Source organism: Anguilla anguilla, chromosome 5, assembly GCF_013347855.1.
Source record: "Anguilla anguilla isolate fAngAng1 chromosome 5, fAngAng1.pri, whole genome shotgun sequence".
Lineage (NCBI taxonomy): Eukaryota > Metazoa > Chordata > Actinopteri > Anguilliformes > Anguillidae > Anguilla > Anguilla anguilla.
Window position 1 is genome coordinate 34,852,120 of NC_049205.1, and position 133,374 is coordinate 34,985,493.

General features: G+C 40.3%; 3 protein-coding genes and 1 long non-coding RNA gene across 6 annotated transcripts; 3 read left to right on the top strand and 1 right to left on the bottom strand.

Moving 5' to 3' along the window:
- Positions 1 to 23,398: 23,398 nt before the first annotated feature.
- Positions 23,399 to 57,260, top strand: LOC118228365 (72 kDa type IV collagenase-like). Its single transcript, XM_035419827.1, has 13 exons — positions 23,399 to 23,723; positions 29,707 to 29,933; positions 36,006 to 36,154; positions 38,447 to 38,575; positions 38,999 to 39,172; positions 42,753 to 42,926; positions 46,227 to 46,400; positions 46,658 to 46,813; positions 48,744 to 48,870; positions 52,209 to 52,345; positions 54,308 to 54,467; positions 55,053 to 55,162; positions 56,329 to 57,260. Exons 1-13 carry the CDS (start codon positions 23,571 to 23,573, stop codon positions 56,430 to 56,432), a joined length of 1,974 nt encoding a protein of 657 aa, XP_035275718.1. The 5' UTR covers positions 23,399 to 23,570; the 3' UTR covers positions 56,433 to 57,260.
- Positions 57,261 to 58,076: 816 nt separating this feature from the next.
- On the top strand, positions 58,077 to 73,458 carry lpcat2 (lysophosphatidylcholine acyltransferase 2). Its single transcript, XM_035418317.1, has 14 exons — positions 58,077 to 58,826; positions 59,234 to 59,376; positions 60,382 to 60,599; positions 61,263 to 61,375; positions 62,885 to 62,945; positions 64,432 to 64,490; positions 64,778 to 64,812; positions 66,026 to 66,080; positions 66,388 to 66,470; positions 69,014 to 69,139; positions 69,776 to 69,929; positions 70,257 to 70,355; positions 70,925 to 71,066; positions 71,552 to 73,458. The coding sequence occupies exons 1-14, from the start codon at positions 58,719 to 58,721 to the stop codon at positions 71,728 to 71,730; spliced, it is 1,575 nt and encodes a 524-aa protein (XP_035274208.1). The 5' UTR covers positions 58,077 to 58,718; the 3' UTR covers positions 71,731 to 73,458.
- A 774-nt stretch (positions 73,459 to 74,232) lies between these two features.
- Positions 74,233 to 121,535, top strand: LOC118227629 (sodium-dependent noradrenaline transporter-like). Of its 3 annotated transcripts, none has more exons than XM_035418316.1 (15): positions 74,233 to 74,321; positions 84,066 to 84,436; positions 85,403 to 85,534; positions 87,561 to 87,795; positions 106,746 to 106,878; positions 107,627 to 107,761; positions 109,293 to 109,396; positions 110,338 to 110,462; positions 111,614 to 111,726; positions 112,854 to 112,982; positions 113,995 to 114,094; positions 115,974 to 116,074; positions 117,970 to 118,137; positions 118,923 to 118,994; positions 119,235 to 121,535. In XM_035418316.1, exons 2-15 carry the CDS (start codon positions 84,148 to 84,150, stop codon positions 119,256 to 119,258), a joined length of 1,860 nt encoding a protein of 619 aa, XP_035274207.1. In that variant the 5' UTR covers positions 74,233 to 74,321; positions 84,066 to 84,147; the 3' UTR covers positions 119,259 to 121,535. The 3 variants fall into 3 exon arrangements, with proteins under 3 accessions (XP_035274207.1, XP_035274205.1, XP_035274206.1); XM_035418314.1 differs by lacking the exon at positions 74,233 to 74,321 and adding an exon at positions 83,031 to 83,275 and having other exon boundaries at positions 83,946 to 84,436; XM_035418315.1 differs by lacking the exon at positions 74,233 to 74,321 and adding an exon at positions 83,031 to 83,275.
- Positions 74,246 to 82,192, bottom strand: LOC118227631. The gene is made up of 3 exons (XR_004765311.1): positions 82,088 to 82,192; positions 81,208 to 81,340; positions 74,246 to 74,303 (listed from the first exon to the last, which is right to left on the bottom strand). It is a non-coding gene; the product is annotated as an uncharacterized LOC118227631 (long non-coding RNA).
- Positions 121,536 to 133,374: the final 11,839 nt, after the last annotated feature.

Consider the following 133,374-nt stretch of genomic DNA (forward strand, 5'->3'; position numbering starts at 1 on the left):
TTCTTTTTGTTAGCAGAGGTTTCTGCCTTGCTACTCTCCTATGAATTCCATTTATGAATCCTATGAATCCTATTTTTGCCCAGTCTCTTATATGGGTGATATGGGTATTTGAGAGCTTTTCTCATTGAATAAATGAAATAATAATTTTTAAAAATGTGTTTTGTGTTTACCCTGTTTCCCTTCACATATTACATTTCATCTAAAGAACTGAAACCATTCAGTGTGACAAACATGCAATAATAGAGGACATCAGGAAGGGGGCAAATTCTTTTTATGGCACTGTAAATGAGCATTTCTTCCTCATTGAAACCACTAATGTTAATGTTTCATACAGTAGAACTACTGCTGGGACTCTATGGGCTAAATGTGGCATTTCTTACTATGACAGCTGATTGCATTAATCTTAGAATAAACCTCCTGACAGAGATTTGTTGTCCATTTTGAAGCATAACATTCTTAGTCAGACAGCTTATCTTAGAGACACACTTGTGGTTAACCACAAAAGCTGCAAATATTACAAACAGACATGGTGCCTGAATAGGTCTCTGTCACTTATTTTAGCCGTTTTCATTCAGGGTGCATCTGGAAAGAAATCATAATCTTGTAATATGGTGAAACAGATTAAAATGCTTGACTATTGTTTTGTAATTTGATTCTCAAGGAAATCTCATCACTACTCAAGATATACCTGCGTGAGCCATCATCAAACCATTGGTTTTCTGTAGCAATGGGATAGTGAGGCTTTGTGAAGCTGATTATGGGTGGAGCTACCACGTTGATCCTGATGTATATAAACCAATCATGAGATCTTCGATCTCCACAGTAAAAATTCACAGTTGATTGAAACCATTTACTGATAGCATCTGGCAGGTGTCTATCATGGGGCATCACCCTCCCCTCACTAGTTCCACACACAGTATCAGCTAAACATCAAACCCTTTCCTCAAGATGGTGATGAATGACAAGATACTGGGAATTCCAAATATTGGGACTAAGGAGAGAAAGGAAGTAACTTCTGGGATGAGCAGCGTCTGACAGAGCTTGACCCTCAATCATTCTCTGGAAACCATAAACCATTCTGAGTAGACGACAGAGGCAGTGGGAGTTAAGAGGGTTTAGTATCTTTCACCAGAACAAAGGCAACTTGTGTCCCCAATGTGTACTCATTATGCCATTGTGAGAAATTTTGAATGCATAATATATTTTGTAAACACTGTTGATATAGCTCCGTCCTCTTGGGGTAGTATAGACCCTCGTCCATAGTCTCAGATCAGGCCTACCCAGCCATATTAGTGAAGATCTGTTTATTACCCAGCAGGGAGAGTCAGCAGCAGCAAAGCCGAGATCACATGTAGGTGACCTAGGAGTGCCAGTCATGTTCTTGGTTTTTCGATACATCCGTGCTCCATTACAAGAGTTTGAGTCAGGAGCCCAAATATTTAGTGCCTGAACAGTGAAACATTGGGTACTAATTAATCTAGTTATGTAGTCACAGGCTTCCCTGTGATAGATTGGCGGCTTGTCCAGGGTGTAATCCTGCCTGTCACCCAATGCACGCTGGGATGGGCTCCAGCACCCCCTGCGACCCTGCCCAGGATAAGTGGGTATAGATAATGGATGGATGGATAGTTACAGGTTTAGATGGATCAAAAACCAGTAACATCTATGGCACTCTAGGATCAGGGCTGCCTACCCCTGACCTCGATTACCATACCACTCTTTAACCATCTACCATCTCATCAGAACTTGTGGTTTACCACAGAAGACTTCCATACAGGACTAATCCAGTGTAAACAAGCAGGAGCGCTCTGCATAAATGGAATGCCAAAAATAACTTTCAAACAGCATGGGGTTGTGTAAATATTCAGGTAACAGAGACAGGAAGAACCTTTACTTGACAAAACGCACAACTTTCTGTAGAACAGAGACCTGCCCTTAATCCAACTCATCAGGCTTTCTAAAACAGAGTGAGTGTCAGACATGGGTATAGTAGGTAGGCATAGCTAAGGCATTGTAAAGAATGTGGAGCTCTTCTATGGTTTAGCTGCCTGAACTGCGAAAATTTAAGGAAACCTGCAATTTGCCTGATCTCTCACCTTAAAGCAGCAGAGCACTGAGGTAGACATCAAAGCTGAAAGCCAGGCGGCTGGAAATTTACCAAAGGACCATGAACTGCCCCAAGACTCTCGCCTCCACTTCTGAGTGTTGCTCCTTGAAAGGTCCAGCTTTTATTTTGACACGGATTCACAGGGGCGAATGAAAATCTACCAACCATAATAGATCCTTGAGAATAGACTCCTTGAGTCAGACTCCTTCAAGCCCCCTCTCTGCCATCCCCGCGCCGCTCTTGCAAAAAAAACAAACAAACAAGAGAATTCAATAAGGCCTCTGAGAGGCAAGATTACCTGAGAAGACGTCAGCGCTATGTGAAATCTCAAGTGCCCCTTCCCAGCAAGGCTAAAGACAGTTCTCCAAACATGTATCAAACCTCACCTTTGAAGAAACGGCAGACAATTAACCCCTTGAGTCCAAAATTATGGATTGCCAGGGCTGTGACACTTTTGGCAGTGGGGTGGGGGGGGGGGGGGGGGGGGTTGAAGGTTGTTTTGTATGTGTTTGTTTTTCAGGATGGACTACTTTAATGAAGCGAAGCTGTGTGTATGTGAGACAACCTATTTCTGTCAGTCTGAGAATAAAGTAGGGTAAACCTCTTGAGAAAGTGCGCGCTCCGCTGTAGGAAATGTTCGCTCTCTCTCATTTGTTCTTCTCCTCACTTCTGAAGAATGTGCTAACAATGCAGGGGGAACAGAGAAGCTCGGCTCCTCGTGAATTTTAATTACGCCAGGCGCGGAGCGAAACAATGATGGGGTTTATCCAAATTTTCCCACTGTGTTTGCGTGTCACTTCCTTGTTTTGCATAAAAATAATTAGACAAGAGAAAGGCAGCATTGAGGCTCGCGATAAAGCCGGATTGTCCCTGGATTGATGTCGGTAATAAAGTGCGATGTATGTTTGTGGACATTAACAATGACTGAACACGGTGTACGGAAATCCTGTAGACACTGAAAGATGATTAACAAAGTATTTACAATTAGAGACACCCCGCATTCTTCTCCGTAGAGTGGGACTGAGTCCCTCTGCAATACCACACAAACTGGGAACACCTTCCATTGCAGTGTAAGCGCTTGTGTTCCGACAAGTGAGAGTATGGAGATGAAGACCCCTGAGACAAGTGTGTTTGTTGGCGGTCCATCTACCTTGGCTGAGCATTGCCCATGTGATGTTGCCGGGCAGGGCCTTCTCCCGCCGATGCCAGCGGCGCTGTCAAATACCAGCCTGCTCTGTGTGTCTACTGGAAGCGGCCCACCAATCCAGCCTCTGTTCTTAGCGAGCACCCGCCTCCGCAGCGTGCGCAGTTAGAGGAGAAAACGGCGTTCCGCGGCAATTTCATATCTTTTGCTGAAAAACCAATGATCCATTTCACCGAAGATTTATCGCCCCTTTAATCCGGGCAGGATACAGCAAAGATTCTGATCTTTTGGAGATATTGTTTTATCGGGGGGTTGGAGCGGGGGGGGGGGATTTTCAACCTGGTCTCCTGTGGCAGACACTAAGATTACAGAGTGATTATAAGCAACTCAATACAGTATGACAGCCCTATCATGAGAGGGACTTACAATCATGTTTCATTAATTCAGCTTGAATGAAGCCTCATTTCAGGCCTCAAGGAGCTTAAGACTTATGTGAAATTAATAACATAACAGATGTCTTCACAATTTCTCTCCTTTGGATAAAAAACTGATGATTTCAAAAAACTACAATGTGTTAAAACGCAGACAGTGGAGGTCTATACTCCTGGGCAAAATGTTACTCATTTTAATCATTCATGCCCCAGGATGAGAAAAAATTCAAGTGTCAGATTTAAATTAAGCAGCGATATTCAACACTGTTATGTCGTTAGGATCGGAGGCGCTCTGCTCTTTCATGTTAATAAGCCGGGGCATTGGATATTTAAGCTAAAAGTGCAGAAAGATGAGATCTATCTCTGTTAATCACTGTGAGGAGGCAAAGGGCTTCGGGGAGTGGAAAGGGTGGGGGTAGGGGGCGGTGAGGGGTGTGTGCAGGAAGCTTTGTTTCTAATAATTTATCACTCTTTTTCAACCCCCCCCCCCCTCCCTCCCCCAAAGGAAAACAAGATGCGTCTACACTTGTGCAAATTTCAACACTTTCGAAAAGATGCGAGGATCTCTCCTTTGCGCTGAAACGCCTCAGGCCGAAAAGCTCCCCTCTCTCTGTGCGCTGAGCGAGGAGCTGTAAGCAGCCCGTTATTTCAAAATGCAATTCCATTATTTTGGCTGCCGCACGACGAGGCGGCTTACAAGATGAATTTGAACGCATGCATGCGCAGGGGCTTTGTCTACCTGCCACTGCTTTTCAAAGCAGGAAACGCTCTCTGAATGAAGAAAAAAAAAAAAAAAAAAAAAACAATCTTTTAGCTTGTCTTTTGATCCACTGGGCTAAGGGAGCTGAGAAGCGACGCATACTTATTTTCTTTCGTTATATTCTTATTTGAAGCTTCATGGAGTGGGCTGTGTGACAGTTTGTTGATGCAGATTATTCATGCCAATATTGTAAAACTGGAATGACATCACTGGGAAATTCCACCTTACAAGGAGTGGATTATTTAACACCTGTGTGCTGCCTGTGTGGCAAGTGTGGAGAGCACAAGGAAGTTTCATTTTGAGATGCGGCTTTACAGTGCATTTCTGTGCGCATCTTACCACAGACGATGGGAATGCCTGATCAGGGAAAATTGTTTGTTTAGATAACAAAATTGCCCAGGATAGCTTTCAAATGTTGAATTTTTTTATTATTGGGTGCTGCAAAAGAAATGTCAAATAACAGGAGATGGCTTTCCTTTTCTGACCAGCAGTTTCTCTGAGACATACCCAGCTAACAATATTAGGCTGTCACAGCATTTTCAGAACATCCTGCAGTTATGCAAACCTGAAATTTTAGCAACAAAAAACATGGTGCAGACTTCACAATTGCTTACATACAAAAATTAAAGTTCAATGTATTATCTAATAAATGTCTGTCATCAGCTATCACAGGCATTTCATTTCCTATTCATTGTAACAGAGAGTCATGCAGGTGGTCAGCCAAGCCAACTGAATGTGGCAGAACTAAAAGAGTATGCATGAAATGGTCGGATGGTGGCGCTAGACGAGTCAATAAGATCAAGTGGTTTCTTCCTCTTGGGACCATGCCTGTGCATAACAAACAGCAATTCAGCCTTTAGTTTTCGAGATGCATTGATCACAAATAAAAAACAGCTTTTTATTTGACTTTAGTTCCTGTACGTGTTATGGCCTTTATCACCATACTCACCCTAAGCTATGGCTCTTTGACTAAAGACAGCTGATATCCAATGAGTTTTCCCACTAAAGGCAAAGTTTTAGATGTGACATGGGGAGTGGGAGGCTACTACTAACTAGGTGTTCAATTACCAATAAATGGAGGGTTAGGGAAAGTCTCCCTGAGGATGTTTCTCTGGGTAAGGGCAGGGGCAGGCGGGGGGAAGGGGGTTGGGGGGACGGGTGATCCGTGGCGATTGGAGCTTAGCACTTGGCTGCCCGCCAGCGCTAACTGTACTTATTACACTCATCCCGTGAAGAGAGCATCCATCTCCCGCTCCCCTCTGACACTTCATTTATTCCCACATTCATTTGTCATGTCCCCAATCACTAAAATGAATAGAAACTTTCGGCCATGATGGATGGCGCCTCTAATTAAGACCAAAGAAAAGATCCTTGCTCAAGTCCAGATGCTTTTTTTCCTTTTTTTGCATTTTTTTTTGTTCTTCTAATAAGAAAGTCTGCTCTTGTTAAGCTCTTTGGGTAATGACCTTTGTAGCCATTATCTCCTTTCTGTAGGTCATTCATGGGTTGAGAGGGGGAAAAAATAACCTTTTTTTCCAGACAGGATGCTTTTTTTATTGTTTGTTTGTTTGTTTGCCGTGCTTAATACAAAAAGGGAATGGTGTTGAGAATTTTATCTAAAGGAAATCCCCTCAGAGATTATCTATTCAAAGGCATGCAAATGACATTGCCATGTGAGTAAAAAAAAAAGCGGGTTGTATTCATTTTGAAACTGCTTAATTACTACAGTTCCAAAATAACTTCCCTGTTGTTTACTGCTACGGTACATACAAAGAAATCTCTGGCATACTGTGACTGTGGAGCAGTTGATTATGTGGAATTTTAACTTCTTTCAGACAGTATTTGAACAAAGACAGAACAGGGCTCCTTTCAAGGTGAACAGAAGTGCACTGAACAGGTGATTCACCATATACATCTTATAAACATTTTAAGAAACCTTGACCACTGCTGGACCATAACTACAATTTTTACAACCAGGAATTACTTTTTTTTTCTCAAAGTTTTCAGATCAAGCAATTACATTAATAATTGCTAAATAAATATTGGAACTGGATATAGTTTAGCAATTCAAACAGTTTTGTACATAGGTGCAAAGATATGCAAACTGTGAAACTTTTAGCCAATCACACATATTGAAAAACAGAGGGGGCCTTCCTGCCCCCAGACGTAAACAATGACACCAATGACATGCCAAAGCCAATATAAAATTCTAACATTCACTCTGTATTCATGGTTCACACTCACCACGCTACACTTACAGTAAGTACACTTAAGAAGTACACTCCAGAAAAAGTGTCTCTCACTTGACACCACAATCCAGGCTTCGCCAGATAAACACCAGAATCCGACAAGCATCCATTGATAAACAGACATTCCTTTTGAACAAACTATTCACAATGAGTTTGTTAGAAATATTATTTTTTTCAATGTCTGTAGAAATTATCAATAAAATTTCCCAATTGACTGTAAATAACATACAGTCATGGATGGAAAAAATATACTAACTTGTATTTTGTTACAAAATAAATTTATCCATGAACTGCAACCAAAATGGCTGACATAGATTGTACTGTATACAGTGATTGGCAATATTTCAAATACTCATATTTTTAGTATATATTTGCATGTTTGTATTTCATATGTAATTTTGATTGTTTCCTTTTTGTATGGTTTATACATCTAAAATTACATATGAAAAACAAACATGCAAATATATACTAAAAATACAAGTATTGGAAATATTGCCAACCACTGTACATTACAATTGTACATTACAATTACAGTAACAGAAGGAAATGGGTACATAGTCCTGCCCTTGATCATTTCACAGTTTACATCACTTTAGTACATGTAGTTGTTTGCTAATTTATGTCATTAAAATAACTTATTGTAACCCAGTTGATACAATGTTTATGATTTAACTTGTTAAAACAGTTAATTCAAAGGAACTGGTGATGGAGGATTCCATTGAACCTCTGCTTCTTACAGGTTCAATGGAATGAGTCTGGCCAACAAGCACTGATGGATTTCTACCCTTAATGAGATCAGTAAGCAATAAAAAGGGGCATAAATCACGGGGAAAAGGCTGGGAGGTCACTTAGCACGAAGAAGGTTATGTGTTGGCAGTGGAGGTAGTGTGGGAGACGTTATGTCAGAAGGTTTTTTTCTTTGCAAAGCCCAAAAGAGACAGAAGCCAGCCTGTATTGTAAGAGGCACCCAAACCAAGGTCATCCACTCACACAATACAGCTGTCCCACCAACATCGCTCGCCCCTGACCCCATATAGGCCCAAAGTCATGATAAGAGACGCCAATGAGCATCATATCTTGGTCTCCACATGGGAGCACAACACAATACAAATCCAAGCGAGGGAAGTTATTGAGGCCGAGCAAACAGTTGATTAACGTGCAACGTGGAGGAATATGTAGGGATCCGCTTTTGGGAAAGTGGGGAAGTGTTTGTACGGATTAATAGAGATCAGGCAGGAGAGGGAGCATGGGCCTCGGCAGCACAAACGAGAATGGGCAGGCCCACAACAGGCAAAGCCACAGTAATCATTTCAGGAAGTGTGAAAGGGAAGGATCAAATTACAGAGGAGGGGGCTGTATGTATGGAATTAAGGGAGAGAGCTGTGTGAAAGCCCAGTTTCATACATGCCAAGGAAAGCAAAAGAGCCCGGAGGGGCCAGGATATGAAAGGTATTGAAAAGAATCAATTACTGTAAATGCTTCAGGACTGCTCATGGCTGTAACACACCACCATAATGTGTCATTTCAGGCTGCCCTGATTTCACGCTACTGGTGGAACTACTTGATGCACCGTTGGTAGCATAGTTGCCCAGGAGGTAGCAATGTTGTGCACCGAAAGATAGATGTACAAACAAAACAAAAAACTACTAACAGTCATAATAACTGTTTCTTACAGTCCTACATACTTCTGTTATTGTTTAAAACACACAGCACCTGTCTAGTGTGTTGTGAGTATTACAAAAAAGAGTGATCTCCATTTCTGTATAGCTGATAAAATGATGCTAATTTAAACAGGGGTTCTAGGGTAACACGATTGTGCTCAGATACTTCAGGTTTATCATATTCATCTCATCAAGGCTTTTTTGATACCATATCTTGCTTACAACATTTGTGTACCAATGCCTTACAGTATGTGACAGAGAAGGAAATAAAACACTGAAAATGCTGCAAACTTTTGACGTGAGGTCATGCATTTCTGTGAAACAAACTGTCCTATTCTTTTTTAGTGTTTTTGTTCATAATCATACATTTTTACCAAATAGTATGTCAAAATCATCTAAGCTATCTCAGGAGTTTTTACAGTTGTTTAAAATAGCAACCAAATACAGCACAGTGCCTATTTTGACCCAAATCATGGGGAAAAAAACCCTTCAAAAAAATAATATGAATATTCAAAAAAACAGCAACCTCCATAACCCAATGTCCATGGAAATAACACATAGAACATTATTATCTGCAGATAATTGACTAAATCTTTGTGTGTGTGTGTGTGTGTGTGTGTGTGTGTGTGAGTGTGTGTCTTTTCCGGGCGGACATCCTATGCTTATTGCATCGAAACAAGACTATGCAAAGGTTGTGTGCCCATCTCTCGGCAGGTTCTGAAGAGGGAAACGATTGCTTTCAAAACATTTCCGAATGTCATACAGGCTGTAAACGAGGCTGTGCGTGGCCTTTTCCCTTTGTTAGAGCTTGTTTGTTGTTTGTAACTTGGCCAGACATAACACAAACGCTGCCCACAGCACGTCTCCTAATGCTCACAGACTACATTGTCTCTGACACGTACGTCAACCTCGCTAAAATGGGAGACGGGCTGGACTCCCTTGTGAAGCAGAATAGACACACTCCCTGAACGCAGGCCGGAATCCAATAGCTTCTGGGGTGCTGAGAAGAAGTCCTGCACAGGTAGAATAACCCTTTTCCAGGAGCATTATTTGATCATTTATTATTTGCTCACTGTTGTCATATGAAACAATGAAGAGACTGCTCAGAATTGATGGCTTAACAGAAGTGTATATGAGCAAAAATGGTTTCATTTAGTGCCCTGGTTTTCATGTTAGAGGTGCCAGCAATGATGGATATGACACTATGCGCTGAATTTATCTTGAAAATGGGGTAATTATACCCTCAATAAAAGGATGGTGGTCTGCATTTATACTGATAGCTACTTTGACATGAAACAGGAGCTTGATTTACATACCTCCCTATGCAAGTCAACTTTAACAAGGAAAACCAGACTGGAACAGCGAAGTCCCATAGGTATTCTGTAGCACACTGCCACTTTTCTCTTATAGTTATAAAGCAGGTTATTCGAATGAAGGTCATGACTAAGCCATGTGTCTTCAACACAGGAATATTAGCAGGGCCAGAGAAAATACAACAGCTCCCCCTCTGGATGGGAGGTCTATTGATCACTCAACTCTGCATGTATCCAACAATTCCACTGTCACAAACTGGGATCATGAAACCATAAAAAATGAAAAAACAATACCAGCACAGCACACTAATAGTATGATATGTGCAAAGCAGCTGAACGCGAAACACTGTCATTTTTTGTTTCTTTGTGAGGGCATGTTTCATTTCCTGCTGAAGTCAAGATGCAAGCAAAGCTTAAAAAATATTAAATATATTTTGTTTTGATTATTGGCCATTTGAATTTGCATAGAGAGAATAATAAATTACCAGTGTCTCCGAAAAAGATCAAAGTCTAACATTTCTACACAAGTCTACACAATGCCAAAAAACAAACAAAAAAAAAAAACGATCACACAACATACACATGCACTTATTTTCTCCAACATTGCAAGTTGCTCTGGATAAAATCTGATCAAAGTAATACGGTGGGACAAAATCCCACATTTTTAGATTTCACCATCTCTTAGAATAAAATAATCCAGCCAGTCATTCACCACTCATCCATGCTAAACTAGTTTGTTTTTTTGGGATGTTGGATTTGGCCCTTAAAAAACTAATTCCCTCACACTCGACAAGCAGTTCATGTTCATCATCAATAGGATTGTACATGTTCTTTTAAAACTAAGGGACTGAGATTTTGAGCTGTGATCTTCTGAGAACCCACTTCAGCACCTGCCAGCATAGTTGAGCTTATGAGCTGCATGAACATCAGACAATCTAAGAATGACATTTATTGGGGGAGGGGGTTTGGGGGGGGGGGTGTAATTGATTAGAACACATTCATTATATTTTTCTGAGCTTATTCTCAGCCAGCTCTTGCACCTGTCCTTCATTCCCCCTGTCACGTCCGCCGACAGATTTCACAGTTCAGTGATGCCTGCACACCTTTACCATTTCTCTCCCTGATTGCATCTACCCACAACTGCACCGTAGACTGCATCCAATTCCAGAAACATCTCCAATATCTCATGCAAGTACATGCAAAGCCCATCAAACGGGGGAAGGAAAAACAATTATTCATAAACAAAGGAAGCCGCCAACGTCATGTTCAGCCTTTGCAGTCACTGTTCTCTGTTCCGTATACATCTCATTGGCTAACACTCAGTAAAGGACAGTTCTGACTCACATATTAAATACGTTTCGCCCGTACAAATTTTCGCAATTTTTCTGGAGCCGCATAATGCAGAAGTGGCGTGATGAACGTAAATGATCCATACCAGGCCGTACTTTTGGATCAATGTGTTGAAAATCTTGTGCGATTTTTTATTTCCTTTTTTTATAATTTATTGTATGTTTTGTTACGACGATTGCGCACCATCTGCTGAAAAACACATCGCCTTTCTCTGGCTGATTTAGGCCTGCAGTGCATGCTGGGAGGCGTAATCGGGGACACAGTGACTTAAAACCGCTTTAACCTTCATCTACCTTGAAGAGCCTGACATGACTTCTTACAGGGTGGGGATTTTGCCCCCCCCCCGCCCCCCCCTTCCAATCCCCTCTACGGCTACAAAGATCACACATCCTCGGTTTTCCTCGTGTTCGTTGTTTATGAAAACAGAGACAGGGTGTTACGAGCGCGAGCACTTCTTAAAGCGCTGATATGACCTTGTGACAGACTGATCTCAGAGTGGGAGAAATCTAGCTCTCGATGAATCCCTTGTAGTACATCTAATTCCCCGCGGAACACGCAGCGAGAAGGAGCCTCATCTTGGGAATAGAAAGGAACTGAAGAGCAGATTAATATTATAAACATTAATATTTCCCCGGCGACATCTGCATGCTCAAAGGATTACCGGGCTCCCGGGTGATTACTGACAGGGAAGAGGGGTTGCTAGTCCAAAAAAACCAATACAAAAAAAAGGTGTCATCTTCCCCTGGGAGAGGAAACGCAAACGTCCTCATCACACATCGCACATACCCAACCCAGATCTGTGTTTTCATCGCACCACTTCCTGGTTTGCCCATCACACTACCATATCAATCAGTGATGCAGCATTAAAAAAAAATCATGTACATTATTCATATATAACACAAGGAAGTCTCTAGTGGCAGCCATTATTCCACTATGGGCTTTATTCAGTCAGGTGCCCAAATATCCCATCTTAGAAGGTGCAAATCCCTGCCAAAAGGACTACATGCTACACGAAGAGCCAATTTAAATGTATTCCTTGCTCAAAGCTTTCTTTGAATATATTAAAATGATGCACCAGGTACTCTACCTCAGCAGCCATCACAGGAGTGGCACCGTGCCATGTTTCTCATGTAAAAACGGGTTAAAGTGCAAGCTCTTTCTGGCACCGAAGGCGACAGAGGCGATACCCTGCCTTTTCGGGGCACCTGAACAAAATGACAAAATGGCAGCGACGCAGGGATGACACGCGGCCCTCCGAAAGGCCCGCTCCCGACCTCCGCCCGCTCCCGAGGGTGACCTCTCCTGTCCATCTGCGGCCCCGCTTTGGGTGCAGGGCCCGGCGGGAAGCGGCTCTCGGCCGACGGTCGGCTTTCCAGAAGCGCCGTCGTTCCCGCTCCCGCCGAGCGGAGGCCGGGGCCGCGCACAGCTCGCGGATTTCCGGCGCCGACGTTAGCGTGAGGGAGAACGCGGCGCCAGCTCCGGTGGCACCTGATTCCAATAAGTGGGCTTAATTAAAGGCAGGCTGCTGCCGTGGCGATGGGGGGAACGAGAGGGGCGCCCTTATCGCGGAGACGGCGGCCGGTCCCTCTCACAATTATCCAGAGGAAGACGTCCAGACCCTGCGCCGCTACTTTTTTCGCGACCCGGAAAAAAAAAATCAAACGCGATTTGCATTTTTAGCCGACCCTAAATGAGGGAGACATCGAAAGGCTGAACGCTTCGCACGCGCAGAGAAAACGGGGCGTTTCCCTTCTCTGAGCGTGACTGTTGACTCTGCGCCTGCGATGATCGAACCGGACAGGGAAAGGAAGGTGCCCTGGCCAGAAGATTGTTTCCACGAGTTAAAACTGCTGCCGCGCCTCCAGATCCAGGGAGTCAAAGGAGGGGAGGGGGGGGGGGGGGGGGGGGCAGGGGGTCCAAAATCCCCCTATCAAATTTCCTGCTTTTTGGCTTTTCTGATACATGTCCACTAATCATCAATTAAGACACCGAAGGGTGCCGTCCGCACACAGACAAGGGCTCTGTTCTGCAAGGGCAAGCGTCAAAGGGGCCTTTACTCAGCAGACCGACGCCATGCTTCCGTTTTAAAAACAGGATGCAGGATGTTGTTTTCTGTTTCAAACCGTAAGCTGGACCAGTCATCTTGAAGCAATATCCATATTTGTTGTGCAGGCATGCTAAGCGACATGTCAAGTCGGTGTGCAGTTTTGACACTAAAGAATTATGTTAATTATAGAAAAAAGACATATATATTTATAGCAACGACAACAAAGCTGTATTTATTTATGGCTGAATATGCGAATCCCAAACATATCCTTTCAAAAATACTGAACTGTTTTGGCAGAACAAGTTGCAGGTACTGAAAAAGTGCACTGTGTATTTGGAGAACCTAATCCAAGGAGGAAAAACAGTACAACACCAGTTTTTTGAAAACACAGTAAATACTCAAAATACCAATGTTGTTTTTTTGTTTGTTTGTGTGTTTACCCCTCCTCACCGCCAGTAAATGGAAAGAGCACTAGGATTTCATATAAGAATATTGGAGTATCAAATTATTTTTTCAAATATTCTTTGCATAAAACGCGTTCCATTTCATCTGCTGCCAAAGCAATGACCCGCTCCGCTGCGCGTCGGGGGAACGCGATTGGGCGGCCGCCGCCTTCTCTGTGCGACGGCCCTCTCGGTGATTACACATCACAAAAGCGCTCTTTCGCGATTAGAAGAATTCCGCGCAGGTGGCGGCGCCCCTCCCCGTCTTTAGGATTAAAGGGCAAAGAGATCCGGATCGCTTTTCTAAATAACATTTAAAGCGGCGGTCTGAGGAAACATCCCAATTTATAATCCCCGAAATATATCATTATTGGGATAATGGGCGCAGATGAATTGCTTTGCATACACTAGCTGCCAAGAGCCTGACCCGCGACAATCTGAAATGACACCCCAGCCGAGGCCTGAGGAATTCATTTTCGTTTTCCCGCTCGGCTGCCCTAATCAACGCGCGCCGCGGTGACAAAGAGTTCATTGTCGCCGCTCGAATTGCCGCCGCCGCCGCCGCCATTTCGCCCGGGCGGCGACGGAAACCGGGGCCCGCAGTCACAATCGATGCGATGTTTAGCGGACAAGAACAAAAACGTGTAGCGAGCAACATAAATTAAATATGTCCCTGTATCAGAACGCATAACTTTGACTGAACACTGAACTGAATTCCAGTTTTGCGCCCGTTAAGGAAAGAAGGTGGATATTGCGGTTTAAGATTGTTTTGCTGAGCTGATTATTGTACGAGCTGGTTTAAATAAATGTTTGGTTTAACCTTTTACACACCAGTGAAATGATTTTGTTTATAAGATACCATTAATGTTTAACATTATTCAGGACATTAATTCATATTATTTCAGTCATTTTTAGTGAAGTGTTTCAAATAAGTATTTGACCAGGTCTGATTGCGATTTTGCATCACATGAATGGGAGCACAAATAAGGCCTAGTAAAAATATGGTCAGGCAGACATTTTGATGAAAACTCTTTTGTTTTGTTTCATTTGATGAAAATATTACGTTCCTGTTTCTCCATGTGTCTGCAGATGCAAATGGGATACATCACATCTTACATCCAACACAGATAGGTTAAGCAGGCTGTGCCAGTCTAATATCAGACAAAATGTTATCGGTGAGTTCAAATCCAGATTAAAAATCTCAAACAAATTCTACGCATATTCGTCTTTGACTTTTAATATTTGTTCATAATACTTTGCCGAAGATCAATGCAAGCTTTGTGCTGGCACTGCTGGCACTCCTAAGCAGCAGTACAAGGCTTAGGCTGGATGATTACCGCCATACTGATACCTGTCACTGCACCCATGCGTCCGGCTGGAGCATTAGCACGACAGGGTCATCTCCCTGGTCGTAATCTGCGTAACCCCCCTTTGGTCTTCTCCACAGCGCCGTCCCTGTCCGGCGGAGCAGCGGCGAAAGGGGGATCAAAAAGAATCGTTTCCCGGAAAAGTAATCATCGGATCCTTGTCACCGGGGCCTCGACGTGGGTCAACGGCGGCGTTTAGAGTCGCGGGCCACTCCCTAAACGATTCCCCGCTCGCAATCCGAGGACGCGCGAAGCAATTTCATACGTCGGCGACGTTCGCAATGCAGCACCTGTGTGATTTAATGGCTGTTCCCTCTGCGTCCCCCCCTCCCTCCCCCCCCCCCAGCCAGCCCTGCACGCACGAGTATTACCATAATCACACCAGTCAAGCCAGGCATTATTGCTCGGTGGGGAAATCAATGTCCCTCATATATCACAGAGATGTAAAAAAAAATTATCCACAGGATTATATCTTGATATGAGCTTTTATTTACTCGTACTTGTCTAACAGAAAACACCTGCCGCGGTCCAATAAGATCACGGGATTAATCTTAGTAAGACTTAATACACAAAGATGGTCAGACAGGAAATATTAGAAAAATATGAAATATGAATATATTCGTCTTGTGGAATATGAAACATGATTCATCTACCGCAGAGATTACGGCTTGATGTATTGCTGTACTTAGGAATGAGACAAAGTTAATTTCTTAGTAGGCCAAATGTTGCCAGCATATCCAAGGAATAATAATAATTCTTCTGGGAAGCGCATAAATTAAACTTAAGCCTTCTATTCTGTTTGCATATTAATGGTGCAGGTTAACTGGTCCGTGTGCCATCACATCCCTCTGCCTGAGACACAATGGGCTTACTGCACCGTGTGATTTAAATACATAATTTGTTTATTTCCCCCCGCCCCCCCCCCTCCACCCCTGCCCCAAAAAAAGAAAAATTCTCTCATTGCAAAATGTACTCACCCTGCAAAATAAGCTTTGCAGTCCATTGCATGTCACTTGCACAAATGATGTCTGTCACTGCTACTTCCCGTATTGCTTTCATTATAATGCCACGGACCGGCTGCCAATCAGAAATAATTCCTGTTCTTGAACTGTACTTAATATTACCTGAAAAGCGAGGGGTGAGAGTGTGATTTATCGTGACAATCCTGCCGTCCCCGGAGGCCTTTGGACCTCCTGCTTCCTGACTTAGGCCTTTTTCAATATCCTGAAAATTTGGAGAAAACGGGCATAGCGTCCGGTGCTTAGGAGGCACGGGGCCGACGGGGTCCCCCACCGCGCTACGGTCTCGGGTCACGCGACACAGGAACGCGAGCGGCCCCGCGGCTAAACGTCGGCTTGCGCGTCTCGTCCTGTGGCCGCCGTGCTTCTCCGACGCTCAGCACGCTGCGGCCCTCATTAAACAGGGCTCCCGCTAGGCTAACCCGAAACAAGGCCACTTCTATCGGCTGGTGCCACTCTGGGATTAATCTGGACTTCAGCTTCTGCAAAGCCGTGGCGCGTTCTTAGCCGACTGAGACTGAGAATTTGATTCTTATGGGCAAATCTACAGCGGTTGTTGTGGGACAGTGTCCATTGTCGGGTAATGAGATGGCAGGCACAGGTCAGAAGATGGATGGTGCAAAAGGAAAAATTGCAATGTACATTATTAAGCAACCGTGATGTGGGCACTCTCACCAGTCAAATGAAACACTGTGCACATTTCATGCATTTTACAAGTCACAGCCGCCTCTAAACTATTGGAGGCCCAAGGCAAAATTACGGACCAGGGGGGCCTTTCCAGACAGGAGTCCTAGGCGATTGTTTATGGCACCCATGCCCAGAATTGGCTCGGTTACTTTACTTTACTTTTTAAGAGTTTATGCATTTCATATTTGAAAATTCTAGGCCACATTTCAAATAAGAGTGGGTTACAGATAATTAATTTGCTTATTAAACAGGTTTAGGAAAGTTGGGGAAAACCACTGATGAATTGAACATCAGGGCTACACTCCTTATTTGAATGCTTAACAGTTGTCAGGAAAGAACAGCAACTGTATTGGATTATCCCTCCAGCATGTCAGTGGAGTGGTATACAGTTGATGTACAGTTCCTGAGAATGGGAAATAGGCCTTTGTATGGAAAAATATGCTGCCGTGTTTGCTGTGATTTTTTTTTTTAAGTGCCACATTGAGGATTAAGCATGTTATTTTTCCAAGGTGACTAAGGCGATTTGTTTGAACCACTTCGGATGTGAAGAGATTTTAGTTATAAAAGAAAAAAAAAACTATGCAAAACTCATACTGAGACCAGCTGTTGAAACTTCGCGTTTGATGTGCCATGGACACCTGTGAAATCAAATCAAATTTGGGCCGCATTGTGCACGTGTCCAAAGCACATTAATGCGCTTACCTGAGCGCATTAGCCTACAATATTCCTCAATCAAGGACAGTGACGCTCAGCTCCCTGGTTCTTGAAGACAGCGAAAACCTTTCTTGAAGGACAGTCGAGCAGGGGCATTAAAAACGGATTACCTTCCGATGGCAAATCTGTTTTGCGACTAAGGACGGACAACATTTAGCGCGTTCCAGTTTGACAGGTAACTTACTGTAGGAATTGAAGAAGCGGCGATTTCTGGCCTCCTGGAGTGCGCCTTCACATCACGCGACTCTTCAGATCTGAGCTCACGACGGCTGGATGAAAAAATCCCTCCTTCAGCAGATCTAGGCTAAGTCACAGAAGCTAGCCGCTCCCTTATGACTGACATAAAATATAAACAAATACATTGGCCTATATAAGAAATAGTAAGTTCTAATACCTAGATTAAATCTAACCAGAAAACATTCCCAATCACTTTTTACATTATTATTTTCAGCTTTAGGTGTGCTTTCACATCACATAATATAAATTAGACAAAAATGGTGTGTAATCCCCAAAAAATAACTTCTTCGAAATAGGCCTACTCATATTAACAGACAATTAATTGACTCATGGCTTCATAAAAACGTTGCTGTTCAGCCTTCTGTATTAAACAAAGATAGCCCTGTTCTCCAATGATTACTTGCAACATGCCAGCATTTAACTTTAAAGAGCATTTTTCAGCATCTATATCTGGTTTTATCTCATTCAGCACTGGGTGTCTTTGCATCCTGGATTATTATTATTATTATTATTATTATTATTATACCGTTGTAATTAGATAGATGTATCTCTTTCTGGATTGGTATTGTGATATGAGCAACATTTTAATCCTCAAATTACTGTCCTTGTAACACTAGTAAGATTTAACATTGTTTGTGGTGCTCGTACTTAAATATAATTAATTTACAGTGCCACGGAATTTCAACATCTTCTTTTAATAAGCACTTATTCAAATAGGTCAGATGATTGGTGCCAACAATGGTTTATCTAACGTCAGCCAGTATTCAGTCTAAATTTATTTCAATAAACAAAAATTATACTATGCACAAAAAGGCTATATCAATATTTTTTTAATATAAAGTATCTGCAATATGCCTAGTTTGCTTTAAAAAAAAAAAAAAAAAAAAAATATATATATATATATATATATATATATATATATATATATATATATATATATATATTAAAATGAGAGAAACTGTAAACATGGAACGTCGACAGGCAACACACCAATGTTGATTTCGGAGAAAAGCGTTAGCTTCAAGTAGGAGTTGAGGCATTATGTCTGCGGTCAGGGCACGTTTCTACTCTCTGCAACGAACTGCCCTGTCATATTGTATATCTCCGCTTTAACGTAATGAAGTACCCATAATCTTTAATCTAAATCATCGTGTTTTGTATTTTTCACTGTCATTCTGTCCAAGAAAGCAGCCTGAACAACACGTTAGGAGAGAGGCCTCCGAGGAAAACTAAATAACAGCGTCGGCCATTTACGTACCTGCATTTCTTCAGTGCTGCCACTGAGTGGTGTACGCTGGAGCTGAGCAGGCTGTCCCGAATTGATATTCAAATCATTTGCATGCTGTTCTCGTCAAAAGCGTTTCTTTTCATTCCTGCAGAGGCTTTTTGGCTGATTACAATATCCAATTGCGTTTTCGAAGAGCTAAAGCCAACCTTCGCGATTGCCAAAAATGTGATTAATTTTTTTTAAAAAAGAAAAAAAGAAAAGAAAGAAAAACAGCTGTAGAACACAATTGAGACGGAAGACGGCCCCTAGAGACATAGCTACATCTATTCATCCCAAATAATGAAACAGGTTATTTCACCTGTTTACTGTACAAGCACTGTTAAAAGAAAAGCAATAATAATAATAATAATAATAATAAGCAGGAGAAACATCATAAAATGAAATAAAAAAATTTCATAGCCAATACTTCCAATAAATTAAGTACTTTTTCTCTTGTTGTTTCAGCAGTCACTTTTTTAGCGAAGCCAAGTCAAAATGCAGATATCTGACACTGACAGTAATTACACCATATTGTAAAAGACACTCTGGCTCTAATTCTTAATGTACCCATAAATAGAACATGTATACAATAATAGACTTATGTTCAGTAATTCATCTTTATGTTTATGAAAGGTTATATATCGTGCAATGTGCCAGGTTGTAAAGTACTTAACAAAATTAACTTGTTTCATTTAATAACATCTCAGCCAAGATTCTGATGACTTCATTTGCTTAATTTGCTTAATAATAGTTTGATTATGTGGGTAACTGGGATTCTTTTCAAAACACGTATTAATTATCAATACAATGTCTCTGCTTGTCCTGTTCTAATGTTAGTCCAATACTAATATCTTGTATCTAGCATTCCATTATTTGATTACATGAAGCATGTATGCACATCTTCACTGGGTTGTTAAAAAGTAGGCCAACTGTTAATGGGAGCCCTATGATTTGCATGCTACTGCTCCATGTTTCTTTGTGCCTTGTTAGCCTTGTGGGAGATTTTACAATATGTCATTATTTTAATTCACTTTTTCTATATATCTCACACACCTCGATAGACAGCAAAATATACACACGCATGAACACACACACACACAAACAGAGGAGGAGACAAGACTGAGGGAGAGAAATAAAGGGAGTAGAGTAATGCTAGTACTGTATGCAAGTCACTCTCGTCTAAAGGAAGCTTGGCAGTCAGCAAAAACAGAATAAAAGAAACAATTTGCATGCAAATCAAAGTTTACCAGTTCAATCTCTTTATGTCTGACATCCATATGCACGTAGACGGTTTACTTAGCGCGAATCAACTCTACACATTATCACATTTTGTATTCCAATTGAAAGTGGATGCACATTTAATCACCAACTTAGCTACTCTACAAGAAGATGAGAGATTGTTGTGTGTCGGAGCTGGAAATGGCACCATGCATCAGGTTATGAAATATAGCTCTTCTCCAAAGTGACAAGGCCAGGATGTTTTTGGTAAATTGATTTTACATTTGTTTAAAAGTAACAGCTTGCTATACTGAATATATCACCACTATCACTATGAATATGAATATATCACTCTGTGCATACAGGGTACTATATACATAGAATGACATCAAAATATTTAAATGACATGAAATACCGCAAAATTCCATTTGAAAGCTATTTGTCTGTGAGATCTTTCTACTACATTACCTGGTTAGTTTCATAAGGACTCTACATTCATATATTGTTGACAGTAATCTTACTTTAGACAAACAGGGGAGTTCAAACAGGGATCTCAACCTGAAGTCCTGGATTAAAGCTATGCCTGCTGGTTTTTGGTGTGTTTCAGCACTTAAGTGATTTATCTTTATAAGTCTTGGATCGGCTAGAGTTCACACATCACACCTACTGGGTCTAAATTGACTGCTGATTGAAAGGAAACCCCATAGACCAGAAGAAAATTTGGCACTCCAGGACTGGTACTGGACATCACTTAGAGTGACTAAGTGTGGCACAGTCCATGGGGCAGCCAACTCTCATGCCATATATGAGTCCCCTCTGCAGTTGGGTTTTGATCTCTCGCCCCATAGCAGCTGCTGAGCTGTGGTCTCTCTCGATCTCTTACTCTCTCTGCTCTCTCCCTGTCTGAATAGAAAATTAAAAGGGACAAGAACTGCAGGCCACCATGATTGCCATCTCCTCCAAACATCATCTTTCAGAGGTTACGTAATATGCTGCACCACTAGAGGGCAGAAATGATAGAATTTTCATCTCACAAAATCTAATCTGTAGTGCTGAGAAAAAGTATTTGCCCCTTTTCTGATTTTTGCCATTTTTGCCTATTTTTACATTTAATTACATTAAAACATTTTGTGGGTTCAAGTCGTATTTAAATTGAATCTGAAATATAAAAAACACATCAGATTGTTGCTTCTTTTATTTGTTGAATGTGTCAGCTAATCAAACATGCAATCTTCTGCTGTGAAAAAGTTATTGCAATAATGCAATCAAAGGGATAATTAGAGACAGCTGACTGAACACAGCCTGGCTTGATTATGGCCAGAAATAATGTTTATTGATGATTAGCTTATTATTATTATTATTAGGAAAAATGATGATTAGTTGTTTGATGATTAAGCTTTGATTGCACTGAAATATGTCATACTGTTTAGTATAACTATAGATATATTATATACTTACAAGGAGCACAGTTGGGTCATGCAGCACGACCATGCTTGACACATAAGCGAGTTTCCATCAGAATGGCTGGAAAAAAAAACACAAAAAAACCCAACAAATTTAATGTTTTGGAAAGACCTAGTCAAAGCCCAGAACTAAATCGAATTGAGATGCTGTGGCAGGTAGGTCCTGAAACTAGTAGTTTGTGTTTGAAAATCCACACATGTTAAATTAAAGCAGGTATGCATGGAAAGGTAAGCTATAATTTCTCCACAGTGATGTGAAAGATTGATCATGAACTACAGGAAGCATTTGGCTGCAGTCATTGCAACCAGCTATTGTAAAGAAGCAATTATTTTTTCACACAGGGGCAATGGGTGCTGGATAACTTTGATTAAATAAATTAAACAAGTATATTATTTTGTGTCCAGACGTCTAGGTTGAGACGCTTTGACATAAAATGACTAGATTAACCCCTATATAGCTCTCATTTTAACCGAATATGTCCTAGTCAGCTAGAAAACCTTCACGTTTCAAACAAATGTTGCCATGTTTTCATCTGAAAGCCTGAATGGCATTTCACCAACTTTCCACTCGGTATGTATGAGAATAACTCATAGAATGGATAAATAGTTGAAAGATTGAAACCATGGAGACTATTAATACTAGACTCAATTGTAGTTTATATTATTTCATAGTGTGCAACATGCAGGCAAGCTCTGAGATTGACTATGATTTACACTGGCCATGGCACCGGGAAGCAGCACTTCTATCAGCACTTCTATTTGTGATGCCATGTTATAAAGGACTCAACTGTTCATTTGGACTGGTGTTCTAGGCCTAGCACGGTACTTCTAGTCTTGTTGTTTGCACTTGCTTGTAAGCCACTCTGTATAAAAGTGTCTGCCACATGCCAGTTTGTCTTTAAACAACATTTAAATGGCAAAGCCATTTCATGCCAGCCGTTCTACTACCACAATTTCATGGCCACCTTACCCGACCACCACTATCACCCCTTTTTAAATGACACTTGTACTAATGAATAATACCTCATTGGCATTATGTCCTTTACCAATAGGTATATGTAACTGGGGAATATATACTTGTCAAGTGCAAAATGGTATCCTATTGACCACTCTCATTCTGAAAAGATGAATCTCTAGATAATGAGATTAAAAGTGAAAAGTGTCCACTTGAATGCTAAATTACAATAGGATATATGACCAGTGACCTCTTATTTTCAGTATTATTAAATTTGATAAAGTAGAAACAGAAAACACAATAATTGTATGCACTATCATTCATTTTAAAATACTTTGCATGGCTCAACATAAATACAGACTACACATTTGCTACATTCATCCCTTCATATATTTTTTTTATTTCGTTTTGCAATATTCCATTATATTTCCATAAGACTACCACAAGATGGAGACATTTCACTTCATAAAAACGCTTTTATTTTACCAGTGTCAAAGGATGGCACGTCGTAACTGGTTGCTTTCTATTGCAAACGCTTCGTCTTTACATCATTACGAGTGGTTATAGATCCAAGGGCTTCTATGCTTCAGTTAAGCGATTTGTAGTGATAGATTATATGGCCTATGCACCCCTGCTTTTAAATCATTAGAACATACGCCAGTGAGCACAGCTTGGAAGTTATTAGAAAACTATAAACAATTGCAATAGAAAATAAATTGGGAGGTATCATCAGTCCATGAAAGTTGTAGTTCCGTTTAATAATTTTTTTTTTTTTTTTTAACAGAATTTTAAAAGTTTTCCTACACCTAGTAATCGTAATTCAACGAGTAACTGAAACTACACCTTGTTGATACTATTGTAAGTTAATGAGCAGCTCGCAGGATACACTGGTGGGTGCACACGTTTGCGCGTCAGTGGAAGCTGCGTCTCCAATTTCATTCCCCCAAAATGTCTAGAATTTGGAGACTGCGCAGTCTGGACACACTTTCAGTGAGCAGTATCAAAAAACTGCAAGAGCAAGCAAATCTTAGACTATCGCAGAAAGGGAGGATGTGCACATAGGAAAATAAAACTTGTAATTGCTGCCTGAAGCGCACGAACCAGCAACCCTGCCGCCTGCTTAGACATTCGGACAAAAATGACGAACGACAGTTTTTTCACGTATAGGCACTTTCTTCTAAAAGTGTTTTTGTTGCAGTTTGTTGGTTTTCAGCTAACGTTAGCGGCACCATCTCCAATAATAAAGTTTCCTGGGGATACTACCCCAAAAACAGACAAAGAAGTCGCGCTGGTAAGTTTCTCCGTTCCAAAACAGGTCACTCTTCTTTGATGACTTTCGAAGAATTTAATGTCTGAGGGTGTATTATGTATTCTGTGTATTAAACTGAGAAGCCTTTGTTTAAAAAGTTAATATAATGTTGTATTTATCGGATGGGGATTGTTCTGTCTAGAATTTGATCGTATTCTAGCCTAATTATGTTGCCTCTAGACAGCATATCGCAGAAATTATAGCCTCACACACTTTGCTCGTACAAAGAAAAATACATATTAGCAAGGAAAAACAACTGAGCTATGTCCAAGATACTAGAGACTCTGCCCCAAAACGGAGGCACGCACGCGCGCGCGCACACACACACTGCATTACATTAATTTATCAGGCGCTCTTACCTAAAGCAGCTTACATTACAGAACAAGAAATAGCTGTCCAAACCCGAATACCGTATTAAAAAATGCACAGCTGATGTGTTCTATATATACTGACTTTTTTTATTCAAGAATTTTACTATGATAGATATTCGGAGAATATGAGACTGAATGAGGCATTGAATGGAAAATGATACAACGACAATTTGTCGTGCGCAACAAAACTCTCGTTTTAATTATTTTCTTGACATATCGATGAACATATTGAATACCATTGCAACCTCAACAGATAACCCCTCCATCCACCCAACCCGTCCCCCGTTATTTTATTTTTTAGCCGGGCCTCTTGCCAATATTCGCTGAAAATTCCAGCTTTGTGAATTTGCATGGTTAGCACTTCAGATAACTCATGATGGAACTGCGTGTGTATACATTGTCTTGATGTTCTCCATAATTTTGCATTCGTAATCAAACAATATACATGTGGTTAAAGTGCAGATTCTCAGCTTTTATTAAAGGGTATTTTTATACATTTACATCGTAATGATTGGGACAAATGGCTTCGTTGGTGTTTCTGATTAGTCAGGTGTGTTCAGTTTCTTCTTTAGTGCAGGTATAAGAGAGCTTTCAGTATCTAGTCTTGATTCTAGGCTTTTGATTGCTTTTGGAGTCTATTATTGGCATTTGTCAACATTAGAGCCAGAGGTGTGTCAGTGAAAGTCAAGGAAGCCATTATAAGGCTGAGATAGGCCAAACCGTAGGGTTATCAAAATCAACTGTTTGGAACATCATTACGAAGAAGTGGAGCACTGGTGAGCTCAGGAGTTGCAAAGGCCCTAGTTGGCTAAGGAAGATCTCTACTGTGGATGACTGCTACATTCTCACCATAATAAAAAAAAACCCAAACATTTGTCTGACAAGTCAGAAACACTCTTCAGGCAGTAGCATGGATGTGTCAGTGGCTGCTGTCTCCAGAAGACTTCACAGAACAGAACTACAGAGGCTACACTGCAAGATGCAAACCCTGAGTTAGCTACAAAAACAGGATGGCCTGGTTATAGTTTGCTAAGAGTTCTGGAAAAAGTCTTGTGGGCAGATGAGATCAAGATTCACATGTTTTACATTGATGGCAAGAACAAAGTCTGGAGGCTAAAGGAAATTGCCCAAGATCCAAAGCCTACCACCTCATCTGAAACATGATGGTGGGGGTGTCATCCCATATAAATCCAACTAAACATGTGTTTCTTATGGTTAAATTTATATAATCTGAAATAAAATAGTAATATTTTGTATTTGGTTGCGAGTCCTTTACATTTGATGACTACCTGAAGTCTTCAACCAATAGACATCACCAGACGCTGGATGTCTTCCCTGGTGATTCTCTGCCAGTTCTGTACTGCAGTCATCTTCAGTTTCTGTTTGTTTCTGGGACATTTTGTTTTCAGTCTTGTCTTCAGCAAGTCAAGGACATCACACTTTATTTGCCCTGACAACCTAATTGGTCGCTTTAAAAGTTTGTTTCAAGTCATTGCCCTGCCATCCAATGATTTTTGAGGCATTTGATGGGATCTGAGCAGATCACATGTTTCTGTACACTTCAGAATTCATTCTGTTGCTGCAGTCTGCAGACAGTTACACTATCATTGAAGATAAGTGGGCTAATTCAAGTGGTAGCCATACATGTCCAAGCCATAGCACTACCTCCACCATGTTTCACAGATGAAGGGGAATGCTTTCTCCACACTCTCCTCTTTGCATCACTTTGGCACAGGTTAATATTCATCTGTCCATAAGACTTTGTTCAAGAACTATACAGTCTTTTTTTTTCTTTTTTTTTAGCTAACTCTACCCTGGCCATTCTGTTCTTGTGAGTTTCAGTGGTTTGTATCTTGTGGTTAACCCTCTGAGATTATGCTGGTGAAGTCTTCTGTATGTGGTAGATCTATGCCTACATCCTGTAGAGTGTTTTTAATCTGTTCGACAATTGAAAAGGGTTTTTTTCCCACACAATTGAAAGCATTCTTTTTTGGTTCATCCGCTACAGTGGTCTTCTAACCAGGTCGTTTGCTATTGCTGAGGTCAGCAATGCATTTTTGCTTACTCACACTATCAGTGTACTGTATCAAGAAGTTGGTTTTGACACACCCAATGTTTTGGCTATGTCTCCGATTCATTCAAATTTTTAAGCCTAATAATGGCATGCTTTATGGGCATTGGCACTTACTTCATCCTCATGTTGAGAGAGAACAGCAAGGTCCAAATGCAAATTCCATACCTTAAATCAACTCTGGACCTTTTGTTCGGTTCCTTGTGCAAGTACTAAAGACACACTGCTGGCCAAGAAACAGCAGAGTTGCCAATTGTCCAATTACTTTTCCTCTCCTAAAGTGGAGGTATTATGTATAAAATCAGGTAGATGGCAGTCTAGGAAAATTGTTGCACCAACAAATTCATCCATTTACTATTTAATATGATGCTACACTGCCAGCACCTGATTGTTTTCAGCCAAACACTTTTCAAACCGGAGAAACATGGCCTGTTCATAAACTCTCTTGTATTCAACCTAAACGCTCCACTAAAATATGTTTCTGAAAACATTTGAGGTGAGAAATAGGCTATGTAATTGCAGAATCTTGGTTCGCATTTGATCTTGCCTTGTTTGACAGTTTGATGCGAGTTTCATGAGCCTGTGTGTAAATAATTTGCATATAGAATACTTTATTCAAATGAGATGGACACACCTACTCCACTCTTAGAAATTTCCAGGTGCGGTGTTCAGTACACACAGAAGGTTCCAGCCGATGGACACTAATGTTAACAGGAGAAGACTGTTGTGTTGTTTAGCAAGTGAAACTGTTGTTAAACTGCACCACACCTACTAGCACTTGAAGAATGCAACTATAAAGGAACCCGTTCCCCTGGCTACAGTGAAATGGCAACTACGAAAAAGCCCTTGCTATGTGATGTTAACAAAAAGAAACAACTCCTGTGGGCTAAGCATTATCAATACTGGACCCAAAAGACTGGGAAAAGGCAGATGCACATAAAAATAGTCTCACCGCATGTTTGTTATCACAAATAGCTAGCTAGCCAACTATTTCATTATAAGCAGTGGCTGAACTATAAATGTAATCATTATCAGAGATATGGAACAAAAAGTGTCCCTATAAGTTCAATACGGAAGACCCCTTTTACTTTCAAATTATGGGACGATTAAACAGAGTGCATACATAGGAACTGGAGAGGGTAGGAGGGGCCAGGTGGTGAAGCCTAGGAAGTAAAGGGAAACAGCCTCTACTGCGCATGCTTGAGGGCAAAAACGCTTGCTGCCCATTGTATTCATTGTAGAAATCCAAGGTGATTGAACTACCAACGAAAATATCATCGGTCAATTGTTTGTGATCATAAATGTCATTTTTTGTGGAAGTTTTGGTCACTATTTGGTCAAAATGTGCATATTTTATTACATATCTACATCTGATTTTTATATGAAATGTAATGATCATTAATCAAGTTTCAAAATACCGTCAGGGACATTTTATTTTGCCTTCAAAGGTCTGATATTCCCCAGTCATTTTAATGAAAGCTCCAGTGTTTTCCCCCAGCATGAGCAGTACAGCCTTACTTCCAGGACTTTACAAGCTTAGGTTAGCTGAAGGCATGCTTGCTGGTCTAGTTAAGTATGTCTACACAATTAATGCCTTGTTCACAATTGACATATGCTTGCTCCGTTTACTTCGCTGGAAGTCATTTAAGTCAATGGAGGACCTCCGTAACGGAGTGGAAATACAACACCCCCTAGGAGACGACAGCTCTGTTGACTACAAAATGGCTGATGCGATGAAAAGATTTTATCTTTGTGCTGGCAATGAACCAGGGTGTGTCCCCACCGCTTTATTATTCTCCTTTCCTTGTCTCTTTTCCTAGTATGGAAGGCCAAATGGGTCACAAATATGTGGAATTTGCATCTGGAATCGTTGGCTCATTCCAATTCTTTATTTTATGTCCTTGCTTCCTTTCCTTGCTCCTAGTGTCAGAGAACGCAAGGAAAGGACGCTGGAATGGAGGAATCAAGGAAATATGTATAAGGCAATTGGAACATCCTTGCTCTTTCAAACGTCAGTTTGAAGCCACATCAATTACAGACTAGCTAGCTAGCTATGAACGTAGATAACAAGGCTGTAGCTGCATTTATCATCTAGCAGCTAGCTGCTAACTTGCTAGATGATAAAGCCAGCTACAGAGCCTTGTTAGCTACCTTCATACCTAAGAAAGCTACAGATGATGCTACCAGTTAACTAACATACCAGTAAGTTGTACATACGCATGCGCAAAACAATGTGCCGAAGTACACAATCATGTGATAGCATTTTATCCAATGACGGGTCGATACATCCAAATGACACCTGAACTGGAAACAGTGATGCCATTTTTGCAATTTCACCATCCTGGTAATTACACTGGTCAGAGTCCATCATTTTCGCAGGAAGTAATCAAACCATGAAGAAGAAGAAGATGAAAATATACAATGGTTTGCTTTCCATGAATGAATCAGCAACTTAGGAAATGTTTTTACCTTATTTTCCACAGTTGGTTGGCAACCTTAAATCAAGCTATAACTACAGTAGTTAGTAGGCAGTGGCTGGACATATCCCTTAACACTGCAAGTATGATACTGTAACAGTTGCTTTGCTAGCAGTTTACAATAAAAATTATCATTTTCCATGTTTGTTTTATTGAGCCAGACTGTTGATGCACATTAATTTAGAACAATGATATGCCTATATAGCTGGGCGTATAAGGGAAAATAATGCACACCTCCCAGCAAATTCCCAAAATTCAGTATTTAAGCAAGAGACAAACCAGGTGGAATGCACTTTTGAGCCATTACACTAATTTATTAACATAAAAAGAAAGAAGCTTTGATTCAAGCACAGGAAAAACAAAACGCTCTTTTTGTACCCAATTTGCGGCCCCTGATGCAAATCTAATACACCGGAAACCAACGGAATCTAACTATTTCCTGGCTATTTCCCTGTCCAATGCTGACTAACTGCCTCAACACCAGGAAGTCATTTATGACCATTAACTTGACCATTAACACAATAAGCGGCTAGCCTCTGAGCCAGCTATATATGTGTGTGTTTTTTCCCTCGGTGTACTAAATGTAAAATACGTGGTTTTTATAAATATGGTAAATGTCATGCACATTTGAGAGATTCTGCACAGTAAAATGTCCAGTGTTAATTCAACTTTAACAGTGTACATATGAGGGTCCATATGTACTCTGTGAGAGTTGATTTAACACTGAAAATGATTTAACACACTGAGAGGAGTGTGATATGTCTGTTATCACATGCCTTTGTCAGCTCCACTACCACCATGTCACATCCAAGTTACACTACTGATGAGGAGTGATGAGACAGCTCTGAGACTTTTTTCATCCAGCCTCACTGCTCTCTGATTATATTGTAATTTACTCAGACAGAAGTGAAGTTAAGATTTCAGCACTTGACTTACAGAAGGAAGACATATTTACTTCCCGGTATGATTTATTCGAAGTGCTTATGATCTTTGACCTTGCATACGGTGTCCACAGTTCTCTAATACCCTCCTGTCTCTCTTCAAAGCATTACCTGAACAAGTTCTATGGATGCCCAAAAGACAGATGCAATCTCATGGTGCTTAAAGACACGTTGAAGAAGATGCAGAAGTTTTTTCAACTTAAAGAGACCGGGGAGATTGATCAGAAAACTGTGGAGATCATGAAGAAACCTCGTTGTGGTGTACCGGATGTGGCCAACTACAACTTTTTCCCAAGGAAGCCCAAGTGGGGGCAGGATGCAATAACATACAGGTATGAAACGTCAGCTTTCATTGTGTTGTGTTGAGTTGTATTGAGATTAACATAAACATAGACACAACATTGGTTCTTTGTCCTTTGTCCTTGTGTTGTATGGAGATACGCATGCAGCAGGTAGATATAACGTTGGCTTTGTCCTGCATGGAATGTAGAGGTAGACAGCCAGAAATAATTTTTGTTTTGTTTTGTTTTTTAATACACTTGTTTGTGAATTGGTAAGAACTCTACTTGCCTGAACTAAATTTATTCTGTCCCTATGTTATGATGTGCCTAAAATTAAAGAATGAAAAAATAAAACATTTAACTTATTTCATATTTAGTATAATTAATATTATTCTACATATTATTAATATTAGAATAATTAGATTAATTAGATTAGATTAGATTTTGGAAAATAACCACTTCATTAAATAGTTGTTTCACATAGATAGCCATGAGAGTGCCTATGTCACTGTGATTGCTTCACACACACCGCAAATGTTAAAATGGCTACCTGCTTTGTCATCACTATGAACTATGTATGAATGTAATGTATTTTTATTCATTATTTTGTGATCTGTCACTTTGTTTACTTTATGATGTTTTGACAGGGACAGTAGCATTGAACCACATTCATAAACATACACATAAACATACTAGAGATAGTTATTGAGCTCAATTTAATCTTTCTGCAGGTTATATGTGTTTTCAAGTGATGTTTTAAGGGATGTAGAATGCAAGACGTATGTATTGAATGATTTATTTTGGCCGCAAAGGCAGAAATAGTGAGAAACTGAAGACTTTTTTGGCCATGTCCCTTTCAAAATGGGTGTCTTGGACATCTTGGCCAGTGACATAGCATAAGGGACTCTTCTGTGAAACTAGCCAAGTAATATAACATAAGCTAGTCAATCTGTGAGTTGTTGTAGAGGTTTAGGCAGCTAAGAAGTTATAGCAGTTTAGTGAAATATAGGGAACATAGCAGAGTCTGCACTAAAAAGAAGATAAATATAATCTCTCTTTTGTATGCTTTATGGTTTTAACTAGCTACAGTATATGGATAGCTAGCAATATGACTCCATGATGTATTTTATTATTATTATTATTATTATTATTATTATTATTGTTGTTGTTGTTGTGGCACTAACTTACATTTAGTGCTTTAATGATGATTCACATTAAATGATGACGCACATACAGTCAATTGTGTGTCACTTGCATTGTAGCTAATGATCATTAGCTATCATAATGTTCTGCATAAGACTCGACTTCTATGTTATTTTGGCAGCGCCTAACAGAGATTTGAACAAAACGTGCATCTTCACGTTCCCAATTGGGCACATGGCTAACCTGTTTTACTTGACCAACATTTGCTTTTCCTTGCCCCAGGAAAGCGTTGCTGTTAAACTGTGCTTGTGTCTGCTTTGTTTCCTTTGGAGATTAAGGTACCGCTAGCAAGACCAGTGACTGTTCTTTGGGACTTTGGTGGTGCTCTCTGAATAAAATGTAGCCAGTTAAAATAAGCATTGAACAATTAGGCAACATCTTATAATGATTATGCATTAATCCACAGTGTCCTGGAACAAAGGGACCATACAAATATCAAAAGTGAATGCAGGGAAAGTGTTTAAGTGAAAATTATGGGCAGAAAAATGGGCACGTGCTGTGATTGGTGGGGTGATACAATGGCATGAGGGTATTTCAGTCAAGTTCAGCTCCTACTGAAATCATCTGGCAATCAGACACATGACCCATTTGTAATAACAGCCTTTGCCACATGCAAGCTTAGCAAATAGTACAAGTCAACCTTGAGCCGCGTTTCCACCAAAAGTACCAGGAACTACTTTTCAAGGAACTAAAAGGTTCCTTCAGCCCATTGTTGTCTGTGTTTCCACCGCGGTCTAAAGTCCCGCGAAGATTAGGCAAATTAGCCCACTGACTATGAAAAAGCGACGTTGTCGTCGGTCCATCTGTCCTATGATTTCTTCTGTAAACCCATACTACCACCGAAATAGCCTACATTATTTTCTAATAACCGGCACAGCCCGGAGGGGTTTATTCCACATATATACAACAGGTTACCAATAAGGACTATATATGGTTACTTTTGTATTTATTGATTTTTATCGATTTTATCACCTGAAATTGAAATATTCTTCCGCAGCCGTTTGGGCATATTTTACCGTCGTCAAGCAAAACTGTCGTTGGTAGTTGAACTTGGACCGTTGTTATGCAACAAATAGGATATAACAGGCCAAAAAGTCAGATTGTAACTGTTTCATATATCCTCTCAAACACATTCATTATGTTTTTATGCGAACATTCACATTCACATTCTTGACATCCGAGGCGACAGAATGCATTCACATTTCCAATATAACTGGCAACAACAGCAGAAAACATGCACACGTTGTAAACAATTTGCTGTTTGATTACTTTCTCATCGTCAATTCCATATAGGCTAAGCAGCAAAGTGTGCCCTCCAGATGCAAACCATGCACCATAAATTAGTCCATAGTCTTCCTGGTCTTTTTGTGGAATTGAAGAATGGCAGAGTAAAATTACGGCAGTCTGAAAAAGCTAAAGGGACGATTACTAGAATTAACCTGTTATTTTACCCTGACAAAAAGTGCGGAAGGTGATTTCCAGTTTGCTTTTACTGTATCACCAATGTGAACTACGCAGAACTACCGCATACCTCACATAACTGTATCAAACGTTTTGAGTCAATTACAATGGGCTAACAAAGAAAATCCGGAAGAAAATATTCAGCAACCAAATTAATCCGTTTGAATGTTTTGGTACGTAATATGCTGTCCCAGCACAAATGCTTAGCATTTTATAAAACAAATACTACAGCAAGAAAAGAACAGAAGAGCACACGTTATAATTCCAAGACAGGCTATAACCAAAACTAGGCTACTGCGCCGCATAACATACACGTTTGATTTGAAGTTATTATGAAAATAAATTGGTTTGCGGCTGCAGATTTTTAAACATGGCGGTTGAAATAAAACACTGCAAGTAGTCGACCAATCTGAAATTTTCAGCGCTTGCGCCCCACCCCAAAGGTTCTGGTACTTTTGGAAAGTACTACCCCCCGAGCAGGAACGTTTTTGGGGGTAAAATAAAGCCCCCGGAACTAAATTTAGACCCTAGTTCCTGCGGTCGAAACGCACTGAGTTCCTCAAAAGGTTCCTAGTTCCGGGGTAAAGTTCCTGCGGTGGAAACGCGGCTTTGGTAAAACTTTCTGCTAAACAAATAATATGTTCAATATATTAAAAGTTCACAGAAGTAATATTTATTTTACATTGCATTGTTATTTATGTACTAGTTCCTTTATTCAGGATCATGTATGCCACACACGTTTGTTCCAGTTGAATTGCATTTAGTACACGTACAATTCAGCAAAGCAACATCTTATAGAATATGCAGTAGTCAGTATATACATTACTGTGCAACACGGTATAAGACAGGGATCTTGCTTGTTGCATCAATTCTGGTTGGTTGTGAGGGTGCTCATTAACCCTTTGAAGAGTAGATTAAAAAAAAAAAATCAAAATTCAAGTCTGTTCTAGAATGCCGTTGCTTTCAAATAACAGTAGTGATTGTTTTATCAGCATAGAACAGCATTAGAATATTCTAATGATATATTTGTGATCTCATACCTAAAGGGTTAAATTTCAACAGTTATATGGCTAAAACATGATAGTGGAAAAGCTTTTGTAACTGGTCATTAAATTAAGTACTGGTGTGCTGTTTCGCAACATGACCTCTAGCTATGCAATGTTCTTTTTGCCTCGAAAAATAATGTGGTTCATTTAAAAAGTAGGAAAACTCACCTCGTTTCATAGCAGCGATTCCTCTTGTTGATAAGGAAATTTCAGCCTACCTGCATCAGTTGTGCAGTCCTCCAGCACAGTAGCTGTAGCAGCTGAGCTGGTGTTTCAGATTTTAGAGCAGAAATAGGGCATTCAGTTGGCATTGGGTTCAGAGGACCGTCGTGATTGTTAGTCTCCGGCCCGCCTTCCCAAATGTACAATTCCTCCACTCATTTGACTTTTTCTTATATATTTAATTTATGTTAACTTGCAATTGGTGCTTTGTTAATGTAGCACTTTCATTTTCCGGTCTGGGAATGTTAGAGAGGTCTGGCACTGTGATGATGAGATTGTGAGTGTCTACCATCATGTTTACTTTTAGTTAAGTGTTCAAGTTTCCTATGCACAACATTTAATGTATGTTCTTCTGATTTCTGTTAAAGTGTTTTCTTACATTTAATTTTGTGTACATGTTAATGTTGTCATCATCTCATTTATTATATGTTTTCTTTGCCTCTTTCAGTGCTGCATTTTTGGTCATAAAGTTGCAAATACCTCACCCTCATTTTTATTTTAAGTTATTTCCATACATTGCACATCATATATTTTATTCATATCAATGCTCTATGTTTTGATAAATATTTTTATTTATTACTGGTGAAAGTGAGTAGGCATTCACTGCTGTCTCCTCACTTCCTGGTTTACAAAGTGGGGCTGGTGTGCACCCAAACCTTAGTGTTCATGGAGACTAGGAATGAGGCTAGGTATATGAGAGCGGTTCTCAAGTAATACACCTAAGTGTATGGTTGTTAGTGTTATGCTTAGTTTAGTGGGTTTCATTTAATAAGGGTACAGTTACAGTGAGCTCCATAATGTTTGGGACAAAGACATTTTTTTCTTGAATGTGGTCTGTACTCCATAGTTTTAGATTTGTAATTTAAAAAATTCACAAGTGGTTAAAGTGCAGATCCTTAGTTTTTATTAACGGGTATATATTTTGGTTTTACCATGTAGGAATTACAGCACTTTTATGCACAGTCCCCCCATTTCAGTGCACTGTAATATTTGGTGCTCTGAAACATAATGAGAAACACCTGTGAGGCCATTTGTCTCAAACATTATGGTGCCCTGATATGGGGGACTATGTATAAAAAGTTCTGTAATATCAACATGGTAAAACCAAAGTGTATATAAAAATACATAAGAAAAGCTGAGAATGTTTGCTTTACATCTGAATCATTTGTTTATGATGGTTGTTCTAAAATTGTGGAGTACAGAGTCAAATCAAGAAATAATATCTCTTTTTCCCAAATATCACGGAGTTCACTGTATATAACTGAATTTAATTTAGTGTTGTTTTTACAAATATTACTTATGTTATTGCTTTTGATAGATATTGAGATGGAATTTTCATGAAGTAGGAATACCTGTGGTTAAGAGGGCTTGGTGTTGCCCAGAGTTGATTTAGTGCCACTCCTCGGTATATAGGCAATCTGGCTTGGGCTCTCGACGAGTGAGCATTCAAAAATAGCTAAGTATAGCTTTAGTGTGTTCTATCAAGTAACGAAGAGACCAATGACTGGTCAATAGTAACACTGACTTAAAGTGCATTTTTTATTGTCTTACATTTTTGTCCCCCCCACATTTGATTACCTAATTGTGATTTACTCACTCTTCTTCAGGTAAAAAATAAAATTGCTGATTCAAATTCTCACTGGAATACTTAAGCAGCATCTAGGTTTACTATTTGGAAAATTGTCTTACATCTTTCTTCCAAAATTATAGTTTGTGATGGTCTTAATGCTTTGAAATACTGACAGAAATGAATTAATAGACAGGTTTTGGCAGACTGGTGTTTACATTTTCTGCTGTTTTTAATGCTTCCCTTACACTTGTCTATCCTCTAATGATCAGTAAATATATTCAATCAATCCATCAATCAATCAATCTTTATTTATATAGCACATTTCATATAGTGGCTGTAGCCCAATGTGCTGCACATGACCGAAAGACAATGCTACAAAAACAAAAGTAAACAAACAGAGGTGAGAAAAGGCACAAAAAAGCAAAACAACAAACAAAAGAATTGCCATTTGATTGGATAACTGTATGCTTTAAGTTAAAAAAAAATATGTTAAATAAAAATGACCTATTTAAAAGAATCGGAATGTATTAGGAGCACCATTTAATGTAAACTTATTTGAAGCTCTGTAATGTTTTGCTTCAGAACCTTTTGGAACAACCTTTGCTTCATTCCCCTTCCCAGGATTCTCGGGTACACTCCAGATCTGGACGAGGAAACCGTGAACGACGCCTTTTTCCGGGCTTTCAAAGTGTGGAGCGACGTCACCCCACTCAAGTTCACTCGCTTAATGGATGGGGATGCTGACATCATGATCAATTTTGGACGCAACGGTACGCTCTTGTCTCGCCGACCCTTTCCTGGCTAAACCATCACACTCAGGTTTAAGCAGAGATCAATCTACTTGTTGGTTCAGAGTTGAGTTTATGAGTTTGGCTAAAATATAAAACAGTTAGAAATGACAGCAGTCTGGCAACCCTGATGCTGTGAGACAGTGCGGTGAGAGAAAGGTGACTGTTAACCCGACTGGTGGTCGGAGATAGCCAAGAATTACGTGCACGGGTGGCGGTTATTTCACGTCTCGTACAGCAAAGCTGTGATTAAGCTATAATTAGTCTGCAGATTTATGTGGATTGCGGTCTGTGTAGACAAGCTTTTGCGTCAGACGGTTACCATTAATGTGGGGCCTCCGTCTCTGGCTTGCCTCATCTTGGTGATTGCAGTTTTAGCCAAGTTCATTTTAGTCAGCGGAGGCTGACATAGAAATGGAAGACAAACAACCTGGGTTCAATCAATGTTTATGCTTTGCTTTAACCTATGCATGAATTCATGTGTTACTTTTTTCAATGTGGACACAGTTTGTTTAATTTATATTTGTGCATACTGAATTTGCAAGAATGTCGTTTTAAAGAAATAACCTACACATATGCAAAATTGTGATTCAAAGTTAAGGACAAAGTTGTTGCCAGAACCCTGGTCGAACACATATTGCTGTTTATAATCAAAAACAGATGTGCGAGTCTTGTATTGATGAAAACATATTACACGTTTATGATCTAATGTCTGTCTGGCACATCGACATGCATATTTAACTAGACGGGAAAGCACACCGTCAGCTACCCTAAGCTTGTGAAACCCCGGAAGTAAGCCTGAACTTTGCATACATTGGAGCTCCCTTTAAAGTGAATGGGAAACATAACACTTTTAAGGGAAAAATAAAACTTCTCTAATGGTATTTTGAAATTCGATTAACAATCATTATGTTTCAGATGAAAAGCAGATTGTGAAAATTATACTTTATTAATATTAATATTTCATATTTTTAATAAAAGCAACCATTGTTTCACAAACTGAAACAAATAATGAAATTTATGAGCACAAAAATCGATGAGGTTTTGTTTGGTTGTTATATCACATTGGTTTTCTACATTGAATTCAATGGGGAAGCAAGTTCTTTTGAACTCTCAACATGCGCAGTAGAGGCTGTTTCCCATTACTTCATTGGCTTCACCACCCGGCCCCTCCCACCCTCTCCAGTTCCTGTGTACACTCTATGGTCTGGTAGCATTTTAAGCCTTCCTGGAGGGTATTTCATGAAACAGGACTACTGTTAGCTAGCCTTCTGAGTTAGCTGGCTGAGTAAAACTCGGAACAGCTCTTTACTTCACTCCATGTTCCAGATTTGGTAGTGTTCCGGGTTTTACTCAGTGCAGTTATTCAGCTAACTCTGTAATTCTGCTTTGTGAAATACCCCCCTGTTCACTAATTAGCAATAGATGTATTGTTCTCCGTGTCATATTGATTATAAAACAGTATAATCCTTTTTTTTGTTTTTAAATAGCCAATATATCTTATCTTCATCTCAATTATTAGCAATATACCTCTGAATGACCATATTTAGCTATGAAAGTGTCATTTGGTTTTGGTAAAAAGTCCACTATGATGAAGGCATGTGAATTGAATGTGAAGCAAAGACTTTGTGGATCAAGAAATGGCTCTTCCTGTCTCAGCATGCCACAGAAAATTATTTTTGAAATGGCCAAACCTGAGTAGAGCTGTGTTTTGGGGGAGCAATAGAAAGGGAAACCCCTGTATGAAACCCCATTCACATGCTTGGGGATCTTCTTGATGGCAGGTGTGTGTGCGCATACTAGCGGGTGCAAATAAGAGATGGAGGCAATGTGACAGTTAGTAAAATTACCTTTTGTTTCATATTTACACCAGCCAGTCAGTTTCAATTGATATTTCACAATTTTTAACACTTTCTTTTCACCGTGTTACTCTCACGGTATAGCATATGCACTAAATGTAAATATGTTATTTTTAATGTTCATTAGAGAAATTACCAACTTCATTAGAGAAGTTGGTAAAATATTTTTCAGTATTGTTTGACCTGTAGTAAAAATTTAAAACAGGTCATGTTTACCGAAGCAGAACATATGGGTTAAATGCAGACACCAAATCAATTTCCTCTTTATTAATGATGTGGTTGCAATTGTGGCCTTTAATTGAATGACTTGGGTTGCCATCTCTGTGTGTCAATCACTACACAACTTCCTGGTTTGGTTGCGAGCCTGGTGGGAAAATGGTGACTGTACTGAGGATGCTGGTGGTCTTGTCCACAGAGCATGGTGACGGCTACCCCTTTGACGGGAAAGACGGCCTTCTGGCCCACGCCTTCGCCCCCGGCCCAGGAATTGGGGGCGACTCCCACTTTGATGATGATGAGCAGTGGACTCTTGGAGAAGGACAAGGTACAGTGAGTGGCCATTGATTAGACCATCAATATTCATCTTGAGCAAGTAAATGTATATTCATCCTGAGCTGAATTATTAACTGAGCTAGCATATTTGAAACACAGATTATCTTGATAGCAGAAGGATATTATAATATCCTGATTTTTTCTGGACATTGCCCTTTGTTCAGTTTCAGGACACAATTGTTTATACCGGTCAAGAATGTGAAGTTTTCAGTCATTTACGGTCATTTTTTTGTTGTAATCTGAAGCCACCGATATGAAGCAGCCTGTTCATGTACCTGTTATTGTTGAATAGGTCACACACTCTCTGTGATTAAAATATCTGTGATTAATTAATTATTGTATGAATGACATAATATAAAATGTATAAGTACTCTCTCTCACTATCTCTGTCTCTCTCTGTCTCTGTTTCTCTCAGTGGTCAAGGTTAAGTTTGGGAATGCGGAGGGGGAGCTTTGTAAGTTCCCTTTCCTCTTCATGGGGAAGGAGTACAGCAGCTGCACGTCCGAGGGCCGTGATGACGGCTTCCTTTGGTGCTCAACCACCTACAACTTTGACGATGATGGGAAGTACGGCTTCTGCCCCCACGAATGTGAGTATATGCTCCCTCAGGTGTGACTTAACTTGACCAAGATCGTTAGTACTGTCTTCATTACCCATTTTCTTGGCAAGTATCCTTCTCCATGGGGAAAACTTTTGAGTAATATCCCTGTATAAACACAAGTCTGCAATGGTGGTTCTTCATCTGGCAACTCTGATTATGAGCCCAGTTCAAAATTGTTGAGCACCTTCAGAAATGTTCAGAATGAAGAATTTGTTTTATGTGCAGTCTATACGACTTACTGCAAGACCTATGGAAGAATATTTTTGTCAGATATTTGTGGATTTTTGCATAGGGTATAAGTATTTTTCAAGGTATACATAGGTTCTAGTCTGTGGCTCTACTCTTCTTCTGTGGCACTACTGTTTCTCGCAATTTTCCTACAAACTGTTCATTTGTAGAAATGTGTTGCAAGTCTCCATGCAGATTGTAAGGATGAGAGATCAGAGTCCTCATTCATCACTTCTTTTTAATGGTTTATATTCCTTTTTCAGGAAGTAGATTATTACATACTTTCATACTTTCATGGATAGAAGATGAATATCCCAGATTAGTCTAGGTTTGTTGACAGCTATAACTATATAAGATAGGATTCATGGATTCAATGAAAATGTATCCTTGATGTATAAATAAGATAAAATAAGTGCAACCTTTAGTTTTTTTTTTTTTCATAAATACAGTTTGCATGTTTATTTTGGTGATTGTGGAACCTACCAAGCTATGCTTTTTTATATGCAAATGAACACTTGCTTTGTGTGTCCGGTGAGTTAAGAACACTTCGGCTTGAATCCTGGTTTGCACGTGGCACATAATGGAAAGAAGAAGAAAAACACTTACAAGACGTCTAATTGAGTAAATCATCCTAAGCTCTACGGAGCTCCTGACTGTGCTAAGTGGGGAGTGCTCACACCGAAAGCTTCAGTACAGGAGGCTGTCGAAGCAGCAATTGTACTTCAGGCTTGGCATAGCAGGACAAAGGGTGGAAGGGGTATGGAGTATCAGTGAGCCTGGCTGTGCACTGTTAAAACAAACCCACTGATCAGAGTGTGCAGTCAGGGCTGCCACACTGTGGGATTTTTTCACAAATACTGTGGATTTTGCTGTGTCAGAATGAGATTTGTAAGCCTGTCAGTTGATGAATGGGGCATGTGGGGTGGGGGGTGGGGGGGCATATTGAAGTATGTTTTGAAGTCAGAAAAACAAATTGCATTCCTGGGTCAAAAACATATATAAGATATGTTTGGAGACACTTCTGCAGACCCATGAAGAATATGATACCTAGTTTTGGACCGGAATGTCCATTTTTCAAATTATTTGGTCCAGTTTGTGGTCCTGACCAGACCACAAAAAATATCCGGTGTGAATAATGAATTGAAATTTTACCACTGGTTTTCAATGAACTTCGTCTTGTATTTCCTAAGTTAAACTTTCTTTTTCTCCTTATTTGCCCTCACCACGCTCTGGTCCACGATGAGTTCCAACAGCACGCAAACCCCCCCGCCCCCCTCTTGTTCACAATCAATTAATCAATGTCAAAAGTGCGTGTATGGTGTCCGGTTTTCACAAATTCTAAATCTGGCAACCCTATGTTCTTACTCAGCATGTAGACTGCATGTGCCTGATCATCAAAGGACTTACTGCTAAATGGCGGAAAGTGGGAAATATCCTGCTGACTGTAGGCCTTCCTGTCTGGTTGACTTAAGGCTAATTGTGCATCACTCCACCAGACTGGAGAACTGGTTCTGACATGGTCAGGATTAGATTCCTGACTACAGCCCAGGTCACTGCTGTGAGAACCATTGCTTTAGCTGAAGCTCCTTGCAGGCAACATAAAAAAATGACCTATACAGTGAGAAGAAGAGGAGGGGTTTCCTCTATCCCCTACAGTGCACACTTATGTGTTCAAAACAAGAGAGACTAAACACTTAAGCTGCTAAGTGTAGTGAATCAGTTTGAGAATACTTTCAGTGATTAACATATGATTCTATGCAAGATGACAGAAAGCTAATCCATAGCTTTCTGTCATCTTGCTTGTTTACAGTAGTAAAAGTGACTCTCTAAAGTGCAACTTTAAATATTTACCAGCAAAGCACTTTGTGGTTAGATTTAATTTAGCCAAGAGACCTTTTTTCTCTAGTTGTCATCAAAGATATATATTTGTTTTCAAGTTGGGAAACAAAGTTAGAACAGTGTGTCATTCTTTTTCTGAACAGATCAAAAGGTAAGAAGGTTGCAGTTTGTTTTATCTTTGGTATACAGCTAAATCTGTCATCTTCACATCTTGCTCAAAATGTGGTTTACAAGAGAAAGGAGCCATGATTTCTCTTGGTAAACAAGCAGTCTTTGTAGCGTTCCATTAGCAAAAGAAAGAAAACCATGTTATCACATTTGAAAAGTGTCTCACAGATACCTCTCTGTAGTGTGACAGAAATAATATTGTTGATTAGAACCTCCCCAGGCTTGAAAAAACAATATTGTTTGAAAGAAAAAAATTTTCTTTTGAAAACACAGAATTACTACTGTCAGAAATACAGATATACAAACATTCACTAATGAGGACAGAAACTTTGGGGAAATCACACACATGCACTGCATACAAACTCTTAATGGAACATCGGGCCATATTGAAGTATTTCCTTAACTTTTAATGACATTGAGAAGTAATGTAAGCACAGTTTTTTCTCTTTTTTAATGGCTACCATGCATAGTCTTGCGTAAGGCAAAGATGCTCTCTGTGTATGCTCTGTTATCCACCTTACACACTGTATTGTGCCAAGATAACCAGACGCTGCTGGACAGTTGCTTTTCAACTCTTGTCCTCTTTATGTCTTCTATAACTGAGTGCCAGATAGATTCCAGTCAGTCAATGTACTTTTCAAAACATTATTTTTGTTTGTGGAAAAACTGTGAAAGCATAGTGCTCTCATGATTGTGTTGGGATGCACAGTCCTTAAAAAGTCTTTCTTTCTTATAGAATTTAGTATGGCGCAATGTGAATTTACAATGTGGGTAGAAAGTTCTGTCTTGGGGGGATTATGGCAGTGTTATTATTCGCCACAGCCTGACAGACATTTATTGCAACACTGTAAAATGTTGCAATGGGGGTTTGTGCTTGCTGAGAACTGAGCTGTGAACTTAGATCCCTTTAAACTTCAACAATGGCAAAACAGACCTATTAAACAGAACTGAATATTTATTCAGTAAATAAGACATTTAGAGTATATCTCTGTCATGCTGGAGACACTGAGACACTAAATTATTAATTTTATTGCTAATCCACTTTTTCTTAGTAGCCTATAGCATGGAAAGATGACTATTCGCCACAAACTTAGGGGAAAGGGTGGGGGTGGGGAAGGGGAGTGAATACCACAGAAAGCCACCAAATGGAATTTGATTTTTTTTGAGGGTACAACTGCTTGCTTACATTACCAGCCTTTTGTTTCATTTTTGCAGACTGTATTGAGATGTATTGGGAAAACACCTATGCTAAACCATCCATGTCTTCTGTTGCCAGTTTCATTGGTGCTGGAAGTGAACGAAAGTGCGGTGTGTCTGCGTGCTTGTGTTTCAGTGCTGTTCACGATTGGCGGAAATGGCGACGGGGCTGCCTGCAAGTTCCCCTTCACCTTCCTCGGTGACAAGTACGACGGCTGCACCACCTCCGGCCGGGACGACGGGTACCGCTGGTGCGCCACAACCGAGGACTACGACCGCGATAAGAGCTTCGGTTTCTGCCCCGAAACTGGTGGGTCTGCGGTAGGACGCACTTAAACAACCGATCTGTTTTCTACGCAGCATTGCTGTTCACGAAGCACAATGAAACGCCGGGCACCAGCATAGCGAACGTGCCGAGAGATAGCCAGGCAGCGGTTGGGCCCCGTAAGACTGCTCCTGTGGATGACTGTAAAACGTTTGCTGCTCGCTAGCCTGGGTTATTTTCCACTTGCGCGCGTCCGGTCGCTTTACGGCCGGGCGGGGCTCGGGTTTACGGGGGCAGGCGGGCCGGGGCCCTCATCTGTTTCGAATCGGCAGGGAATGCGCTCTCTCGCTGCGCGGGAGCCTGCACGTGACGCGCGGATCGGTGATTAATGCGCTCAGAATGCGGCTAATTTCAGTGAGAGGCAGCCCGTCTCCCGCTCAGCTAATCCTGAGCCAGGCTTCCTCTGAGGCTTTCCCGCCTTTAGGCTGGAAATTAAACAGCTTTCTGCCATAGACCACTCCAAATAAAAACTATGCGCTAAAGAAAGCAGTCCCTCTACTGTGAAAAGACTGATCAGTTTTACTGTACTTACACAGACTGCTATCTTTTAGCATATTATTTGAAAGTCGCATATTGGCTAAGCACATTTTTTATAAATGTTTGTTAGAAGGAAAAGTAGGAATTCTGTTTTAACCACTTCTCAAATTGTGTATGGAGAAGTAAAATTCTTGATCGTTCCTTAGAGATATTAGCCTAGCTACAGTCAGAATTTGTCCTAAACTTTTCCTGAGAAGTGAACACTGTACATTGTTAATGCAGTGTGGCAAATCCTTTTTAGTCATTGCTGAACTTGCCCGGCTTTTTGAAGAGAAAATTTTCCAATCCTCAAATTTATTTGTGAGTCACAGTTAAGAAAAAATCTGTTGACTCAAGCCATGCCAAATTCATACCCCCGTCACCCGTACTTGAAGCCATTTCACTCTCACTCAGACACCGCCCAGATCTACACTAAATCTTGCTCTCAAGTTATTCCCCGAATATTTCTCCGTTGCTTTTGTGGGCCCAGTGAAACTCTCCTGACCACCCTGTCTGCTGTCTCGACAGATATGCAGGGCACATTGCTTTGCTGCGGTTTCGCAGTGCTGACCATTTTCCTGTTGTTGAAGCTTTTCTCCCAGCATGCACCACCACCACAGCTGGGCAGCGGAGACACCCACAGGGCTCAAATCACGCTGAAACAAAAACAATAAAGAGAGCAGAAAGCCCCCCTTACACATAACCCCCCCCCCCCCCCCCCCCAACCTCACCCCCACATACGCTCACACACACACACACACACACACACACACACACACTGAGTAAGAGCTAAAGTATGCTGTCTGAAAACCGCAGCGCCAGGACTCTAACCTTCCCAGCTCTGGGCTGAGCAGTTACGGGTCTGTTCGCCTGATGTTACTTTTATGTCCCTGAGTCACTGCACAGAGGTGGAACATTCCCTTTTTCTGCACTGATAACAAAGTCTGGAAGTCGTGAAGAAACTAGGAAACAAATGTCCCCATGCTCTTTGTTAAGTATCCTTGCTGAAAATTTACCTTGTCGACCAACAGACAGCTAGTCCATAAGTTTGGCCACCAGCTTACTCTACCAGCTTAACTGGCTTTGACCAGCTTTGTCCAACTACAGGCCAGCTTTGATCAGCCACAGACCATCTTTGACCAGTTAGAATATGTAATAAACATGACTTAAATCATCTTAGAATGCCTGCTGGTTTTAGCTGGAATTTTCAACAGGGATGGGATCAGTTTTTATGAGCACCTTTTGTCACAAACTATTCACAGGTGTGCAAAGAATGAATGTTGTGAATTTGGGTTCAACCACATTTGCAAAGCCCAAACTAGAAAACCCAAATTTGCTAATTTGCCACTTTCCTCATTTGACTGTTATGCAGTTTATAGGCAAATTACTGAATTTTCCCCGTCCAAATAAATGTCAAAATCTTTGGGTCATGTTCTTTGAAATCAGTTGGGTGATAGGAAGTGGGAACATTTAAGACAAAGAATTTTTGTGGGTAAGGACAACCATTTTTCTTTTTCTAGATTGATTTTCTACCCTGAGTCCAATGTAAATACGGGTACATGACTGAATAATTCTCAATATGTTTGTAAAAACAGTCGACTATGCTGACCGTATAGTAAATCCTAGCACTTTTCACTGTACTAAGCATGAAATTAGCCTTTTTCTAGTAACCACTGCTCTGTTGAATGTACTGATGTACTTGAGGGGAATTCCACCACAAAACAACATTTAGCTCATTTAACAGATCAAGGTGTAACTGATTAATTATCTCTGTGTGGCTGGCCGAAGCAATCTCTGTACAAGGCTATCGGCAGTAAAAGGTGCAAATTTTGGTACGCCTTTTTACTTACACCTCTACCCTAGCTAATTTTTAAAGAATTACAATGGGTGGGTAATTTGAATTTTAAGATACGTACCTTCAATTTAGCCAAAGGGGGTGTTGACCAAACTCAAGTATTACTAGACGTGAAGTGGCTAAAAAACCTACATTGAAAACATTTAGTTTTTAACTGGCAGAACTGGTAATACTGCAAATCCATATCTCAGACTACTTGTGTCTTTATTCCACTAAAATGACGAGTCAAGCAGTTTGTGTCACTGCTGATGCTTTGTTCCGCATTACCTCTCATGAGGGAATGTTAACGATGTCAACCATACATTTCTCCTTGGCTGGCTTAACTCCTTCGTCCCTCACCACCGGTATTCTTTAAAAATGTCTGTTCTTGCCTGATTTATTATGACCACCAAATATTGCAGAAGTCGTACCGTGTTTGAAATTGCTTGCTATGAGTCCACTGCATAAATCACAGTTATTCAAATCGTAGTTATGTTAAACTCATGCAAGTTGCCCCACTGAAGCAGCATTGTCTTTTTAGTAGGACATAATCAGTAAAGTAAACTGATCACGTAAATCGACAGTGTCTTTCTTTAGTGGCTAACTTGTTGGCTAGAAACGTTAATCTCTCTAGGCTAACGCCCAGCCGCTACGTTTGCATTCATTAGGAGTGGCAACCTGTGACTGACGCTCGCCCATAGACAGTTAGTAGCTTCCCATTGTAGTCTTTAGTAAAGCTGATACCCGTATATCTGTCATTGCAACTAGAGAGCTGGCTGAGTGCTTATTTTAAGCAGGAGGGCAGCTACTCGTCTACAAGTAAAAGTTCATTCTACGGTGGAATTCCCCTGTAGTTTAAGCACTCCTGGTAAATTAAGGTAATGTAACAAACTTCTTGCTTTTTCTGTGCTTGTTTTGTGGGTTGCTCTGCGTAGCCTTGACAACGATGGGGGGCAACTCGGAAGGAGCACCCTGTGTTTTCCCCTTCACTTTCCTGGGCGACAGCTACGACGGCTGCACGGCCTCCGGGCGCAGCGACGGGAAAATGTGGTGCGCCTCCACTAAAAGCTACGACGACGACCGCAAATGGGGTTTCTGTCCTGACCAAGGTAGACACAGCCTGCTAAAGTATAACTCACCATTTGAACAACATTCGTCCTCGGTAGAAAATGCACTGACACACACACGCACACCTACACACAACATCTTCATTCACCGTATGTGTATTAAACAGTACTAATTTGAACATACTATGTAAATACACAATGCACATGACATATCTGGTGGCTGTCCGTGAGGTGTGACAGGTCTCATAGCTCGGGTGTGTCTTTTCTGTGTGTGTGTGTGTGTGTGTGTGTGGCTCCAGGCTACAGTCTGTTCCTGGTGGCTGCCCATGAGTTTGGCCACGCCTTGGGGCTGGAGCACTCTGAGGACCCCGGGGCCCTGATGGCCCCCATGTACACTTACACCAAGCACTTCCGTCTGTCTAACGATGACATCAGAGGCATCCAGGAGCTCTACGGTAGGCGGGAGGGCGGCCGCGAAGCACGCTGGGCTTTTTCTCCTCCGTCTTGCACACAGCCATACACACTTACTTTCATGGGCATACACAAAAAAACCATACACACACTTCCTGTTTACAATAGTTTATGTTCAAAAGGGATATTGAGTATTACTGTATTGATTGTATTTTAATGTTCTAATTTTATAGTATTATCTGAAATTCATGTTTAACGCTAAATGCTGTAATGTAATTAGCTATGTGTACTGTGAATCTTTTTTTTAACATAGTGCTACTTTTGCTTCTTGCTTGGGAAGTTTTGCTGTCTTTAATTTACATCTTAGAGCACAGCACCAGCAGAAGTTCAGTCATTTCTGCTTTTGGGAAGTACACCAAATCTCTTCTTTGTTGGTAACCCACTGTTTTTTAATTAGTACGCCTCTTCTCAGCCATATGTGAAGTAAAAAGTTTCCGGAGACCAGCGAGTGAAACCCTCTGTAAAATCTGTGGCCCTGTTCACACCTGCCATTAAAATGCGTCTTGGGTGATCCGATCACAAGTGGACAGCACTAACTACAGGTGTGAACGCACCCAAGACGCATTGAGGACGCATTGAGATCCGATCACTCAGACCACATTCCTAGGTGGTCTGGGTCGCATATGGCTACCTTCTTTTAGCAGCGTGAACACGAATGTGTCCTGGGCCACATTGAAGAAGTGCCTAGTCAACTGACGTCCTCTGCCTAAGCGGAAGTACGTACTAAATCGCGCGCCAACGCCGTCATATTAAAGTGTGAAACAACAAGAAGCCAGTACTGAATAACGAAATAAACGAGACAAAGTTTTAAAAAATGATACCATGTCATTCTACAGTCAATATCTGGGACTAAATATCGAATAAATACAAACTTACCATTGGTTTTAGGCATAGAGATGTCCCTTTAGAGACTGAGCGGTCATATATGGTCTTGGACAATCTGTTTGTGAAATATACAGGTATTTGTGATGCCTGGGTACCTTCCAAAATAGCTGTGTGTAATACCACACGTGTTGTTGTTGGTGTTGTTGCCCTTTTTAGTACAGTCTGGCTTGATTGACAATTCATTTATTCAGTGGGTGAGAGTATTAGCTTTCTAGCAATGTATAACATGTCTAATTTTGCTTTTGGAATAGTGTTTTATAGGTCAGCGTAACCGAAAATGTTCTTATCATCGCATTCACTTACACATTCACTCTGTGGTACTAGCAATAATACACGCTGCAATCGTTGTCAACGATTTTTTGTAATTTCTTGTAAAATACTATTATTATTGAGGACTTCTGGGCATAGCTAAGCCATATGTTTGCTGATAGACCTATTGACATCGTTTTCTGGAGCAAAATAGAAGTGGATAGATCTATAATTTTGGCTGGTTCTCAAATCGCGTAAGCTGGCTTTGTCCATGACAAATTTTGAAAATCGCATAGAGACACATTAGGAGTGCGTCAAACATCTTGGGCGATTTGGTTTGCCTGGAACACGCCAAGGAATAGACCCAGTCTGTTTTTGTTTTAATTTTGCCCGCGCACTAAGGTCTTCGCAAACTACTTCTTCTTTTAATTTCCGGCAGACTACATCTTCTTTTAATTTCCGGCAGACTTTTTATACGGTCTATGGCAGCATAAAAAATATACCTGTTAAAAACATATATATGTATACCGGTTGTTTTTAACCTCCCGCTGGTTAAAAACACAACACATTTGGTCTTTGCAAACGGAAATGATGTACGTGTTTATTTGCATATTGAGCGGGGAAGTGAGATCCGATCACAAGTGGTCACTCGAGATGCATGTGGAGATGCATTCTAATGCCAGGTGTGAACTGACATCCGTCTCGACTAAATCTGGACACAATCTGGATATATCCGGATATAAAGTACAGGTGTGAACAGGGCCTGTTTCTCTCTCTCAGGGGTCCCGACAGATAAGCCGATGCCGCCCACTCAGGGTCCCGTCACTCCCATTGACGTTTGCAGCGAGGACGTACTCTTTGATGCCGTCGCCCAGATCAGAGGAGAGACGTTCTTCTTCAAGGACAGGTGAAAAAAAACTCTTAATGTTTCCGTTTGATTTCCTACACTGTGAGTGGAAGGCTGTTGGCTGTGTGACTGCTACTGGAGATGTGGTCATTTTCAGGGGGAAAATAATGATTCTGAAAGAGGTCAACATGCACACTACTCGTGCTGGGAATGGCAGATCCCTTTTGGCAAATCATTTGTGAAAGAAAGGTGTGTGCGGGAATGAGCTTGTTTTTCTTTCTCAAGTGAAAAGAATGAATCACAAGAACAGTGTGTCTCATTTATGGGAATCTCTGGACGTTTTCCAGACTGCTCAGCTGAACTTTTCTTTTCAATCTGTAGCTCGTCCGAATGTGAAATCATAGACCCTCCTGTGTCATTTTGCCAATCATATTTCAGCAGAAATGAAAAATTTCTGAAATCACAGGGAAAATAAACAGCATGACAGACTGACCTAAGTACTTTTTTATTTCAGACATAGTTCCTGAAAATACTGAATAGTCTGCAAATTGTGTGCTCCAAATTTCAAAAACAGATGTCTTTCAACATAAGCAGTGGTCTGTTTATGGGACTCTTTACTTGCTGTAAAGCCTGCGTTAAGTTCTCTGACTGTTTTGTTCTGTATGTTTAATTTCATGCTGTAGCCACACCCTTATAGCTAATCACCATCACCCTGTAATGATTAAGAAACTTGGCAGCCATTTAGGCTCTAAGCCTCTACTAATGAGCATTAGCCAAAACGACTGTTGCTTTCAGTATTTCCCTTCACAGTTTCCAGATGGCCTTAATTTCATTGCAGGGATGAATACATTGAGTTCTGCCAGTACATTTCTAGAATCTACCGAGTGAAAGGTGGAAAGATTTTGGCTCTTTTACTGAAATATTTCCCATTAACAATTCAGTATCTGCTTTGTTTGGCTCACTTATTTCCCATGGCTCAGTGTTGCTGGACGCATTTAAACTTGTGTAGTACCACAGCTGAAAGGAATCTAGGAAGCTGTTTTTGGAAAATCCAAATGACCGTCAGCAAATTCAAAGCACACCCACACCCATAAACACATATACTTGTGGACACCCACACAAACCCTTAGAAGATGGCTTCTCATTTGGCTTATTGCACACTAGTATTCATATTATATACAAATTGTACAATATTTCATATTAAGTACAATAGTCAAAGTATATTAATCATAATAATTGCAGAGTTAATGTTAAATTCTGAGATGCAACAGGTCTCACTTTCAGTTGGATTGCCACTTTTACCTCCTCCATATCCGTCCCAAATTTACAGTTGAAGCAGAGCACCCACAAAAAAGTTGAAATGTTTCTCTTGTTCTTAAGCTCATATAATTTTTTTTTTTTTGTAAATGTTATTTTGGTTCTTTACTTTCTGCTTCCTTGTGACCCTTCGCTCTCGGTGCCAAGCGGAGCGTCTCTCAGCGGCGGCCACGCCGCTCCGCGTCCAAAGCAAACAGCTGAGCAATCAAAAGGCGGCACTCATACTGCTAGCTAGCCCGCTCTCTCTCCCGCACTGCCCCCGGCCTCAATGCTGGAGGCCCACGACGCATCCCATAAGCGCTACTTGCGAAAACAAAACGTGTTTTCTTTCTGGGTTACGTGAATGAAGTTGACTGTATTTTTCGGGGGCCGAGCACGTCATCGGACGAAACCCTGCCGTCTTACACGGCGCTGAGCGGCGGAGAACTGCAGGCTTTTCGGATTTTGGGAGCCGAGTTTGTGTTGGAGGGAGTTTCAATCCGGCAGCTGTGCCTTGTCCTCAACTTTGGGTTGTGAATTTTAAGTATTCCATTTTATTTAGTTTACAACATTTCAAATAATTGTAGTGTTCACCAACCCCATAATCATTTGTAATAAAAATATAATCCACTCCTGAATTCATTACTTAGTTTATCAGAACTGTTATGGTGAAGGCCTGTCCTCAGTACAGTGTGAACACTTTCTGTTGGGGTAGAAGTTGGGGTAGGCACAGTTATTGACGTCATCATGCATCATACAGTAATAGCTGGATTTAAAATATATTCAGTTAATGTGGACTTTTTGGAGTGGACTGTGCTGTTGTCTGTGAAAGTATTAGCTAACAAAAATTAATTCCAAATATAATGATGGGATAACACATATCTGCATTAAATATTGTCCAGAGCAGGCTGTTATTCAGATATTTAGTTTCAGACAGCAGATGGCTTGAGGGATCAGTTGTTCAAAGCCACACCCATGTCTGCAGTTGGTCCAAACAGATGTTTTCACTATGAGGCCTCAGGTCAGTGTGGCAGAAGTGAAGGAGAGGGAGCTGTGAATCAAGGCCGGCCCCAAAGGTATCAGGACCGAGACGAGAACGAACGCGGTTCCGTGTTGGTTTTGTGTGATTTCGGGTGAACGGTGTCCCAAAGACTTTTGGATGATTTCAGCCGACAAAGCACGGTTTGCGGTCACCTCAGTCATCAGGCTCGTCTGTGTTTCCTGGTCACTGCAGCCAGTCGTTTTAGGTTCATATTCCAGGCTTGGTGGAGTTGAACGCCAAGAAGCCATTTTTGTCTGTATTCCTGGGAGGGTTTTCACTAGACCGTTTTGCAACAATCTTACTCATGCTTTTTGGAGACCCATATTAACCTTCCCAGTGTTCTTTATCTGGAAACTCTGTGTGCAGCAGCTTCCCAAAGGATGTAGAATAACAATTAATATTTTTTTTAAATATATGATAATAATAAAAAATGTAATAATAAAAAATATTATTAATAATAATAAGCATTATATTTTAGTTATTATTAGAAACCATTATGTTGTTGTTGTTGTTGTTATTATTATTATTATTATAATAGGGGCAGGTATATATTTCGTTTTGTGGCCCCATTCTCTTTTTTGCCCTAAAGGTTTCATGGCATGGTCTATTTTCTAACTCTGCTGTGCATTGACAGTGAGGGGAGATTTTAGATTTATTTTCAAATATGCCATTCCCCCTAAAGCAAAGCCCTTTTCACTGTCCATAACTCCGTTCTTCTGTGGGTAGTTTCGGGGATTTATTGGGGGATGACTTTTTCACTTTTCTCTTTGAATCTCTGTCTGCCATTGTTGGTTAGGAGTCCCTTTTTGCTTTTTCTATTTTTGAACTTTTTTAACGTTTGAAAATAGGTCAGTGGAAAAGAGCAGGGACAACGTCTCCTATCCCTTTTGAAAAAACCTGGGGCAAGTTCAAGCTCGCTCAGCTGCCGTCTGGAACCTCCCCAGCCTTAACGAGAACCAGATGTTGTTGCCGTGGCGCCAGGCCCATCATGACTTCCCTTTTGCTCTCTCTCCCTCTCCCTCTCCCTCTCTCACTCTCTCTTTTTCTCTCTCTCACACAGATTCATCTTCAGGTCTTCCAACTTCAGACAGAAGCCCAACGGACCTATGCTGGTGGCCACCTTCTGGAGCGAGGTGCCAGAGAAGATCGACGCCGTCTACGAAAACCCCCTGGAGGAGAAGACCGTTTTCTTCGCAGGTATCGGGGCGGGGTCAGCCTAAAAAACTCCCACCGCAAGTGCCACACTCAAGCTAGTCAACAAGCCCCTCTTCTGACCGCAAAGCAGACAGTATAAAATCCCCACAACTGGTTCACCATACAGAACATTCTGATTCTCAGACATGGTTTTGATGTGGTTTGTCAGATTAAATTTTTTTTTTATGTGGCTTATATGTTTTGACGCATATTTAATATATTTTTGTCATTATTTAGAATGTCGGTATGGAAAAATATTTTTGTTCCAGACATTCATAAAATATTGTTGAGAAATAACCTCGACAGCATTGGTCTTATTATTTTAGGTAGTGTCAACACTTCATTGCTTCTTATATGTTTATAATTTAAATGTTATGTTATAACTTATGTTATCATGTGATTTTATAATATGTTAAAATTTTGACCTTTTTATTTTAAAGTTTGTCTCCCCTTGTTTTCTCACATGGTACTTCTGTCCTCTGCCAGCTAGAGGTCACGATAGTCAAGCTGCTTCTCAAACAATTATCCCATTTGCACCACCTCAGTAATCTAAGTTCATAAAGTAAATAATTGGCACTAATTAAACACAGACAATAATTAACAGCGATGTTTATGTACTACTGTAGACATTCTGCAATGTTTTATAATGCTGAACAGGGGCATGATAGGTTTTGTTAGAAGATGTGGGAAATGCCCACATTAAAAATTAGAGCAGTTATATAACTTTTTTTAACTTAAAGTTTAATTAAAAAAAAGAATTCATGATTCAACTAATTAAGTAATCATAGTCTTCGATCAAGACCTTAAGTAGAGTCAAGTGTCTTAGTATTGTGTTAAAACAAAAACCTGCTGCCAACTAGCCCTTTTCATATAAGATTGGACACCCCTGTATTATATAGATTAAAGTTTACTACAGTGATACTCAACCCTGGTTCTGGAGAGCTCCTGGGGAGTCTACTGTTTTTCATTTTTTTCTTTAAAATCTGTGACCAGTTCAACACCAAGAAACCAGGTGAACTGAGTTAACTGAGTAATCAACTACTTTAATTTAATTGATCAGTTGCTATGCTACTCAAGTGCTGGGTATCAACAAAAGCCAGTAGACCAGGGCTACTCAACCCTGTTCCTGGAGAACTACCATCCTGTAGATTTTCAGTTCAACCCTAACAAAGCACACCTCATTTAACAGTTGTAGACTCAGGTGTGTCAAATTAGGGTTGAAATTAAAACGAACAGGCCGGTAGATCACCAGGAGCAGGGTTGGGCAGCCCTGCAGTAGACTGTGCGGTTCTCCAGGATCAGGAGTGAGGACCACTGGCTCAAAGACATGCTTTTCATTGCATCCATTAACTGTGCCATTGGAGTGCCAATGGGGACCCCTGGAGGATAACCATTGAAATACAGGTTTAGAACCCTGCTGGTCACATAGTGGAGACAAGCTGGTGGCCATAGTTGTAATATAACATAACATTAAGGTGATACACACGGGGTTCATGAGCTGCTTGATGAATCATCCAGCTGAAATATGAGTGACCTCTATGTCTATATGGCCTTAACTAGGTTTTACAAAGTACATGTGCTAATATAAAAGGATCCTCTTCTCACATGCCCAATAAGGGTGGTATGGTGACACAGTGGTGTCACACTGATGCCTTGCAAAAAGGCGGCTCCAGGTTTCAGCCCCGGCTGGTCCGGGTCCTTGCCCCCCTGCAATCTGACATTTGTGGTTTCCTCCGACAGTCTAAAGACATGTAGCCCAAGGTCTACAGATGAAAATTAGCCTCCCTGGCTAACTCTGTCACATTTACGGAAATTATATTAACGTGCAGTGACCTTGTCAAATAAATTAAATCAAGGGATTTGTTCAGTGAGGTAAGATGTAAGATCTGCAGTGGTGCAGGGTTGTACACTGCAGTGCCTTTTTGCATAAAACTAAGCTCACTGGTGGCCCCTATGTTTCCCCAGGGAATGAGATGTGGATTTATTCAGCTAGCACTCTAGAGAAAGGCTATCCCAAGAGGCTCTCCTCCATTGGCCTGCCAGCAGACCTGCAGCGCGTCGATGCCGCTTTCTCCTTCCCCAAGAACAAGAAGACCTACATATTTGCCGGAGACAAATACTGGAGGTAAAGACGACTATGCTCAGTATTAGAGAGTGCGTATAGATAACCCCATCCGATTCCGGGTATTTGATGCCATTGGCTAGAGTTGTTTTCAGTGCTTGTGTTTCTGTTTTCTGTAGTCATTATTGTATAAGATGTATTAAATTTCAGTGGCCCTAGGTGTGAGAACAATTTGCCACATGCAGGACTGGTATAGTCCTTACTTACCAGCCTTGCTTCAGGCCTAACAGCAGATGGGGTGACAGCCGGGCTGTAAATAAAGATAATGTACGCATAGAATATGAGCTGTCAGTTTCACCTGCTCAGTCAGCATCTGCCACACATTTCTCATTACTTAAGGGACGAGTGTAACAAAAAGGGTTTTCCCTGTGTTCCACGCATACATATCTCAGTTGTGCTCACAATTGTACACCGAATGTGCACAAGGCTGGCCAGACAAGAAAAGTCTGACATAAGGCTGGCAAGCAAGGCTAGGACTGAAGAGTCAGCTGTTCAGCCAGATTGTATTTCCAGTGTAGCGCTTTTGGATTCTTGATTGATGGACGTGTAGATGTTCTCCAAACGACACCGACTTCTCCACATCCTCAGGTACAACGAGGTCAAGAAGAAGATGGACCCCGGCTTCCCCAAGCCGATTGGGGACGCCTGGAGCGGCATCCCTGACAACGTGGACGCCGCCTTCAACCTGAACGGCCACGGTAAGCGGAGATTTCCCCAACACCCGTAATTCCTCGGACCAAAGTTGTTTTCCCAAAGTCGCCTTCGCTAAAACATAGCACGACAGCATGGGGAAAAGAGAGAAAGCGAGGCTCGTTACGGCAGGGGTCGAGGCTTGCTGGAGTTCCCTTGCGGCCTTCCCTCCTCCTTTCCTTCCCCCTCCTCTCATACGTGCGCATAATATGCAGCTTTCGACCAGTCTGAGAAAACGGCGTCTAATAGAGAGTGTTTGTGCTCCTTCACAAAGATCCCTCTGTCCGCTTGCTAATTAAGCAGCGAGCTCAGTAGGGGCTACTGCACCAGCGCAGCGTGATCGAGTCTCTTTGAGGAAGCCAAAGGCCTCGCTGAACCCTTCGTTCTCAGTCACTTCACCGGCCCTGATACTGCCGTGTTACTGGGAAATCACACCAAAGACAGGGAACAGAGGCTAGGGTAAACTGAACCATGATAATGGATCAGTAAAGCTGGCAGGATACCCGTTTATCATCGGCGCCAGCCTAGCTAGCGCAAAATGCTGTTGCAACACAACATTGCAGTAAGACTGCGGAATAACAAAGTTGTTGGAACTGGTGTGTTTTTTTTACCACCTTAAAACCACAAACTTTCCAGTAGCATTGTAAATAGAGTCGGATTACACTTAGCCTTGTCTTAGCAGCCCAACAATATCAGAACAGAATGCCTTCACTACTTTCCAAAACCTTAAAGACATTTTATGAATGTTTTCTGCCAGCTGAACTCCAAAGACCTCTTTTTTTTTTGCACACATTGAAGGTTCTGATCCAGCTCCAGTTACTGTAATCTCATGGCTCAATAACTGACAAGACCAGGTTAAAACCTAGTATATGGCTGGACCTAACACATGTGATCCGGCCAACCAATGGTGTAACTTCATAATTCGGCCGAACAATGGTGTAACTTCACTCACTCAGTCACTCAGTGACAGACATTCGCTGTTGCGGCGCAGCCAATAAAGTTGATTCAGATTACACATGGCAAAACCATAATGTGTAATTTTCAAGATCGTTTTTTCTGGCCCTGAGCATGATATTTTATGGCTGTTCCTGTAAGAGGACTTTGTGTAAGAACTCAGATTACACTATCTCTTTTTTTTGCACCATTCAACGGTCTTTTGTCTTTCTGCTTGTAGGACACAGCTACTTCTTCAAAGAAGGTTACTATCTGAAATTAGACAACGAAAGCCTGAAGACTGTCAAAGTGGGAGACGTGAAGACCGACTGGCTCGGCTGCTGAACTGCCCCGCCAAGCGAAGGGGCCGGCTCCACGCCAACCGCCAACCGCCAGCTGCCCCCCCCCCCCCGTCCCACACACACACACACACCCCTGACACCCTTCTCCCCCACAGTGACCCACCGTCGTCACAGCCATCGGGCCTGTAAAGACACAAGGCATATCCCCCTCTACCTGCTGAATCTCTCCAACAAAGGAGTTCATACCTACCCTTTGTTCCCCAGACTGGCCTGCTCCAAGGTTTACCTTTGGCCCCATTTTAAATCTGAACATGGGAAAGTGAATTGAAATGTACATATTGCTTACCTGTGTGGAAGTGATTTTAAAAATCTGTGTAAGATCAAAATGAAAATCATAACACTGACAGACACACTTACACACACACACATTTAATGGCATCGGGAATGTCCACGCTACAATCCAGACCCTACCTGGTGGCGTAGTGCAAAGTCTCTAATTATCAAATTTGATTCATAAGGACAGTTTTATTAGCACTTTGTGTTTTGTTTATAATTGTGTTCCATAGAAACCGTAGGAGCAAGTAACTGTCATAGCAGCTCCACTTTGTATCGCTGGTGCTCTTGTTTCACTAACAGTCGAGAAAGATTCATGGCACGGGTTGCCTGAAAGTTGTATGTACAGTAGTACGTTAACATGAAGGACAAACAGCATGAACGTATCACAAAAGTATTGTTTAATAATCGTTTGTATTACTGTTGTTATTGTTTGATACTTTTTTGTATATGATCATAAGTAGGTTTGATATTTGCTTTGTGCACTTTGTCACTATACTTTTTTTTTTAAATAAAATGAGTCTTTGTTTTAACTTGGGATGTTTTCCCTTTTCTGACCAGTGTCTGTGATTCCATCAGTTGAAGTTCCTACATTTTAGTCAATTTAAAAAATGAAATGCAGTCAGATTAGTGTGTCATTTCAATGAACTCAGTTGGATCTATATCCCAAGCATGCTTTGAATCAAGAACTGTCTGAACTTGAAATGTTGAAAGCTTTCCTCAGAAAATTTCACCCAGCATAATTATACTGTATGCTTCTTACACATATTTTAGACGGATTTTGGTGACTTATTTTAATAACTCAAACACGGGTAGACATTTCGGAAAACAGGAATGTGTTTTTATGTCTTTTAATTTGTCTACAGTATTCCGTGCTGTGAGTAAAGGCATTTCAGTGGAGGCATGCCTCTATATGAAGACTCTGAGCTATTGCTGACATCTAGAGGCGTGAACTCACCATTACAATTACATATTCAAGTTAAAATTATTGCTTGCATGCAGGATAAAATAAATAAAGTTCACACAGTAGACGACTATAATTAATGGTCTTGCCCTCGATTTCATTTGCAGAAACAATATGTTATTGTTGTTTTGTGTTACACTGTGGATTATATACTGCATTACCACGAATAACACATAGGCTATATGGATCTTCAATTGGACCTGTTGAGGACAGTGCAAAACCAGATTGCTTTTTAGACGAGACGAATGAATCGGTGTCAATTTTTTAAAAAATACTTCCTCAAAAAATACGTTTTACTCTTGAGCAAGGCCCCTATAAAATCTACCAGTTGTGCAATTTCCTTCGTTCGTGCACGTTGCAGCTTACTTTTTGCTTGTCGCTTAGTTCTGGTAACCACCCTACAGTGTTAGCCATAACTTCAATGTGTCTTATTTCTGGTCCATCGTGATGGAATGAATTGAATTATGCGCTATAGTAATGCATTTCGGCTACAAAGTGCAGTGTTTATTGTTTAACAAACGTGATATTTTCCGCTCACAGAGAATGTGTTATATGTGTAACTGAACTGAAATACAAATAATGCTCTTATAGTGAATTTTGTTTTAAACGTTATTATTAGTATTATTTTTCTTGTTGTTGTTTTTGTTGTTGCTGCTGCTGTTGGAAATACATTTATATTGTGTGGTATTTATTAGATAGGATATAAATACTACGTTATGCTATACTCCGTTCCTTTTCAAAAATCTATTTTCTTTGAACAGTTGTCAATGATCTGCAGTAGCCTATTAGCTAGCTGTGTTGCTCTAGCCCTGTTGCCCTAAAGAAGATTGTGTGGATTATGCATCGGGGGTGGGGTCTGAGACGGATTAGAACATTTTCTCGCGCTGCTGCGTTGGTGTGAAAAAACTTGTAGTTTGCTATGCGCGGCGGATGTGTGTCGGGGAAGTCGGGCGTTTGCAAAAGTTTCGTTTGAGAAAGAATTAATTGGTTACAGTAGCTCATGTGTCAGGCAGTCAGAGGCAAGCCGCGAGGATGCCTGAAAGAGTGTTCGCTTTACCGAGGCAACAGTCTCTGCTTCTCCCGGCTGTGCTTAACCCGTTTGTGCACAATGTAAAATTGACAAAGGCTGAAAAAATCAAAGTAAGTGATGATTATGTGTGTTGTTTGATTTTTTATATGTTATTGTCGGATTATTAGAAAGCGTAGTGAATGTAGCCTACTCTGGTTTAATGACGCCGGGTCCATGATGTGATTTTAGCTAGCCTGTTAGGCCTACATTGTTTAATCTGCGTAAATCTCTGACAGCCAAATCGAAAGCACTCCAGTTGCAAACAACAACAGCACAACCATAATGGTGAGGGTTGTTTAGCTACTAAATATTTTCATACCCATTTGATTTCAGAGTCTATTATGTTTGTCGTTCGTCGATAGTTGCATTGATCTCGGAAGAAAATGCAAATAGTGTAATGCGCAAATACACAGTATTTAATTTGCAGCATGTTACAGTCGCTGTCTTGCATGACAGTAGTGTGCATGTGTCTCCAAAGTGTGTACTCTTGGGAGTCTTCCTTGTCCCTGTCCGCACCATCTGTCTGCTGATCGTCGTTATGGTGACATGGCCCGTAGCTGCCGTCACTACGTTCATGCACCCAGTCAAAGGAGCCATCAAACCCCTGGATGGCTGGAGAAGGTAAACCTGGCTAACCCAACCTATTTGTTCCGTTTTAACTTATGTTATTAATGTAGGAAGGTGACCTATTCATACATTCTAGTTTGAGGTTTGAACCTGGCTTTACAGATTCATACCCACCAGTGGAAACAGTGCACCTAATTTTAAGCAGTGAATTTCTGCTCATTTGATATTCAGTAAACTCAACATCTGTGTGTTTTTAACTACTGTATGTTTCTTTCTGGATTATATTTCTGAAAAGGTACTGACTGGGCCAGATCTATTCTAGATCTGTGCGCCTCTGTTTTTAACCCACAAGTCTGAAATAGTCATGCTAAAATCATAGTAGTAGTGTATGAAACATACAGCGTGTAATTTCCTGGTGTTGAAACTGCCCTAGTTAAACAAGGCCTTTTATCATCGCAGCTTATCTCATTGCCTATAAATAGTAGCCCTTAGTTAAAGTGGAACCCTGCCAGAGATAAGGCTGTGATACACAAGATAAGGAAAAAACTGTCTGCTTGTGAAAAAACATTGTGCTTTCCTCACGCAACTGCATGAATAAAGTCATCTGAGCAAGGGCTTTTACAGGCAAATAGGCCTTTGACTCTGATGGCCTATGTTCACTGGGTTTAAAGGAGGACAATATATCTGTATTACATCATAGGCATCAGCATTTTGCACAGCACCTCCTCGGTGGTCTTATAGCTTTGTGATCTGGTATGATCTCCCAGCTTTGTTGATTTTCTGTCGTACTGCTCTGCGACTTGTTATCATATCAGGGTAACAATCCATCTGTGTTCTCAGAGACCAACACAAACTTAAGCACGCTATGCACTTCAGTTTGCCACGGACACATACCACAATCGCTATCGTGCGTGAACTGTTTCAGGAAACTTTGGTTTGGGAGATGTAATTATCCTGGGACAATGACATGGTACTGTGTGCGCACCCTGGGTGAAGAAGCAGTTTGCCGGTTTGTGGTTTGGTGTGGGCCACCAATATTCTGTTGCATTCTTGCCACAGGTTCCTGTGCCAAAACGTACTAGCCCGTTTGGGGCGCCTCTTCTTCTTCTGCTTCGGCTTCCGGGTGACGGTGAAGGGCGAGAGGGCGAGCAGCGAGGTTGCACCAGTTTTGGCTGTGGCGCCCCACTCTGGCTTCTTTGATGCCATCGTGTGCCTTGTGGCTGGATTACCCTCTACTGTGTCCCGTTTGGAAAACTTGGCCACGCCCATATTTGGAAGTGAGTTTTAGCCTTACTCCTGAGATCTATGTGGGCAGGCTGAGCCTTACTAATGTATTGGGTTACATTTAATGTAGCACTTGCTATCACATATCGCATCTCTGAAAGGTTTACAATGAAAAGTAGGGTGGTGTCCACAAAAACACTTTTATTTTAAGTGACTGCAATTTCAAGAAGAGATTTCAGTGGTTCCTTCTCAAACTTCCTGTGTGTGAAAGTCAAGAACACCAATATTTATTGAAAAACAACACCCAGATTTGTCACATTATCATGGGTTCTGGTCAAATATAAACCTTTGGGCAGATATGAATATATATATGATATAATATAATATGAAAACATAACATCTAGAAATTTTGCCCATCTGAATTCTGAGATATCACAGGTCCAAGATGGCAGTTAATTTTGTGGGCAGAGGAAACGGGGGGGTGGGATGGCAACAGCTGTCGGCCAAATGTTAAACCCCCACATGCTACAATTGGGTGAAGCCCCATATTGTCTTACGATAAAGAGTGAGCACAGTTTGTAACCTCAGCCAATGCTGATGAATGGAATGTTGTGTGGTTTAATGGGCCAGTGGTACAGTCGGTTTATGTAAGGTTTACTTGTTTGTGCCTTCATCAGTGGGGCTGCTGTTTGAGCTGTCTTCTCTTTCTTCTGAAGGGTTCCTACGGTGTCTGCAGCCGGTGCTGGTCTCGCGGGTGGACCCAAATTCCCGCAAAAACACCATACTGGAGATTGAGAGACGAGCCACTTCTGGAGGACTCTGGCCTCAGGTTAAGGCCACAGCTCTACAAATCTATACTGACAGATGTCTCCAACTATAGAATGTCCCTTGACTTCTAACATCTGAGATAATTCAAGCACACGGTCTCAGTCTGACTGTACCATTGACCAATGTACCCATTATTAACTTCCTCCAAATTTTGAATGCTGAAATTGTATTTGTAGGAATGCTGGAATTTTCACTTCAACACCGTCCTATAGTGTAGCATGCATGCGCGCTACCGCTAATAGCACTACCGTGCACCAGCTAACTGCACAGCCGTTCCATTTGCAGAATACACGTCATATTCAGTGAGCTGTGACAGACTGCCTGTGCCTGATCACCAGAGGGGCTGCCCATGCACAATAGGGCAGCAAAAACACTACGGCCTATTGTGTGCAGCCCTGCGAGGATGCTGGCCGCAGCCGGCCCTAGCGCGGACGGGATTCCATTCCAGACAACATCAAATGATGGCTATTTCATCATAACTCAGCTTCGTGCAGTTTCTCACGTTACTTGGCAATTTCTGTCCAGCCTGGGTCTCCTAGGTCCACAACACGAGAAAGCCGCAGCAATTATAAATGAAACATTACAGGAAAACTGCGGTTTCCTTTCCTGTTTAACATGCTAGATTATCTATAAACCAATGACTCACAGATATAAGATAAGTGGCAAAGGAAATTACAGTGACTAAAGCAGACAAAAAGAGCACTATATATGGTTTATTTCATTAGAAGCTATGTAAAGTATAGATTTCCATCAGTGACTACCATAAATTGGATATCCATAGATCTGGGAAAGTGGGAGCACTGTGGAAAAATTACACATCAGAGATGTGTGTTATTCTCAGCTCAAAACGCGTTCTGCGGAATCCTTTAAACTCAAAACTCGCTAGCTAAACCCATCACGACGAGAAAGTGAAAAACCAAACATCACTTTTCATTTTCATCCTGCAGATAACTTCAGGAGAATCACCCAGGAGACCTCCTGTCACCTGTCTCTATCCTTTATAGCAGCTTGAGTTTCATCTGTTTTGTCGCTCCCTCGTTTCACGCAGCGACTCGCACTACAGAGGCAACCACGTTTCTTAAACCCGCTTCAATAGTCGGGGTTTGATCTCGGGCTCTTGCTGAGTACTGCAGGCTGGTTGTTGTCACTGCGGAGTCACCCTTACTTGACTTTCAATATCTTTACTGCTTTCATCTTTGTTTTTTTCTCCCCGCTCGAGAGATTGTTCAAGCGTTACATTCAGTAGATCTGTTTGTACTGTTTCCCGTGCATCGTTTAAACTGTCAACGAAGAGTCTAAAACGCGCATGCGTCATTTATACCGAGGAGAGATGAGTAACTCAACCGGAATATAACGGGTGGTCCAAGACCTAATGTTGTCCCCTACTGTACAAAACAACCTGCAAACAAAGTAAATGTCATTAATATCATTTAACTTCAATCACCATGTTATTGATAGTGATTATATTATATAAATATTTTCAGTTTTCTTTTTTCCATTTTTTTTACAGCTTCTAATTTTCCCCGAGGGAACCTGTACTAATCGTTCTTGTCTGATTACTTTCAAACAAGGTAGGTACCTGTTCCCCATGTTGTTGTTTTTTTACTACATAAACAAGGGTGCTTCAACACCCGAAGGGAATCCAGAACTGTATGGCTGTTACAAAAAGCAAACTTCCCTTTTTGTAGCATTTGAAACGTGTTTGCATATTGTTCTTATCAGTATGTCTAAAGCCCTGTCTGACCCATTGGATGACTCCATGTAGTTGGCCTGTTGAGGCAAATCATTATTATTATGTTTTACATGATGCAAATGTCAGTGTTGGGAGTCGGGCTGGGGGGTCACTTGGAAGCATGAACTGTGGGTACGGCGCAGCCTCAGGTACAGAAATAACTTTGTTGTTTGGACATGTATAGGACAAGGTAGGAGGGTGTGGCATTCCTGAAAAAGTCTCCCCCTAAACTTGCTGGAACAGCTTCCCCTTCTTTGCGTCTGGCTTCCATCAAAGCTACAGATCCGCACAAGTAGTTGGTAACATGTAGAGACACTGAAAACGTAGCTTAATTACAGGAAAAAACACAAGCAAGTCTGTTTGCAGGAGGAATAAAGCGAATGCTCCCTTCTGGTTTTTTCAGGATGCCGTGTTTATGGTGTGTGGGAGTTTGTTGTTCCTTCATTGTCTCATTCTTTTGCCCTGCATCTGACCAGTTGGATGTGCGTATATTACACTACATGGCCTAAAGTATGTGGACACCTGACATCCAGAATCTCATTCAAAATCATGGCCATTGAAATGGAGTTGGTCTACCCTTTTCTGCTATAACAACCTCCCCGCTTCTGGGGAGGCTTTATGCAGCATTGCTGCAGGGATTTCAGCCAGAAGAGCATTAGTGAGGTTGGGCACTGATTGGGCGTTTAGGCCTGGCTCACAGTTGGCTTTCCATTTGATCCCAAAGGTGTTGGATGATGTTGAGGTCAGGGCTCTGTGCAGGCCAGTCAAGTTCTTCCACTCTCTTCTCTGCAAAAACACTTCCATATTGACCTTGCTGTGTGTCTGGGGCCATTGTCATGTTGAAACAGGAAAGGGCCTTCTCCAAATGGTGAGGAAGTACAGAAAAATCTAGAATGTGAATGTATGGTGTAGCATTAAGATTGGCCTGTCTGTGGATTGAAATATCAGACAACAGCAATATTACTTAATTTTGAAATTGGTTGCTGCTCTACAGTGATATAGTGTGAAATTCAAAACTGAATTATTTATTTAAATGTTGTTTTCTGCAGTTTTAACAGTGCCTCAGTCATTTACAAAGATTCTTGAGACCTGGTAAATTCTTTGGTTTGAAAATAAAGCCTGGTTCTATAGTTGCATATATCTGGTGTATAAGAGGCCATACGGTAAATTCAACTCATTCTTTTTTAAGGAAGCATGATCATACTGTAATGGTTCTACTGGAAATTCTGCTAGCATACCTGCTACCTGAGCTTTCTCGGGCAGGACAGAAAAATGCCTCATGTTAAACTGAGAGATAAGATTAAATCCAATCTTTTCCCCTGTAGGTGCCTTCATTCCCGGTGTCCCAGTACAACCCGTTCTGCTGCGTTATCCCAACAAGTTGGTCAGTATCAGCCCACTGAAATCTCAACCTATATAAATAAGTAAAAAAAACAATACAGCAAGCATACTGCATTATCATGCCAGTTATTCATTAAAATTCAGGCTCAGAGAGTCCACTGCAACATCCTTATGTCTGTACTTAGAGTAGATGAGGAACAAGCGTTTGAGAACTGAGATTCTTCAGTTGTCTTGGAATCTAAACGGAAGATCGAAACCGCTGATAACTGTGTTGTTATTGGCCAGGAGCTTTTAAAACTGCTTCTGTGTAATTGTGTGTGTTTACTTTAGGATACAGTGACTTGGACATGGCAGGGACCAAATGCGTGAGTCACTTCCCTTTACAACCTGTGAACCGTGAACTAACCGGTTGAACTATATGACCAGTGAACTATAAGTATGTACAGATGGGTGGCAAATTAAAGGAAAAACCTGAATAAATGAGAGGAGAAACATAAGGAATGCAGGTGCTTCCATGCATGTGCACTGCATGATACAATTAAGCAATTAACATCCTGTCATGCTCTGTGGCATGTATAAAAATGCTGAGCAGGCCCAGTTGACCTTGATTTTGCATCAAGATGGCATGAGGAAAAGATTAATGTGAAACTCTTCAGGAGGCAGGCGTGGATGTGTCAGTGACTACTGTCCACAGAAGACTTCACAAACAGAACTACAGAGGCTACACTGTCTGCATTTGTGTGTTTGTGTGTGTGTGTATGTGTGTTTGGGGAAATTGTTGAGGCGAATTGGATAAACCCTTGAAAAATGAAACTAAAAGGAAGGATAAACAATGTTGGACTGTGCTCAACACAACTGATTTAAAACGAGTTGCTGATACATTCAACTGATGTCTGCGTTTTAGCTGATACATCAGGCACATTTCAGTTTCCTCGGATTTCCTGTTTGTGGGTACTAGTCCTCAGGTCTGGAGCGTTCCGCTTTTTCGTGTCTGCCGTTGTTTTGTGCCACTGTGCTAACTTGCTAACTCATTTAAGAACCACAATAATGTGTTTTGGTGTGAGTAAAAAGGTGTCCAGAGTGACTGATGGGAGCACTGGGTTTTTACATGCATATGTGTCGATGCAATGGACATGATTGGCACTGAGTGTCCCTCCTCCCCCCCTTCCTGTATGGTTAGCTGTTTCTTATGTGTGGTGGGGAAGTGCAGAATGATTCACATGCAATATTTATTTCTGTTTTCTCCTTATCTGATGGCTTCAAAATGCAGTTGGGGGGGGGGGGGGCAATAGTTTTCCTCTGCCGTCAGCTTTAAAGAACTGTGAGAATAGCCACACATGCCAAGGTTTAGAATTAGGACCATTTCATCTGCACGATAGCTAAAATAATTTCCTTTCAACCACCTAATGGGAGCATCCGTTTCCCCCCACTCTTCTCAGAATACTTTTAGTGGAGTTTTGTATTCCTTTCCCCATGGATGCAGAGTTCCCTCTAAGATGTTCGGCTGATAGATCTATAAAATCTAAGTATGTATCCTTTTAAGGTTGGCAACCTCTGTCACTGTTTTTTTTTTTACAGGAAAACACTGTTACTGCAGACCCTGTGTCAACCCTACACCAATGTAGAAATAGAGGTAAGAGGTCACCATGAGGTTGGACACAAGGAAAAACCAAATCAATTGTATTATTTCATTCTTCAAATTCCACAGATGCTTATTCGTCTTCATCCGTAATCCGTTGAGCTGTTGCTTGTGGGAAATGTGGTTGGTTTGGGTGTTTATATAGATCCCCATTGTTTGAAATTGTATGCTACTAAACAGGAAACATGGTCAAAGTGGGGAGTATTGGCTTTTGGCTTAAATATTCTAGGGAGTGGCGCACTGCTGATGCTGAAATGTGCGATGTGAGCCAGAATGATGATCTCTGTTTTTTTCCCTTCAGTTTCTTCCACCCTACATTCCCAGTGAGGAAGAGAAGGCCATGCCAGCTCTGTTTGGACATGCAGTGCGTGATGTCATGGCCAAGTAAGATTACCATTCATGCATAGCTATTCTGTATATTGCAGTATATAGCTGATTAAATCTGGTGAAATGAAGCTTCTGGTCAACAAATTTGAAATATAAAATTTTACGAAAGTATGAAGTATTTTGCAAGGCATTAAACCATTATTTTGATTGAAGTTCAGACAAGGATTTTCACAAATCATTAACAGCCATACAGTTCCCTATAAAATATTTCACACCCTTGATAAAGATGAACAAAAAGGACTGCATAAAATAAGTAATACTCATACTGATATATATTCTAATTCTGAAATATCAGAAAATATTTGATTTTAAAAATGGTTTAGTGGAATTTTTGGGTTGAGGAGGGAAATATATGCTTGTTTTGTAATAAAATGGCAGTTCAGCCAAGAAAACACTTCACACTTGATCATAAGGGTCTTTATTTCTGTAGAAAGAGTATGCCTGTCGACATAGTCCACCGTGCAAACAGGCATTATTTACAGTGATCCTTTATACCCTTCTGGAGATGCTGGTCAACTGTGTGTGTATTGGTACCAAAAACAACCACCTCATAAGATGAAAAATGAAACTTTCTTCACTTCACTGGCCAGCTGCACCGGTTGTCTCTGGTACTCCCTTTTTGCTTTTCACTCGGGGCCTGTAAGGACTAACAGACAGGACTCAGCCTGTATTATATTGGCACCTGACTCATGCAGTTACTCAGCCAGCCCTAATCGCACGGAAAATTGCAATGTTGAATAGGGAAGAGTAGGACATTTATATAACTTCTAAAATAAAATGTAATAATAATGTGGATGAAAGCACGCTAATCCTTCAGAAACAACAGAAATACCACTTTTCTCAGAGAAAATGTTTTTGTGCCCAAAAACTTTTTTTTTCAGGTGCACCCTCCCTCCACAAGGATAACACTGTTGAGTCATCTTCTATATTGTTTTGTGGTATTAACATATTGGGAGGATCTGTGACCTCTTTCTTCCACACAGAATTTTTAAAAAGAAAGATCTTTCACTCTGCTCTTGCGAACTGCCTTCTTCTTCAAACCACAAATTTTTGATCAGTCTCATGTCTGTAGGCTGATTATTGCAAAACAGTAATTTTATAGTTAGTTTTAATTGACCATTTTATGGTTAATTTTGTGGTATGCTGAAAGGTCAATTTGCGACCAAGTTTGAGCTTTTTGATTTGGTGTCTACTTTTAATACTTGCTGTAGTTCATGATTCCATTGACCTTAGCTGGTGCCACGGGACAGGTAGATGCAAAACAAGCTCATAAACTCCAGGAACCATCACCACATTTCACTGTAGGTGTGGCGTCCTTTTCAACACGTGTCCTTCGTCTGATGCCAAATCTTCCATTGCTGTACATGGCCAAAATGCTTAATTTTGGTCTCATCTAGCCATAACATCCAGTTACAATCAAAGTTCTAATGCTGTTCCACCCAAGGCATAATGCATTTTTGATTGCTCTGAAAAGAGGCTTTTTTCTGGCAACCCTTACAAAAACCTATTGCTAAGTAGGTGGCGTCTGATGGTAGTTTTACAACATTGTATCCCCAAGATGCAGCCAAGTCTTCAAATCTGGCCTTTGGATTTTTCTTTGCCTTCCAAACCCTCTGCCTCTCTGTGCATTGGGGCAAGATGCACATTCGTTAACTAAGCATGTTTACCACTGTTTCATGAGCATAACCACAAGTTGAGGGTGTCATCACAGTGATTACGTAAATACTATAGTAGCTGTTGTTCAAATTCTTGGCAAAGGGCATACATATGTGAAATGAATGCTTATCTGACAGGACAGTATACTATCTTTTAAAAAGCACACTGCACCCCCGTATGATGGTGTCAGTTTCTCAGTGCTGTTTCTAAATGAACTCTGTACTCCAACTCAAGGTGTGGAACTGATTGTTTTCATTTCCGTCATTTTCCTGAAATCATTTTCCTTCACCGCTATACAGTTACCTCAGACTGAGATGAACTTGTTAAAACATGTTCATTTATTTTGTAGAATTTTATGTGAAAGAAATTGTTGTCTGTATGGAAAAAGCATATTACTGTACTTCTTTTAGTACAAGAATCTTTTTTTCTTAGAACAACTGTATTTGTATAAAATTTTATCAAGTTTTTACCATTTTTTAAACATATAGTGTTGCTCATTCTTTCTCAAGAGCATGAATAATTTTGGAGCACATATGCTGTCCTGTGTATGCATTTCTTACATGTTTTAACAACTGCCTTTGCCTATGCGTGGTAGTACTCTTCCAGCAAAAAGACTGCGCTGTTCTGCTGGAGGACAGAGTGAAAATATGTAGCGTGCAGCAGCCATGTAGGATAGAAATACTTTCTTTTTGCTTTTATGCAAATATTTTGCTGACATTTCCTTTCTGCTCTTGTTTGTCTTTCTTCGCATTGTGTCCTTGTATTTGTCTTTGTGCGTCTGTTTCTGCATCTCTGTCTGCTTGTGTGCGTGCGTGTGTGTGTGTGTGCGTGTGTGCATGTGCGTGTGCATGTGTATGCGCACACGTTGGTCTCGGGTTTCTCAGGGCCCTGTGCGTGCCCGTAACAGACCACACGTACGAAGACTGTCGTCTGATGATCTCGGCCGGGGAGCTGACCCTTCCAATGGAGGCCGGCCTGGTGGAGTTCACCAAGATCAGCAGGAAGTTGAAGTAAGCCTAACCACACACTGCTTCAGCAACAACAGCAACGCTAACATAACACAAGTGTGTTAGCTGCGTCCTCTGACGGCTACTGATGAGTTCCTGAATTGTTTATGTACATTTCTTTAATCGACTATAAACGAGAAGTTTCTGAAAAGGCGATGACCTATATTTGATACCTGTGTGAATGGGTATAACATCCAAGTTGTTGTTGGTGGGCCAGCAGGGGGCAATCTTCCCTCTGGTCAGATAAACCCCAATGCCCCAGTGCAGTAAGGGGGAGACTGTGCTGTAAGAGATGACGTCTTTCGGATGAGACGTTAAACCAAGGTCCTGACTCACTGTGGTCATTAAAGATCCCATGACACTATTTACAAAAGAGTAGGCAGTTCTCTCCGTCCAGTGGAGCTTCTCAGTGGCCAACAATAGAGGATTGTGGTTGTACTGGGCAGCTCCCAGGTGTGAATGTGTATGATTGTGAAGCAGGGCGTTGCTGCAAAAGAGCGTCCGTGCTCAGCGAACCTACCCTGGGTAAATAAAGGTTAAATAAAAATAATTAAGTAAAGTGTACACCAATGTATAATTTCGCACTTCATGAAATGTGTGTGCTATTTGTTGTCAATCTACTGCATTTTTTTGCATTAGTCTGAAATGGAACAATGTGCAGAAGGAATTGGAGACCTTCGCTGCCATCGCCCGTTCCTGTAAAGGGGGACGGATCGGGATCGAGGAGTTCTCCAGGTTCCTGAAGATTCCTGTCAGCCCGCCCTTGCAGGAGCTGTTTGCCCTGTTCGACCGGGTGAGTGTGGGGCTGAACGCCTGGCCCCCCAGCTTCTGCTGAAAAATCATGAGAATGATCATAGCCTATATTGCATGCTAATGGTGCCATTTAAAAATGGCCATTTAGTGTATACATAATATGCTATTAATTATATTTCCTGTCTGCTCAAATTTCATACTTTTCATGTATATGGTTTGTGTAACTAGTCAGTTAATTCCAAAAGAATGTTTTCTGATACCCATTGCAAATACATCAAGTTATTATGATGTATGACTTTTTAAAGAAGTTCATTCCTCTTTTTATTTCTCTTTTCTGTCTGTTCATCCCTCTGTCCATCTATTTCAGAACAGGGATGGCAGCATTGACTTCAGAGAATATGTCATTGGCATCACTGTCCTTTGTCAGCCTGCAAACACGGAGGAAACCATTCAGATGGCGTTTCAGGTGCGCAATTCTGTGCTGTACCAAGAGTGCTTAGCTGTCTCTGTGGCTTGTAATTGGGTGGTAGCGGGTCCAATTTCCTGTTGTGGCATGCGTCACATGGTGGAACATGAAAGGGAAGGACGGAGGATAAGGAAGTTGCACAAAACATCTGCTTTGAATGAGTTTTTTAAGTCAGCAAATTAAAAGAAATTGTAGTCAATAAACAGAGATTGCATAGAACATAAAAAAACCTCTCAGTCACAAGCACACAGGTCAACCGAACTAGATATGAACTGCAGCATTGCATTCAAAATTATGCTTATTACTCAGTATATAACATACGTATTTGTTATTACTGATGCAAAAAGAGTATTAAACTGGAATGGGTCACATGTTCCACTGCTATAAAACCTCTCCCTCCATAACTGCATGTTGAGTAAATGAGTTGGGGGGAAAAAGGAGAATTGCAACAGAGTACTTGGACGCCCTTGGTAAATACTGGGCTAAAAGCAAAATTGCGGTAATGTAGGATCTGTGAGTCATTGTTGTTAAAGCATTAACCCAAGAGTGCTCTTATGGTTTCTCCCCAGCTCTTTGACACAGATGATGACCAGAGAATCACACAGGAGGAGTTCTCCTCCCTCCTCCGCTGCTCCTTGGGTGTGGCCGACCTGGACATCTCCAAGCTATTCAGCGAGGTTGATGTAGATAAATCAGGCTGCATCTCCTACGGTGAGTCCAGCCCCCCCCCCCCAATGGCTGCATTTCGGTGAGATTCTGTTGGTCTGTTGACAGATACATGGTTGTACACGCAGTAAGAGAACTTCTTGTCTTCTTTACTCTAGTCCAGTACTGCTGAGATGAGCAGCAGTTCTTCCTTTCTTCTTTCCTGTATTTTGTAGTCTTGTTTCATGTGTCAGTGCAGATATTTTCCCTCAGTACCTGCAGCACAAGGGCTTGCCACCGAAACTAAAACTTTTTTGGAATGATCTGTGGGGCTCAGTTTATTTATTTTGTGTAGTGTATTTTTAGTATAGTGTATTTTTAACAGGTTACATTTCAATATCATTAATCACAAAAAGCCAAAATAGGGAAAAACATCTATGTCATAATTATTCCTCAGAACATTGTTGCTTCTTTGCCTTGACGGCACTGGGAAAGCCTAAAATGGCTGCCGCTGTTTTTAAAGCTGTTGACCCCCCTGTTCATCTCAACAGAGGAGTTCCAGGCCTACGCCAAGGCCCATCCAGAGTACGGCAAGCTGTTCACCACCTATCTGGAGCTACAGCGCTACCAGGCCCTGCAGGAGGCGGAGCCAGCTTACACCACCTCCACCAACCGCGTCAGCCCAGACAAACCCAATGAAGACAGCACCTCTGACAAGAAAGATGACTGAGTCCATGGAGCAGTGAATCCAAAAGACTGATGGGAAGTCCTGGCATTGATCACTTCTGCCTGATCGCAGGCATTTTACAATGACTGGTCTGGCAGTAAATGTCATAGTCTCCTATTTTATTTTACCTAACTGGCTTCTGCCTAATTTAAGTGCCCAGTTGTAGAATTAGGTCAATCAAGACTTTTACCAGAGTTTATGAAGGTGGAGATTTGGTTCATGAACATTTGGGAAAATGGAACCAATCTCGCCTTTCAGGTGACTCTGGCCAATAATAATAACGCAGTCATGCAGTTGCAGATCAAAATCTTGCCTATGTGATGTCTTAAAATTTGCGGTTTTTAAAAACTGGCTAGAGGGAGGCCTTAAAAATGATTTCATAAAACTCTGGTCTAGTGACCAAATCAGCAGCAAAATTTAAGACCACTTGAAGAAAAGCAATAAATTAATAACTTACACTCAAGCTAACCTTTGTGAAATATTGTAATTGTTGAATTTTTAAATATTTTTTGTGAGGCAAATTGTACTTAATATTAGCTAGTTGGCTTATTTAATTAAAACAATTAGCCACCTAGCATACATTGATCATTTTTATGAAGCAGCCCAGTCAAAGATCAAATGATATTTTTGTATAATACTCTTAATACATTTCAGTGATTCAGTGCATGTTACCAAAGTGACCACTTTAAAACAAACAAATAAAAACATAAGAATAAAAATGTTGGAATTAATTTTACAGTATCTCAAATTGTGATATTTTGTCCCATTTGTGGAAGTTTCATTTGAATTGGTAACTAGCTAGATTTTTTCTTAAGTCAAACAAACACAGGGTCTGTCTGGACTGAAGCTGCCGTAAATGATACTTGCAATTCTGCTGAACTAACAGTCTCACTGTAAGCTTTAAAGCACAAATGCACTGATTAGGACAAGGTAAAAAAAAATGTTTTTCTTTTTCTCCCATTGACTAACATGAAAAAAACAACTACCTTATCCTAGAAAAGTAAGCACCCTGGGTCATGGCTGCATTTTTGTCAAGATGGTGACGCAGTGAAATGGTTTTCCTTCAAATAAGGACTTTTAGTTTAAGAAACAGAATGTTTCTGCTATGAGTATTTGAACTTTGCAGTATACTCTAAATCCCAATCCTTATTTTTCATAAATGCTCAGACCTGGATTCAGTCAACATTTAATTACATTTTGTTCAATTTTGTATCATAATTGAATGCCATTAAGTTTTTTAGGTTCAGAGATAACCTCAGTTAAACACATTGTTTCTGTGTTGATGAGCACTAAAACTGGCATTTTAAATCACATTTAAGGAAAAAGGTTGATTTGATCCAGGCCTAGATCTCCATAGACAGTTAACTATTGAATAAGGTGTTCTGGAAAGCAGAATCATTTATTGACCATATTAGGAAACACACATAGCGGTTCCACGTGGAGCCTCCACCTGACACATGCGGCACAACTTTAGTGTGAAATCCTCCAGCAGAAGAACATTTCCAAGGCCATTTATGGCACTTTCAGTGTTTTATATCTTCTGATAATTGTTCTCAGTACAGAGTCCTCATAGTACTACTGCAAAGATTCTCCACTGTCCAAAGTTTAAATGATCTGAGGAGCATTCAGCAGGATGGATCCTTGGGACCATGTAAAACATGAATAGTAGGTTACAGTAGGCACTGGGCTTAAATTAAGTTAGTCAGCCTGCCTCGGTTTTTAAAAGCCAACTGTTTTTTATTTTTGTTTGTTTGCTTTTTTCAAGAACAGCCAAAGTAGTTATTAGTGGTATGTAATAAAATAAAAAACTTTTTTCTTACTTTTTTTAATAAATGTTTGATTATTCCGTGCAATTTGATAGTACTTTCATGTCTTCTATTCTAGGGAATACCCTGAGAAATTTCCGACAGTACCTCAATTATGAATGATCAACAGGAATGCAGAACCTTTTAAATATTATCATTTTTAGCTTGTTACTCAGTATGCATTTGTACTTTTGATTATTTCTTGTCTGTATCCAGTTCCCTTGCCTTGAGTGATTTACTGCACTGTATTTTCAAGTATTAATTGAGAAGAAACACATTAAATGTACTATTCATATTCCATTTTTATATGCTACAAGAAACATTACATTTACTGAAACATTACAGTAGAAATTATGGCAATACTGTTTACTGGATACAGAAAGTAATACTTCTGTATATGCAGTAAATTGTGTAATAGACTGTGCATTTAGTACACTTTGTATATGCTGTACAGTAAAATAGAGGCAGAACTAAAGACAGGATAATGTAAAGAATTATACAAACATATACCAATAAGAAACCTTTGTTCATGAAGAAGTTGCAAAGCATTACAACTCCTGCAGGGTTGATCACTCAATTCCTCGTGCAGCCGACAGAGGGCAGTAGTGTTCCACATGACTAATCTGCGCCCTCTGCTCTGCGTGTGCTAGAGAGCGCTGGTCCACTGCACACTTCCCCAAATTGAGAGTGTTTAACTCAGGCACAGCCAGGAAGGCCAAGGCTGCACTTCCCATCTCTTCAGCTTTCCGGCACTATTTGGGAACCTGACCTCTGGAAGCACACGGCAAAGTAAGTAATTTACAGTGCTGTTGTATACTCAGGCAATAGAGAATAGTGATAGGAAAGGGCTACTGTTAAAACTGTGCAATGTGTTTTCATCATGTGTGGTTTGGTATAATTTGTGTCATATCTAATTTTCATTATAAGACATACACACACATACAACATTTTTTTTTAAATTTTTTTAAAATTTCAAGTGTTTATCATTCCCCACAATGAAACAGAATGGTGTCTGAACTAAAAAGAATCATAAAGAGTCCTTGATCATCAGTTGTACGTCAAGTAATCTCAGAGACATGCAGATAGATTTGATTTGAAATAGAAGTACCTGAAATGAATCATTATTATAATCATTACATTACAAATGAAGGAATCAAACCCTGGATTCCCTTTTGGTGTGTAACTGTATCACAGTGAATATTGACCTCCTCAGCTGCACTATATTATGCAATGACAGATGGCGGGTAGGGGGTAAGCTGTATGGTGCCTGTCGGAGGAAACACGCATGGCTTCCTGTTTGCCATGGAGACCAAAGAGAAGAAAAAAATTGATGGCTGAAATAATGCTCGTGAAATCTGCCGGTTTCGTTAGCGCCCGAGACAAAGTGTTGCTCCCCGAAACCGTGCAGCCCCGACACCTTTCTGTGCCGAATGGCAGAAGCTACGGCGCGTACGGGCGAGGCTGGGCCTGCTTTGCGCTTGGATGGGAGGCATTCTGGGAAAAAAAAAAAAACGAAACATGCTTCTCCTGGAAGCGGTGCTGGATGGACCACAGGGGGACACTCCTCTCCAGTTAATGCTCATTTAACAGCCCAGCGCCTCAGTGCAAAGCCAGGGCACGGTGATTAAGCAGGTGCCGTCTTCCAGCAAAGACATTAAGCCAGAGACTTTGTCACCGTGCTCATTAAACAACACATGAGACCCAAAGATCAGGGATATTAACACCAACATTTTGGCCAAAGTTGAAACATTGTGCTCTTAGTCTGTTTAGCTGATCACCCTGCAGGCCTTGAACTGATTGACTTCACATTCCCCATCAGTTCCTTTTTATCTCTATCTCCTTAAATGTGCAAGAATAACAAGCTCAACTGACCATTATAAATAAAAACTACAACCAAAATTGTTCTTATATTTTTTTTAAAAGATAGATGGCAAGGTATTGACCTATACATGGGCCTTTCATAGGAGTAAACAGCCTAACAAGCTAAATCTTGACCCCGTAACCTGAATAGTTGGTATCAATAATGATCTGTGTGACTGTGGCCCAGTATTTGGAACCGTGCCACTAAGTCTTTGTATTTTCATGACTGTGTACTGTCACTTTCCTCTAATGAGGAACATGGGAAAATTCCTCTAATTGCACAGGACGCAGAATAATAGCGTGTTGTGACGTATGGCAATATTTTGGTTTTGAAGCCTGATATATAGGTCTATTTTGTCTATGAATTAATCTCTAGGTGTTTGAAGATTGGTTAATTGACTATCTGCAATTTATTCATTGTTGTTTGTAGTTACTGGTGTTTGCCTCACAAGTGCTTTTGATTGTCATTTGGCTGTCCTACAAATGTCCTGCCAGATGCTTTATCTCATTTTCCACCATGCTTTCTGCTTTATTTGGCTGCACCCCCACTCAGCTGTCACTTGGTCTGGCAACGGTCTTAGTGCCTGATTTACTAAGATCTTTAGCACATGTAAAACTAATAACACGACCAATGATTGGTGCAAAACAAATACCGTGACCAATCATTGGTCATGTTCCTGGTTTTGCACGTGCTAAAAGGTTTTGCACTTGCTAAAGGTTTAAGTAAATCAGGCCCTTAGTGTCAAAAGTGAATCAGTATCTGTTGGCTCAATAAACTGTTGTGGAGCCATGGGGATGTATAGTCCTGAAACAATGAATGTCCTTAGAGTAGAAAAATCCTTAATTTATTAATATTTCCAGTGGGCTGTCTTCCAAAGTAACCTTCATGTATGACCTACTGCAGCGTTTCCCAACTGGTGTGCCGCGGCACTCTGGTGTGCATCAGACGAGGTCAGGCGTGCCGTGTGAAAAATCCATTAAAAAAAATTTTTATGTTCAAATGAATTGAAAAAACTTAAATGAACAAATCCCATTCACAAAAGCCAAAATAAATGCCATTAAAATGCATATCGCTTAATTAAAACCCCAAAAGAACATTTTGGCTTTCTGTTGGCACGTCACATCAACGTCAGTACGTCGTGTGGAGGGGGGCTACAGGGTGTTTATTTTTTATGCTTTTGAGAGTCGTGTGCCATGAGATTCTGTAAATATGGAAAGTCTGCCACAGAAGGATTGGGAAATGCTGACCTACTGCATAGATAACATATTAAATATTTATCAGACCAGCTACAGAACAATAACAATAACTACGGTACAGAGCAGCCAGAGTTACAGTTATGGTTATGCAAGAAATGAAAAACAATGAATTAACACATAGTTCTGAGCAATTATCTTTAAGTGCAGCATAACTGCATTATAATAAAGAGAAGGTGAGGTCTAGTAATGATACATATATGCAAAATTGTCTTGATTCGTAGTATCTGTCTCAGTCAACTTAAATCATGCTATATTTGTATTAGCTTGCAATGGCCGGAAAGAGTTATGCAAAACTTTATCAGAATTACTTAAAGTATGGATTTGTCTAGATTTGCAGAGGATTTTGGATGTGGAAGATCAGTTTGATGTTACATGCTGAAAACAGATACTCTAGGAACCAGGAGGAAGTCTGAGTAGTTTATTAGTTCTTTTAAGACATGTTACCTTTCAGAAACTGCATGACCTCCCAAATAATGCAACCTAACATTAGCTTTCCATGAAGCTGAGTCATTTTTTCTCAACTTAAAAGAATCAGAACATTTCTATTGCCAAATCGGATTCTCCTTCGAGTTCAATTTCTTGTTGATTTATATAACTGAATTGCATTGTCCTTTGAATTGAATTACTGGGGCAGAATCAAATTAATGCCTTTTCTTCATTTTAGCTGGTAGTAATATTTTTGCATCTGTACAATATCTCATCTACTTGATATATAGTTTTTTATGATCAGATATTCTCTATGCACATTGACGATAAGCAAGTGATGAACTAGATACAAGTCTTTAAAATACTGTGATTACCAATTGTGATTTACACCTTGAGTTGGTTTTAACCTTTCCGAACAAGAAAACATTTTAATCAGAATTGATAAGGTTAAAGGAAATCAATTAAGTCTGAGGGCTGTGTGTTTTTCCCCTTTTTGAAGTGGTCTCTCTGTTGCTGTATCCATTTCAGAACAGCCTGAGGAAAGTGTGTCTACTCAAATTGAAGACAATCAGCACAGCTAATCTGGTTTTATTTCACACCACTAAGCAATGAGAAGCCAATGGCCTTCTCTTTAAAAAAATAAATAAATAGGAGATACAAATTGTCATTGGCCGTTCGCATCGAAAGGTCAACGGCGGCAGACAAAACGATTAATTAATGTGCCACAACGTAAACACAATCACTTCAACTCTGTGTCGCATCGTCTTGTCGTCTTGTTTTTGACTCTCATAGAAATTATGTGCACAACTTTTTTTTCCAGATTCTGAACAGGTTACTCTACAGGGTTGGCACTATGATCTTTACTTCACTCTAGTGTGTTTCTTTTGCACCTCTGCACCTTGAACTAATGCACTTGTTGTACATCGCTCTGGATAAGAGCGTCTGCTAAATGCCTGTAATGTAATGTAATGTAATGTAATGTATCGATGTGCCAGCTAAGACTGGAACTGTTCATTTGCATGTTCTCATTAGAATGCATATAAGAATCTTCCAGCTGTAGCAGTTTCCCATGCAATCCCATACAAGTGAGGGGAGTGTGGGGAGATATACATGTTATATCTCACACTCCAAGTATTTGACACCTCAGCCACATACTGTTGTATTAATATCCAAAATTTCTAGATGAGCCAGTCTCTTTCAACCTATGGTTCAGTCCTGAAAAACATTACGATCTTCCTATTCTTGAAGCCTCTCAAGCACCCATCCATTTTCAAAACGAATTGATTCACTGGCAAATTTGATGTGTAATGCAGTGCCCTGTTCAGATTATTTTGAAAGGGATGGGATGCAAGCTTTATGAAGCTGTAAGCTAAATCTGTCTGGAAAAAACTTCAGGGTGCTGGTGAGCCTCTGTCTGTGCCATTATCCCACGCCTACATCAGAAAGCATGCCGCGGGTCTGGGCTGTTTCAGGTTCAGCGTTGGTCTTCTTCCTTACAGTTGTGGGAGTGCAGGCCGGTCTGAATGATGAGGCTCAGAAGGAAGAGAGTAACTAAGCAGAAAATGCCCGCAGCAGGTGTGAAACGGTTGCATGAAATGGAGAAATCCGTAAGATCATGGGGCAGGATCCTCATCTTGACATCTCGCCCCTTTGCTGCGTATGTAAATGAGCCAGTGCGCGGCCGTGGAAAGCGTGAAATGGATTTACATAAGGACACTGTCAGATTGAAAGACAGTCAGGATTGTGCTACCTCTTTTTCTCCACTTCCATCCTGGTTATACATACCGTAATGGTGTAAACCACGGCTGTCAAAGCTGCAGTGTATGGTTTTTTTTGCGGCATCCATGAAATCAGTAGCCAATCTGGGTTTAGGAAACAAGCTGTTTGTCCCCTTTTGCAGCTCAGTGACTTAAATTAAGCATTTGACTTTTACCCCCAAAAAATCCTAATAAAATGATACCTCTTAGTTGAGGAGATCCTTAACAGAAAACACTAAGAACCAGAAAACGTTATGGCTCTCCAGGACTGGAATTTGATGCCTTTAATGTAAACGTTACAGCCATACTTCCCTACCTGGCCATTCTCCTTTTCTCGAAGGACAAATCAACCAATCAATGGCGAGCCTCAATCATTCTGTCTGTACATAATTGCGAAAAGACTAAACTCAGGTCCCCCGTGACACAGAAACCAAAAATGATCTTTTTTGATTGAACTGGCAACACTGTGCAAAACCTGTAAGACAAAAAAACTCTTGTGTACTGCGCCACAACGTTCACCTACTATAGACCTGTTTTAAAAAAGAGCACTCCAAAAGCTTGGCAAACTAAACAGTGGATTGCATGCTGCTTCGCATTCATGGTCAAGATCTGCCTGGCATTGAGAGCCAAACGAACACCCGAGAGTTTCGCTGTGCGTCCCGAAAGCAGGGCAAAGGTGAGCGCGGAAGGGAGACCGCGGAACGCGTAACGCGGGCAGCAATTCCTGGAGCGAACCTCCGCATGGCCCGATGATCACTCTGAAAGCCTCCGATGAGTTATGCTCACTGACAGCGTGTGCAGTCACCCATGAACCCAGTGACCTCCAAGCCCCGTGGGGCCACTAGCACAGACCCCTACAACTCTTTCACCATTTGAAGCTGCATTCATGAGCATACGTTTGCCTAGCAGTCATGCACTTGCTCGAAACAAGTTTGTGTTTCTTTTATCTTGGTCCTGAGATCGCTTGGTAGAAACTTTTCTTGCTTCCTGCATGCTTTATTGATGTACGCACCATCTCTGTGAGCTGTGGGTTCATTTAGTAACACTGCTTAACACCGTCCTCAGACTCCTTCGTCAGTTGGAGCATTTTCAGCCTTTAGACAGAGTCGCATGTTTTTCAGAGGTAACCAAAGTTTAATGCGCTGGAGACAATTGAAGGAACGAGGTGTTCGGACAGTGTGTCCTCTTTCCTGTTCCGAACTTTTAAATTGTAACCATATTGAGGCTGTGACCAATGAAAGAATTTCAAAAGACACCAATAAGAAGGTGTAAAACTTTCAAATCTACGCTGTGCATCTCCAAACAAGGCATGCTGCCATTGGCCCCACAGAAACATCTCATGGGTGAAGAATTTCTGAGTGCATCCGAGCTTGCCACACTCCAGAGCTTCCTATTTCTGGTCAGCTGTTTGTTCACTGGGCCCACGTACATTAGCACAATGGAAAAAATGAGTCCACAGTTCCACAGAACTGCAGTCATTCCTAAGTAATGGGGGCACCACAGAAAACAGCGGCTCCCACAGTTTGCAGGGCTTCAAAACTGATAAACACTGTCAAACACTTGATTTCTGCCATGTGAAAAGAAGGGAAAAAGAAATGTCAGGCCTTACCTACAGTACAGTCCACCCACAAAGATTGTGATGATCAGTAGAAAATATAAAGCACAATTAAGTAACACATTTGAGACCTCCATTTGGGAAACTACATAAAAAAGCCAACATCTGTAGGCACACATGTTAAAGATCTACGTTTCTTGCTCTAGAAAGCTTTCCATTGTGCTTAATTTGAGTCAGTTCCTCACTCAGGATAAATCAGGAGGATGCATGTGAATACTGTATATGCCGACCATTTGTGGCACATATTTTTTGGGCAAATGATAGTTCGGTGAAGGATAAAAACCCTTACTTCCTAGAGAGACAAGCACAAAGGCAATGAATGAACCAGAAAAGTGTCTGGAAAGTGTCATGTTGCTCAATGGTCTGGAGTTAACTTTCTCATTAGTGATGGGTTCTCTGTGGATAGGATGCTCACTCTGACATTATATCTTAAGTCCTGGCATCGGATGAGGGAGATAAAACTAAAGAAGCAGAAATCCAATGAAATATGGAAATGCTGCCACTGTAAAAACAGAAGCTGTTCTTACTTTTGACTCCAGTGACTCTTTATAAGTGCTAGGGAAGTAGATTTGATGTCTCATTAAACTTATCCTCCAGGATCATGACCTGGCCCAATGACACCAAGCCCTCAATGTAGGGAGGAAGCAGGGCCGTGTGACACCGCCTGGCCTGTCTCGGATGTCGGAAGGGATGGGCACTGGAAGGTGGGCGGGCCTGGGGGGGGGGGGGGGGGGGTGGGGGGTAGGGGCTGGAAACGTACCCCACAGATCGTTGTGTGGAACTGGCAGCGGACTCCACGGTGTGTTGAAGTGCTCCGTGGCACAGCAAGAGAGCATCTTTCCCGCGGTGGCAGAAGTTGGCCCTCACAGCAGTCGCCTCAGCTGTAACACCAGCTGAGTGAACATCGGGCAGAGCCTTAAGGGAAAAGTCTGGGACAAACCTGATTTCTGTGATGCAAGGCAGACGGCTGTATGCGTACAGAAAGTCACTGGCACCGGATTTATCCAGATAACACACTTTATCCAGATCCATTGAGATTCAACTTCATGTGCCAAATGTAGATGCAAATAATGGCTATTTTGTGGTAAGCTTTTGGTATGGTTGAGGTGGGTGCCAGATTGAAGGGTGCACACAGTAAAATGGCCAGTGTTAATTCAACTCAAACAGAGTATTTATGAGTCCAACAGGAACCATATGTATTCCGTAAGTGTTGATTTAACACTGAACATTTTACTGTGTAGCCACAAGGTCCATGCTAGCTTTGTGATGACTTCAAATAAAGTTTCATTTACTGAAACAATTCACAGTTAAGGTTTAAGTGTAAGCTTTCACATAAAAGGTTCTGGATGATGCCAAAGCAAGTACGTTCTTACAAAAAGAAAACATTTTTAATTTACCACTAAAAGGCACGTAAGCGTGTACAAATTGTGCAAGCATAATGTGCGGTGCATTTAAGTGCCTACATAGCCTACATTTCAGTAAAGAAACCATCATCAAGCTATATGTTCACCTGTCACGATGCACAAACACTATTTGAAGATGCATTAATGCATTGACTTTTTAAAAAAATAACTGCCATTATTAATTCTAAACTGAATCACAATTCACGTAAATCAAGAATTGTGTAAAATTGTTTTCACCTGGCAAAATGTTTTCACAGATGAAATAACAGTTCAGGGTCTGCCGGTAACTTCCAGGTCAAAAATTTGATTAACTTCAGAAGATTCCGAAAAAGGTGAATCTATTCCACCTGCTTGAGAAGAAATAACAATGAATCACTCTGAATAGACAGGTTCCCAGCTTTATCATTCCTACTCTCTTTTAATCTCTACCAGTGCATCAACAAAAAGCCCAAAACACTCCTTTTAAGGTCATATAAGAATAGCACTGGAAAGCTTTAAGGGGACAATCTCTGACTTTAATAGGATGATCTGACCAACCATATCTAATAGAAATGGTAGCCTATGGCTAAAGCTGGTGAAGAATTTGATTAGGAAAGGAACACAATGCTTTTACCGCTTCTTAGAAAACTCTAATTCAATATATTTAGTACTAGAGAGAAGAAACAGATAAATTAAGTCAAGAAGAAAATATTTTCAAAAATGCTTTTTTTGTGTGTGTGCATCTGTGTAAGTATGAAAGTGGATCTTATATATGTATATGTGTGTGTGTGTGTGTACATACACATACACGCACACAACTATGGATAAGATCCACTTTCTTTTCAACTGTTATGATGAACTTACAAAAGTTCAAAAGGTGTATGTGCTACTCGTGTTAATCAACTTAACAACAAGGTGTCCAAAATGGTCCGTTCTAAGCAGTATTCAATAGATATGAGTGGCTTTTACGTAGGCTAAATATGCATTCTTCCCCTGGTATGTCACCCATGTTGAAGTTCATATGAATTGCCAAAAGAAAAGAAAATAAATAAAAACATAATACAATATAATGAAAAAATTTGCACAGTTACCGCTCCCTTGACACACTAAAAATCGAAAGCGACACTATTACGCGTTATGACTGATGACAATTAGGCTAAACTGTAACCAGGATATGCCGGAGTAAAACTTCATTCTGGACATTTAGTCTGCAGTTGCTTGTACGGTTCAAATCCATCAGCGGTGGTTATGTTAGCTTCTCGAGTCCAGAGAAAATGTGCAATTATAAAATATCACGTGGAGTCCGATTTAAAAGCACAGAATTTACATCGCCTCCAGCTTCTGTGAAGGCAAGTCTTCAAGTTTCACCAGATTTGGCTGCAACTCCTCAGACTCATCCAGACGACAGAAGCAGCGGATCATGGAGCCTTACCTCCAATCTTTTAAGTACGGATTACTCTCCCTTTCTATCGTTACTAAACTCATTGCATGAAAAACATGTGATCGAGTAATTTGCTTTGTTTAATGAAATATACGTAAGGAGGTAGTCGTTCGTTTGAGTTTACTTTAATTTTTTTTTTTTTTTTTACCTCACAGTCATCATTAATAAGATCGCCACAAATAACTCATCAAGATGATCTCCACCACTATTTATACCAGACAGTGGTGAAAAATGTGTTGAACTGACAGAGGGGACATACATATACTGTGGTCGTTTAACTAATGTGTTCTTTAAGAATGAGCTTTTTAAATTTTAGTTTCAGCACTGATTTCTTGTCATCTCAAATTTGTGGAGTCCAAATTATTGTCGTTCAAACCAAAGAATGTGTTTGTTATATTGAATGTGTTCCTGGATTTTCGCAAGGTACCAAGGTAGATAACGTTACACCGTAGCCTATAGAATTGTTCTCATTATCTCATTAAGTTCTCGGATGCGATGTGCGTGCTACGTGAATGTGTGCTGTTGGTTTCCGATTTCTAGGCATATTTGCGCTCTCTGTATACATGCGTGAACGTTTCAACAGTTGCTAACGTTACATTGTAGGAAAAAAACAATACTTGCATATATTTTCACTTAACTTTTGATATGTCGTGCCCATTTAATCCATTTTTATAGTTGATGAGCGCAGTGGAGACCCCTCAACTACCGAGGAGAAGTATTGCCTTAACAGAGTTTCTTCATCATCACCATCATTATCATAATCATTATTACCATCATCACCGCTACCACCATCAGGAGCTGCAGTACCAGCATCACCTTCGCGCATTCCTCGGGGCTGTAAGAGCACGAGGTTGCCAGGCTTAGAATTTCCAAGAAGATGAACATCCAAGTCCTGCCAGACAATAAGCTGTCACCTGTTGCCCCTCTGAAACCTTACAACAATGTGGAAAAAAAGGAAGTGGAGTTAATTTTGGTCAAAGATCGGAATGGGGTCCAGTATACCAACTCCACCATCATCGCCGCCTCGAGTTCCACCGCCTCTGCTGAGGAAGCGGAGAGAGAGACTTGGGGCAAGAAAATAGACTTTCTCCTGTCTGTCATTGGCTTTGCGGTGGACTTGGCCAATGTGTGGAGATTTCCATATTTATGCTACAAAAACGGAGGAGGTGAGTTGAAACGAATTCGTTCATATTTTTAAGTTTTCTTTGGTTCTTTTTAGCAATACATTGTAGATTATGAAATCAGCGGAGATTGACCTGAGGAGATCGTATTCCCTTATTACTACTGGCACAGTTTTACAGAATTTGTTCAAATCAAGAAATATTGAGCAATATTTTGGTTGTGTATTAGACTGTTCAAATGTAGCAATATGTTTTGTTGTGTATTAGACTGTTCAAATGTAGTGTCAATGTTCAGTCAGGCGCATGTAAGCCTGAACTATTAGTAAAGTGAATTACGCGATAACAAGTTTATTTGGAAAGCTTGAATGGATACCTCATTGCATGGGTTTTATTTGTGCTGCATGCAGTTTAGCCCTTGTGATTTTAGCCAGCTACTCACTTGCAACGAACGATGACTCATTCAACTCATCCAGTGTTATAGCGTCTGTAGTAACTACTGTAGTTGGGTCTCAATATCAGTTGCACGCAAATTACTTTAAATTGGAATAATGAGGCTACCAAGTCCTGGTATAAGTGAAATGTTTGCATTTGTTTTCAGGACCCTCCAGTGCTGCTTTGGTTCACGTGCCAGAAGCATTAACATTCATGCAATTTAGATTTGGGGAAAAACTACTAATCTCTCCATTTGAATCGCATTTTTTTTCCCGTTTGTGTGCATGTATGCTACTTTGAAAGTAACCCGAATGTGCTGTCTCAGCGAGCCCATCTAAATATTGCCTTTGGCTTCATGCTTTTATTTGTTTTAAATTAGACTTTGTAATGGAGCCTTTTCAGTAGTTTGAATGCGTTACTATTAGTGTCCCTATGTGAAAATGTAGATTGCATAACTTCCACCAATTGTTTACGGGATCTCTGAGATACGTAGAGCAGTGAGAACTGTAAGCCGTATCGTGCTAACACTCTCGTCTTTCATCTAGACATCCCCAGTGGAATTGTTATTTGTCTTCGCAGGTGCCTTTCTGATTCCTTACATCCTTTTCCTCGTCATCGCTGGGATGCCCTTGTTTTACATGGAGCTGGCCCTGGGTCAGTACAACAGAGAAGGGGCTGCTACAATCTGGAAGATTTGCCCTGTGTTTAAAGGTAGGACACCAAAACTGTACCGTTTCACGGGAATACGGTCATTATAGAAAGCTCTAGGCTAAGAAATAAAGTAATAGGTTGTCAAAACAAACCACACAGACTTTTTTTTTTTTCATTCTATTGCTTTTGTAAACCAATAAAATGCAGTGTTATGCTTACTAAAGGGAAACTGCTTCTTGGCAGAGCTTTTATGTGGAATGCCTGTAAATCAAACTGTGACTGCCACTGTATTCTTACTGTATCTGCCCCTGGCAAGATGTTCCTGCAGTTACAATTTTGACCACCTCTTTTTCATACCAGTAAGGATCAATATTTGTAGATATTAAGCATGACTGGAATCCAGCAACGGGATGCCAGTTATCTATGCTGAACGGTGTGTTGAAACGATAATGTTATAGAAACAGTCCAATATGTTTCACACCCTCGAGGAAGATGGGCAAAAAAGCCTGTATGAAATAAAGAATACAGCTAATGAGCTATATCGTATGATAAAATGAGAAAATTGTATTCCTTTATTCAAATACAGTTGCTCAGAGAAAAAGATTTTGATCTGCATGCAATCAAAATTTGTTCTTAACTTTGACTTAGAAGCAAACTCACACTTTTTCATCACAAACTCAGTTTGGTGAATTAGGCTTAGTGACTGCGAAACTCCACAAAACTGTGCAAAACCTTGTACAAAAAAAACATTATATTGCTTTTAATTGTTAATCAAAGCTAAGGACAAAGGTTGATTGAATCCCAGCCATTGTGTAACATTTTTTTTCAAAAAGCTGTCACAATTATTCATACCTCCCATCAAAGGAAAATAATGCCCAGTTGTCTTCTTTACTCTTTTATGTAACTATTGAACATATTGGGGAGGGATCTTTGAGCATTCCTCCATACAGAATTTTTCCTTTGGTTTGCACATTTGAACTGCCTACTTCTATTCCCTGCTCAATTTTTTGACCATGCTTCAGACTGGAGATTGAGATAGGCATTACAAAGCAGCAATTCTGTGTGAAGACCTTCCAATCACAAGGCAGTTTTCAAGTCAGGGTCACACAGACATGAGTCGGAGGCTGACACTTGGGCAGCTCAATGTAAGAACTTGTGGGGGCCCATGCGGCTGCATGGTGAGACCCTGTCATCCTGGCTGACTGAAATCCTCCCAACCCTGGGCGATGCTAGATCCAGTCGCGCATCACCCATGAGTGGCAGGATCCGTGGGGCTTGTCCATACATAAGAACAGTGCCTTAACAGGATGAGCCTCACACTTATCTCCAGGGCACTACACTGAGGCCACTTTTGAAGGGCACTGATGTGCTTATAGTAAGTCTTCTGATATGGAGGTGGATCTTTAAAAAAGAGGTCCACAAGAGCCACGTCATCAGCATATTTAAGTAACTGACTGTGTGTGCTACATTGTATCACCATTCTATTGGTATATATTGAGAACTGAGTTTAAAAGAGCCTTTGTTTTAGAAAAAAATGAATTATATAAAAAATGACAACATTCATGTAATTTCCCCTAAATCGATCATCCATTAAGGAACTCTCTAAGCCAGTATATATGACTCCATGAAGTTCTCTAATAACTAAAGAAATATAATAATTAGCTCAGTCAATTTATTGTAATTGATTTTGGTGAACTATGTTGTATGAGGTGGACAAATGCTGATTAGAAACTTTATGTCAAAATATAACAAGTGTACCAACCAAAACTATAAAGTTAAGTAGTTATGAGCCTAGATGGGCTGAATGGCCCAGTCTCATCATCATATCATTTTATGTTCCTATGAATTTGCACATTAGGTCATTATTTGTAATCTTACATTTAAAAAATCTAAAATTTTCCATTTAATAAACTTATTTGATTAGTGTTTGATACTGTATTAGAATTTGCTCAAGGTTGTGTAAAGATGGTTATGATTTGTCATGTCACCTAGAGTGTTCCTCTTGTGCACCTAGTACTCAAAGACTATCTTCCCCACATGCTGAGCGAGGAATTTGAAATTGCTTTCGATTTTGCTCTTCTCACAGGTGTTGGCTACACAGTGATCCTCATTGCTTTGTACGTGGGCTTCTACTACAATGTCATCATAGCTTGGTCTCTGTACTACCTGTACTCATCATTCACGCTTGAACTTCCTTGGCAAAAGTGTGGGAATAGCTGGAACAGCGAAAACTGTACCGAACCAAAGTTCTTCAACGGCTCATTCCTGAGAAACGTATCGTACTCCAAGTCTAAGATCACACCGGCTGCGGAATTCTATGAGTGAGTATGTGGGGCCTGTTCACACACCCTGTCCCTTATCTACTTTGTTTTATTTGAGTATGGAGTGACAAAGCTATCCTTTGAAAAGGATGAATCATATACTAACGCTTATTAAAACATTTTAGTAAGAGGCATAATAACCCTGTAGATTTTGGTTCCATTTACAAAGGATTTATAGAATGATTATAGACTATGTTAATTAAATATTTAGAGTTTAATAAGTTTGCAGGTGCTGTACTGGAGCTGATAAACATCATCATTCTAAATATCCTGTTGTCACAAGTCTACAGGGGGTAGTTAGAAGAATTTTCAGTTCCAAATTGTATGACTTGTTCTTGTTCCTCTACCACTGTATTGGGTAGTCGGTCTTCCTGGCTCATAGACCCTCCCATATGGCCAAAACAAACAGAAAATATGTGATTTATATGGCCTGGGAGCATTGCCAATCATTCAGATAAGTGGTGCTAATGATGTTATGCTGTCATGTGCAGAGCTAGCCACTCACACTCAAGAAAGGATAGGCTTTCCTGACCCAAATCCTTACCTATACCTTTTTGTGCAATTAAGCTAAACTGATCCTGATTCCTCAATAGAACTAAACTATTTCTATAAAGCAACCAAACTTTCAGGAGATGGCTGTATATGCTTAAGATTAAGATCTGTCTTGTAAACATGGTATTTTGTGGGAATCTAATGTACTCTATGCCCTCAACCCTCTCTGTAATGGTTGTATATGGACCCCGCTGAACACAGATTGACACTGAACACTTCTGTCCTTTTGAAAATAAAATAAATAAATACATAAATTAGCTACATTCAGATGTATCTAGTTAATTCAGTTAGAACATAAAGTGATGAGATAAACTATGGGCAGTGATTGAAATGTTCAGAGCTATGCCTGAAGTAAACAACCCACTGAAAATATCAACAGACGTATCTTTTAATGGCCTGCAATTCATTTGTGCTTCTAGTATAGTCATGCCTGCATTATAATAAACTAGATGCAAGTTAAAGTTGCGTTATTAAAACTGGATAAACTACATACTGGTCCATATCCTGCACAATAAAAATGCATGCCAATAAATACGTGGTGGATTACTGTTATTAACTTAATTTCTTTTACACACAAGGTGTTTCCCCTAAATCTTTGCCTCAGCTCAACTTTAGAATTATAACGGACAAAATTAGAAAACTGTTTAGCCTGAATGCTAATTGTCAGGATTATTTTTCTACTTAGTGGGCAAAGCTCAAGCAATGCTGGGCAGTTCACTTTGTGTCCTTTCTTCTGTTAAATAAGAAAATAAAGAATAAATGGAATTAGAATAAGTCTTCAAGAATGGGAAGTTAAAGGCAAAGAAACAATCCATTTAAAGCCCGAGAAAGAAGTCTGTGGAAGTACAATGGGCCTCCTAATCTCCTGTGATTGAGTTTCCACGTGAGTTTCTGTACTGCGCAATGAAATCTCATTTCGACAATGGTATTGTAGCAAACTGATCAAACATTGTTAAGCAGGTTGGGCCTATTTGATGATTTGTGCTCTCGCCCATCACTTTGAAGTATGCATCAAAGGAGGTGCTTCGGGTGCATAGAACTGGGTCACTTTCACTAAACTTTTGTGCTGTGTCTCCAAATTCTGAAATTTGAAAAAGAGTAGCAACTTACAAGGTGTGTGAAAAACTAATTTCTAGTGTCTTACCCATTGTAACATAAAATTATATTACAAAGGACATAATTTGTTTATGGCATATCATTATAATTAACATGTTAATAAGTTATTTATTTATCAGATAAATCCCTATAACTATGGAATCTTGATAGGTCTTGCACGGAAATCTGAGTATGCTGGTTTATATTGTGAACTAATAATTCGTAATCAAAGCAACATGTCATTTGTTTCTAGTCCACTAGATCCCACTTTTATTATACCAGTCTGTTCTCCAGGAGTTTATCTTAACTTTATTGTTCTGGCATCAAAAAACATAACAAGCAGAAGTCAGTATTAAGAATGATGGAGGAATTAGTCTTGGATGGACAGGGCGGTGTTGAGAGGAGAGGGCAGCAGGGAGATTAGTGGAGAGGTCAGTTTTCAACGGATGGTGACAGTAGAGATCAGCTTTGGTTGGTTGTGGGTATCTAATTGGAAAGGTCATAAGGGGAAAAGCTGAGGTATTTTGTAAATATAGAGAAGGTGGTGTTGAGAGTGTAGTATTTATATGGGTGTAGAGGGCAGTGGAAAGGTGAGAGGTCAGTTTTGTGATGAGTGAATAAGGTGGTTTTTTGGCGGATGGAGTGGTGGATTTGACATGGATGAAGAAGGTGATCCTGATGCTAATGTATTATGGGTGGAGTTTTATGATGGGTAGGTCCATTTTGAAATGGCTGGGGGGGGGGGGGGGTGTCTGCTTGCTCTGTTGAAATGGTGGATGGAGAGGTCAGCGTTTGTTTTCTAAGGTAGCTGGGGTGTAGAAAGCTACACAGTGCTAGTCTGAGTCTCATCTGTGTGGTTTGTGGAGTACAACTGTGTTTCTTCCTGGCATGGTGGGTGGGCGATAGAGAATGTACAGTGAGCAATTGTTTCAGCAGATTATTTTGGTAAATTCTGGTGCAAATAGCCAAGCAGGTCAAAGGTGCCACCAGCTGCATCCCCTCCAGTGTCAACAGTGTGCTCCCAACAAGGACAGTTTTGATCGCCCCAGGCAATGTACCTAATTGTAGCTTCACACCACTTCTGTACACAGAACTGCCTTGGTCAGGAGTGTGAAATTAGAAACAATGAGAGAACCGGTTTCTTTGTTTGGTTTGGATTTGGGGCAGCTGTTCACAGAAAGCATTATACTACAAAGACTTCTGAGAAACAAGGTGAGCCAAGGAGAGAAAGGAGGTAATGAGAGGGGAGGATCAGCAGACTGTACAGTATGTCTTGTTAATGCTTCTATTCACAACTATGCCATAAAAGCCAACAAGCTCAAGTTTTCTCATTTGAGGACACCAGTTGTTTTGAACCATTTGAGTGGGGCAACTTCACCTGTCCAAGTATTCTCCGGTGTTTTTTTTTTGTTTTTTTTTTACTGTTTTAAGTTGTGTTATAATGACTAGTTGACTTATTTTGTCTAGTGTTATTGTACACTTAGATATCCAGGTTAAAACATGAGTTTGCCAAGGATACTGTAACAGTAATTACTGTAGATGTAAACTTGTAGCTAGATACAATTTTACTAATATTCCTCTGTTAGTGCTATTCTTCTGAAAGTTATTTAATTATTTAAAAACATTTAATGTAGTAGTCTGGAGTATTGTGTCCTGAGTCCTGGATTCTGCAGATTACTACATATTCTAATTAAATTAATGTATGCCTGCTATCTTAATCCCTAATATTCAAATATTTTATATCATTTAAAAAATTTACCTTACCATATTTTTTCAGTCAATCAGTGTTCCTCAAGCTAACATTGCCTGCAGATGACCTGATAATGTGAGAGATGAGTGAGCCCTATGCCTATGGGGATTGTAGTCCGCAAAAAAAAGTCACTTGGAAGAGAGCATGCTTTTCAGTTTCAGTGCACCCTGTGCTGGTGCAGGTGTCATGGCTGTGACGTCAGAATTGCTTTAACGGTTTGATTTCAGATGGAGGAAAAGGAACCATTTTTCCTGTGTACTCGTACCTTTTCCGTGAGATGCATTTTTTACCCATTTCCTGAAACGTTAACATGTTATCCTTTTGTACGGTGGGATGTTTAAAGTGCTTCAGGTGAAATACCTTGCTTAGGGGTACACTGACAGTACTGCTCCTAGGATTTGTACAGTACACCCAAGAGCAGTTTCAATACATTATACTACATAATTGCCCTGCACATTTTGTATTGGCACTGGACATTGTATTTATTTAATTTAAAAAAAGAAATGTTGTGAACAGTTACCAAATCTCTTAGCAGAATTCCAATAGAGGAACAAAGTTTTTTTTTTTTTTTCGCAATATAACTATTAACTTGGTTGTTTTACATGTATAGTCATAATCAGTTTGGGTATTTTAAGGACATTGACATACAGCACACACAGGCACGTGGCAAATCAAGGTGTGGTGAAGGCGTGACCATGTACGGGCCAAGGTGCTCTGTGCATTCACTGCATTCAAAAGAACGATTGTGTGAAGTATCATTGTTTTCACAATCTCTGCTCCGACTCTCACTCGCTACTCAGGTTTCAGTATTGATTTTGCACTCAGTAGGATAAAAGTTAACTTTCAATAGGTTCTGGTAAAGAATTTCAGAAAAAGGTTTTCCATGTGTATTCATTTAGCAGATACATGTGTCCAGAGCAACTTACAATGTAAAGCAGAATTGAACTGATACTGTTATATAGTAAAATGACAGCTTAATAATAATAATTGTATTATTATTATTATTATTATTATAGTACATGCCTTTAAGTGCCTTTGGGGGTGCTTTCAATTCAATAACATCATTTTAAGTAGCTATTCTTAAAGTAAACGTTGCATGTGAAAGGCATGCTGGGCATTTATTGCATTTGTTAAAGAACACAATGAGCCACTGGCAGCTGATGATTGAGAATTGTCTTGAAGTTGTGTGTCGCTTCATCTGCCACAATACAACCGTGCTGTGCATTTTTACCAATCCACACCCCCAACGACCAACCCAGCCCCCTCACAACCCAACCCAACCCATTTGGCACAAGCACTAAAAAACAGGGATTAAAATGCACCAACTTGAACACAAACAACTTTGCTCTGTTCTGCGCCACTCAAAAACATTGCTGTGCCCCTATGACAGTTACCTTTAGTCTTTGTGTTAAAGGGTTGAATGTATTTTGCACATATAAAATGGAGGCATTACCACTGTTAGTTTGGATTAAACCATAAAGGATGTATCGGTCGTGTGTAATTATTGTCTGCCAGTGTAGTGTAGTTGTGTAAAATAAACCTAATGAACTCCACTATTTTAAATTGAATCCATATGCGTGCATATATAATAGCAGCAATTAATTTCTAATTGTTATACAGTATTGTTATACTAATATATTTGTAGCTGATGTAGCTTTCAGCAGGTCATAGGCCATAATGGGCTATGTGGCGAGCCTATATAAGCTTATTAGAATTTTTTTCACATGGCCATTATAAACTTCAGTGATGAATTGTTCCTGCAGATGATGAACCTGGGTGTTATTCTCAGCGAATGTTACAGTCTGGTTACAAGGCAGGGGGCTTAGCTGAACATCAGAGAACATGCAGTACCTGTAAAGTACATGAATGTACACTGGCGGTTCTCTGCCAACTCTGACTCCCAACTAAAGGATATTGTCTTACTACAAAACTTCCTCCCTTCACACACACTCACAGTCACACACAGACACAGACACGGACACACACACACATAGACACAATTAAACACACACACATTCACACACACTCTCTCACACACACACACTCACATGCAGGGGACTGAAGGAATGTCACATTTGCATCTCATTGCTTCTAAAACTATTCTGTAGGAGATATAAGATAGAGACATCCGGGGTAAATGCCGCAAATTGAAATTTTTTGTTTTGTTGTAATATTTTATTTAGTTCTTCAAAACTTCTGCCCTTATTACTTGAAATAAACATTATTTATGTCTGATCTAAATTAATGTATTCTAGTGATGGAATGTTTTGAGAAAGGGCTTGAATAATGTAATGTAGCGTCTATACAGTGGTTATCTGTATAACTTTCAAAATTTCTTCTTGGCTTCTCAGTCCAGTTTGTTCCACATTTTTAGAGGGGACCTGTACCAGTCATGTTAAGCATTTTAAAACAATGAAAGATGTGAAACATTAGCCATTCTGGAACACGGTGAGAAATTGATTGTTAGAATCAAACAAACCAGTGCTTCACTGCTGTCAACTAGTTAAAGATGGCTGCTCATCCTTGGGCTGATAATAACGAGATGATTTATACCAAGACGTTATAGAAATATCAGACTATGACTGCGCTCCCTTGTCCTTCACGTGAAGTATGGTAGCACTTTGATTTGTAATGTCCTTGACTGTCTTTGGTGTCGGAGGTAATGTGCTAGGCAATTATTTCCTTCCTGACTTTCTGCGAGAATCTCTGATGAGTTTACTATTGCTCCTGTTGATCCACACTGCATAGTAATCTTGTTCACCTCACTCAGAAACTGCACTAATACTAATGAAGGCCCAGAGTGTAATTGTTCATGGAATAACTGGATTTGGGCTTGTTGACTTCAACAGGGGAGGGCGACAGGGGAGTGCCACTCACTCTGAAGTCCGTTGGGCACATCAGAATTACTTCCCCAAATAACACACAGCCGTTCGAGCAACCTGTCGTAACTACCTCGAGCTGCAGCGTCAAGGCTTTACATTGAGAACCAACGCCACGCAGAGGTCCCACCCTTTCCAGTTCAGATAATGTGTGGTGAGAGTTCTGAAACAAAAATGGCTGGTGTGCATCACCCAGGTGGGTGCTACCTATTACTTGTGGCTGAGATGAGTTTACCCTGGGATCTCACGGCGACTGGCTAGCCCCTCCCTCCGTAGCTGTTCAAACTGCTGGCTGATTCTAGGAAAACCCTTGGCAGCTGTGCAACATAATGGTTATGGAACTGAGCCTGCAACTCTAGGGTTGTAAGACTGATTCCAAGGTGGGATGTCGCTGTTGTACTATGAATCAAGAAAATCGGCTTGTATTGCTTTAGGAATTGGCCATCTATAAGTGGATTATATTTAAAGAATGTAAGCTGTAAGTCACTCCGGATAAGAGCCTAGACTAAATGTGTAAGACGGTTATGCCAAAATAAAATTATTTTTACGTGTCGGATACAGTGTAGTAAGAAATCCGCTGTAAACCTGAAATTTATTTGGGGATTATTTTAATGTTGTAAGCATGTTCTAATTGCTAATTATGTGAATAAAACACAATGTGCAGCTGGGGAGGATAGAGCAGGTGTGAACATTCTGCATGACCTCCGACTCAGTTCACTTCAGAAGTATTGCAAAACAGTGTTCAAGTTGTTTAAGGTTGACCTGCTGAACTTTGAAGTATGCTTACTTAGTCTAACTAAGTCTTTTCCATTTGGTTCATTGAATTGAAAAATTTTGATGATGCTCCATTTAAATGCTTGGGATAAAGAATTATTTTAAGGCAAATTGCCAAGCGGCTTGAATTGTCATTTAAGACTGAAGATAGTTACTGTATTAAACAGATCATTTACATTCAACATTTTTTTAGATCGTTTTCTGAGTATAATGTCTTGAACTATTTCTATATACAGCCATACAGTCCTCTAATTACAGACACTATGAAATGTCTGCAAATTAAGGAACTGGGTTATTTCAATCCAAGGTCCAAAAAGCATTTAAGAATTTTTCAATATTTTTTAATCAGGCGCGTCTGTCCATTTCTGAGTGTTCTATTTAGTACTAATAGAAAAGTTGATCTGACTTGCAGGAGTGAAGGTAGCCAGCAATCGCTGTCAAAACTGAACCACACATAACATTTAATGACTGCGTTTTGTAGAAGAGATAACAGGAGAATGTGCAGGTCTCAGTGAACAGTGTAGCACAGCCACAGTACAGTTACGGTTGGCAGAGGAAGCATCATGGTGTGGGCTTGTTTCAGCAAAGGGAAAGCTGGAGATCTTATCCAAGTGAAAGAAATCCCAAAAAAAGAAGATTACCATTCTGTTCTTCAAAGACATGCATTCCAATCGGACCTTAGGGGACAATTTTGTCTTTCAGCAGGATAATTATCCTAAAAATAACTGCCAGAATTACACTGCAAAACAGAAGAACAGGGAGTATTGAACATGACTTGGCCTCCACAATCACCTGATTTATCCCCCATAGAACTGGTGTGGGATGAACTAGTTTGCCATGTCCAAAGATCTGCTAATGCAGAGAGGCTGTAATGACTTAGCTGCAACATACTTTGCAAAATTATTGGATAGACTTCCAAGAGTTTGTTTGGCAAAAATTAGCTTGTTGGATTCAGATTGAGTGAATTACTTAGCCAGTCAAGAATTTTTCCAGTTTTTGGCTTTGAAAAACTCCTTTGTTTCTTTACGACTATGTTTGAGATCATTGTGTTGTTGTAGGATGAAGTACTATCCAATGAGTTTGGAGGCATTTGCTTAAACTTGAGCTTATAAAATGCTTCTACTGTATACTCAACAGAATTGAAATTGAATTGAATTGAATTGAAAGCTCTTTTATACCTTCATGAAGGAAGCAATTGAACACACCTAGTTAGAATCACCTGTGAAGCCATTTGTCCCAAACATTATGGTTCCCTGATCTTGGTACCTAACTTTACTTCCTTCGTCACTCCCCTCCATGAGCTGACTGCCAAGAGCCTGCCTAAACAGGTTCAGTGGACCGAGGATGCAGAGGCCGCCTTTCAACAGCTACGTCAGGCACTGTGTGGTGAGCAAGTGTTGGTGGCTCCCAATTTTAAACAGCCTTTTGGCATGCAGACTGATGCCTCAGTGGCTGTCATTGCAGCCGTCCTCTCAAAGGTTCACAACATGAAAGCACACTCGGTAACTTTTATCAGCCATAAATTCCGTAAGTTATACCACGGGGGAGAAAGAGTGCTCGGGCCATAAAGTGGACCATGGATAAGCTCCATTATTATTTGATTGAGAAGGAGTCTGTTCTTGTAATGGACCATGCCTCGTTAAAGTGGACGTACCTCAACGAAGATAAGAATGCTCGAGTTACCCGATGGTTACTGGAATTGCATAATTTTAGGTTCCAGGTGGAGTTCTGAGTGGAGAAGTTGTCCCAGAGAGAGGAGTGATTGTGGTCATTCACTCACAGCCGTGGAGCTGAGGGGAGAGGGATATGCGGTGCCCCAAACTACAGTCGATGCTCCACAGTGACAAAAGCTCTCCGCTACCACCAGCTGTTAGGACACATAATTGGAGACAGGTATTTTCCCAGTGACATGCTCTCCCATTTCAACATTGGGGAGAGCTGCTGGGGCCAGGAGTAGCTGGCTCAGGACCACAGAGATGTCCTCCACGTGCAGCCCAGGATGAATTTGACACACACCTGTCTCCTGTTGTCCTAATGATCCACACCCTTCTTAAGACGAATGGCACAGAAGAAGAGGAGCATGACAGGAGCCTCATGAGCAGCACATAAGACAAGTGCAGTAAGCTACTGAGGCCGAAAACAAAACTAAGGAGCAGACATGGAGTATTCAGTCTTACGATTCGTGCAAAGGGGAAGATTACAAATTGTCAGGAAAGATTTCTTTTCTCTCTTTTGTTTTTTGAAGGAAAAGGAAGTGGGTGGAAGTCCTGATGACTGTATAGTTTTTTCCTTTCCTTTTCATTTTTTCCTTATCAATTTTTCCTTTTACAAATTGAAAGTCAAATCTTTTGTTCAACTTAAGACTGTTCCATAGCCCTCTGTTTCCACAATTCCTTGTTCTGAAAATTTTAAACTAAAGCCATTTATCTGAGCATTAGGTGTTTTTTTATTCAGAAACAAAACACAAAAACACTATATAACACTGAAGTAAACATAAAGAAACATTACAATGACAAAAGTAACCAAAGCTTCTTGTGGGTTTGAAAGAAGTCAGTATTTCCAGTATTTTGTGTGGCCTCTCTTAGAATGCAAATTTGAAGCATTCTGTAATCCCTTAATGAATTAATCCTAGCTTCCCCCATACAGGATTTGCCTTAAGTCCTCTTTTGCCTGCTTTATGTTCTTTTCCCTGTCTATGTGATCCCACATAGCTTCAATTATGTTGAGGCTAGGGCTCTGAGGTGCTGAATATAATACTTAGAGTGTTGCAACTGCAGACTCCAAGTAGGTCTTAATCGTGTTTCCTATGTTCCACCACCATGTTTCACAAAAAGCTGCAGACAGGTATCAATGTTCTTCTCACCAACTCTTCTTACATGCTGGCTTCTTCGTGAACCAAAAATTTATCATTTCGAATTATTGCTTCAGAAGACCTTCTGCCGCTGGTTGATGCCCTGGTTGATGCTTTATGGTCTTTCCTTGATTGAAATCTCTTCTGCTTCTTCCCTTTCTTCAAGAAAGGTTTCTTAGCTGCAACATAGCTTAGCTGCCTGCAAAAACATTTCTTGAAAGACTTATTCACACTGTCAAAGCATATACTTTGGAGAAAGATTACTCTACCAGATGCTGGATTTCCTTCTGTCCCTCAAGGAAGTATCCTTTAAGTACAATTAATGAGATGCAGGCAACTTTCTGGATCTCGCCTGCGTTTTCTTGTCTTCAACTGGCCTAGTTTCTTCTAAATTTCCGTACGAAAGTTTGAACACCACCACATGGAATTCCGTTAGGCAGGCTATTGCTTGGTGATAATTGGCTTGTTAATGCAAAACTGATTTTATGTCTTTCAAATTGTGTTAGCTTTTCCAAATGTCTCCTAGTGGCATTCCAGCTATTCCCTGCATTTGTTAAATTTTGCCACGGGCAAATCAAAATCTCATTACGTTGAAACGGTTGTGCTGTTGGTGAAATTTAACAAATACATTGGATGGGTGGGGTGCCGCAAGGAGTGGTTTGAGAATCAAATCTGTGTTCTCGTCATGTCACGAGATATCAATTACTTTGGGAAAACACAAGAAACACAGGAAAACTCTCTCTTGGTTAAAGTAACTATCTATGTCTTGTCACCATGACTTAAGCATTTTGAATTGATCCTATTTACTTTTTGTTGCATCAGCAATTAAGGGATTGGGCTTTGCAATAATTGGATTATCCCTTTGTGTATTGAACAAATCAAATCTAGCTCTTCCCTTTTCTTGAAATATCGGCCCATCATATTTCTTGTTAGTAGGGATCTCAGCTTGCCCAAGCAGTTTTTGGGGGAGTATTGCCAATTACAGTGGATCTATCTATTGAAGAAGTAATGAGGGTTGTTGAGAGGACAAAAATTAGAAAAGCAGCAGGAATAGATTCACTCCTAATTATGCTCTGAAGCCTCCTAAACTACTGAAAGCTCAAAACATGGAAATTGTCTTATACTTGTCATTTAGTATAGGTCCATTTTCAAACCAAGCGAAAAGACATCCAAAATGATTCAAGGGTTCCCATGAATTACAGAGGAATCAGTCTTATAGATACAGGTATCTTAAATAATAAGCTTACACAATACTTTTGAACTGGCTGAGTTACTTGTACTGCAGATGAACAAAATGGGTTCAAGACAAACAGTGAATATATTTACCATATTTATACAATGTCCACAGTGCTTGAAAATGTACTTTTATATGTTTCATTAACTCACATAAAGCATTTGATTGGGTAAATGGAGATTTAGCCGACTAGCATGTTAACACATTTGAGCTTCATTTTGAGTCCCTGTTCCCTGTGTGCAGGTCAATGACGTGAGGAATGATTGATTCCCTACAGCTTTTAGGGTAAAACAGGGAGATGTCCTTTCCCCAACTCTATTTTCCTTCTGTATAGATTATTTGGCATGGCAAATACAACAGGCAAACATAAGGGTTAAACTAGATGGCACCACACTACCTTCCTTATTGTATGCAGCTGATGTAGTGATCCTTGTGGAGCACGTTCATTATCTTAAAAACCTTGATCATGTACAATGGTAAAAAACTGGGAATTTGCCCCTAAATTATACCCATTCATATAAATATGTTGGTTTTATACAAGATGAACATGCATTACATGGCCAAAAGTATGTGCACACCTGACATCTAACATCTCATTCAAAATTATGGGCATTAGTATGGATGTGGTATACCTTGTGCTGCTCAACTCAACAGCCTCAACTCTTCTGGGAAGGCTTTATACTAGATGTTGGAGCATTGCTGCAGGGATTTGCTTCCATTTCGCCAGAATTGCATTAGTGAGTCTGAGTACTGATTGGGCGAATAGGCCTGGCTCATAGTTGGCTTTCCAGTTGATCCCAAAGGTGTTGGATGGAGTTGAGGTTTGGGCTCTGTGCAGGCCAGTCAAGTTCTTCCACACTGTTATCGACAAAACCATTTTTATATGGACCTTGCTGTGTGCCTGGGGGCATTGTCATGTTGAAACAGGAAAAAGCCTTCCCCAAACTATTGGGGAAGTACAGAATCGTATAGAACATTATTGTATACTATAGCATTAAGATTTGACTACTCTGAAACTAAAGGTCCTAGCCCAAACCATGAAAAATTACCACAGACCATGGGGGTATCCAGATACTTTTGGTCATATAGTGAATTACTTTTAATGGCGGTGTAGGGACTTTAGCAGACTCTGCGAGGAGGTATCTGATAAGCAAAAGGTGTGCAAAGATCTTGGCTACAATACATACTCCCAACATTTTACTACCTGTGTGTGCCCAGTGTTAATAAATGACGCAACTAGAATTTTGGGCTTCAAGGAATCCACTTGAGTGAATGGCATTCAAAACAGAGCTATTCACTGCTACCTGGGTGTCTACAAATTCTCAGTAGTTCTAGGTATATGAGGTGACATTGGATGGGAGCCTAATAAAAGAAGATAAAGGGGGGAAATTGATCGACTCTAGAACCACCTAATCTGTATGGCTGAGGAAAGATTAACAAAACAGGTCTTCCTTTGGTACTAAGGATCTCAATGCCATCTCCAATGACACGGACCTAGAATACATACAATACATGATTCATAAACAGGCTACAAGTTCATGTCCATCTGATTAAACACAAACTTTTCAGAAATTACGAAGAAAATGGTCATCTGATATATGGCTGAAACCAAAACATGCAACCAGATTGAGCAATGCTATGCCCCTGGACCCTATGTCACCTCATTTTTGTCAATAAATCAAAGGTCTTTGCATGCCCAGTTGAGAACTGGAATCCTACCGCGGGCAATTGAAGTGGGTAGGTTCCATGTTGCAGAGAAGGAAAGGGTATCCACTGTGTGTGACTAGGGGGACTTAGAAAATTAATTCCATTTAATGTTTCATTGCGCATTATATGATGACCTGAGATTGGTATTATTTCTTAAAATTATGGACAGGGAACCATTTATTTAGTTTATTTTGGTCAGGAGATGAGGAAGATGGCTTTTCAGAAATAATATCTTTGGAGCTGTAAATTTTATTCACAAAGATGTTACAGAAGATAGTATGAAAGTATGCACTTTTTCTGGATTGATAACCCTTTTGTAATCCTTACTTATGTTTTCTGCGTATTGTCAATATTTATTTTCCCATCTCTATTATTACTACCAGTCTTTAGTACTGTTGAAAGATATTTCAACAGTACTATTTTTTAACTATGATATCACAAAAAATCAGATTTTTGTCTCATTGATTTCTGCTCACAATCAATGTCATGTAGCCTACAGTGTATAAACTGAATGTTTTGTTGTTAATGTCATGTCTGCTAGGCCTTTTCCAGCTGGGCATCATCAGATCCATGACACTGTAAAAATATCAACTAATCAAACCGTGTGCTGAAAGGCTCTTTAACTGGGTGTTGTTTCAATAATACATAAAGATGGCTAGTTCGATGTGATGTTAGTCATCAGTAAAAGTGCAGTATGTATGAATGTATGCACATACATACACACAAACACGTTCTCATTGATAAAAAAAATGCTGAAAAAATTGCTAAACTAAAAAAGAATACAGTTATTGGCATAAGCTTTATTTTCCAACACGTGTAAACCAGTGTGCTTGATTAATGATTAATTGGAATCAACCAAAGTCTTAAATTTTTTTGTAAAAAAATATATTTCCCCAAAAACAGGTTCCACAATGATTGGCACCCCAGGTTTAATACTTTGTGAAAACACCCCTGGCAAAGATGACAGCCATGAGTCTTTTCCTATAATTTGTGATAGGTTTAGAGAACACATTTGGAGGGATTTTTGACCATTGCTCCATGGAGAACTTTTCAGAATCATTGATTTCTTTGGGTTTGCGCTTATGGACCCCCCCTCTTCAGTTCAGACCACAGGTTTTTGATGGAATTTAAGTCTGGAGAGTGAGGTGGCCATTGGAAAACCAATGGATGTTGATTTCACTTAAGCATTTCTGTTTAGATTTTGATGTATGCTTGGAGTCATTTTCCTGCTGGACAATCTACCTATGACCAAGTCCTAGCTTCTTAGCAGAGACAACCAAATTTTCTGCCAGAATTTCCTGGTACTTTGTTGAATTCATTGTGCCATTGATCTAAAATAGTGCCCCGGGACCACTGCCAGAAAAACATCTCCAAAATATCAATGACCCACCTCCACATTTGGCCGTAGGTATGAGGTGCTTCTCCTGTATGCATTCCTCTTTTTCCGCCAAACATGTCGATGGTGTGTATGGCCAAAACATTCAATTTTGGTCTCATCTGACAATTGCACTCTCTTCCAGTCATAATTCCAATGAGGTTTGGCAAGCTCCAGGTTCTTAGTTTTGTTTATTGTGCTCAGTAAGGGCTGTCTTTGTGCCACCCTTCCAAAGAGTTAGTTGGTATGGAGGTGCCATTTTATGTTTTTTTAGACTTGTTGACCGCAAGAAACAAGCCAATCTCTGCAATTCTTCAACAGTGATCCTTGGGTTATTAATGGCCTCCCTCACCATCTTTGTCACCATCCGTGGGGACACCATGCACTTGCTTCCTCTTCCTGGCAAATTTGCAACCATTCCATATGTTTTACACCTTTTTATTATTGCCCTTACAGTGCTAAGTGTTATGTTTAACCGTTTATGTCTTTTTTCGTACGCATTACCAGACTTGTGACGGTAAATTACCATCTGTCTCTTCTGAATTGACAGTTATTTAGCTTTTCCCATGTTGATGGATGACAAAGGGATTTTGTATGCTTGTTACCTCATTTTTATTCTCTAGTGAAACTGGAAGTGATGGAATGACACAATATAGTTTCTTTAGATTGAGATGAACTGAATTAAGTAAAATTGTATTGCCAATTTCATTTTGTTTTATTTTACTTACAATAATTGTTAGGGGTGCCAATAATTATGGCACCTATGGTTTTCAGAAAAAATGTGATTACTTAATAAAAAAACATTGAAGCATGAGAGTAAATGTATTGAAATAAAAGTATATAGTTTCCCCATATGTTTGAACATAACATATATATTATTATCTGTGTCATTTATTATATCCAGCCTTTTTTCTTCATTTTTATTAAGGGTGCCCATAATTCTGGAGCCCACTGTATATTGCAGCTTGGGCAAGGGCCCTTCTCATCACTATTCAACGCGTTGGATAGACTTGGGCGTCTTCGGTTGACGAGTGAGGTAGCCCATTGACTACTAGGCTACTGAAATAAACTACATCACCCAGCATGCATTAGCCTAGGTTTATGTTGATGTTTTTAAAATAATTTTCTGTGTAGCCTATAGTATTAAAACAAAATAATTTCTGGTATATTTCAGTATATGTGTATGTGATTTTAAGTAATTAAATTTGAATAGGTCACAATAGTATTGATTGTCTACAAATAGGAGCTCCGAATTTACGCTAAGGTTCAGGCTACTATCTGTCCATAGCGTCAAAATCCGCCGAAGTGGTGATTCAATTCAATGGGCTACCTCACTCGTCAACCGAAGACACCCAAGTCTTTCCAACGCATCAAATAGTAGCGAGAAGGGCCCTTGCCCAAGCTGCAATATTTGACGAGTTGGGAATGCAAGCCTGTTGTACACACAGACATTCAGAGACCAGCAGAGGCTGCAGTGGCCATTTTAGGTGAAAGCCCATGATACTTGATTCTGACAGTGAATAACTTCCCCCTCTTTAAATTCAGCTGTTTTGTTTTATCAAGGGAGAGCATATCATTTTCAGAGCTGCAATAAATTCTGACAGAAGGCTTATTTGTTTCTCTAAAATGTAAAAGCATTCTTAAATCATATAGATTTTATTGTTATAACCATCCATTTTTCCCTACAGAAACCAATGCTCCAGAGAAGCTTTTTATCCTAAGCTTTCATACTCATTGTGATTTACTGCATTTTATGTTTATTGTTTCATTCTTGGTTTTATTATTCATTGCAAGTGACTGTGGATAAAAGTGTATTTGGGATTTTGCTAGCAAAAATACAAGATTTTAATGATGACAGTTGGTTAATCATGGTCAAGCCTCTGTGCCAGATGGTTCCTGGATAAAACTCGGACACTGGTAACAACATGTAAACTGGTTTACAGCCTTTTGATCTCCCTTCTGGAGTTGCAAACCAATAAATAAATAGCTCTGCCACCTCACTGCTAGAAGGTCTCAGGTTCAAATCCCAGCCGGGGCCTTTCTGTGAGGAGATTGTATGTTTCCCCTGTGTCCATGTGGTTTTCTGGTTTCCTCTCATTGTCCAAAGACATGCAGGTTAGGCTAGTTGGACAGTCTTACTTGCCCATTGCCCATGGATGTGAGTGTGTGCTTTGTGATGGATTGGCAACCTCTCTGGGTGTATTCCTGCCTCTCGCCCAATGTATGCTGGGATAGGCCCCAGCTCTCCTGCGACCCTGACCAGGAATAAGCAGGTTATATGATTGATAGATAGATAAATAAATAAATAAATAAATCTTTCAGACATATACTATATGAACAGCATATGCATAAGACAACTCCATAGGGTCTGAGAAGATGAGAATTGGCAGAACCATTTTCAGGATATTAAGGGTGTAGAGAAGGAACAAGACCACACAGTGGCTGTGTTCATGCAGTTCTTTATCATTGATTTGAGTGATAAAGAACTGCATGCTCTCATTGAATTTATTATCAAGATAAGAAATGATATCAAGATGTACATTTATGGCTCGCAATTCTTACTCTCATTATTTAATGGTTTAGTGTAAAGTCATTGGCTTCTCTTCATATTCATGATGTTACATGTCTAAAGTGACAGATTCTAGAGTAGAGACATTTTATCATTAAGAGGAAAAATGCTGATTGTCTTTTATTTCCCTTAGTGACATGCTATGAGAAATGCCTTGTCAATCTGACTGTAGTTAGCATTTGCTGCAGATTTCAGGAGCACATTCAAATGCGTGTTACTTTTTTTTTTTGTATAGCTATGCACTTGATGCTTGCATACTTTTCAGAGGGTGTGTTGCACCTATAATGAAAAAGCCTAAGAGTTGTATCGCTTAAAGTGAGTATATCACAGTTAAATTGAGTGGTGTATTTCAGATGCCTGTGTAGCTGGCTGGGATGGCAAATAGGGTGGCTAAGAGCACAGGTTTTCACACAGATCTACTGTGTATTCAGTGTAGTTTCATTCGAGCCAAAGCTGAAACCTCTGAATTGTAAAAAGCTGTTTATTTTTCTCATTCAGACATTTTTAATGTCTGTTGAGGGATTTATCCTTTTAAGACTACAGAATTCCAGAAATTTAGTTCCTGTTAAGAATAATTTCCCTGTTGCCAACTGTGGCTGGTAGCCCTGCAGGCCAGTGCGTGGTTGTCTCTCGTGTTGCCCAGGGATGGAATGTTTCAGCCAGCTGGGGTGACAGCCTCTCATCGCACACCAATGACCCCTGCTGGTCGATCGATCAGGTGCCTGCATGTTCAGCTGTTGGGCTACACGTCTTTCTCCGACTTATGCCCAACTTGCAAACTGCACTGTCATAAGATGAGCACTGCAGCCTAAGCATGACTAGGAATTACAAACTAGGGACATAAAGCTTAAAAAAAAATCTCTTACTCTTCTTGCAGACATTGTCACAAAGATGTTTTATGGGAAAATAAGTAAACAAAAAATAGGAAAATGGTTGGTGGGGATTTTCACTAGAACAAACTCTGAATTATGCGAACATTTTGTTTACCATTTAATGGCGAGAATAACAAAGCAGAAACAAATTAATTGTAAAACATCAATCCAAAAGAAGAATTCAACAGAGTAAGGAAAAGAAGCCTCTTTTTAAAGAAGAGGTTTCATAGAAAAAACTTTGGCTGTGACTGTATAGGCCTCTCACCCGCGGCACAGTAGCCTGTGCATTTATACCTGGCCTGACAGGCAGTAAGCATCTCCTGGGCTGATTATCCGGCAGCCTAAGCTGTGCGCGCATGTAGGCCAGGCCAACACTGTCCAAGGCCTAAAGGCATCTCAAATTTTGAGTTCCAGGGAACAGGTGACATTGGCCAAAGGGAGGAGCAACTCTCTCTGCTCCTGCCGCTCCCCCCCCAAGAGTCACAGTCAGTTTGCTCTCTGTGGTGCCCGGTGGGCTAGAACCAGGGGGACAGAAGATTGGCCATTTTAATGACCATTACCTTAAAGCCTCTTGCATTTATTTTCCTTGATTAGCGATAAAGCGGATTACTTGTTAAATGATCAATACGAGCAGTAGCATTTCATTCTTCTCAATTAGGCTTTTTAGGATAGTGGTAGCATTCCCTTTCTTTACATCACAACACTGTATGCATGTGGCCGTGTCCATGTGTTATTTGAGTGTGCGGGGAAAATGCAGTCTTCATTCTCTGCCTGTGCCATATTTATGATGTTATATCCAACCTGTGAAGGTTCTGCCATTTAAAATGATGGAGGCAAAAAATGACAGATTTTTATTAATCTATGTTGCTTATTGCGCTGAACGCTAATAAAGTCAACAGGATATTTCTTATTTTGTGAACTGTGTTCTTTGTAATGATTAGGTGGAGTTATAGTATAATTTACTCTCATTATTATGATGTGATGAAAGACAGGTTGCGCCAGACACAGTTAAGAAAAAACTTTCAGTTTACCTTTCAGTGGATCATTGGTTTGCTTGCTAACAACAAATAAAACAAATGAAAACTGGTTGAAAACAAGCGTGTTAAAAGACAAGGCTTCTGTCCCCCTCTATTTTCAGTGTATCAGCTGCCATTGACTGTATGTTTTATAACTGGCTGTGTTCAAGGTGTCAGCTGTAAAGGTGAGCAAGCTGCAGCATTTATAGAAGGAAATGTGTGTGTGCGTGCGTGTGTGTGTGTGTGTGTGTGTGTATGTGTTTGTCATATCTCCAGGCGTGCTGTGCTGAACAAGAGCCCAGGCATAGAGAACCTGGGTGTGCCTCAGATGCAGCTGGCACTCTGTCTGGTGTTGGTGGTCTTCATCCTCTATTTCAGCCTGTGGAAGGGGGTCAAGTCATCCGGGAAGGTACGGCACAGAGTCCGGCCCGGCCCTCCGGTGCCATCACGCTGAGCCAGGCCTGCCATCGGCTTCAATCCATCATCGCTCGCTCACTCGTGCATGCCATACAAGGGATTCACCCTGTACTGCGAACACACATACACGTTAACATTCTCAAATGAAAATGATTCATTTAGTCACTGCTGCACAACGCGTGGGGTCACTCTCTGTAACGTTCAAATGGAAATGCTGCTTTGCTGCGTGTAGCAAGCATGTACAAATTTGAATACTGACCCAGCATGTCATTGGAACATGCAGGTTCTATGCCTAGGGCTGATAAGACACCAAGGGTCTGATTTAGTTAGACATTTAGCATGCGCAAAACCTTTTAGCACAAGCAAAATCAATGACGTGACCAATGATTGTGTTATTGGTTTTGTGTGTTAACAGGTTTTGCACATGCTAATGGTCTTAGTAAATCAGGCCCTAATTTATGTTGATACACACCTGTTTTGACTGTTTTTGTGTGGTTATTTGTTCCTAATGAAGGGCCATTGGCCCCGTGTGTGAAAATGTTTTATCCTGTGGTACATTTTATAAATGCATGCTGATCAAATGAATGTTCAAGCTTACATCAGTACACCTTCCTAATGAGAGCAGTGAGTTCAAATGATTCTCCTTTTTGAGAGCAGTCTCCTCTGTAGAGCAGTGTGTTGTGGGATGGTTTGAGAAGAAGCTAATAATGTGCTGCTCTTTATGGTGTCCCTGTTTCCAGGTGGTGTACATCACAGCTACCATGCCCTACGTGGTGCTGTTTGTGCTCTTCATCCGCGGCATCACCCTCCCGGGCGCCATGGACGGCATTAAGGCGTACCTCTACATCGACCTCCCAAAGCTCAAGAACCTCAGGGTGTGATTTTATCTTCGACTTTTTCACGTTCGCTTGAGAACAGTGGCAAAGAGCACTGTAGCCACCATGCATTTTGTCCCTGTGCCGGTTCAAAAACACAACCAGACATGGGTGTTGAAAATTAGCATAAGCTATACGCATTATGCTGCGGAGCATCAGATGGTTGTCTGTTCAATGTGTTACTGTGTTTGTCCATATTAAATAAACTATAAATGAATAAAAATAAGCAATATCAGCATACACAGTATTAGGTTTTAATTAAAAGTAAACCCTCATAGTTGTTATAGGCATTGGATCTGTTTATTCGATTCTGTATATGGAATATTACACTAATTTAGGGACAGACTGTGGGCAGGCAACCATTTATTGATAAAGGGTGCCCCATGCAGTCTGATCAGAATCAAGTCCAGACTGTGCCAGTGCCAACTGTAGCTGGCAGTCTCTCAAAATGGCGTGTAATTGGCCCATAGCATCGCTAGCACCAGGATGTCCGTGTCCCTTCGCACACCTCTGACGCGCACCTGTCAGTCAAGCACCGGCAGTCTGCCTGTACTAGCCGCATGCAAAGCTTAACCGGAGGACTGTGGACTGAAGGACAGCTTTGGCTGACCTGACTCGTTTCAGAGGGGAGCACATGGTTGTCTCCCAAATTGACATGGAATAGCGGCAGCAATGAGCATGACCACAGGACAATTGGGTAGTTCAACCTGTGAGATAATGCAGTGAGCTCCATAATGTTTGGGACAAAGACATATTTTTTCTTGATACGATTGCTTTATATATGCTTTATACAATTTTAGATTTATAATCAAACAATTCAAACATGGTTAAAGTGCAAATTCTCACCTTTTATTAAAGGGTATTTTTATACATTTTTATTTCACCGTGTAGAAATTACAGCACTTTCTATGCATAGCCCCCCACCATTTCAAGGTTCCATAGTGTTTGGAACATATTAATGTCATGCAAATGAAAGCAGTCATGTTTAGTACTTTGTCGCATATCCTTTGAATGCAATGACAGGTTGAAGTCTGTGACCGATAAACCTCACCAGGTGCTCTCCGGTGATACTCTGCCAGGCCTACACTGCAGCCGTCTTCAGCTCTTGCATGTTTCGGGTTTTCTCTTCAGTATATGAAAAGCTTGTTCAGTTGGATTCAGATTCAGTTGGTCTCTTGTGCCCTGAAGACCTTTGAAAATGTCATTTAATAAAAGTTGAGAATCTGTGCTTTAACCACATTGAATTATTTGATTTCAAATCTAAAATTGTGGAGTACAGAGCCAAATCAAGAAAAAATATGTATTTGTCCCAAACATTATGGAGCTGACTGTAGGTTTACATTTTTAAAAGGTGGGCACAATCACAATTTATAGTTTTGTTGCGACAGGTATTTAATGGACTGTGTCAGATTCATTGTGTTGTCTATACACGTGTAGATATGAGTAAGGTAGTGTTAAGGACTAAAAGTAACATTTAGTTCCATTATTTGCAATGAAATGTAAACTGTACTTAATTGGCTTTTTTTTGCAGGTATGGACTGATGCAGCGACTCAGATATTCTACTCCCTGGGAGCAGGCTTTGGGGTTCTGATCGCATTTGCCAGCTACAATAAGTTTGATAATAACTGCTACAGGTAACTGGAACGGGAACCGAACCGCGCTGTTCGGCATGACCATTACGGCCTTCGAGAGCTGGTACGCGGGAGAGCGGGAAACCTGCACCTGCTCTGCTCGTGGTTCCCCTTTCTTTACTTAAACTGATAAGAGCTCCGGGATGAGATGGAAAACTATAGCGCGCCCTCAAGCGACAGGCTAACAAGATCAGCGTTGACAGTGCGTCTCGATAGCCGCCAGCGGCTATTCCCTACCTGCAGACTAAGGCTGTTTTTTTTCTTTTAAATCCCAGAACGCCTTGACTGTAAAAGCAATGCTATATATGTATGCCTCTGCCTGATCCTTATCATCAAAGCTAAGAGGCTGATTGCATGTTTATGGGGAGCTAACTGTATTAGCCCCTTTCCTTAATAATGTGAGAGCACATAAAGGCCTTGAACAAAAGAAATGCTCTCTTTGACAGACCTGAAAATGTGATTGGACATTCCAAATTTGGATAAAATTTTTTTTTAAATTTTTTTAAAACAAATATAAAAAGGGTTTAAAGAACCTCTTTTGGATAGCAGCTCATGTCCTCTGCTCTTGATCTGTGTTATACAAGTGGAAACACATCAAGATTTCGTACAGTTTTTTTACTTTTTTTGGCTGAAACACACTTGGGTGAAAAAGTTTACGAAAAACACTAAGTTTACGAAACTTAGATGAAGCATTTTAGTGCATAGCCCTTAAACTACTTCTTCGTTTCTTAAGCATACTTATAAGATTCTCATAAATTACATGACTTATTAAAATATGCACAGCCAGTATTTACTATTGTGTCGCTTGTTGGAGGCATGCTGCCATTCTACAGATAGAGATGTGGACATGGTGGTAAAAATATTTAATGCATCTGAATAAAGAGTTTTTTTCTTAATGCTTAAAGGGCTGACAGTGTGAGCTTGTGTTCTCTCTCGCATTGCAGGGACGCTCTACTGACCAGCACCATCAACTGTGTTACCAGTTTCTTCTCTGGGTTTGCAATCTTCTCTGTGCTGGGATACATGGCCTTTAAGCACGGGGTGAAGATTGAGGATGTGGCGACCGAAGGTGAGTGAAAGCCAGTCATTTTGGAGAGAGACTCAAAACTGGTCCCCATGGTTAGCAGCACTGCTGGTTTTCTCTTTTTCTCGTTTCTCTGTAGTCCAATAATGTCGCTGATTGGCCAGAGATTACACTCACCTGGTGTGTCAGGTTTAAATCTTAAGACTGCAAACCAGTGGTACTACTGGCCCCAAGGCATAGCTTTGACTACCCCTGCATTAGTAACTCAGAGTCCAGTTTACACTGTTTACGTTGCATTAATTGGCAGTAGTGTGGAATATTGCGGCTTCAAAAAGTACAGCAATGCCAGGTTTCCTCAAAAGCTCAGTCCCACTCAGCTTTTGCACAGCACAAGCACTTATTAACTTGGCACAGTTCAAGGTACACCAGCGGAAAGTGTCCCAGAATTCCCTGTTGAAAGGAAATTTGCTTCCAATGCACATCTTCATTCATGTCTCTCTCTCTCTCATATCCCCTCCTGCCCTCTCTGTCTTTTTTTTATTTTATTTTTTTATAAGTAAACTTTATTTCAATTATACAAGTAATTGCAAACAATTACATAAACAAGAAAACCTAAATACATTAGGTAAGGCATCTTCTATATTAAAAGTCCAGAGTTTCCCAAAGATTTGCATTGCCATGCTTGATGTCAATTGTCCTTTGACGTTTTAGTTCTGTTAAAATGTTCTGTCCTCTGCCTCCCTTCTTTTTTTTACTCCTCTCTGACTCCCAGCTATCCTCCCATCTTCTTCCTTCTCTCTCATGCCATCCACTCCTCTCTCAGAGAGGTCTATATATACATGTTAATGCTTCTCCCTACAGTCTTTCTACTCAAACGTGGCATCATACACATTATGTGTTTTTCTAATACTTGAACTGCAGAAGACGAGGTTAGTGTTACATCTGGTATCAGTGTAGCATAATGGTTAGGGAATTAGCTCCAAGGCTGTAGGATTGGTTCCTATATGACGGATTTCTGTTCTACCCTTGAGCAAGGTCCTTAACCTGAGTTGCTTCAGTAAACATCTGTATCTGTATTCAACTGCATAGAATGGATTTTATGTCAAATGAATGTAAGCTGTGTAAGTCACCCTGGAAAAGAGTATCTGCTTATTGCCTGTAATGTAAAGTTAACAAGTCTTTATCTCTGACTACAGGGGCTGGATTGGTTTTTATCATCTACCCAGAGGCCATATCCACCCTCCCTGGATCCACCTTCTGGGCCATAGTATTCTTCATAATGCTTCTAACGCTGGGCATTGACAGTTCTGTGAGTGCCGTACCTACTACACATGTCATATATTTCAGAGGACAGTTCATCATGAAGGGAGGTTTTGGCCACAAAATTATCTGAAAGCACAACACTGCATTCATGTTACACCAGGGATCTGAAACTGAAGTGCCAGAGGGCTGCAGTGTCAGCTGGCTTTTGGTGTGTTTCATCACTTAAGTGCTTCATTGCAGTCATCGATTGGCTAAAGAGTCAGAGGCTTAAATTGGCTGCTGGTTAAAAGGAAGCCACAAAAACCTAGAGACACTGCAGCCACCAAGGATTGAGGTCTGAGATCCCTATAATACACTTTCTCATGAGGAGCCTCGTTTATAGAATCGTCTTATGACCCAATTGTATCCCATATAGTATCTTATGCAGAAAACCATGACTAAGTAGTTGATGTGGTCATATCTCTGTATACAGTTTACACTAGACGCAAGTTATTTACTTGCTGGTTATGTGGTGGTACTGCACATTTGAATATGCAGCCTTTCCTCCAGTTTGGATTAGAGTGCAGAAATTTCATCCTCTGTGAAGTTGCCGATACTTTTGCGGTCCATGCTTGCTAAGATCAAAATGTTGAAATGCAGCCTCCTTGTTTATAGGAAAATGGCTGTTCCTGGCTGCGTTCACAAGACTGGTATAATTGTAAAGCATGTTCACTTGGTGTCAAATTTAAGTGCATTTGCGATTCATGTGAATTTGCTTTACCCTGTGTTGTGAATGCAGCCAGGAACTGCAATTTTCCTATAAATACGACACTTTAGATGAATGTAAGCAACTGTTTCTGGTTTCAGTTGTTTTTATTAATCATTACTTGATTAATTATCTTAAGATTATGTTTAAGTTTAAGCCCAAGAACATTTTTGTAAATGAGGCCCAGGCTCTTCAATATAAGACAATTCACATCAAAATAAACATTGCAGTTTGCGGTCGCTCTCTCATTTTCCATTTACCCACATTGCACATGGTCTCTTCTGAATTTTTTGGCAACTAAATGGATGTTAAGATGTTTTTTTTCTTTCTTTCTTCCCTTTTTCCATTATACCTCTCTTCTGTCCTCTTTTCCCTTATGCCTCTGTGTTCACTTCTTTGCACCTATGTTCCTCCTGTCTTTTTTTCAGATGGGAGGTATGGAAGCTGTCATCACTGGCCTCTCAGATGACTTCAAATTCCTCAAGAGGAACAGGAAGCTCTTCACATTTGCCACGGCATTCGGAACATTCTTGGTTGCCTTGATCTGCATCACAAATGTAAGTCTGTGGGTCTCTGGGCATGTGCGAGATTTCTCCGTGGCAATGTTCAAATTTAAAGCCAAGAGCGCTAAAGTTCTGCAGGACCCCCGCTGGGAGCTTGGCTCACAGATGCCATTTTGTTGCCAAAACGTCTGACATTAAAGCAGGTGATGAGTGGAGCTAGCCAGGCCAGCAGAACTTTCACACTTTTAAATGGAATTTTATATATATATGCGCAAAAGAGGCCCAACGTATGTACGACATTAACCCTGGGCCCTGGACTTGATCCCCGGTTTGTAGACACCTCATGGAGAAAAATAAATGGGCTGTTTTGTAAAATAAACTGGTGCTGGAAAAACAGAAATAGTTCAGAAAGATTCATGATTTGCGGTCATAAGAATCCTAGATGACTGCAGAAACAGGAGTTAAAGATCTCTGGCTGAAAACACCCAACTGCAGTACCTGCAGGAACAGGAAACTTTTGGTGTCAGTGGGTTGTAAACGTCTGTGAGGAAACCCTGGGAAAACTGGATATTTATTGCCTGCTTTAAAAACTTCATCTCAGTTTATTTTAAACCCATGTGTGATATGAAGCATGAATACTGAGGCGTGTTTGCTTAACTACTTGTTTCTGTGTTTCATTTGCAATGGTAACATTTTTGTGGGTCTTTCACTTGAGTCTTCCATTCTTTTTTAAAGTGAAATATACTGGGCATATGATTTATTTTTTTTCTCCATTAGGCAACATGTTTTCTGAAATTTTGAAGATAAGCAGCCTCAGATGATGCTGAAGACTCACAGGCCCTGGTCTGTATTCAATCAATATTTGTCCTTAAGTTTGACTGACCAGACTCAGTTTTTCTAAACTGTGTTGTAAATAAAGAAAGGAGCACTTGCACATGCCGTTTGTTTTAAGTCAAATTTAAGAGCAAATTTTGACAGGATCCAGGCCACCGTGTTTAATGGACAGAAATGGTCGCTGGGTGGTGTGACGTTCTACCTGTGTTTTCTCTTCTGTTTGGCTCCCCAGGGAGGGATATATGTCCTGACTCTTCTGGACACTCACGCTGCGGGAACCTCGATTCTTTTTGGGGTGTTGATAGAGGCTATAGGGGTGTCTTGGTTTTATGGTGAGTCCTCATTTTATTCACTGTCGCGTTACGATTCCTCCTCGGATTTGTCTTGCTTAATTGCGGCCCAAAAGGTTCTCTTTCGGTCGTGGAACCCAATAACCAGATTGACTGCGGGTGTAAAACTGATTCGCTACGCCCTGAAAGCCTTGCTGTGCTGTGTTTTTTTTTAATTGATCTTTTATTTAATTTTTTTTAACCAGGAACCGTTATCACTCGCCCTCTGACATGAACCTGCGTCCGGCCTGTTTAACTCACACAGTCGCTATGCAGTTGGTACTGTATCGGTCGCTGCCCCCTGTGTTTAGCTTTCTGCATCAAAGAAAGCTACCCTGCTCGCTTTTTGGATCCAAGCACCCTCTGGCGTCACTTCCACCAGGGCCGCCTAGCTACAGTAAATGTGCAATAGCACTGGGACAGTGGCAACATTTTGGTTGTTTTGTCTCTGTACTCCAGCACGTCGGATTTGAAATAAAGCGACGAATGTGAGGTCAGAGCGCAGACTTTCAGCTTTGATTCGAGGGTATTCACGTCCATGTCGAGTGATCCGTGCGAGAATTACGGCCCTTCACATACACGGTACACATACATGCGGCATTTCCTCCGGAGTGGACGCTGCGTTTTTCACAGGTTCTGTCCTTCCATTATCGCATTATCTTCCGTTCAGTTACACTTCCAGGCGGTGCTGTGTGAGGGAAATGGCCGAGACGCTTCCTCACAGACGATCGGCTGACTCGCGCAGCTGGAGACAGTGGCAGCAGCCACGGGCATAACAGAGCGCCTTTGGCAGGGGACGACTCCCTCCCGATAATCAATGAGTCAAATTTCCTGTTTTTGCGACAGCGGCTGGTCATGTCCCTCTCGCTGAGAAGCGCTCCAGGCTCGAGCGCTCATCGATCGAGCGCCCGCCTCACTTTTACATCGCGTTTTCAAAACCAATCGGAAACTGTTCGTTTTGATGGGCCTGTGTGATCAGTGAAATATTAGTTGTTCATTGGTCAATGGCGTTATTATCATTATCAGTAGCTTTTCCACCTCCATTCCGTAAGTTTTTCCCAGTACTGCAGCATCCATCTGACTGAGTAGTTTACACTATCAGAAGGTGACTAGAAAGCCAGTGACCCATTGGTCAATACTTTTTTTGGATGAAAGCCATAGTCGTTCAAGAAAAGCAAATAAAGTGAAAACCAAGAGTGCAGTACAAGGTTGCAGATTGTACTGGGTAACAAGTCAACAAATAGCCAAGTAGTCTGTTGTATATTGTGATGCTACGCAAAATGAATTTAATTCAGTTTTTTCTGAAAGTGACTATGTTGCTAATCTCACGCAAATCATAATCTTTTGGATCTTTCTCAGACACCAGTTGCTTTAAGTCTACAAATGCCATTTAATTCTGACAGCTCGCAAACAAGCTTTGTCAAAACAAGTTTATACCTTTGGTAACGATCACTTTTTAAGAGCAAAAATAATATTAATTGTAAACATCTTAAGTTGTGAAAAAAGAGAAGTGAAAATGTTGCTTTATAAAAGTGAAAAAAAGACTCCATGCTCAGAAGAGCATAACATGATGTCCAAGCTGGCCTGGTGGGAACTGATAAGAGGCAATATTGCAACATATGCATGATGCCAGTTGAAATTGTTTTCTCACAAACTACATTTAGACCATAAGTAAGGGGCATTTGATATTTTTTCACACTTATATTTTAAAATGTTTTGCCATAAACTATTATGCCAAAAAATATTATGTCAGAAACATTTTTGGAATGCGTGTATTCCATTAAAATCACCCAAAATATTGGGTGCTTTCAGAAAATATCTTACTGAAAAATGTTTACTGAAAGTTTTAGTGCTTGACCTGATGTTGCTGTGTGTGCTCCAGGTGTGGACCGATTCAGCGATGATATCGAACAAATGATGGGCTTCAAGCCAGGCTTGTACTGGAGGCTGTGTTGGAAGTTTGTCAGTCCTGCTTTTCTGCTGGTAAGCTTAACGTGGTTCTGTGGGACTGCATTTTCCCAGCATGAGCTCGGTGCACTCATACCCTTAGAAGGCAAGTTTGATGTCAATCAGTTCCTAGTACCAAATTAAAAAACCAAGTGTTGAGAAAGCATTTCTTTTTGAAGATGTTGTTTTTAAATATTACGATGCCCCCACCCTCGGGATATCCAATGGTAAATTTCAGCAGATATTACGTGAAAAAATATGCTCTCTTGACTGATCACTGAACATTTTTTCAGTTTCCACATTTGTCAGTAAAAAAATGAATTGCCGTTAATTATTCTCCTGCAGAAAAAAGTTTCAAGGATTCTAATTTCTTGACCTAATACTAGTGTTATACAAAACATATTGCAGTGAAAATTGTTTCCAAAATAATTTCAAAAACATTTTTTAAATTTGTTTTTATTGAATGTCCCTTGTAGTGTAGGTTTCAGCAGAATATATAGTTCTCGTTTAAGACTAGATACTCATGTCCCCTACAGGGGACAAAAAACAATTTTCAGGTCTTATAACTAGGCTGGGTTACATGAGTACAGGAAGACAGAAGCTAGATTTAAGGGCTATTATTTGTTGATAGGCTACTTAATCAAGCTAGGGGTAGCGACCGAAAAGCCTCCTTATTTTATTAGCGTGTTGAGTATTACACTACCTGTTTTGTTTCATGGGTGTTGCATATAGACCTGCTGTCAAAATGCTCTAGCCCTTTCGATTTTTAAGGATGCGATCCATTATCCTGTGAGTTCTTGGGTAGGCAAATGCAATCCAACAGAAATAATATCTTCAGGGTCCAGGTGCCAGTTCCTGAGCCACACCACTGTGGACCTCGTGTGCATTCTGAATGTATCAGGTGCTTCGCACATTGGCTCCAATGCGAACCATATGTCACTGTGGCGGGGGCAGAAGGCAGGCGTGACCGCAGGTAGACGAGTCGAGCGCAGCTCAATAGATGCCCCAGGGCACAGCGAATAGGCTGCTTAAATGTGGCTGAACGTGAAATCGCATTTTCTTCTTTCCTCCATCTTAATCCTGGAGTTTTTCCATTTCAATATGTAAGGACATTTTGAGGTTTTCTTTCCCAGTAAAGTAGGTCTTCTGCCCCAGTCCTGGAGAGCTGCAGGCTCTGCTGGTTTCTATTGTTACTCAGCACCCGAGTGAGCAGTTAAAACAGTTAACAGTTAACACAGTTACCTCACCTCACCTGGTGTCTTACACCTGAATTGTTTTCTGATTGTTCGGTGAAGGAAAACAGAAAAGGCCTGTGGTGTTAAAAACTGTGAAATTTGATGAGGTTTTGATGAATGATGCACAATAATGATGCCTTTTAGGTGAAATCGGACCTGTGTGTCAAAACAATGTTTGTTTAAAAGTCCAATAGGCATCACAAGACGTTGGCTTTCTCGTATTTGGTTCTTTTTACATGTTGATCCATCTCACAATATATGCCAATCAAGCAGATCTGTCTTTCACAATATGGTTGTCGTAAATACTGTCATATGAATTCATATTAGCTAATGATCTATAATTTTTTATGACGAACAATGTTTCTCGACATCTTATAATTATTTATATAATAATGAATCTTAGCTTGTGATGTGTAGGTATCTAATAGCTTAAGTAAAAGCTGTAGCTTTATGTAGCAAGATACAATACACAGTGACTTGGATTCAATCAACATTTACACTCAGCTTTGACTCTCAATTAAATATAAGTTAGCCCGTTTTTAAATACGGACAACAGCAGGCAAATGTGCCTGGGTTCAAACCAATAGTTTTCTAAATATTCAGTGAGACGGTGCTGACTGGTTTACGTTTTGTTGTCTCACAAAAGAATGAAATCCGTTTAATGAATTTTGATATGCAGTGATTTCTCTTTTTCAGTTTGTGGTGATTGCCAGCATTGTGAACGCTGGTGACCTGAAATACGATGACTACACCTTCCCGAAGTGGTCCAATTATATTGGCTGGGGCATAGCATTGTCATCAATGGTTTTTGTCCCAGTCTACGCCATCTACAAGTTTATCACTCTAAAGGGATCATTTAAAGAGGTCAGTTGGGAGAATCCCATCGTCTGAGAAAGATAATGTGTGTAATGTACGGTGCGGAATATTTTCTGTGTATGGAAAGCACGTGGGGAACTATGTGCCAAAAACTGGTTAATGGTTCCCTTATGTTGCTTCATTTATGTCTTAAGATCAGGTTAATTTGAGTATCAGACATTCCATTCGGCTCACAAGGAACAGCTGCTGCCGTCTTGTAGCTTGTAAGGCGTGGGTTCAAATTTGTACTGCTTCCAAGGTTGTGAATTATGCTGATAAAAATCATTGAACATTTGGAAAATACTTTCGCACTGTGGCATTCCATCTCCCAGAACCACAGTGGTATTTAACTCTAATTGTTTTCACTTGCTCGTGTTTTCCATAGTCTTTACCGTATATCGTATATCTTACCGTAACAGCATAATTAAAAATGATTATGCCAGCTGCTACAAAAATGTGCAGATGAATGAAATGACTAGATTCTTTTCTTAATTGAATATTACTACCACAGCTACTGAAATCCAAAAATGCAATACTCAGTACCTAATGATGTTCAGAAAAAGGTTTCCTAGCACTGTGTTAGGTCCACTAAGTGAACCCTAACTGCAGTACAGCCATTTTAATTCTAGATTGCAATTTCATTTTGTGATATTTGCCTCAAATGTTGTTAATGAGCCCAGTAACTGGTCGGACAATTCACAGCTTCCAGTAACCATGTTCTATTAAGTAGAATATGTTTGTTCTAATTCAGTTGTTCTAATTCATACTTACTTACTGCTTACATTACATTTCAGAGAATAGCTTACTGCATTACACCTGAGCAGGAACATCACCTTGTGGCTGAAGGGAAAGTCAGGCAGTTCAAGGTAAGTCAACATACTACGTTTGTGAGCTTATGAGCTTGAGAACCTCGTAGAAGAAAGTTCAGGCTTTGTTTTAATCATTGTCTGCAGCAGTTCTTGTATCAACTGCTCATTTGATGATGAAAAAAAGCTGAATAAGCAGAATAAAATCGAAACTAAATGGTGAAGTGTAACCAATCAGCTGTAATTTTCATTTGTGCCGCTGACTTCAGACTTTTGTGAATGAATGTGTTTTCATTTCAGTTAAAGCACTGGCTTGCTATTTGATACACGAGGCCTGAATTTGCAACCTGCAATGCCAGGAGAGCGGAGACATGCAGTTCTGGCTTCCAATGAAAGATGAATCTCTGTGGAGAAGCTAGACTGTGAAAAGGGAAATTTTCTGTGTTCTGAAAGACATGCCAGATGCGTTTCATTGGTGTAATTTTTTGTGGACTCTATTCATTTATTATTTTTGTTCTGATTTTAATGAATGAAACCATTTCTCGAACCTCATAAGACTTCAGACAGTGGCACTCTGCTGGAGAAATCTACTGGTATATATTTTTTTAACGTTGTTTTTGCTTTTGTTGATTTTTTAAAAATTATTTTGTAATGTGACATGCTTGTAAATCAGTTAAAGGGGAAAATAATCATGCCAAATCACAACCACAGCCATGAAGGGTCTACATCTGAGAACTTTGTGTTACAGTACGTACGATCTTGTGTTTCTTTTTTTCTTTTTTTGTGAACTGCAAACCTTTAAAAGTGAATTATTCATATGAATAGGTCATTTCTTCAAACAAGTATTTATTTTTACTCACGTTTCATCTCTTAAGTTATGTGTAGGAACAAGCTGATGTTCAATTGAGTGAGATCTCAGGAGATGTGTGGGAAAGACTGATAACCAATACCATGTCATAGTTGTTGGCAGTACCTGTGTAGGGATTGGCTAAAAGGATCCTTCATATCGGATACTTTATGAATCTGAATGTCATCCTATGTCTGCGTAATAGGAATTGGAGGTAAACCCAGGCCTCCCCAGATTCTGTAGATTTGCATATCCCTACAGGTGCCAGAGATGAGGCAAAGGTATACATCATATATACTGTGGCAGAATCACCATGTGTATGAAGCTAAAGCACCTCCTGATACCTTCAAATACGCGAATCAATGCATAGTCCATTTATAAAATACCTCTTAGACTGTCTCACACAGGTTTCCACTTGAAAGAACTATTCTACTCAGTGCCTTATCGAGCGAGACACTAAAATATTGGCAAACATTCTGTTTCATTTTCTCTGTGACTTATTCAGCCATTCAGAATCATTTCAGGTTCTTCAGATACCTTTGTTTTGAAGGTAAGATGGTAGAGGTACAAACAATGGAATCATCCATTTTATTTCCAAATGATAGCTAAAATAAACCATTCCATATGTAAGAGAAAAGTGAAGAAACTGACACAGATTTGCAATGCCATTCCTTTCAAAAGCTTTATTACTGTTGTGTTTGCCAAGAACTGTGAGGGCGTACTTTACAGATCTCAGTAAAATCCATTGAATACTAAAATAATCACAGTAATAGAAAATATAAGCAGGTTGTCTTAGGCAGTCAAAACATTGAAAAGCCATTGTCATTGCTTTTCCTCATTTTCAACAAACTCAGATTAATGTAATAATGGCGGTGAATTTGAGTACATGGATTTTATTTCCTTAACTCTGTATGGTATATTTGCACTGTATTTCTGATATTTATTATCACATACATTCAATGCCTTGTTCTGTGTTCTGTGTTGCTTAAAAAAAAGTCTGCTTTGCTTCCAAAGACAGATGTTCAATGTGTGTATGTGTGTGTGTGTGTTTGTCTGTCTGTGTGTGTGCGCGCTCGCGTGCATGCGTGCGTGCTTGCGTGTGTGTGGTGTTGCTGATGTTTTTTTTTCCTTCTCTCATAATGATGTGAAGCAACCTCAGTCCAAAATGACTGTTACGTTATCTGAAATGCATGTTTCTCAATGATACATTTATTAGTCAAAATATTTTCTTTAAGTGTTCTGTAACATTTTTTACTCGAGTAGAATAGCCTAAAAAGTGCCAAAATATCATATTTCATATTTAATCTTTTGTTACTTTAATTAATTTATTAAAATAGTAAAGACTTTATAAATTATATAACAGGTAGGAGGTAAGACACACATCATACGAAACAGAAATGTGTGTTGTAAGATATATAGAATATATAAATATATTCTTTTGGTATGTATAATCTTGTATTGATTAAATTGTTTATTACAAAACGTGAATGTAAAGGCTTTTAAATGTAACTGTCAAATGTTATACCATAGTGTTTGGTGTAGGTAAGAGAAAATTTTAAAAAATGTATCTTCATTGTAACCTAGAGCAACTGGGGCCAGAATGAATGTAGACGAGCACCCCAGCATTACTGCACTATGTTTACATAATATTGTGTACAATATAAAGTCCTGTTGAACGTCAGTGAAAGTTATCTGTAAAGAAGTTGAAATATGCACATTATCACAATAAAGCGTTTCTCCCCCCTTCCCCCTTACACGTGCCAGAAATGGACAAAGGTTTATTTTTACCATTTTTATTTATGGAAAAGGCTTTCCTTTCCCCCCCATCTTACAAAGGGTGGCAGGAGTGTAAGGGGCAGAGGAACCTGGTGAGGAGGAGGACCGCCGGCGTCCGCCCGCTGCCTTCAAGCGGCCGGTGCCTTCGGGGTCCGAGCTTCTTCTGGAACAGGGACCGCACCGGGTCGAGGAAGTGCGCTGTTATTGTTCGGTGAAAGGAAGACGCAACACCCTGTTGTACTCCAGCTCGCGCGACGTTCCATTCTTTAACATCCAGGGGTCTTTGTTTAGCATGTGCTTTTGGGATTCCTCTTCTGGTTCCTTAACAATGCCTTTGATATCAACTCTCTGGCTTTGACTGAGATCAAACACTATTCGAACGCAGAGAAAACAAATTTCCGTAGGACAGGGATTCTGAAAACCTTGCTCTGTTGGGCGAGACCATTACTTTAAAAGGGACAGACAGTGTTGCTAAGTGTTATATCTCAAAAATTGACCTATTGACGTTGATTCTGCAACTATTTAAAGTGGATATACTAAATGCAATCAATGTCACCATATAAAGGTGTCTCCCAAGCAAATAAACAACAGTATGATCATTTGTAAGGGGAAGCAGTTACTTTAGACAGATAGAATATTCCAGCATGCACTCAATTTGAAAAACAATGGCCATTAAGTGAGGCACAGCATTACAGAGTTCTCACTGAGCTTTGTGTCATAGTTGCGTGCAGTTTTCAGCTGCAGGAGGCTGCATGCCATACAAGTGGATTTTGCCCCCCTCCCTGCACACGCACACGCATGCACCCACGCCGGCATACATGCATTCACGCATGCACACACACGACAATTCCCTGGTTGCAAAAGCATAGGATAAGACTATTATTTCTATACTGTCATTAAAATTTGCGGCGTGAGGGGGGTCACATTCCCCCTACCCGTTTGTGCCTTCCTGCGCTCACGCTTCTTACTTAGTTTTAATCTCTCTCTCTCGTCACACCTCACACCACCTTATCACGCTGCCTTCTTGTGTGATGTCGTTGTGTACGGTCACCTGATCGAGGGGGAGGGTCTCTTGCGTCCCACTCCATATTTCACATTAGCACAGTGCATAATTTGTGTCTTTGCTTCCCGACCAAAACGGCCATTGCCCGAGATTATCCTCTGTCCACAGGAGTCAAGAGAGCTGCAGTAGTTGCTGCTACACAGTCACGATCTTCGCTTGTTCAAATTACTTTTCTGTTGATGCACAAATAGTTGGGTATGGCAAACACTGATTTTTTCCAATATAGTAAAACTATATACCTGTTCAATTCTCTGTGGATTGTAGTATCCATATTATGTGAAAAAATGTTTTTTAATAATGTAATACAGTATTTACGTTACATGGGAGACAAAAACACTAAAAATTTACATTCTTACACATACTTCATATAAACATGCCAACATCAACATCACATACATATTTTATTGTATAATGCAAAAAAATCCACTATTTATGTCTCTACATGTGCATTTGCAAACTGATAATCCATTTTACAACAACATAGAACTTAGTGTTTTTGTTATGAAACATCATATGGCAAAATTCTTTTTAAAGAATTGAGGGTCAAGAATGAAAAAGACTTGTTCTGTTCCTGTGTGTTTCATTCTCCTTAGCTTGTCTGTGAAAAATAATTGTAGGAAGGGCCGTTAATTGATAAGACTAATGGGAGGGGCTGTACAGATAACATTACACTCATTTATATGGCTCCCCCCTCCCCCCCCCCCCAGGGTGAACATCCATCCTTACAGCCTGGAAATAACATGGAATTACTGCAAAGGAACACACAAATACATGTACATTTATTTTTCTTGCATGTATTTGTTTCAGTTTAAAAACACATGCTGGGGGGAAAATGTTTATTATACATTGTACAAAAGTGTGCCAGTTTTTTTTTTTTTTTTTTTTAAACGAAAACAGATGTTTCAGTCATGCTCTCCAATGCTACTTCAGGGCTTGCGTAAGAGGCTTTCCTTGATAATTTGTTTTAATTCCATCACACGGGCAAGTGCAAAATACATGAATCTTGATGAGGTGGTTATTTGAGTAATTGAGGTGTTGCAGAAATTGCACTCTTGAAAAGGGCGTAGATACGGCCAGGTCTGCTGAAAAGTTGCAGGGACGAGCCAAGCTGCAGGTCCCATTTTGCACCCATGCGAGACCGGGCGCATATCGCATCCTCATCTGTGAACCGATGGCTGCCCCGCTGCCACGCCCAAAGGCCCTCATCCAATCAGAGCCCCTGAGGACAGCCCCCACCGAGCCTCCTGGTGCTGTCTTACTGCTCTGCATGTTGCAATCATCTCTGCTTGCCAGCCCATTACTTACGATTCACCTTTGCTGCAGTCGCGCCTATTTCGTCGTGCTAAGATATGGAAATCGAGGCGTCCCGCACTTCATGCAAGCTTTCCTTTTTTTTGTCACCACCGTTGCATTTTTGTCCCCAAAGCCCAGAGCAGTGACACGCTGAATTCCCTTGGAATCGGACATGGGAGTCATAGGCTGTGGTGCTAATTTACCTTTTTATCTCTTACTATGGCAGTTCAGGTTTGCCCCCACCCACAGTAATCGAGGTTCATGTCAGCTGTGAAACAAGCCCTTGATGAAGGCATAGAGGGAGGTGGCGCAGAATCAACATAGTGGACTAAGGATGCGTAGAAAATGCATCCCAGAATCGACCTTGAACATCCAGCAAACTGCCACAAACAGCCATATCAGGCCAGCCTGGCATAGGAGGCAGATGTGATTTGTTGTTTCCTATTGATGTGCTGTAAAAAGAAGCCAAAGAAGAAACAGAAAATATGTAATTGTTCAATGTCTTTCTGCATGGATAGAGAAAAATATTCCGCAAAACAGATAACAGATAAAAGGCGTGTTTGTCTTAAGGAATACATTATTTAGGATAACCCAGGATAACAATTATTTTGAATAACTTAAGATAAGCCTTTTTTTTTATTTTTTCCTGATTTTATTCAGAAATGGGGAAAGCAAAGAGGTTCATACAGGGTTAGAGATCACAATACAGAAACACCTTATGGACTGCCCCAGAAGGCCTCACCCCTTGATAACCTAGATATATTGCATTTTTTGGGGTGCAGTGAACTGGGGTTTTGCCAATAAAAACAGACATACAATTACACTCCTGACTGGAAAACTGTACATTTACCCTAAAACATTGACAGATTGACAGTCATGCATGTGCTGCATGTCCAGTGCATCATGGTTTATTCCTTACTTAATAAGCACATAAATGCATTTTCCCAGTTATCTTAACTAACCATGGGTTTGCCAAAAACCAACATGAAATAATCAGGACCAAGGACAGAGGGAGCTTAGAATGGTATATTCTCAAGTCCCATATCATGGCTTTTGGACGCAGCAATGTTAGTTTTTATATGTTTAAAAAGTTGTTTTGGTTGCTCATATAGAAAAAAATTAACTACAAAGAGACTGAGCGTGTTAAGACCTAATGCTAGACAAAAACATCAGCTAGAATTTAATAATTCTAAACTCCCAATTTTTCAAGAGTTAGGAGAAACACAAATCATGTCTATATACCCCTATTAAAAACACTTAACAGTATGATTTCACATTCAGTAGCCATAGATGCTAATTGGTTATGACCTCTTCAAAAAGCAAAACAGCCCCTATGTTTTGATATTTGCTGCAGATATGACTCTCATAGGCCTGCTACTTTATGCAAAGCTTATCTCTCATTTGCCCCCACATGCATCCCATTGTCATCCAATACAGCAAAAAAAGGTCAAAAGCACAAACTTTCATCAAATTTGTTTAACTAATAAAAGTCAAACTGGCAATCCACAGACAGCAAGCTAATTGGCAGGCTCTGTGCAGCTCTAATGTGATTGGGAGAAAAAAGGCATTTTTTGGTTTGCTTTTTTCATATCAAGGGTTTGTTTTCTGCTCATAATCCAATTGTGGCAGATAAGTCTTAGTGGCCGGCCCCAATTAGATCTTTCCCTTAGTTTCTTGTAAATGTTACCTCAGTATGAAGCAGCAGGAGAAAGAATAGAGGACATTAAGAGGGAGATAATGCCAGGGTCTGCCCAACGTTAATGTGATAGTTATCAACCAGATAAATTAAAGGTTTTTAAAACAGTCACAGAGTTTCCTCTCGTTTCTACATCTGATTTTCAATAAGCCTAAACACCCACGTCCTTCTCATTTGCCACAAACAATCACCACCATTATCACCCTCTTCATGGCCCCTGGCCCAATGTCACCTTTGCATTATTTTGGAGTTTTGTTTTCTTTCCTTCGCAGTCAGTAAAACAAACTGATTAACTGATTTTTATGCCTGCTGTAGACAAGTAGGATAAAACATCTCAGATACAGTATGCTAAAAAGAGCACACTTCATCAAAACATGAAAAGATTTTAGATTGAACAGAGTGTGCTGCCCATGAACTAAATAAGATAAAATAAAATGATTTTGAATTGACATTTGACAAGATCAAAATAGACTATTTAAAGTGCAAAAAGGTTAGAGAAAGAGCGTTGCATGAACAAAGATAATAGCTAAAAAGGTGCTCTTTGGAAAGAGGACAAAATACCAATGTGTCAAAAAAAGGTCCAATGTGCCAATAAAGGTCCAGCATGTTTTAATTTTTCTTGCCATGTTTCAATGAAGGCTTTTAACTTCACCATTAACAGTTCCTTGGACTCCCACTTGTTTGCCATTTACTTTTTCATAATTCTGATTGGCAAACTTAACCCTTCTATACTATATAAGTGCTTTCCCTGAATCTCAGGTCTGATACTGTTTTAGTGTAAGACTCACAAGGCCTGCATGCATATCTGAAACCTAATTCTGATGAAGTAGCTACAGTAACAGAGTGCTCTGTTTTTCCCGGCTATCTTGGAGAAATCTTCCTTTTTCCTGAAAGTGACACACGGGCAGCCGAAGCTGAGTGGAAGCGTATTAAAGGGAGGCTCACAGCAGGGCTCTTATTCCAAAGCAGACCTGGTTTTGAGGTGTTTCTTTTCGATGCAGGGAGTGAGGCGTCAATGGTATGCTTAAGTGGAGTAAATATTCCCCGCAGTAGTTTTTGTTGGAGGGAGCAGACAAGGAGGTGTGACATAGCGTTCAACACAAACATAGGGTCCAACACATTTTCCAACACAGACGGAGCCAGTCAGTTGATGACAAACAGGTGTAATTAGCAGGTATAATTATAGGCCACATTATTTTTGGCATTTTATTTTCTTTTTAAGCCCCATTCCTTTTCCACCATTCCGTGCCAAATATGCTGTATGCATTACAGTGCTCCTGTGTTGAGTTTGCTGCAGGTCCTAAATTGTCTGACAGATGAGAGGTAGCAGAAAGTACCAGTTTGTATGGAAGTGTAAACAGCAAAATATGTTTCTAAACCACAAATGAAAGAATATTCAACATTAGCTTATTTACTTCCAGCAAGTGTTCCAAAAAGTAACGCTCGCTTAATTTTTTTAACACAAAGAAATCTCAATGAGATCAAATTTCTTTATCAAAAAGAACTGATCATTTTGTGTATGAGCTGAATCCAAACCACAGCAAAGATTACTCTCCAAATATGTAAATATTTTCATATATATACTCTCAGAATTTCAGCCCAGTAATACAAGAGTAAATGAAGTAAATTTTAATTTCTCCGTAACAGTTTTTATTCAAATAATATAAGTGTTTGGATCATGCAACAAGTATTTATCAGCAATATTTTCAGGGATTACCTACCCATTTTGTGCAGTGCGTGGCCAAATTAGAATTTTCAAATATGTTTTGCCCTTTCCTGGAGAACAACAAGTTCATTTCAACCAGCAAAATCTATACATCAGGACATTACTGATCTAGCAGGAGAAGTTAATTAAACCATAAAGCTTTAAAAAACTGTTTTTTATTTATTTTATTTATTTATTTATTTATTTTTTTTTTTCAGTGCTTCCAACTTGCAGGTGCTGTAAAAGTAAAATAAAATGGATGAACTATTACATAACTACATAATTTCCATGGTTTGTTGGAGGTTGTCGTTGGCTAATACAGTTCAATTTTCCTTCCTCTGTTGGGTGTTCATAGGATTTTTGTGTTGCCCACCTTGATGAGTGAGGGAGGGGGACACAGATCTACAGGCTAACACCTTCACTTGTATTAATGATGGACCAATCTACTGCAGACTCCACGTGCGATAGCATGAGCAGGATGTGGCAGTCCTACAAAGCTCCCCTAAAGGGAAATGCTGGGAATCTGACTGCACAGTGTAACGCCGGCACCATCTTGGGCCCTAAATCTGACACAACAGCATTCAAGCAGGGCTGGATATTAGACAGATCACCCCCTGGCTAATGAAGTCATGCTCAATCATATCTCAACCGATGCCAAAAAACATTTAATCAATATTTCAAATCCGTATAATTTACTTGTGTGAAACAATGTATTAATTCATAGAATCATATGCTTATCTTTATGTTCAGATTAACTGCCATAATTTGGGACAAGCCATAGCATTATTCCAGAGCTTGATCTGGAAAACTTGAAGGTCACATCACAGCCTCAATGAGATTTGTCATCGCAGAATTATGTGGGCCACAAAGTCATATCACCAAATCTAGCTTCACCTGAACAACACAGAGAGTATATGAGAGACACTCCCATTACCATATTAGACTATTTATAATATTCTAATAGAGTAATCCATAAATCATAACTGTATTCATGTCCACAAACTAATCATATCATGTAATATGACAATGTAAGCAATTGCTGTATATGAATAATCACATATATGATTACATATACTGAATATATTTGACAACATTGACAGTAATGACTTAATTCAGTGTTTTCAAAATGAGTCCTTGCCTTCCACCCATTGTGCTGTGTATAGAGAGCAAAAATGATTTCTTTTGCAGCTTAATGTGGAATTAACGTGAGTTATTGTGACAGCTCAGCCAGCACAGTACTTAAGTCACCTTTAGTTAATACAAGTGAGGTCATTTGAGTTGTAGTTGTCTGGAATAGCAACATAATGATTTACGAGAGAATTCAGACCCAAAGAAAAATACAGGACATTTTTAGGATGCTGACAATGGTCACTAATTCTGCTAGACCCTCATGAACTTGGGATGTTGCAAAATAAAAGACCCAATATATCATCTAGTCTAATGATATAAATGTATTTAAATTTGGCACAGTAAAACAGTAAAGCTTTGGGTTCTGGCTTGACATATCCCTTGGAATGAATGCTCTCCCTGGATGGAAATGATCTAGATTTGAAATTCCTCTGCAGAGCATAAATCAGATTAGCAGGCGCTACTAATGCTAACATTAAATTCCAAATGACATTGTCCAGACACTCCAAATACCATCAATAAAAAATAAAATCATAATAACATCACTCAAACAAAGGCAGAAACCCAATCACTCCTCAAATTTAATGTCAGTTAAAAAAACTTTAGAAGAAAATAAATTTAAAAAATTGAGCCCACACACTGAACACAATAGCTTAGCACCTGTGCAAGAGGATTTGCTTTCACTAATGAGGAATAAACAGTGTGGACAAAGATCAGTTTTCAGTGTCTTCAGGCACTTTGTTTTTAATGAATTTACGTAGGCTGCAAAAACCATTCGGGAATTTGGGCTAATGCTACCATCCCAAAAAAATTATATTATACACTGCCTGGCCAAAAAAAAGTCGCACACTCTAATATTTCGTTGTACCGCCTTTAGCTTTGATTACGCACAGTCGTCGTGGCATTGTTTCGACAACCTTATGCAACGTCACAACATTTATTTCCATCCAGAATTGCATACATTTTTGGTTGAGATCTTGTATTGACGACGGGAGAGTCAAACCACTCTGTAAAGTCTTCTCCAGCACATCCCAAAGACTTTCAATGGGGTTAAGGTCAGGACTCTGGTGACCAATTCATGTGTGAAAATGATTCCTCATGCTCCCAAAACCGCTCTTTCGCAATTTGAGCCTGATGAATCTTGGCATTGTCGTCCTGGAATATGTCCGTGCTGTCAGGGAAGAAAAAATCCATTGATGGGATAACCTGGTCATTCAGCACATTCAGGTACTCAGCTGACTTCATTTTATTTCCGCATAACGTTGCTGAGCCTAGACCTGACCAGTTGAAGCAACCCCAGATCATAACACTGCCCCCAGAGGCTTGTACAGTGGGCACTGTCCAAAAAAATCCAAACGGTGACTTTTTTTTGGCCAGGCGGTGTAATAAACTTATTGGATAACAATAGTGTTATTTGCTCTACAATCACAATAAATAACAATAGTGTGATTCGTTCTGCAATCACACTAATAAAATAAATTATATTTTTGAAAATATTTTCAATGCGATGTAAAATGTTTTCATCAGCCAACACACTTGCATTATGACAAAAAATACTTAAACCTTTTTTTTTTTTTTTTGCTGGGTCTGAGGAGGTAAAATTCCTAATATATGTTATATCTATGCATTTATACATTTACAAATATATATTTCATCAATTTTTATTTTAGTTATGGGTGGGCAGTGAGAAACATGTAAAACAGACCTGGTGATTTTAGTAATTTGTCAAGCTGTGATCATGACTATTACTCACGTAGGTGAAATGACGACAGCATTGTTTTTGAGTGCCGCTCAGCAGCGGTGTGACTTGTTTGATTGCATGCGTGAGGGATGCTTCCGTAGCAGTTGTTTTTTGTTTGCTTTGCTGCATCTTGTTTTGTCTGCTGAAAGGGCATTGGGTGAGGGGGCTCAGTCTCGTGGACCAGCCATGTCATTCTGCACAGTGATTTAGGCTGTACTTCCTGTGCCAGCAAACAGGTTTTCCTCAGCGAACGCATGTTCACGTCACCTCACCGCACAACAGTTTGAGCTTTTGGAGAAAGTCAATGCTTTGAAACTAGAATACGCTCGATAATATTTTCTGTGATAATAAAATCATACGTTCCTCAGGCTCATCCCAGGGACTCATGTATAAACAATATTTATTAGAGTAGTATAATTTAATGTCAGGCTTGACTGATCCTGATTTGTTTTCTCTTGGCTCTTACAAACAGTAACCATTCATGATATTTTGCAAGAACTGATTGTTTAAAAAGTATAAAATATATATGAAAAAAACATATGAAGAAATGCCTATTTGTTTAACCTATTTGTTTTTATTAACTTACTTTATTTATGTTTGCAGAATTAAACAATTTTTAATGAAAAAAAAAACATTAGACCAGAGATATTACTGCCCTTATCCAAAGTTTACAATGTTCTTCAGAAGACGCAAAACCACTAATCTTTAATGCGTTAGCACCATTAAGCAATATAGAAATTGTCTATCATTCCGGATGTCCTATGCTTAACACCAGTACAAACATGTCCAGAAACAGAGTTGTGCACAAACAAGAGAATATAAAAATGTGGAGGTGGTGGATCAGCTAAATTTAGCCAAGTTATTAACAAGCTAGTTTCCACTTGTGGAGCAATATTAATTCCATATGTAACACTGTATATAGTTAGCCAAGTCATTTAATCTCGATTTGCCTCATCTGCTTGCTTGCTGTGACTACTTACAAAAACAGACTATACCAGGTGTATTTTATGTCTGGACCCAACAAAACAGAATGTAAATAGAGATTCCACTTCAGACAGGTCAAGACAAGGGCACAATAATCTGCAAATAGGTTCAGGCATCCTATTGAGATAAGAGCACAAGTCCCACAGTGGAACTTCTGTTTCTGTCTTTGCACAAAGGAAAGACTTCAGAAATACATCTGAACTTCCTTTTCGATTTCTAGCAAAAAAACAACATGCATGGAAAAGGCAGATAAGGAAATATATGTAATTTACACAATTTATCTTGTAAGCTAAAAGCAACCAGCGTAAATCAGAATATGTTTTTAGGACACAGTGTCCTAAACTGGAATCACAATGTTTTCACTGTTCCAGGCCTAGGTTCCTTCTCAAATTTGATTGGACACTTCCACAGTTTAATAATTATTTTTTGTTGCTAAAAACAAAATACAGTCATCACATGCCCTGTGACACCCCAGGGAGGTCCATGCAGCAGTTGTGGTTTTCACCACAATGTTTGCCACATAGAGAAAAAGAGAATGCAGTCTAAACCCACAAACAATAAAAAAACAAAAATGTTCACCCTTCCTCCTCTCAAACAAAAATAAACTAAAACAAAGCAGAGTTCATCTGGCCAGCTTTTAACTGACCAGCTCGGCAGCTCCTCAACCACAGTGGTTTCACTTTGTCTCTTATAAAAAGGCCCTGTCGTGTGTGCATGCGCCCAGTCTCAGTCACATGTCCATGGAGAGGACCACACCTTTAAGAAAAGAACCTGGGCTGATTGGTTAACACAACTCAGGTGCATGTTCTCATTCCACCAGTAGGTGTGGCAGTGACTAGTCAAGAGACTCTCCACTGAATTGACTGCCACAATAGCAATCCATAAACTTCTGAACATTCCAAAAATACTTTATCATTTCCTTCCACATTTCTTAAGATAAGCACGAAGATAAACAGTATGTGTATGCATTTCTGATCTGTACTGTACATAGCAGGAAGTGGAAAGAACAAACAAGGCTACAGAAATATAACATACTGCAGCGTATTTTAGTGGAGTAATGGTCAAAATTTGAAAACACCTGGGTAAATTGAGGGCACAAGGATATTGAAAGCAGCTGCTTCTGAACTGCAGCACCTGAGTTAATTAAGCAATTATCATCCAATCACACCAAGGGTTGGATACAAAAATGAGGCCTCAGTGACTTTGAAAGAGAGCTCTTTGTTGGGCTGCTTTATTCAGTGTGCCTAAGGTGATGCTAGTATGGAATTCTGCGGGGAAAGACATCGTGAGTAAAGGGAAGCTGCAGTCAGAACTACATAGTACACCTGGAATGTGATGTCTGTGCAAAGTGTAAGGCTAACCAAGAGAGCAGTTAAATCAGTTGGCTGCAAATTTCAATCTAGAATAATCTGTTGACAGCTCTGCAGGGAAGGATACCATAGTCGGGTCACAGTGCGCAAAACCACTCAAACCTGACGATGCATGTTTGTGAGCTCAGTGGTGCAAAGAGAACAAGCTATGGACTACTGAGCAGTGGGGAAATGGGCAATATGGTCAGAAATCATCATTCACCATGTTCTCAACAAACTGACAATAGCATGTGTGGCACACACCTAAAGAAGACTACAGGCCTGAGATCTTGTTTCCAACAGTGAAGGTTTCTGGTAGTTCGGTAACACTTTGGGCTACACTGTCCTGGCCTGTATTGGGTGTACTCATTTCCTTAGAATGGAAGGTCAATGACTGAATTAGAGTGATTCCAGAACTTCTTTCCTGCTGGGAGCAGTGGTTTCCAGGTTGGCAATACCCCAATTCACAGAGCATGTCCAGTCCCCCAGTGGTTTAAGAAGCATGACAACAATGTTATGCATATCCTGAGGCCTTCACACCCACGAGATCTGAACCCAGTGAAGTATTTATAGGAGGTTCTGAAATTATGTCTGAGAGAGAGCTTTCCTACAAGCCACGAGTTTATTGACTTTCTTGAGGAACACAGGTGCCGCAGCCCTCCTGCAGAATTCCAGACACTGGTGACTTCATTTTAGTGTTTACACTTTTAGAGCGACTACCTGTATATGGACTTTGAAAAGTATCTGAAAGTGGCAATAATTGCCCAAGTAGTTGCAATATTTTCATAAAGCTTTTTATTTCTGTATATTTTCAGTATATTAAATTTCCTGATTTCTTCTACCTTTTAGAAATGAGTC

Bases quoted from the DNA above. Each gene is read 5' to 3' on its own strand.
- LOC118228365 (XM_035419827.1), top strand. From the start codon at position 23,571: ATGACGAACGACAGTTTTTTCACGTATAGGCACTTTCTTCTAAAAGTG. The intron at 23,724-29,706 runs GTAAGTTTCTCC...CTCTCTTCAAAG, and splicing joins CAGACAAAGAAGTCGCGCTG to CATTACCTGAACAAGTTCTA. The intron at 54,468-55,052 runs GTAAAGACGACT...CCACATCCTCAG, and splicing joins GCCGGAGACAAATACTGGAG to GTACAACGAGGTCAAGAAGA.
- lpcat2 (XM_035418317.1), top strand. From the start codon at position 58,719: ATGCCTGAAAGAGTGTTCGCTTTACCGAGGCAACAGTCTCTGCTTCTC. The intron at 69,930-70,256 runs GTGAGTGTGGGG...CATCTATTTCAG, and splicing joins TGTTTGCCCTGTTCGACCGG to AACAGGGATGGCAGCATTGA. The intron at 71,067-71,551 runs GTGAGTCCAGCC...TCATCTCAACAG, and splicing joins ATCAGGCTGCATCTCCTACG to AGGAGTTCCAGGCCTACGCC.
- LOC118227629 (XM_035418316.1), top strand. From the start codon at position 84,148: ATGAACATCCAAGTCCTGCCAGACAATAAGCTGTCACCTGTTGCCCCT. The intron at 85,535-87,560 runs GTAGGACACCAA...CTCTTCTCACAG, and splicing joins GATTTGCCCTGTGTTTAAAG to GTGTTGGCTACACAGTGATC. The intron at 110,463-111,613 runs GTGAGTGAAAGC...CTCTGACTACAG, and splicing joins TGAGGATGTGGCGACCGAAG to GGGCTGGATTGGTTTTTATC.